The 123448-nt window shown below is 34.9% G+C and overlaps 11 protein-coding genes, 2 long non-coding RNA genes and 2 pseudogenes across 17 annotated transcripts; 5 read left to right on the forward strand and 10 right to left on the reverse strand.

The window, feature by feature from the left end:
* The first annotated feature begins 3263 nt into the window (after positions 1 to 3263).
* On the forward strand, positions 3264 to 5884 carry LOC146904001 (F-box protein At4g22280-like). Its single transcript, XM_085724737.1, has 4 exons — positions 3264 to 4181; positions 4268 to 4432; positions 5187 to 5435; positions 5867 to 5884. The coding sequence occupies exons 1-4, from the start codon at positions 3264 to 3266 to the stop codon at positions 5882 to 5884; spliced, it is 1350 nt and encodes a 449-aa protein (XP_085580863.1).
* Positions 5885 to 11786: 5902 nt separating this feature from the next.
* LOC146904002 (uncharacterized) lies at positions 11787 to 12902 on the forward strand. The gene is made up of 3 exons (XR_015018194.1): positions 11787 to 11882; positions 12278 to 12309; positions 12389 to 12902. It is a non-coding gene; the product is annotated as an uncharacterized LOC146904002 (long non-coding RNA).
* A 1756-nt stretch (positions 12903 to 14658) lies between these two features.
* On the reverse strand, positions 14659 to 17770 carry LOC146904003 (receptor-like protein 6). Its single transcript, XM_085724739.1, has one exon. It carries the CDS (start codon positions 17707 to 17709, stop codon positions 14923 to 14925), a length of 2787 nt encoding a protein of 928 aa, XP_085580865.1. The 5' UTR covers positions 17710 to 17770; the 3' UTR covers positions 14659 to 14922.
* Positions 17771 to 26408: 8638 nt separating this feature from the next.
* LOC146904004 (uncharacterized) lies at positions 26409 to 34522 on the reverse strand. The gene is made up of 12 exons (XM_085728210.1): positions 34506 to 34522; positions 33993 to 34116; positions 33515 to 33589; positions 33329 to 33422; positions 31417 to 31581; positions 30392 to 30478; positions 30184 to 30293; positions 29630 to 29746; positions 29452 to 29549; positions 28620 to 28828; positions 26924 to 27084; positions 26409 to 26782 (listed from the first exon to the last, which is right to left on the reverse strand). The coding sequence occupies exons 1-5, from the start codon at positions 34520 to 34522 to the stop codon at positions 31577 to 31579; spliced, it is 315 nt and encodes a 104-aa protein (XP_085584336.1). The 3' UTR covers positions 26409 to 26782; positions 26924 to 27084; positions 28620 to 28828; positions 29452 to 29549; positions 29630 to 29746; positions 30184 to 30293; positions 30392 to 30478; positions 31417 to 31576.
* Positions 34523 to 37836: 3314 nt separating this feature from the next.
* LOC146904005 (uncharacterized) lies at positions 37837 to 41070 on the reverse strand. Its single transcript, XM_085724738.1, has one exon. It carries the CDS (start codon positions 40793 to 40795, stop codon positions 38006 to 38008), a length of 2790 nt encoding a protein of 929 aa, XP_085580864.1. The 5' UTR covers positions 40796 to 41070; the 3' UTR covers positions 37837 to 38005.
* Positions 41071 to 42120: 1050 nt separating this feature from the next.
* Positions 42121 to 43395, reverse strand: LOC146904006 (V-type proton ATPase subunit d1-like). Its single transcript, XM_085724745.1, has 4 exons — positions 43365 to 43395; positions 43250 to 43298; positions 42630 to 42764; positions 42121 to 42517 (listed from the first exon to the last, which is right to left on the reverse strand). The coding sequence occupies exons 3-4, from the start codon at positions 42750 to 42752 to the stop codon at positions 42386 to 42388; spliced, it is 255 nt and encodes an 84-aa protein (XP_085580871.1). The 5' UTR covers positions 42753 to 42764; positions 43250 to 43298; positions 43365 to 43395; the 3' UTR covers positions 42121 to 42385.
* A 1406-nt stretch (positions 43396 to 44801) lies between these two features.
* LOC146904007 (uncharacterized) lies at positions 44802 to 45464 on the forward strand. Its single transcript, XR_015018195.1, has 3 exons — positions 44802 to 44899; positions 45236 to 45267; positions 45365 to 45464. It is a non-coding gene; the product is annotated as an uncharacterized LOC146904007 (long non-coding RNA).
* Positions 45465 to 47373: 1909 nt separating this feature from the next.
* On the reverse strand, positions 47374 to 49479 carry LOC146904008 (receptor like protein 22-like). The gene has a single exon (XM_085724740.1). It carries the CDS (start codon positions 49052 to 49054, stop codon positions 47504 to 47506), a length of 1551 nt encoding a protein of 516 aa, XP_085580866.1. The 5' UTR covers positions 49055 to 49479; the 3' UTR covers positions 47374 to 47503.
* A 15197-nt stretch (positions 49480 to 64676) lies between these two features.
* On the reverse strand, positions 64677 to 66909 carry LOC146904009 (receptor-like protein 9DC1). Of its 3 annotated transcripts, XM_085724743.1 has the most exons (5): positions 66326 to 66909; positions 66194 to 66220; positions 65404 to 65476; positions 65254 to 65285; positions 64677 to 65161 (listed from the first exon to the last, which is right to left on the reverse strand). In XM_085724743.1, exons 1-5 carry the CDS (start codon positions 66729 to 66731, stop codon positions 64953 to 64955), a joined length of 747 nt encoding a protein of 248 aa, XP_085580869.1. In that variant the 5' UTR covers positions 66732 to 66909; the 3' UTR covers positions 64677 to 64952. The 3 variants fall into 3 exon arrangements, with proteins under 3 accessions (XP_085580869.1, XP_085580870.1, XP_085580868.1); XM_085724744.1 differs by lacking the exon at positions 66194 to 66220 and having other exon boundaries at positions 66326 to 66908; XM_085724742.1 differs by having other exon boundaries at positions 66194 to 66908.
* Positions 66910 to 68504: 1595 nt separating this feature from the next.
* On the reverse strand, positions 68505 to 74128 carry LOC146904010 (V-type proton ATPase subunit d2). The gene is made up of 10 exons (XM_085724746.1): positions 73832 to 74128; positions 71108 to 71228; positions 70798 to 70905; positions 70602 to 70704; positions 70299 to 70379; positions 70106 to 70191; positions 69961 to 70020; positions 69802 to 69850; positions 69037 to 69171; positions 68505 to 68900 (listed from the first exon to the last, which is right to left on the reverse strand). Exons 1-10 carry the CDS (start codon positions 74010 to 74012, stop codon positions 68769 to 68771), a joined length of 1056 nt encoding a protein of 351 aa, XP_085580872.1. The 5' UTR covers positions 74013 to 74128; the 3' UTR covers positions 68505 to 68768.
* A 2579-nt stretch (positions 74129 to 76707) lies between these two features.
* LOC146904011 (coatomer subunit zeta-3-like) lies at positions 76708 to 80527 on the forward strand. The gene is made up of 6 exons (XM_085724747.1): positions 76708 to 76864; positions 77822 to 77981; positions 79192 to 79339; positions 79438 to 79515; positions 79596 to 79680; positions 80245 to 80527. The coding sequence occupies exons 1-6, from the start codon at positions 76853 to 76855 to the stop codon at positions 80302 to 80304; spliced, it is 543 nt and encodes a 180-aa protein (XP_085580873.1). The 5' UTR covers positions 76708 to 76852; the 3' UTR covers positions 80305 to 80527.
* Positions 80528 to 81897: 1370 nt separating this feature from the next.
* On the reverse strand, positions 81898 to 83778 carry LOC146904012 (pentatricopeptide repeat-containing protein At3g61360 pseudogene; annotated as a pseudogene). Its single transcript, XR_015019468.1, has one exon. The product of XR_015019468.1 is annotated as a pentatricopeptide repeat-containing protein At3g61360 pseudogene (transcript).
* Positions 83779 to 84521: 743 nt separating this feature from the next.
* Positions 84522 to 90847, forward strand: LOC146904013 (uncharacterized). 2 transcript variants are annotated; one of them, XM_085727275.1, is made up of 9 exons: positions 84522 to 84784; positions 86030 to 86084; positions 86524 to 86559; positions 86642 to 86686; positions 87610 to 87693; positions 87839 to 87904; positions 88228 to 88266; positions 89937 to 90036; positions 90619 to 90847. In XM_085727275.1, the coding sequence occupies exons 1-9, from the start codon at positions 84588 to 84590 to the stop codon at positions 90771 to 90773; spliced, it is 777 nt and encodes a 258-aa protein (XP_085583401.1). In that variant the 5' UTR covers positions 84522 to 84587; the 3' UTR covers positions 90774 to 90847. The 2 variants fall into 2 exon arrangements, with proteins under 2 accessions (XP_085583401.1, XP_085583402.1); XM_085727276.1 differs by lacking the exon at positions 90619 to 90847 and adding an exon at positions 90325 to 90498.
* Positions 90848 to 91546: 699 nt separating this feature from the next.
* On the reverse strand, positions 91547 to 91855 carry LOC146904014 (uncharacterized). Its single transcript, XM_085728211.1, has one exon. The coding sequence runs from the start codon at positions 91853 to 91855 to the stop codon at positions 91547 to 91549; it is 309 nt and encodes a 102-aa protein (XP_085584337.1).
* Positions 91856 to 108961: 17106 nt separating this feature from the next.
* Positions 108962 to 116103, reverse strand: LOC146904015 (uncharacterized; annotated as a pseudogene).
* Positions 116104 to 123448: the final 7345 nt, after the last annotated feature.

Here is a 123448-nt window from a genome sequence, read left to right on the forward strand (position 1 = left end):
ACACGAGCACCTACGTCTTGTTTACTCGGTGACATGCGGGTCCCTTACGGCTTGAATCGTTCTCATCATGAGAACCCCTTGTATCCCCCTGATGTGGATAGCAAGAGACATGCCACCTACACTTATTCATTTAAATCATAACATAACATATCATGATAGGTTAAACCTATTTATGCTTACATGTTTACCTCGGATCCTTGAATCGATCCGATTAACGGTAAATACATACTTGTTCATGCTTGATCATTCTTAATCTTGGTGGAGTGTTTAACTAAACAAACCACATCTTAACATGTTTGTTTTATCCTAATCTTGTTCATGTGCGAAGATCATATACTTCGCTTTCTATCATTCTAGGAATTCATGCTAACCTGCTAGTTCTCGACTACTATGTCGAGGCTCTAGTTTTCCCTTGCTTAATGGATAATTTACTACCCAATTCATATCATGATTCTCTCGTATGCCATGCTTTACTAACATACATAATACTTGCCTCTTTAACTTAAGAATCTTGCTTCCATTGATCATCATTTGGGACCTTGGTTTGAGGGGTTTACATTTATAAAAGACTGCACAAAAGATCCGGAACGAAAATCATCAAAACTGCCAGAACGAGCAAGCAGCACCAGGAGGTACCACTTGCTCGCCATTGCGAGCTGTCCTTACTCGCCATTGCGAGTTGCACCACTCGCCATTGCGAGTTTGTTGCGAGCAACCTACCAGGACGGTCATTTTGCTCGCCATGGCGAGTAATAGCTCGCCGTGGCGAGTTATGACAGTCCAGAACTTGTAAAAATGGTATTTTAAGCCCAAAAACCTCAAACCAAGTGCCTTTAAGTATTTTGAAACATATTTGATCATAGGATACATATAAAACACTCATATGACAAGTATTAACATGTTTAGCAAGCATGGCAAGAAAAAGGGCAACTAAACTTATACTAGAAAACCCTAGATATATCATATGATTCATATTAATTAACAAGGCTTAGACATAATCCCAAAGGGTGGGAAATCTATCTATGAAACTCACGCCTAGCAAGTTTCTTGAGACATTTCCAAGCTTCCAAGCATCAAAGCCCTAACTTGATTCTCTTGCACTCTTAACCCATACCATTCAAACTTGTCATCCTATTCTTGCAACCCAAGACTCCTTATCAAGCTCCAAACCATGATCCTAACATCACCCTCAAAACACATAATCAAACCTGAACATCGTAAGGAATTCTTTGTGAGGAAGGATAAAAATATCAATCCATTCAACTTAATATTATTACCTTGATCATGTAGAGACCATTCCTTGTACCAATTTAGAATCCATCTTCACCTTACATCAAACCCTAGTTTTCCAAACACTTCTTCAAGAGGAGAAAAGAGAAGAATCAAACACAATACACACTTCCTTAATCTCAAGTGATCATAAAAGAACAAGTTTTGGAAGCTTACCATCAAACAAACCTTAACTTGCCTCCTTGATTCCAAAACTCCAAGAATCACAATCCACACTTTAGTTCTTCAACCCAACCTCTAAACATCATCTTGATCATGAAAGAACCACTTCTTAAACAACTTCATGTCTCAATTCCCAACTTACCAAAACCCTAGATTTATGGAGGAGAAGAGAAGTTGAGGAATCAAACAAAATACAAGCTTCCAATAACATAAAAGATCATGAAGAAAACATAACTAGAAGCTTGCCATGAGAGGAAGAAGATGTGGAAGGTTTGATGGAGAGGGAGAAGAGGGAGAGTGGCGTGAGAGATAGAGAGAAGGAAGAGGAAAATGTTTTCCAACAATGAAGAGAGAGAAGTGGATAAGGGAAATGAGATATTTTTGGGTAAAACCAAATAAATATCCTTCCCACATGAAATTACCATATTACCCTTGGCTTATGCGTGTTTAAAACGACTCTGATACTTTTCCCGTATAAAGCTGACATCTCATAAAATATTTCCATTAACTTACTTTTCATGAATTAAATTCATCTGACACGGTCAACGGGTAATATACCGATTAAGTCAGGCGGGATATTACAGAGATGAAGACTATAGTACCTGTTCAAAGGTATCCATTTTCATCCTAAATTTAGGATTTTTGTATTCTGATTGGAAATTTAACAACAATGATTAGAATCATAATGCATGCATGAAGTTTTTTTTTTTAAGGCCATATGCATGGAATTTATTTTTGTTTTTTGTCCACGAGGTTTTTTTTTTTTGTAATGGCCGAGGTTTGAACCCTAGTCCTTGCATATATTATGCATTTTCCCTACCAACTGAAATTAAGCTCACAAGCACCTGTCCACGAGGTTGTTTGATTAATAAAAAATAAAAAGAAAATAAAGTGTTATTTATCGACATTTATATCTTAGAAAATATCATTTTATAAGAAAAAACATTATATCATTTTCATAGAATTTGATTAAACAAAATATATATATATATATATATATATATATATATATATATATATATATATATATATATATATCACTTCATAGAATTTGCCTATATTATATGACATCATCTAGCCCTTTTTTTTTAAACCCCGCAGTTCATTTTATAAAAAATAAAGTACTGTTCATCTGTAGAAAACCCTACGGTTCCCTGTAATCTCATATTTCTCTTCCTTGCGACTTAGTTCAGCACGGCAGCTTTCTCCTTCACAAGGTATCCAACCTTTCTTCTTCTCTTATCATGGATTCATGCTTATTAGTATTGTAGTTTAGATTTACAACTGTGATTACAGAAGATTATTAGTTGATTTTGTTCCTGGTTTTGTTTTTTTTTATTATTCAATTTGAATTTGGCTAGAACATATGTGCATGTTTTATCGCAATTCTGAAAACAGATGGTGGGATAATCGTTTTCCCTTTTTTTTTTTTAAGGAAAAATGTGATGATCTTTTTTTGTTTATGAATAGGTAGCTTTATTTATTTGTTATCGATCTTTTCGTTGGGGGTTTTGTATTTTCATACTTGATACATGTAACAAACATGGACATGTGATTATATGATTAACTTTTCATACTTGATACATACAGTAGAGCAAATATATCAAAAGACTGACATGACAGTAGAGCATTTTAACCTTAGAGATTATTTTAACTAAAAGAGTGCAATCTTAGGGACTATTTTAGAATTTCGATACATTGAAGGATTATTGCGGCTTACTCATTGCACATTCAGATACGTATTTACCCAATTTTTTATTCGTCACCTTGAGGTTGATGATGATCTTTTTTGTTTCTTTTGAAGCATACTTATGGAAGAAGCCAACAAGAAACCCAAAACACGGGCGTGCAGCGATGAAGAGCATGACAGATTAAGCGATCTCTCAGATGAATTGATTTTTCGTATTTTGTCTTTCCTATCAACAAAAGAGTCTCACAAAACTTGTGTACTATCCACAAGATGGGAGTCGATCTGCACCAAGATCCCCGACCTTAACTTTGAACTACCAGAAACTTCAGACCCAATGTCGTCCAAAGCAATCCAATCTGTATATGCAGCTCTCCTAAAACGCACCGAAAATATAAGAAAACTACGTCTCTTTAGTAAATATGGCTGCCAACCATATGATGTACACTTGTGGGTATCAAAAGCATTAGACTTCAAGGTTCATGAACTTGAATTGGAATGTTGGTCCCTCAATAAACCAACCATATTGCCGCTTAGGCTTTCCATTTCTAAGTCACTCGTGGTCTTAAAATTGCGAGGCGGAACTCAACCAAGACTCAATTATTCTTCTAATTTTCCGTCACTAAAGATTCTTCATCTCCAATATATCGTGTGGAATTCTATCATGGACGATAATATTGAGTATGATCTCTCTAATTTTTTATCCTGTTGTCCACATCTCGAGGAATTTGTTATACATGACTTCTTCACACAACCCATCAATTTTGTCTCTTTTCACTCATTGAAGAGATTATACCTTTTTTTACAGATGCCTCTTCTTGATATAGACATTGGTCCACTGCAAATTAATGCCCCTTCACTTGAAGATCTTTGTGTTGTTGATGTTTCATTGACTCCCAGAAAATATGAGCTTATAAACTTGTCCAATCTTAATGAAGCTGATCTTCACATTACTAGGTATTCAGATTTTAACAGTTTGTATACACAATTGAAAGGACTTTCTAATGTCAAATCATTGACTATCAAATCTGAAGCTATTCATGTAAGTTTTTATCAGGATTTAATTTTTTTTTTATAAAGATAAGTTTCATATTTAGATACCCATATGCACTTTTTTTTGTCATGCAGCTTCTTAGCATGGAGGACAATCTTGATGCCCTACATCTTCTCACTTTTCACAATTTATTAAAATTATCGATTGAAATATCTGAGAATTGTAGTTGGAATATGCTTGTTAGCTTTATACAGAATGCTCCAAAACTTGAGGATCTTGCCATTGAGGTGTGTATAAAGGCTTTTAATTTTATTTTTACAATCTTTTTAAAAAGGTAAAATATATTAATAAATCTAGCAGAAGATGTTAAGACTTAGGAAAAGATACCTGGAGTTTGCAAATAAAATTGACAAACAAAAAAATTGATTCAAATAAATTAATATTTAATCTATACTTCCTCCGGTCATATTTATAAGAAAAAAACTACTTTTTAGATTCATTGAATCTATAATGTATTTTGAAGCAAATACTTTTTAGATTTTTGATCAAACCCACCACCTATTCTACAACTAGGAATTTTGAAGAGAGGATAAAATCATTATGAGTTTCTGAAATTGACCACAAAACCGAGTGTCAAATCAAACAACAAACCCTTTTGTAACCTCTCCTTTTTCTCAAAGAAAAATATACGCTTCCCTCAAAATCAAGGGGGTCCTTTAGCAATACAATGATCGTCCCCTCCCAAGTTCCCATATCACCAATGAATCTCTCCTTTTGCAAAGAAATCAAGTAGAGAGTATAGGGAAGCTATTCCGTAGTTTTAATGATATCCATGTTTTTTGAGAACATAATATCCATGTTAAACCTTCTTATTTTTTAATAATAACTAAAATTTATTAATTCATATAATTTGTTAGTAAGGAACAAATATAAATACATACACATAATTTGTTAGTTTTTTATTTGTCCATATAGACAATACAGGAAGAAACTATATGCTTGTATATCAGTTTGAAAATTCTAACAATAATATTTGTTATCATTTACATGCAGAGAAAATTTAAAACAAAAGAGGTTGGAAACTCAGCCTGGGTGGAGCCATCAGTAACTCCAACATGTCTTTTTAACAATCTCCTTAAATTTGAATTTAAAGGAATTCAAAGAAGACAAAATGAGTTAGACTTTACACGATATATTATTAATCACTCAACTAAGTTAAAGAAGGTAAAGATTTTCACATCAAATAAATCGGTAGAAAGAAATTTTCACAAGATGTCAAAGAAATCTTCCGTGCAAGTATGGGTATGAAGTTTACACACTTTCTTTTCTTTAATACTGAGTTTATATACTTTTTTCAATTAGAAAATTGTTATGTTAATCTTTGTTGGTATGATGTTGTGGGGTGGTGATAGCTGTTCTTGCTTATTGCTCCACACACACTTCTACATTCGTTTTTTTCTCGTTCACTTGATCACTTCTACATCCGTGGTTGAGTACTAAAGGATTATTATTCTTACAATAATTAAATTATATTATCATAAATTTTTTGATTATATGATTTTTTTATCAGTATACTCCAATGATTATAATATTTAATTTGTAATCAATAAATAAGCAAGAAATAAATAATACAAAAAGTAATGTTTGAAAGGCATACCAATTATGAACAAGTTTATAGAGATATTCATATTTATGTTTATAATCTTGCAATTAATTATTTATATTTGTTACAGGATATTAAATCAATTTGAAGTTCATGCCGACGTCTTCAAGGATTCAATCAAGTCTACTCGACACTTTTGATATAACTATCAAAACTTATACAACCAAATTGGTTTGCTGCATAGAACATATTTTTCGTTCTTTATTAATCTGACCTAGTACCTTGGATATTTTTCTTTTTGGAATTTGTTTATTTAGAATACCCCTATTGCTTATTTGTTGCTTATTTAGAGTTGGATTGACAAGGCCTAACTATTAACTATGACTAAAGTAGAGTTGGTTGGAATTTTTTTTCTTCTTACAAGCTTATAGCATATCGTCACGAGATTATAACATTTTTATAAAATGCTACTTCAAATAGCATTAGCTAATCTAAGACGTATCATATTTGCTCTCATTTTTACCATCATTATCTTAACTGAATTTTATAAAAACTGAGAGCAAATATGATACGTCATAAATTATCTTAACATTTTGTCTCAAAATTTGCTCTCATTTTTACCGTCATTATCTTAACATTTTTAAACATAATTTATATCATTTTTATTTGAGTGAGTTCAAGAACTAATTATAATAATCAAATTATTGAAATCAAGTGGTTATTGAGTTCCATATAGGACGAATTGTTTCGGAGAATTCGAGTGCAATTTCTTATGGGAATAATTATTGGGCATATTTTATTTACCTCTTGACCAAACTCCCGATTACTTGGACGATTTTCCTTGAAAACTAAATGATTAATACAAAAAAACTAATTATAACAAACACCTCAAATTCAATGAGCTAGCTTATCATTCCATTATAGCTAATTTATCCACTATCTCCTATATTTTACCACTACAATATTTATCCACTATCTCCTATATGAAAGCACATCTTGCTTATTGAAGCAACAATAACTGCCATATTAATATTTGTAGGCAAGTTGAGCATCGATTTGCAACCAAATATACTAAATTTTCTAAGTCTAATTTAGTTGAATTGCGATATAGAAATTGAAAAATTTCAGAATTTGAGAATGCTATACATGCATATATACATCAACAACATTATTCTACATGTTAGCTTTTCACCACCTTCACAAGACAAGCACAAAATTAGTACATAATTTGTTGTGAACTAATTTTCCTGCATAAAACATGATACAAAACCTTTTTAATTTCTATACTAAACAAGACAATAACCTTGGAGCGTAATCACACTTCATGGAAATAATAAAGGTTCCATTTTCCAAATAGTTCCCATATAATTCAGTCTAAGATTACATGTACTAGAGGTCAGATAGACATTTTATGATCAATTCAACATAAGAATTTAAAGCAGATCTGATTTCGATAACTTCATGAATTGTTGGGCGCATGATGCATGTAGTTTATTTTCGTTTTCTGTACTCAAATGTAAGAAAATCCAATCCATTATCAAGATGCAAAAAGATGTGATAGACCCTCCATTATATCACTACTTAAAACTTGCGGTTTTCCTGCGGAATTTGGTCCAAATTCCGCACGAAATCAGTTTCCTACGGATTTTGACAAATGATTTAGGTTCCAAGGTAATAGCTTCTGTAATATCCCGCTAAATTTCCAATGAGTATGCCTATTCCTATTTCTCTCCACTTATCTCATTTCTTTTCACTACTGAAGCCTTGCTTTCTCCTTTCTCTCTCTTTTCCTTCGGCCCTCTTATCTTCTTCTCCAACCCTCACCAAAATTTTAATTAACCAAGCTTTAAAACAACACACAATCCTTCCTTTATAATCCTTATGTAAACTCACCTATAATTTCAAGTCTAAATCCTTTCCTTTCATTCCTTTTAATTGAGGCAGAAGCTCTCTCTCCCTCTAATTATATTTTGAGCTGGAATTAGGTATGTTTGGATTATTAAACTTAAGTTGTTTTATGGAATAGGCTTAGGCAGTAACTTATGTGTTTGATTGAATAAGCATGAATTTGTTTAAGGTTAAGCTACTACATGGACGTTAATGTTGGGACTAGTTGCTATGTATGTGCTAAGATTGATTTGATGCTTAGAATCAAGGGTAAGAATGTGAGAGCTGAAGCAAGAGCTAGCCGTGGGTGTTGGATTTAAGAAGCTTTGAAAGAGTTCAGAAGTCTAGGTGAGTTCTCTTTTGAGTTTGAATCTGATGTTGGTTATCATTGATTGAATTAGTTGTTGAAGTACCTTAAAATGAACTTTTATTGTGGTGTTATGGGCTGGTATTGTTGTCGAAACTGATTGGTATGACTAGAATGGTTATGGCTAAGTTATCTGTAGTGTTAGTTAAAAATTCGTATGGACCTGTTACTGGTAAAACTGTCATAAATTTTTGTACAGGATTCGTTTTGGAATGGGACTTGAACCATTTGAAAATAGACAAAATTTAACACGAAATTGGCTTTGGAAGAACTTAATTTCAATACTCCAAGACTGAGAAAACGGAGTTAGAAGTTTAAGTTTCTGAATTAAAATCTGCACCATTGCTGTTGTAATGTTTCTGTCATATCTCTGTGTTCATACATCATTTTGGAATGAGACATTTACCATTAGAAAGAAGACAGAAATTAACTTGAAATAGGCTTTGGAATGGCTTAATTCAATTATGTTATGATGGAGAAAAATAAGTTGCAAGTTTCAGTTGTTGAATCAAAAATCTGCACTGCTGTAGTTGGAATGTTTATGTTAAATTATTCGGTTCGTCGGCCATATTGAAAGGATAAGGACTGAAACGGAGGATTGAAGCTAAGGTTTAAAGAGCAAGAGAGCATGGCTGAAGGGAAAGCAATGGCCGTAGCTTTGAATTGGGGCATAAGCTGTTGAGAGAATCCAGAATTGTTATGGTGAGTTCCGTTAGTTTAGAACCCACCTCTTGGGGTTGTTTATGTGAAATTCTGTGAGATAACAATTGATTTAGAATATATATATATATATATATATATATATATATATATATATAGACACACACACACACAAGTGTTGCCCCTTATTGTTAATGTATGTTTCAATGTTAGGACTGATGTTGGAAAGAAATGTTAAGGCTGTGCAATCGGTTCCTTATCACTATACCTTAGCAATTCTGAAAACTCAAATTGTGATACCCATGTTGTTATTTTTAAACCTGTTTCAATTATGGCATGGCTGCATATCAATCTATTTATTATCATGTGAGATCGGTTGATATATGGCCAAAGCATAAAACACTTGTTTTCTTAAAAATAAATATGTTACAACACGGCAAGCTTACATAACAACTGGTTACTTATTATTTGGAATTGATTGTTATGCGGCCAAACCATTAAACACTTGTTTATTTAAATTATGCAATAGAATGCCATGTAATTTTCCAACATTAGTGCTTATATTTGAAAGCCATACATTGACATGAGAGACAGATTAATAAATATTTATATATGAACAGGTGGTTACGGGTAGGTTACTAACCCGGGAAAATCAAGTTATGTTAAGACGGGATTACTACGTCTTTATTATCAATCTTAGAATGTTGTTATTATAAGAAATTAATTAAGTTAAGTTATTCCTCTCTAACTCCCCGTCAGTAGTGGAGTTGAGGATTAACTCAGTTATCAGAAAATCAGTTCAGTTATAATATTAAAACATGTTTAAGCCGTGGCTTTCGCTATCCCGTCAGTTGGATACGAAAGGTTCCCGCCAGTTGGAACGGACACTATCCGTGAGGATGACCCCACAATAATCAGAGGAGTCCGGTATCCCCGTCAGTTGGGTTCCCGCCAGTTGGAATTATTAACGGTTAGAGTGGAATAAATTCCGGGGTTACTCCACCTGGGTTTATTCCATAAAATCAACTCAGATGATATTGTTTGTTCAACGCTAACATTCCTAACCGTTATGTATGTATAGAGGATGCATAAAATTCAATCTAGAACTATGTAAGAGCTTGCACAAATTTATTGAACTATTTTATAGGTACAATTTTTTTTTATTCAAAAACGCATTTTAGGGAAAAGATACTTGGAAAAATGAAAGAAAATTGTATTGTCCTAATGCTGGGATTTCTTACAATGATTCTGGGTCTGTTTGATTGTTTGGAGAGAAGGTTTTGAGAATTGGGAAGAAATTAACTAGAGAGAAATATTATGTTTTCTTTGTTTGAGAGATTTTGTTTGTAGAGAATAATATATTAAATATAATTAAGCTAATCAATATCCTTCCAGCTTAATATTATGATATTCTGAACTATTAAAAAAATAAACCTGTTGCTCAAATGCTAAGCAATGCCTCTTGACCTCCTCCTCATAGAATGCCTTGTCAAGCATCTGGCTCTCCACATACGATAACTTCGCAAAGATAGATTGATAAGGAGGGTATTTTTCCATAACAGCACAAACCTACGCGAGCAACCATGTAAAAGAATTAAAGCTAAAATAGCAATAATAAAAGAAATCAACAAGAAATCAATAGATCTTAGACAACAATGATGAACCTGAAATATTTCAGGGCCGATACCAACAAGAAATTGGTAGCCAAACCCATTTGGGTTGGCCTAGTGGTATTGACTTGGGATCTGGGAGTATGCTCCTCCTTGAGGTCTCAGGTTTGATTCCTCCGATGCCAATTTAGGTGGGCGAATTTAGCTTCTTCAAAATAAAAAGAAATTGGTAGCCAAAAGCAACTAAAATTACATCTGAAGTAACAATGAAAGTACTCAAAAATGAAAAGAAAGTTTCAAAGAGATCCCTAAAACAAGAATCATCTACAAGTAGAGCAGTCTCCTGGCGGTACAGGTTTAAGGTCATGCAAAGGCAGTTAAACCAGGGCTAAGAGGAATAATATAGTTGAGCACATTACACTGACTTAGCTACTAACAAAAAAATCGATAAATAATCTACTGCCCTAAGAAACACAATCTACAAGGGTCCAAGAAGCATACAAATTGAAAGAGTGAAAACACTACATCAACAATGCAACAACGAAACGTTTAACACAATTGAGATGCAAATCATAACTGATCAATGTCCTCACAGACAGCCAGCTCCTCATGACCATATGGGTAGCTGTTAAAAATAATTTGGTGATTAGTAAAATTAGCATGACAAAGCAGTATATTAATTTTCTTTTTCTTATTTTTAAAAATATTTAACTGAAGGATTAGAGCTTACAACAAACCGAAGTTAGAGTACAACTTCCTACGGTCATCTCTGGTAAGCTCAGTTCCAATGTTGCACAACGTGGAAACCATGGATGCCAGTTATGCGGATATCCAGATAAACAAAAAGATTATACAAAGACTGCTTAGTACTTTACCTATTGATGGTAATATTACCAGCCCTTCTATCACTGTCTGTGACACTTTGCATGGGGAAACTTTCCAATATGTCATCACAATCCTCCTCTACATCAGTGTAAGTTTTCTTTAGGTCGTTGCCAATACTTTTTCCTCTTTCTTATTTTTTTTTTCTTTAGGTCCTGCCCTTAGTGCTCGTCCTGAACAAGTAGAGAAAGTTCTTAAAACGCGGTATCATAATGCGAAGAGCAAGTTGCCTAAATACAAAGGGCTTGACCTGCTCATTGTTACATTGCTCGATAATAATGGCTCTCTTTATGGTAAATGATTCTTTGACGTTTACTTTTACTACCCTACCATATTCAACTGAATTTTTTTCTTCACTTAGCTAGTATACTGAATTTGCCTTTAGGAATTGGAGTTTCAGTCTTGCAGTAAATCAGTAGCGTCTAAATAGTTAATTCCTGACATAAAAACTGCAACTTTTACCTTTTCTCTCTGCCACTTGTTTTCTAATTTGCGTTAGTATTGAATGTTTCAATCTCATTTTTTTCTCACAGCACACTAATTTATATGGACTTTGGCGTATCCTTCTTATTCTATAATTAAGTTGTCATATCCTTAATTATATAATATTGTTTTTTGTTCTTACTACATCAACGAAATTTGCAGGGCACAAGCCGTCCAGCTCACTACCATGTGATGTGGGATGAAAATAATTTTAGTGCAGATGGTCTACAAAGTCTAACTAATAACCTCTGCTACACGTAAGTAACTTACTTGTAATCCGATTTGGAATTTCCCTTGTTTCTTTCAGTTCTACTGCTTTTGTTTGTTTATCAAATGCCTCCAAACTAAACTTCCAATTTTTTAAACACATAAGTTGTATACAATTTTGTTTGTTTATCACACTTCACATCAAACTTCTCAATTCTGCTTTTTTAAAACATAGCAACAGTTGTTTACAATTTTAAAATATATCAACAGTTGTTTGATCAAGAGTTGTTTGATTCTCACACCTTCACTTCAAACTTCACATTTCTTACTTTTTAAAACATCAACAGTTGTATACTGTTTCGTTTGTTTATCATGCCTTCTAACTTCACAAATTTTCATTCTGAAATCATTTTAATGTGGTGTCATCTTTGATTATTTACTGCAGATATGCCAGATGCAGCCGTTCTGTTTCTATTGGTAAGTTTTCCATTTTCTTTATATATAAGAAACTAATAAGATTCATAGTTATTTATGTTGTGTTGTGTTATAATTGCAGTGCCCCCAGCCTATTATGCACATTTGGCTGCATTCAGGGCAAGGTTCTACATGGAACCTTAGACTTCAAACAGTGGCTCAATGACAAGTGGTGCTGTTTCTTGTGGCGGAGCGGGAGTGGCGGCTGGGTACCGTCATCTCAGCCAATTTTCTCGTTGCTTCATAAACCACATGCGGTTTGTAGTAAATAAGTTCAACCCTCTTCAAGGCTGCCTTAGAAGAAGCTTTGAAATCTCCAATGCTTTCAAGATATTCCTGGACGTAGTACCCGTGCACCTGGAGCTAATGCTGCTGTTAGACCCCTGCCTGCACTAAAGGACAATGTCAAGAAGGTCATGTTCTACTGTTAAGAACATTTGTCAAGTTTCCTCTTAATAATCCATCTTGTGGTATTGTTAAGCAGTTTGTCAAATAGCGGCTACTTTTCACAGCGCTCTAGTGTTGCGTAGAAAGTTTGAACAAACCACTTTTTCCCCAATCCGTGATTGACAACAAAGAATTAATGTTATATCTTTCATTACCAATCAATTTTAGTTGTTGAAATCTTAGAAATCAAATATCTAGATATTTTCTCCTAATGAAGGGTACACCGTACACGATTGTTGATGAACGATTTAATTTTAATTTTAAAGTAATCTGTGTTTGAAGAAATTTGTCACTACTAAAGTAGGAGGACCTTAGTAACACAGCACAGAATGAGCTAAAAAAATGACAAGCAGCAATTAGGCGTATTGGTAAGTATAAGTGATATACTGTATTCAAAGATATGTAAGAGGAAGATTAATATTTTTTTTTTCATACTATAATATTGCAAATACCGTGTTTTGACCTTCAGAACAAAAGAAAGTGATACTGAAATCAATGGAAGAGTGGGATGATTTAGATATTGGGTTAGCGAAGCTTGTTGATCAGGCAACAAAATGTAACATTTTGCAATTCCAAAAAGTTAGTATTAGACATAATGTGATAATATATCATTGAATCAGCTAGACAACATAGGAAGTAATACATGACAAAACTATGTGATGGTAGTGATTTGATAGTTTATGACAGTTATTAGAGAAACCAAGTGGTTGAGGAACAAATTTTGATAGATGCAGACCATATTGATGCAAATGAGGTAACTTTGTCTCTTACACTCATTTTTACCACAAATCTGAATTACAAGTAATTCACAACCTTCGTTACAAGTCTTTCAACAACAAAACTTCATACAAAGCACATTCATACTAGAGGAAATTACAACAAAAGAAGAAAAGAAATTACTTGATTAGTTTCTATAATTACTTGATTGTGCAGGACTTGTCCATGTGTTCGAGGAACAAATTTAGAGAAACCAAGTAGTTGAGTTCAAGTGGTAAAAAAGGAATTCAACGGCAAACAAGGTTGAGTCCATCGGGAGAACTGATTTCGAACCTCTAGAACAAACCTTTGTTAGACCTTACTTACCTTTCAGTCAAACCGCAACTTATCGGACTCTGTAAATATGTTTGTTGCATTGGTTTGCATAATATTTTACACTAACAACAAAACTTCATACTAGAGGCAAATACAACAATAAAAGAAGATGAGAATATGTGAAAAGTTAAAACCTTAGGACAAACAAAAGAAGAAATAGATGTTTTTTTTTTCTTTCTCTTTTCCTTTGAACTCACAAGACCCTTTTAAGCCATCCAAGTACTTGCTGATAGAAAGTGCTTCCGAATGCAACTCCAACATCAAGTTGATTGCCATACCCAATCAAGATTCAAGACTGAATACGTGATCAATGATGTTCTGTGGTTACAACAATGGTTGGAATAATTCATAGGGAGGTTGCTCAAACGGATTATGATTTTGGAATATTTATGAGTCTATTTTACTATTAGTTTCTAAAATTACTTGATCGTGAAGGACTTGTTCGTTATGGTTTTCTGGATTTAATTATAGACCTATTCTTTTTCAAGGAACTAATTTTGAGCAATGTCTATGGTTTGCCGCTTTCAGCCATCAATGAAAAATATATTTTCTCCTTCATGAATAAGCTATCAAGATTATTTATTTCAGAATATTTTTTTTCGTTATTGGAAACTTCGGTTTATATATGTTATTAACAGAAAGGTTGTAAATTGATAACTAAAGGCATATAAGTTGTTGATGCAAATTATTTCCTTTTTGTTTTGCTCCATCGTGGACATATTGGTGCAGGGTAGTATTCCATTATACATATAATGAAGAAATTGATTAAATATTGCATAATCTAATATAACTGCAATGTTGGAGTAAAAATAATTAGCAAGAAAAGAAGACTATAAATAACAATTCAATTCATATAGGACACATAATTCTACTTTTTGGTGTTGATATTACAAGAATAGAAGGAAACTAAAACAAACAAGCTTTATTGCTTTTTACATACAAAGGAAACTCTTACAAACTGCAATTACAAGAACAGAAGGACACTAAAACAAATAAGAAGCATAAATAGAGAGGACAAATATGATTATTGCTTTGGACTCACAAGACCCTTTTAAGGCATAACATAAAAACAACTCACTAATGTCTCTTAAAAATCTTATTAAGAAATATTATATATGAAACGCCAAGGTAATCTCTACACCATTCAAATACCTGCGGAAAGTAAGTGTTTCCCAATGCAACTCCAGCAACAAGTCCACCACCATATCCAATCAGAACTACTGTCCAATATAATTCAAAGAACGATGATCCTGAGTCGTCGTCGTCATCGTAAGAAGTAGAAGGCCCTGCATGATCTATACACTTCTTTAACAACTGATCCTCACACAGACCTTGGTTACCCTCAAATGAATCACCTTTGAATGTAGAAAACTGATTATTTTGTGGTATAGGACCTGTGAGATTGTTAAAGGACACATTTAAGAACTCCAAAAAGGTGATTTCAGCCAACTGTTGGGGAATTTTCCCTGAAAGACTGTTGAGAGAAAGATCTAGTGCTTCAAGGTTTGAAAGATTCCCTAAGGAAGATGGAATGCTGCCAATGAGCATATTATTTGACATGTTGAGCAAAACAAGACCCTTCAACTCGCCTATCACTTGAGGTATCTCACCACTAATTTTGTTGCTTGAAATATCAATGGCTATCAAGCTGTAAAAATTTTGAAGCTTCTCATAAACCATGGCCAAACCTTTGTTTGACATTGTGAACGAATAAAACTTATCTTGTGTTGTAGAATATTGTCTTGTATCGGTCGTCCACAAGTAAGACTCGTACTGTAATTGACTTGTATTGGTAGTTTTCATTGTTTTCCATCTTTTGATCATTTCTGATGGAAAACTTCCAGAGAACTCATTGTGTGAAAGGTCAATGATGTGAAGCTTGGAAAATGTGCATGTCATGTTGCCAGAGCTCCTAATGTCTCCATGGAATGCATTGTTACTTAAAGACAATACCTTCAACTCAGGTAAATCTCCCAGCCAGAATGGAAATGAATCATTGATATTATTGTAGCTAACATCAAGGAATTCTAAACATCTGCTGTTTACCAATTCCCTTGGCAACTCACCCTGCAGATTGTTGTTGTTGAAATCAATCATCTGAAGGGAATTTCCTATCATGTATGTTTGAGGAATGAGGCCAGACAATTTGTTCCCTTTTAGAGTCAGAGTTTCTAAAGATTGGCTAAAGTTGCACAGACATGAAGGAATGTTGCCGCTTAATTTGTTAAACGATAAATCAAGATTCGTGAGTGATTTGAGATTGCATATGGATGGGGATATTTCTCCTGTCAATGAATTCTGGGAAACATATAAGGCTTGTAGACTTTCTTTCTTCCACAACCAATTGGGTATCAATGTTATATTGTTGTTTGACAACCCAAGAAATTCCAGATCAGCCATATCTCTTATAAATGTTGGAATCTCAACTAAATTGCATGAATCCATTCCTAAATATTGAATTCGAGAATTGTTCATATGGGAAGACCTTTTCCCACTATACAATGACAATTTGTTGAATGATAAAATAAGAACAACTAGCTTTTTGAGCTTCAGAAACGTGTCAAGCTCTAGCTTTCCATGCAAAGAATTATAGGGTAGGTCCAAGACAACTAAATTTGTTAGGTTCATTATCCAAGATGGAATTTCACCCTTTATATTGCTATTTTCTGCACTTAAAAATTCTAGCTGAGTGAGATTTGCAAAAGATAATGGGATGTCACTGCCAATTTTGACTGAGGATATCTCCAAGGAAATTAATGATGAAAGCTTACCTACCCATGAGAAGGTTTCGATAGTAAATTCATTGATACCTATATCCACGTTACTTAGCTTGGTAAGATTGGCCAAGGAAGCAGAAGGGTCGCCCCTGAATTTGTTATTATAAAGGTCTATCCTCGTGAGCTGTGTGAGGTTGCCAAGCGAAGAAGGAATATATCCAAAGAAATGGCAATATGGAATTGATAGGGAGATTAAAGAGCTAAGTTTTCCAATGGATACTGGCAGTGTACCATAGAATCCTGTCTGGTCAAGTAGTAACCGGTTAAGTGAACTAGATTGAAAATGAGGCAAACTACCATTGAGATTTGGATTCAATCTCAAATCTAGAATTTCCAAGTTTGGAAGATGAAATACTCCAACAGGAAATTCACCATACAATTCAGAATTGTAAAGAGATAGTTTTTTCAATGAAGTTAGATTTGTGAGTGTGTCTGGTAAAGTAGATGAAATAGTCACATAACTAAGAAAAAGGATCTCGAGTTTTGTTGAATTTTGAATTATGCTTTTGAGACTAGAAAATTTGAGTTGCAACAAATTGGATGTACTACCTTTAGGACGTACTCTAGCTCTGTGGCCTAGATCAAAAGATAACAACTTGGACAATTGTGAAAATTGTGGTGGAATTTCTCCAGAAAATAAGCTAAAAGAAAGGTTCAGAAATTTTAGTTGTGAAAGCTCGCCTATCTTGGATGGGATTTGAGAGTAGTTGAAGTCGTTGTCAGAGAGATCAAGAACTCGAAGGTGCACAAGGCGAAATAGACTGCTATTTGCATCCATTTTACCATAGAGTTGGCTGCTACTAAGATCGACATGAATCACATGATCTGTGTGCTCATGACATTTAATACCATCCCATGTGCAGCAATCTGTGCTGGAATTCCATGATGCTGTTTTTGGATAACCAAGAAGATTATCAGAGGCTAAGTTATCGATGACAAAGCCTTCCTTAAATTGCAACAAGGCATGGCTTTCATCATCATGACACTTTGGCTGAATTTGAGAAAAACATGTATTAAATGTGAAAGAGAAAAGTGAATAAAGGAAAAGAAATTTTACTAACAAAACAAGAGACCTGACAAACACCATTGTAACTTAATATTTTGAATTGAATGTTTTGGATGAAATGCTAGACACATACCAAGTGGTTCTTATACTAAAGGAATGAACAGTATGTGACAAATAAAAATGTTTTCTAGTGATCATTGACCGTGCATTTTGGTTTATGTCCTATACTGTTTAAATTTTAGAAAGGCATTTTTATTTTATGTCAATTCATTGCTTTTGCTTTCTATTTTCTTGCTATTTGCATTTGCTGTGATTTTCTTTCTATTTTCTTGCTTTTGCTTTATGTCCATTCTTTGTTATGTGCTTTTGCTTTTGCTTTCTATTGTTTGACTCAGCTATTTGCTCTGATTTTCTTGCTACTTGCATTTTTAAAGAACAATTTATTATTTTGAGTTAATCAATTGTATTATCCTTTCATATCTCAACATTTTATTATTTGCTTTTATGCATAAAGCTTCAGTCTGGAACTATCGATGTTAAGAGCTTGCACAAAATTATTGAAAATCACTTAATAAAGTTAAGCATGCATAATCAAAATAATACAAGCTACTTTATTGTAAAATTAGCTAGTTTATATGTACTTTTTTAATTAAAAAAATGCATTTTTAGACTGAAAATATTATTCTTAAAAAAAAGGACTACAAATATTAATTATCATAAAATATTATTCTTAAAAAAAAGGACTACAAATATTAATTATCATAAATATAATTTTATTGTAAAATCCCCGTGAGCTTAGCTCAGTTGGTAGGGATAGTGCATATTATATGCAGGGGCTGGGTTTCGAACCCCACACACTTCTCCACATTTAAAATGTGTGAGCTATAACCACTAGACTACTTGACAAAAAAAAAATAATTTTATTGTAAAAACTTCAGTTTTATCTTTCATGGTGTGGAATACTCCATTGAAATTATATAAAGAAATCTGTCCTGTCCTAAGGTATTCTTTTGGAAAAATGAAAGATATTTTAGTTGTGAGACGTGAAAAGTAACAACTATCCAGTGTACGTACCACCACACTATCCAGATTTCTTTTGTTACTTCAATGCTTCCTTTATATTTATGAGAAATGATATTTATCGACCCATTTTGTTATAACTTTTATGACAATTTTTTCTTGAGTATATTACACTCCCCTCTCCTCAAAGATGTTTGAATTACACTTTCTTCCCCTTTTATGTTAAAATATAGAGTAAATTACACTCCCCTCCCCTCCCCTCAAAGATGCTTGAATTACACTCCCTCCCCTTTTATGTTAAAATATACACTCCAATCCCTTGAAAAGTAAAATCTACACTCCCCTCCCCTTTTATCTTTGGTTGTTTCATATTTTATAATAGGGTTTAAAACTATATGTTAATGAAATTGTGAATTAAAAATAGTGGAAAATATGTATTCAATTTTTTATTATATTAAAATAGACCCGCAGTACTATTTTTTTCGAAGTGTGTTAGATAATTATTTTTTTGCTAGATTATTATAAGTAAAAAAAATATTGAGGGAGTAAAGTGTAGATTTTAACATAAGAGGGGAGGGCAATGTAATTCAAGCTTCTCTTAGGGGAGGGAGTGAAAAGTTTTCTAATATGTTTTGAATAAGAGGGGAGGGGAGTGTAATTCAAGCATAATTGAGGGGAGGAGAGTGTAATTTATTGTTTTTTCTTTCATACACAAATTATGTTTTTACTTTGTCTCTCTATTGGTTTGATTTTCATGTCAATCCCTACTTTTTTTTGTAAATAAATAGTTGTCTTATAAGTTGTCATCAAATGGTTGTTCAATTAATACACATCTATATTTATATAGAATAAACACAATCTGAATTATGATTGATGACACTCTGTCATATCACATTTTTGAGTCTTTTTAATTAAGTTTATAGTCTATTTTTATTAGTTTTATTTAGAGTCATTTTAAATAAATGGTCGTTTTTAATTTATTGAGTCAAGTAGTGTATTATTATTATATTTAATATTTAGTGGTCATGATCTAAGAAAGAAAACTTAACTGTGTTTCTATGAATTTTTTGGTAGTGGCCGGGGTTTGAACCCCGGACTTTGCATATTTTTATGCATTGTCCAACCAACTGAGCTAAGCTCACGAGGACTGTGTTTCTATGAATTTTATTGATGTGCCACTTGCCTTTAAATCATGAGTTGGTGTGAATAAGAAAAAAAGGACCACAAAGAGGGGACAATGAATTTTTTTTTTTGGTACAAAAGAGGGGACAATGAATTATTACGGGAGAATTGGACTTTGGCATAGAAAATTGTTTGTTGACCCGTAAGAAAGAATGAAGAGCAGCACAACACATAAAAGGGAAACGTTTTTGGCAGAAGAGAAAGAACTTTTAGGTGATTCACGTTTTGGAACAAAGGAAGGGTTTGCACATCACGAGAAAAAAGACATGGAGGCATAAAGTTTTACTTCATAGGGAGGAGATAAGGAGATAGAGGAAGTATCGTCCAAACGGTGCATGAGTCTTCTTCGGTTAATTTTCTTTGCCATGTCATTTATTCATTTCATCATGTCTAACATAGATCATTTTGTTCGAGCTTGTGATCATGTAATAGGGTTTTATATTGGGTTGTTTCATATTTTATAATAGGGTTTAAAACTAAATGTTAATGACACTGCGAATAAAAAATAGCGGAAAATATGTATTCAATTTTTTATTATATTAAAATAGACCGCAATACTATTTTTTCTCGAAGTGTGTTAGATTATTATTTTTTTGCCAGATTATTATAAGTAAAAAAAATATTGAGGGAGTAAAGTGTAGATTTTAACATAAGAGGGGAGGGGAATGTAATTCAAGCTTCTCTTAGGGGAGGGGAGTGAAAAGTTTTCTAATATGTTTTTAATAAGAGGGGAGGAGAGTGTAATTCAAGCATCATTGAGGGGAGGAGAGCGTAATTTACTGTTTTTTCTTTCATACACAAATTATTTTTTACTTTGTCTCTCTATTGGTTTGATTTTCATGTCAATGCCTACTTTTTTTTGTAAATAAATAGTTGTCTTATAAGTTGTCATCAAATGGTTGTTCAATTAATCCACATCTATATTTATATAGAAAAAACACAATCTAAATTATGATTGATGACACTCTGTCATATCCACATTTTTAGATTCTTTTTAGTTAAGTTTTTAGTCTATTTTTATTAGTTTTATTTAGAGTCATTTTAAATAAATGGTTGTTTATAATTTATTGAGTCAAGTAGTGTATTATTATTATATTTAGTGGTCATGATCTAAGAAAGAAAACTTGACTGTGTTTCTATGAATTTTATTGATGTGGCACTTGCCTTTAAATCATGAGTTGGTGTGAATAATAAAAAAGGACCACAAAGAGGGGACAATGAATGTTTTTTTTTTTTTGGTACAAAAGAGGGGACAATGAATTATTACGGGAGAATTGGACTTTGGCATAGAAAACTGTTTGTTGACCCGTAAGAAAGAATAAAGAGCAGCACAACACATAAAAGGGAAACATTTTTGGCAGAAGAGAAAGAACTTTTAGGTGATTCACGTTTTGGAACAAAGGAAGGGTTTGCACATCACGAGAAAAAAGACATGGAGGCATAAAGTTTTACTTCATAGAGAGGAGATAAGGAGATAGAGGAAGTATCGTCCAAACGGTGCATGAGTCTTCTTCGGTTAATTTTCTTTGCCATGTCATTTATTCATTTCATCATGTCTAACATAGATCATTTTGTTCGAGCTTGTGATCATGTAATTTGTAACTCTGAATTATTATGAATGTTATTATAGCTTATTCACTATAAATTGTGCATAATGCTTTTATGATTGTGACTCAATATAATTGATCTTAGAGATTATATTATATGACACACTAGTAGAGATGGAAATAGGCCAGGCCGGCCTACAAGGGCCTGCGGCCTAGCCTACGACAGGCTAGGCCAGACTTTTTTCTTCAATAGAGAAGGCCTAGGCGTTTTTATAAGCCTATTTAGCTTAAAAAGCCAGGCCACTTGTCATTCAAAAAACCTCTTAAGCTTTAATAAGTACGAGTGTACGAGTATGATACCTGAGGAACCTAAAGAGAATTATTTTAAATTTAAATTTCACTATTGCTTCCAAATTCGACTCGTTTTAAGTCGCAAACCTAAAGAGATTTACCTTGTTTGATTTCTCCTCTGTTTAATAATCGGTAAAGGAGACACTCATTTAATTGACTGTGTCTAAATTACAACTAATTCATAACCTTTGTTACAAGTCTTTCTATTAATCTTGACGAAGACCACATTGTCCGACTCTGTAAAATGTAAATAGCACCTTTTCCTTTGTTACTTGTTTGCATAATATTTCACACTAACAACAGTTAAACAACATACAAATCACATTCATAGTAGAAGAAATTGCAGAGGAAATACAAGTTGTATGCTTTCAACTCACAAGACCCTTTCACTCATAGAAAGTGCTTCCATTTCTACCCTGAACGACTGTTGAGAGAAAGATCTAGTGCTTCAATGTTACTATGTTAGTTGTTTGAGAAGTTGAGCAAAACGAAACCTTTCAAGTCACATACGATGTTTGGTATTGGAGACTTTCTAGTTGAGAAAAGCTTCCATAATTTTGTTTCTTGAAAGCATAAAACATGTATTTCTTCTGTGGTACTTTCTCTGGCTTTAACCATTGTTTGGATAATTTTACATTGCATTTTTTATCACAATATATATTATATAAAAAGTGGGGTAGATATAGATAAATTTCTGACTTTGCAATAAAACAACAATTCTGCGACAATCAACACAACAAACTGATTGATGTTAAACAAAATAAAAGAAACAAATATTTTCTGGAAAGATGATTTACCTCAGATGTAATGCACTCAGAAAAGTATGGAGCCAGAGGAGTGCTACAAGAATCAGCCTGTAATCAAGTGTTATTCTTTTTCTTCTTTGCAGGAAGAATGTCAATAAGGTTCATCTTGTACATTTTGACATTGGCACCCTCAATCTTCTTTATAAAGGACAATGGCATCAGATAGATACTTGCTCTCAAACCATACAGAGCCTTTACTAATAAATAGTTTACCGATAGAGAAACGAATAGTAAAGCTACTAGTGTCTTTCATTTTAGTGGAAACTTCTTTTGAAGGATGGAACTACAATTTTAGGATAAATCCACAAATTTCTACTCCTTTGGTTTTCTTTTCTTTGATAGGAAGTCATTCATGAAATTACCAAAGACAAGAATTTTAGCTAGATAAGAATCTGAACTAACACATCAACGAACGGAAGATTTACTTGCATATGCTAGACAACATCTCCATAAACTTTTTGAACTGCATATTTTGATCATTATTTATCTTGAGGTTATCTTGTTATACTTTCATGAGTATGAGTTAAGTGACAATCACTTCCAAGATATACTCTTCTTGTTGTGGATGCTGAAAAAAAGCCTTAACAGAGCATTGTTCCTCGATTTTTTCTCCATAGGAAGTTAGAAAAACCATTCCACATTGGATTTACATAGAACAAGGATTACAGTGATTCATTCTAAAACTTCCCATGAATTTACATAGGACAAATAACACAAACCATACCCTTCAATAGCAATGTACTATCTAAAAGGAATAGAGTAAATATTTTTGGTATTTTAAAGTTTGACAAAAACAAAAAAAAAACCCAAAAAAATTGCAATTAAGAACGAAACTACCATGTTAAAAAACATCAACGATAACCTCCCTGACATTAGCGTAAAAAACATGATGGATATTTTTGACAAGTGTACAAATTGCGTCGTCTAATAATGATGTGTGTTATGTTAACCAGTGCATCGGGGTACTGGTTAAGGAAACTAAAAAAAGAAAATTTTAAATTAAAATAAATATTTTTTAGACTTTTAATGAGTTGACTGCACAAGTTCCAATGTGATGTTACTATTTTCCTTAACCAGTGTTCCGGGGCACCGTTAACATTACCCTAATGATATTTATAAAAATTTGGCTCCAGAAGGATTGTTGTTTTTCTACTCGCAATCGCAACAATATTTAATTAAGCAAAAACAGTGAATTAAGGAAATTTCTAAGATTTGGTATTAGCAAAAAAAAAAAAAAATTGAAACAAAATAATGACGAACGATTAGGATTCTTGAATCCCCTTTATCTCTGTGTTTGGTAATACAAGTTGCTAGTTTAATTACAATTTGAAATTTATGTTATGTTCTAGACGTTTAAGTACGTAGACCCCATCCCTCTTACGAATCAAGGGTCTTGTTTACCTAATCTAGAACCCTAATCTCTTGACATAACTAACATTATTAAAAGCATTAAAGACATTTAAATAAGGGAGCTGCTAATTTACACCCACCCCAAAATACTAAGGAGCAAGTTAGCAAGTTACACCCACCTAAAATTATTAAGGTGTAAGTTAGCAATATACATCCACTTGATTATTTACACTCAGTTTTATAAGTTTTATCAAATATTTACATCAACCTTCTTAATTTACACCCATTTTCATCATTCCATATATTGTTTCCTTAAAAATTTGCCTCCATTTTTTTCATGTTTTTAAAGCATGTAGGTTTATTGTACTTTATTTTTTTAAAACTAGTTTTTGGTTCCAATAAAGTTTTTTTTTTCCTGAATACATTATCATTGGCACAAAATTAGCCTGTAAAAAACATATCACGTAAGGTTTTTTTTTTTTTTTAAGAATTTAAGGCTTTGTTTTTTTCCGTAAAACAACAAAAACATTCACGTAAAATAAAAGAAGTTAAGGATTTTAGGAAGTGGCAGTTACAATTCTCAATCCTGGGTTCACCGAAATGATAGGCGTGTTCTTAGGAAATCAAGGTTTTGTTATTTACAAAAAAAAAACTAAATTGAAATGGCAAAATTATCCTTTAATTTCATTTGACTTGCAATTGATTAAATTGGGCTTTTGGTAAATAACAAGTGGGTGTATCTTGCTAACTTGCACCTTAGTGTTTTGGGGTAGGTGTAAATTAGCAGGCCCCTTTAAATAAAATCATACTAATTAATCCTCTATATTTTAAAGTAAACTATCTTAGCAAATAATATATCGAGGTCCAATTACAAAGTTTATGGTAAGTGGTGAGTTATAACCTCGATTTAATTCAAAGTTGATCACAAATTGAAAAGCATTAAGAACAAGATATATTAAATAAACATAATTTGAATTTAATTAAAAGAGAACAACTTAAAAAAAATTACATGGTTCAAACGATTCGACAGAGGTCCGTCATGTTATGCTAATCTAAAAGTGTTAGTTACTCATTATAACAGAAGATGTAATCAAAGAGAAATAAGATGTAACATACATATACACAAGTGAAGAGGGGCTTAAAAACACCCCTTCATGTTTCTCAAGTCTCACCTCTATGCCTATAACTTGTCAGGATTCAGAATCCCATTTTTCAGGGTGCTACACGCGCTGTTTTGTCAGGGAATATTGGGCTTTTTTTAACTGCGCTCCGTGCGTACATGAAATGTCTGTGGCGCACGAGGCTGAAACATCCTGAATGAGGAGGTATAAGTACGCGCTACACATGAGTGTTGTTTATTTTAATTTTCTCTTGATTTCTTCATTCTTCATACGCAGTTTCCTTTGACATGTACTTGAGACTTGAGAGAGAATTTCTCCAAGTTGTTCGGACTTCATTTTTCATTGTGATTGGTCGTCTTGATTCCAAAACTTCTATGAGATGTCTTTGCTCGGATCAATCTCATGGTCCATACCAAAAAAGACTAAAAACACATATAGAGTTGTCAGTTTGGGAAAGTAAATGAAGCACAACAACTAAATACAAAACATTATAAATCATTTCCAAGACCATGAGTAAATCCCTCTAAATCCTCTGGAAAGTCTTACGATGAGCAATTAAAGACTGGAAACATCATTGGATGAGGAGTCATCATGGAAAATGAGTCAACTTCTTACCAACTAAATCAATATTCATTAGCTGGTACCCTAAACTTTTGTTGGATATGGTATTCTAGTTTCACTTATTTAATGTCATGTCATTAGTTTATATTTACGTATTTTAAAATGAACTAGTTGTCAACCCGTGCTTCGCACGGGGTGGATTGTTTTTTTTTTTTTCCGGATAATTTTGTTGGCAAACACACATTTGTTAATACGCTTAAAAGTAAACTGATTCGAACATAGATATTACATGCATATAAATATAAAAAACCATGATCCATAACATATCAAATCCTAGATAGGTCTACCATAAACGAAACCAAAACAGAAGTTATACAACACAAAATGGCCTCATCATCTTCAATTCCAAAAATAACCACTACCTTTCGTTGTTTACTGGTCGCGGATGTGTCTGACGTACATTTTGGAGATTTCTCAGCATTCCATGATTAGAAGCAGTCTCAAACTCATCTCTAATTTCCCTAACAACCTCTTTGTATTAATGATCAAATTGTTAGATATAATTGGATATTAACTTGATTATATTTTTTAAAGAACGTGATTATATTAATTACCTTAGGATCACAATATGAAGTTCATTTGTAATAACTTTTTCCATACTATCAATTTCAAAATTAATCTTTCATTTTCTTTATTCTTTTTTTATTGGCTTTACAAACACACTTGATGTCTTTAATGGAACATCTAGTTCCTGTCACTCCAATGTGAGTTGTTGAATTTGTTGGATTCACAATCATTATTGTTGATTTATTTTGTCCAGAAAAATAGAAAAATAATGCAGGTGGAAAGAAAAGAGAGAGGTGACTGCATACAATTTGCATTCCAAGATTCGAAACCCCTCGGTTTTACTATGAGATTAGGAACAGTTTACTATGAGATTAGGAATAGTGATCTGTCAACAAAATTAATGTTGTTCTTTTGAAATAAAAGAGTGCATTTAGGCTGAAGGGAAAAATCTGTTCAGATTCATAGGCAATCCATAGAACTCATCACTTCTGATATCCTGCCTGAAGGTCCTGAATTTTTCCCACCAGTGTCTCCCACTGTCATGGTGAGTTGAGGCGTGTTTATGACTCATGGTGGCATCCAAGAAGTAAGCAACTATATTTGCCACAGTTGCTGAAGATGAGAAAATCACTTGCACTATATTGTTGAACTGCATATTGCAAGAAAATCAGAATAATAATCAAAGATGGTTATCCTTATAGCAAGAGGAAACTTGTTCAGTGAGATACACACACACACACACACACACACACACACACACACACACACACACACACACACACACACACACCGAGGTGGATCCAGTATGAGCAGGGCCATGTCCAAATAGTGTGAGATATTCATGGAAAAATTGTGGAACAGATAGACTTATGAAGAGAGAAAAGCCGACGATGAACATTGATCTGTAGCTGTTTAGATTGCAGAACTGAAGAAAACCAAGTCCAGCTGAAGCTGCTCATCACAGAAGAAACATTACATTCCAATCAGAATGAATTTGACATTTTAAAGGAAAAAAACAATGCAATGCATGAAAATAGTATTGTAAATACATTTTACATGTCAAGTTTCATTGAAATCACTTTTTTTTTTTTTGTTTCTAGTTCGTCAAGTTCTCAGTTCTTGCAGACCAACATAACGATGATATAATGATTATCTCTAAGTGATATGAAATTATAATTGATGATGAATAAATCATACATACCGACATAGGCAAAGAATTTACCTGATTTATAAACCCGGATACAGCAAGTAATTAGGCACACATGTAAAGACAAGATAGTTTATGATTTAATCACTTGAATACTCTCATTCACTATATCATAAATGTGTGAACAATGCTGTGGTCATTTTATTTTGTTCATTTTGTTTCACTTATTCAGATATTCCAACCAAGCCATAGGAATGAACAAATTGTTTCATACAAACACATAAAAAGTGCTTCACTTTTATCAGTAATAATACATCAGAATGCTCAGAAATTCACAGAAGGGAATGAAATGTAATAAAATATCAGAAAAGCTTATGTAATAAATTCACAGAAGAGAATATCATAGGAATGAAAAGCTTGGAGGTCAATATTAACTCATGAAGAACAAAATGAGTAGCAGTTAAGTAGGAAAATAAAAGTATCTCTAAATTGACAATGATGAAATGAATACTCATTACCATATTGGTAAACTCTTTCATTCAAACAAAGAAAAACAAAGAGAAAAATTAAAACCCTCAAAAGTCTACCCACTATTTCTTCACTTCATATCATATTTTTATTCTTTCTAATATTCCCTTCTTATTCTTGCTTGAAAATTAGTCTTAACTACTTCCTAGCTCTCCACACTATTGTTGAAAACAAAGACCTGTCCTGCCAGCAGGTTACTACATAACTATTTTCTTCTCTCATTCTATATCCCTCACAAATATAACCCTGTAGAAACCTTCTTGCCTGCAGTATACCATAATAGCTTAAAGGGACATTACCAAATCCACAGAAATCAAGTCTCATAAACCATAATAGGTACGCTTAAAAGTGAACTGATTGCGAACATAGATAGGAGCCCAACATGGTCTTTAGTTCTATATCTTCTAGCTTCAACATTTTATCCAACTTGACAATTGTAGAAGCCAATGCAATAAAGAATTCCTCAAAACTAATTCAGATATCATAACACATATATTAGAATTCAGATATATAAGACACATATTAATCTTAATTATATGAAGAGTTCTTTTGTGTCAAACAAATTGTTGTAATTAAAACCTTGGCATTCCTATCTAATAAATTGTCGTAAAATTAAGGCAAATAGAAAAACTACATTATAAATTGTTGTTAACTGTCAATCCAATACATGCTGAAGAAGAGATGAAAATCAAAAATATGTAAACATGAATGACTTAATTTGACTGCAAGAGGAAATTCAAACAGTAAAAAGGCAAAAGAAAGCTCCAAGAAAATTCTAGAACAAAACGAAATAATTCATTCCAAGATATACCTTGATGTTATGAAGAGGAAACATGTCATTCTGACCATAAGAGACCATAGCTTTGGGTCAGTGAAATGATTACTTTCGCTTTCAACTTCAGTGTAGTTTGAGAAATCATCTTTCAGCTTTTCCTTCCTCTCTTCACTGATTCTTGTAGAACGTTTAAAGAACTCAAAGCATACTTCACTTGAAACATATTTCAGAGGAGATGACCTATTCTGCAAGATCAAAAACAGCACTTAAGGAGATTGCAATAAAAGAAGATCAGAAATATCAAACACAGGAATAAAATAAAAGAATAGACAATTTCCATTTCCACTTATGAGTAAAAAAATTATCTGAGGGATTATTACTTGTGCATGTGCCTGTGCCTATCCCATTCTAACTCTTTTGAGCTTCAGTCTTGGATAATTTTTTTAAAAATAAGACTACTAATCTAACAAAATTCCTATGTCCTAATATTATGAGAGTCCTACTATTCTAATATTTATTATATACCTCAATTACTTCCTAGAATGATAAATTAGTAAGAGGAAATATACCCCATTTCTAGTAGCTACATCGTTTCTGTTCCCTTGAACAGACTGCAAATGAATGTGAAATATTTATTACATACCAATAGATATCATCATGTCCTTAAGATCGACAGAAGGATTGAAGCAAATCAAGGTATCAGGACATTGCCATTCTCATTTCAAATTTAACCTTTCATAATCACACAATCTAGGGAAATTAGTATGCAAAAAAAACCCATAGCAATAAAAAACTTAACCATCACAGGTCACTAATCAATATGAAGAGCAGGAAATAAGGCTATGAAATAAGAGATAGTTGTGCTTACCGTCAAATCGCAACCTTTGGCCGTAAGAGCCACATTTTCCGCCATGAGCCGTCGTATTTTGATTGAAGTATCTTATAGTTTTCAACCGCTCCAGAGAGCTTCATAAAAAGGCTTCGTAGTCAGAAATTAGACTTATAAGCAGTAGAAGATCCATATTCAAAACCTCCAATGACATTACCTGCCAACCCTTCAAGCATGAATTGCGCCAAAATACAGGGTTACGAATTGTATACCGCCATTTTCAACTCACACAGGAGGCTTTTCCCATATCATATGGAGTCATTCGAGCAAATACCTGCAAAATGTATTCCATAAATTTCTCTCTGAGACATTGCTCTTGTATTTGATAATGATTTTTTAACCATAAACCTTTCTGATTCTTATTTTAAGAACAGTTTCTGTTCTCAAAGCCGTTAGAATCAACGATAATGCACCAAATACCATCAATAAGTTGTGCAAGTGAGAGACATAGATGATTTTTTAATTTAATATTGTAAAAACGATGCCTTCTTTTAAGTTTCAAGTGTACGAAGAGCTTTGTTAATGTCTTCTAACGTTGTTTCATAAAATGACCAAACAGACCCACGCCAAATATCGCACATGAGTTATCTGAAGTATGAGCATAAAACCGCAAACAAACCAACTACTCCCGCACATTGTAACTGGTCTCACACCATATTAAAAAGTCATGACCAAATAGTGTAGTTACAAACATCATGTGAAATACAATACCTCAAAGAGCAACTCTGGTAAGCAACGGTGTAAAAGAGAAGAATCAACATGAGGCTTTCTACTTGCACTACCAAATGGTGCAACAGGTCTCACATTAACCCTATAAAGATCTTTAACGAAAACACATAAAAACTATAAATGAATCTGACTGAGCAAAAAATACAACACAATAGTAAATAGCCATGGTAGCTAGCACCGCTGTACATACCAAGCCATGGCCTCCTTGTAACAAAGTAGTTAACAGTCTTCAACCTCAAAACCGATTCCAACTCAGAAGGGGCCGTTAAAGCAAAATCTACAAACAATAAAACGAAGACACACTTCGATTTAAAATTATAATTAATTAAGATGACACTGATCATTTTACAACCGTCTATGAGAGAATTTGAACTATGTTACAAGGTCGTACTCTTAACAATGAGCTGATATCTTATGGACATAATCCTTCTAATTTCAATTATATAATATGCTCAAAGTTAATTACTCTTCACAGAAAAATATAATTTAGAACATGAAATGACCTCCTGATATCTTATGGACATAATCCTTCTAATTTCAATTATATAATATGCTCAAAGTTAATTACTCTTCACAGAAAAATATAATTCAGAACATGAAATGACCTCAAATGCATATTCAGCTGAAAGCAACGGGGTCTCAAAATTATTAATTTACCGAAAAAAATTTAAAACCCGTATTAAAATTGAAAAATAATAGACACCAAAAAAGAAAACCAAGAGATGATTCTACAACTATAGTTGGTCGCATACACAGACACAAATAAAATGCTTAAAAATTAAAATTGACTTATTTTCACAGTAGCAATTCATGAATATGTTGCAATCGCCAATGTGAACAATTTCAATGTAGATAAATCTCAAGAGAAAAGATATGAATAAGAGAACATGAAGACCCAGCTTTTCTAGTTTCTTCTATAGCAAAATAGATGAGAAAGAAACAAATAAAAGTGGAGAAGACTATATGTTGTCTAAATACAGTAGATTACCTAACTAAGAAAGACTATATATAGCATTAGGCATATGATGAATTAAAAATCAGCAATAAAATTAAGTATCCAAAAAAATTAATATTACTCCCTCGGGTCCTTTTTAACCGTCAAATAAAAGTTATTTACATATACATCGAACTTTAAAAATGGCAGATAAATGAAAACACATTTTTACAACAATTGCGACAAATAAAATGTAACCGAGGGAGTAGTAACTAATGTACCTCTGAGCAAGAAGCCTACATTGTGAAATCATTGAAACAACTAATAACACATTGTTGAATCTCAAGGCCTAATGCTTCCAACGTGTTTACTGTGGATAGCAACAACCCTGGCTTCCCTGCACAACAAATTTCAACCCTTGTGTCTACACTCCTCTCCACCTCAAACTGCAAAGTAACAAAAAAAAATAGAAAATATACACAGAAATAAAAATAAATGCAGGATTAATTAGGGGTTTTCACCAAAAAAACAATAACAATTGGATCCTTCAACACAGATTAATTTCAAAAGGGTACACTTTTTTCTTTTCAATTTACATAGATATGCTGACAGTATGAGAATGGCTGAATGATCATGACATGACAATATGAGGTAGGTTCTATGAGACTGGTTTAAGACATATGGATCAACAACATGATACAAACTGTATAAATCAAGATCAGAGATGCTATAAAAAATTCCATTTATCTTCCTCATTGTTCTTTAGCTATATTGACTCTATTCATTTTGAGTACTCCACTGTATTTTTATGTCATCATTTATTTTAAAAAACTGTCACAAAGAAATGATTAAATTTTTTTCAACTTCACAACTTATCTGTGGGAGCTATAAAATTACAACCAACTTATATATGATTCTTATTGCTCACATGAAAGCTAACAATTAGAAAGGACAATTAACAATTAGAATATTTTCTATCAAATATACCAAAAAGGATTCAAAAATTGACAATGTGATCATATGTCTACTCCAATTGAGAGGGAGTAATTTATGTCATTGGAGTTGGCTGACCGACTTACCTTTGATCAAGAATGCACACAAGATAAAAGTACTTAGCGGATTCATAGTAATAAATCACACAGAACATAATGAATTTGAAGTACCATTTATAAAAAATGCACACAAGATAAAAGTATGCAAACACTTGATGGTTGACAAACCCATCATTGATCAAATATCAATTTCAAGAACTCTTTATAAGCATTGCAGCGGCAGAAATGAGGATCAAAATATTCTGCAGATGAATGATGCTAAACATGCTAAACAACCATCATAAGTAGGACATAATGTCAATTATTAATTAGAAAGGAAAAAAAACAAAAACAAAAGAAAAGAAACATATTTGCAAAACTCCAAGGGGATGCATACACATGATGAATTGAAGCTTCAACAGAAAAAGAACATCATCACCATGCTAAATGATTTTTTCTTATCAACAAATCAAAGAACATAATGGAATGCACAAAAGAGACACATAGTAGCCTATAAAGGTAATAGAATACAAACAATTTCTTTATCAGTCACATGTGCATCTGTGCTTCTATGTTTGAATGTCTATGTCTGTCTATTTGTACACTTTTTGTCTCTAATAAAGCAGGTTTTATGATCCATGTTCAGGTCACACCTATGACTGATTCAGAATCTCAAGGAAGCCAACCTATGGACACTCATACATAATTCATAAACTCAACTGAAGCATACTTAAACTCAACTTTGATTGTCATAACTAAAAGAAATAGTTCAAAATAACAAATTTGATACATATAATAGAGGATACAACAACAGGCATAATTAATTAGAAATCTTCATTTTCTGATATTATTTTCAAAAAACAAAGAGAAGAAACCAGAATACTAATCTAGGAACATAAATCATCAAAAAATTTGCTTCAAAACTAATTATAGGCAAAGGTCTTTTTATGAGAAAATTTGATATCTGAAAACAATCTTAATGTTAATGATTAGTCATTTTTCAATTTTAAGATTTTGAACAAAACATTACAAATTTAGGAACCACAATTGTGCCTCCAGTTATAACCATCAAAGCTAACAATGTTAATGTATTAAACCACATTTTACTAAGATCCTCTGAAATTTAAAAATGAAAGTAATTTGCTCTAAAGGAAGTATATACATGGCAAAGCAGCACCAGTCTTCTTTGTATTACCATGATTAGACACAGACTCGGTAGTCTGTGCAGCAGCAGTACCAAATCTAGACATCAAATCCTATTTCAAAACAATGAAAACACTTGGAGTCAATTTAATGGACTTAAGCAACAATAAGACACAACAAAATAACATTTAGGCTAATTACTAACCTGTGAAATCCCAAAACTCTCTGCAACAGTTAAGCCTTTTGCCTTATCAACAGGTTCTGATAAGCAGATAACATCCTGAATAATGATATTCAAGACAAAATTCGATTGAAAGAAAAAACATAGATTCCAACCTAAATTAACAAAAACTGATTCAATAAAGCATTTTTAGAGACATGCATGATCTCAGATGAACAAAAGAGAGAGAATAATGATTGTTCAAAAAAATAATTAAACCAAAATAACAACACAGAAAATTAAACCAAAATCTCTCAATCCATCAAAACAAACACAACATACAGACCAAACAAACACTGAATCAACCAAGCTACATAAATAAAAGAGGCAAAACAACAACAAAAACAACACAAAGAACAGACATGCAAGCAGAAAAAGAAAAAAAACGCGATGATGATGATGATGAACAGAACAGGAACCAAACCTAAGAAATAGAGCAACCGGAGAGAAAGACGAAAAATACTGGAGAGAAAGCAAAGAAATGAGAAGGACTGTGAATTTCAATCGGCGCCGCCGTTTTTCGGAGGAGAATTCTCCTTCCTTTCACGTTCGCGTTCCCCCCTTCTTCTCCCGTTCCCGTTTCTCTCCTTTAGTTTTTTTTTTCCTTCACATATATAGGCAGGGGGAGTCCAATTTGTAATTTACCAAAATGCCCCTTAGAAGGGCAAAATAGTAATTTCCACAGACATTATTTTTCTAATTTAGTTTAGTAGATTTAAATTTGAATTAGTTTTGTCTCAAGAGTTTCAGTGCCCAATAAAATTCTAGTATCCAAACATTCAACTTTTTTTTAATATCCCCTGAATATGTTTTGTACCAAAACAAATGTTTAGGCCAAAATGAATTTTGAGTGAAAGATAAAGGACTAAAGGTATTATTTTGAATTATCTTAGTCTAGAACGTTACCAATTAAATTTCACTTTTTCTATAAAATTCAACTAATTTTTAGGTTGTAAACCTAAAGATATCAACCTACCTTGTTTGATTTCTCATCACTATCAGATTAAGACCAGGTAGCCATTTTCCACTTTACCTATTTTGCTTCTTCTCATGTTCATGCACTCAAGGTTAATTTTTTATTCTAATGGTTATTTACTACTTTATTCAAAGGTATCTAAGTTGCTAAATTGTATTTTGTTTCACTTTGCAGTTGATTATAACTAAACATTCGTAAATCCCCTGAGCAAAAGAAGTTTTTAAAGAATTCTCTTACTATGAGTTTGTGGGGCTATCAAAATACAAAAGTTAAATCCCCTGAGCTTAGTTGGTAGGGATATTATATATATTATATGTCGGTGCCGGGATTCGAACCGGGACACCCCACTTCTTCACATTTAAAATGTGTGAGCTCTAGCCACTTGACTATTTGGCAAAAAATAAAAGAATACAAAAGTTAATATAGAGTTAGGTAAATTAGATTTAGTTAGTTAGCAAAAAATAAAAGAATACAAAAGTTAATATAGAGTTAGGTAAATTAGATTTAGTTAGTTATAGTTTGTTATTAGATAGTTAGTTTGTTGATTCCTCACAAAATTTATATAGAGAGCGTAACGTTCTGGATTTTAATCCAAGACACTATGCCTACTTTCTTCATATTAGAAAAACACTACAAATTTATTTATTTTTATCAATAATGATCAATTCTAAACACAAACTTGGACAATTTTTATCCATATAATTAAAGTTCTTAAAATAAACCTCCTTCAAATATTTTGAAATTTACAATTAAATCAAAAACTTAATTTTATTCCCGTACGCACTTCAAGCGAGAACACCAAACCATGCATCATCTCTTCTTGGTACCTAAATATTGGTGTAAGGGGTCAACTTCCATAAACCACAAACTATACAAACCAAACCTAACATATGGTACAATATATTATAAAATAAAGTGTACAAGACATAAGCGGTCAAATAAAAGATGGTCTTAATATGTATTTATAAGTAGGTTCAATCATGACTTTATAAGTCGGTTTTGTAGAATTGTGTTATGCCCAACCACTAATTTTAAGAATCTACATGTTTGCTCAAAAGAAAATTAAAGTTTATTTGGTTCCCTTGATTTTATGACGGTTAAATGGGGTGACTAATAGATAAAAAAAAAAAAAACATAGTAAAATGATACATAAAAAAAAGAATCTGGCCGGTCTTATTCTAGTTATAACCCTAATTCCACTAAAAAGCAAGAATCATCGTTTGAAAATAAAAACTATCATCTCTTGAGCAACAAGTCAACTAAAGTAAGGGCATAAGAAAGTGCATATTAATGTTCACGGCGGTTTCCAGGCAAACCAGTGACGGCGATGACAATATTATGGGACGGGATTCTCCCACCGCTAGGAAGCTTCTACCTTACTACACCTCGCTCTTCTCTCCAAATTGCCCTTCTACATTTTCATTTCATTTTGTCCTTTTTTTACTTGTCTCTTTGTAATAGTTATCTGTATATGCAATTCAAATTAGGTTTTTGTTTTTCTTACATTGCATTATAAACTACTTATTATATTGTTATAGTTTATAAACGAAATTGAAGAAAAAGACTGGACAGTTTACATGCTCAATGCTCTGCAGGAGGAAGATTTTATCTACCTAATATCTATAGCTTATGGGGTTTGGATGGCTAGGAACCAACAAATATTTGAAGAAAAATATTGCAATCCTGAAAATATTATTCTGAAAGCGATAATGAAACGCTCATCAGAATGTTGAATCTCAAGGATTTGGGAACTAGAACTTATTCTGGGAATATAGTCAATGTAATAGTTTAATTCTTTGTAAATGATTTGATCAATAGATCTCAAAAGTAGTTTTAAAAAAAAAAAAACAAAATTGAAGAGAAAGTAATTGTTTTTGGACCAAAATGATAATGGATCAAAATAATTTTCGGGTCAAAGATAAAATACCAAGAGTATTATTTTGAATTATTTTAGCATATAATGTTATGAATCATTTCTCATCATTTTCAGATTCAGCTCGTTTTATTTACTCAGCGGCATATATCAGAGTCTAAATTGGAATTGTTTCGATGTTTGTATTCTTTATAAGACCGTTTGACACTCATTTTTAACTCAAATCTGAACTACAACTAATTCACAACCATTGTTGCAAGTTTTTCAACAAAAAAACTTCATACAAAGCACATTCATACTAGAGGCAATTACAACAACAAAAGAAGAAAATAAATTACTTGATTAGTTTCTATAATTACTTGATTGTGCAGGACTTGTCCATGTGTTTGAGGAACTAATTTTAGGGTCTGTTTGGTTCGAGAGTTTTGGAGGGGAAGGGAGGGGAGATTTTTAATTTGAAGTGTTTGGTTCAATTTTTAGAAGGGGATGGGAGGAGAGGGGAGGGAGCAAATTTTATTGCACTGTCAAAATTATCCTTATATTAATTTAAAATCTCATTATTATCCTCGTAACAAGATTTTTTATTATTATGTTATATTATCTATGAAACAACTTTTACTATTATTAGGTTATAGCTTATATTATCTTATAACAACTTTTATTCCATATTATTAACAATTTTTTCTTGTAACAACTTTTATTCCATATTATTAACAATTTTTCCTTGTAACAACTTTTATTACTCCTTGTAACAACCCTATTACTAATCCATTATTTCATCGTCTACATCATGTTGTTATCGATTACATCGTTATTGTTTCGTTACTTTATTATCCTTATTTAATTATGTTTAAGGGTAAAACAGTAAAATAATTTTAAAATTCCTCCCCTCCCCTTGTGAACCAAACACACTTTTAATTAAAATATCTCCCCTCCCCTCCGTTAAAATTCCTCTCCTCCCCTCCTAATTCTCGAACCAAACGGACCCTTAGGCTCAGTATATGGTTTGCCGCATTAATTTCAGCCATCAATTAATGGAAAATATTTTTGATTCTTCATGAATAGACGCTCAATATCAAGGTCATTTATTTCAGAAAAAAATATTTCGTTATTGGAAACTTCTGTTTAAGTTATTAAGAAGAAGGTTGTAAATTGATAACGTAAGGCATATGAGTTGTAGTAACATGAAATTGATTTTTGATTCAAATTATTTCCTTTTTGTTTTAGATTTGAAAAACGTTTTTGTTACTGTGCACCATCATGGACATGGTGGTGCAGGGTAGAATCCTCTAGTATACATATAATGAAGAAATTAATTAAATATTGCATAATCTTTATTGCTTTTGGAGTAAAAATAACTAGCAGAAAACGAAGACTATATATAACAATTCAATTCATATAGGACACATAATTCTACTTTTTGGTGCTGAGATTAAACCTCACTGAAATAGAAAAATGTAATTCAAAGCACGCTCTTTCAAACAACCTTTATTGCTTTTACATACAAAGGAAACTCTTACAGAATGCAATTACAAGAACAGAAGGAAACTAAAACAAATATTGGACTAATATGTTTATGGCTTTGGACTCACAAGACCCTTTTAAGCTATAACATAAAAACAACTCACTAATGTCTCTTAAAAATCTTATTAAGAAATATTATAAATGAAACGCCAAGGTAATCTCTACACCATTCAAATACCTGCAGAAAGTAAGTGTTTCCCAATGCAACTCCAGCAACAAGTCCACCGCCATATCCAATCAGAACTACTGTCCAGTATAATTCAAAGAAAGATTCTTTGTCGTCATCATCATCATCATCATCGGAAGTAGAAGGCCCTGCATGATCTACACACTTCTTCAACAGCTGATCCCCACACAGACCTTGGTTACCCTCGAATGAATCACCTTTGAATGTAGAAAACTGGTTATTTTGTGGTATAGGACCTGTGAGATTGTTAAAGGACACATTTAAGTATTCCAAAAAGGTGATTTGTGCCAACTGTTGGGGAATTTTCCCTGAGAGACTGTTGAGAGAAAGATCTAGTGCTTCAAGGTTTGAAAGCTTCCCTAAGGAAGATGGAATGCTGCCAACAAGCATATTATTTGACAAGTTTAGCAAAACAAGACCCTTCAACTCGCCTATCACTTGTGGTATCTCTCCACTTATTTTGTTGCTTGAAATATCAATGACTATCAAACTGTAAAAATTTTGAAGCTTCTCATAAACCCTGGCCAGTCCCTTGTTTGACATTGTGAATGAATAAAACTTATCTTGTGTTGTAGAATATTGTCCTGCATCGGTCATCCACAAGTAAGACTCGTACTGTAATTGACTTGTATGGGTAGTTTTCATTGTTTTCCATCTTTTGATCATTTCTGATGGAAAACTTCCAGAGAACTCATTGTGTGAAAGGTCAATGATGTGAAGCTTGGAAAATGTGCATGTCATGTTGCCAGAGCACCTAATGTTTCCATGGAATTCATTGTTACTTAAAGACAATACCTTCAACTCGGGTAATTCTCCCATCCAGAATGGAAATGAATCATTGATGTTGTTATAACTAACATCAAAGAATTCCAGCCTTTTATTGTTGACCAATGCCTTTGGCAACTGACCCTGCAGATTGTTGTTACTAAGATCAATCTGTTGAAGGGAATTTCCTATCATGTATGTTTGAGGAATGAGGCCAGATAATTTATTCCCTTTTAGATTCAGACTTTCTAAAGATTGGATAAAGTTCCCTAGACATGAAGGAATGTTCCCACTTAAGTTGTTGAACGATAAATCAAGTTTCGTGAGTGATTTGAGATTGCATATGGATGGGGATATTTCTCCTGTCAATGAATTGTAGGAAAGACCTAAGAATTGTAGACTTGCTTTTTTCCACAACCAATTGGGTATCGATGTTATGCTGTTGTTTGACAATTCAAGAAATTCCAGATCAGCCAGATCTCTGATAAATGTTGGAATCTCAACTAAATTGGATGAATCCAATTGTAAGAATTGAAGTCCAGAATTGGTTAAATGGGATGAATTTTTTCCAAAAAACAATGACAGTTTGTTATGTGATAAATCTAGAAAAACTAGCTTTTTGAGGTTCAGAAACGTCTCAAGCTCTAGCTTTCCATGCAAAAAATTATCGGACAGGTCCAAGACAACTAAATTTGTTAGGTTCATTATCAAAGATGGAATTTCACCCTTTATATTGCTATTTACTGCACTTAAATATTGTAGCTGGGTAAGATTTGCAAAAGATAATGGAATGTCACTGCCAATATTGACTGAGGATACATCCAAGTCAACTAATGATGAAAGCTTACCTACCCATGAGAAGGTCTCAATAGTAAATTCATTGTTACCAATATCCAAAACACTGAGTTTTGTAAGATTGGCCAAGGATGCAGAAGGGTCACCCCTAAATTTGTTACCTTCAAGTAATATATGCTTGAGTTGTGTGAGGTTGCCAAGTGAAGAAGGAATATATCCAAAAAAATGGCAATCTTGAACGTATAGAGCGATTAATGAACTAAGCTTTCCAATGGATACTGGCAGTGTACCATAGAAACCCGTATCATCAAGTATTAACTTGGTGAGTGAACTAGACTCAAACTCAGGCAGCCTACCTTGGAGATTTGGATTATATCTCAAATCCAGAACTTTCAAGTTTGGAAGATGAAATACTCCAACTGGAAATTCACCATACAATTCAGAATTGTAAAGAGATAGTTGTTTCAATGAAGTTAGATTTGTGAGTGTGTCTGGTAAAGTAGATGAAATACTCACTAAACAAAGAAAAAGGATCTCAAGTTTTGTTGAGTTTTGAATTATGCTTTTGAGACTGGACAATTTGAGTTGCAACAAATTGTTTGTACTACCTTTTGGACTATATATAGCAGTGGAGCCTAGATCAAAAGATAACAACTTGGACAATTGTGAAACTTGTGGTGGAATTTCTCCAGAAAAAAAGCTTAAAGAAAGGTTCAGATGTTTTAGTTGTGATAGCTCACCTATCTTGGATGGGATTTGAGAGTAGTTGAAGTCGTTGTCTGGAAGATCAAGAACTCGAAGGTGCACAAGGCGAAATAGACTGCTATTTACATCCATTGTACCATAGAGTTGGCTGCTACTAAGATCGATGTGAATCACATGATCTGTGTGCTCATGACATTTAATGCCATCCCATGAGCAGCAATCTGTGCTGGAATTCCAAGAAGCTGTTTTAGGAGAACTGAGAGGATTCTCAGAGGCAATCTTGTTGATCTTAAAGCCTTCCTTAAATTGCAACAAGGCATGGCTTTCATATTGATTACACTTTGGCTGAATGTGAGGTAAAGATGTAGTAAATGTGAAAGAGAAAATTGAATAAAGGAAAAGAAATTTTAATAACGAAACAAGAGACCTGAGAAACACCATTGTATTTTAATATTTTGAACTGAATGTTTTGGATGAAATGCAAGACACAAGCTAAGTGATTCTTATAGTAAATGAAAATGTTTTGTAGTGAACTTGATTATCATTGACCGTGCATTTTGGTTTAGGACTAACATCACATGTCTATATCTTGGCTTAGCCCATTGGAGAGGCTAATTTGATCAATTCCAAAGAAACTTTGTCTGCATTATTGTTTAAATTCCAGAAAGGTATTTGAATCTTGGCTTTTATCATAGATTCTACAATTTTATTTAATCTTTATTGTATTTATTTCATACCAATGCATATTATACAAGACTTTGATGTAACATAATATGATCTCCAATCAAATTATGAGGCCAATAAAATAGACAAGGTCTATTTGATGTTTTATTTGATGTTTTATCATGTAGTGAGAATTTCTTATTTTCCACAAATTTCACTTTCTGTCCATTGATAGCTTTTGTTTTCTAATTTTCTGTACATTTGTCTCTATTGTTTGACTCAGCAATTTCCTCCAATTATCTTCCTACTTGCAATTTTGGAAAACAATTTAATATTTTGACTTAGTCAATTATTACTGTGCAATTTTATTTCGTATTAGACACAACAATTTTTTTTTCCCTTTCATATACTCAATATTTTATTATTTGGTTGTATGCATAAACCTTTAATCTAGAACTGACTATCAATTTAAGAGCTTGCACAAAAATATTGAATATAATTTTAAGCGACGCAGCTTGTTTGCCGCTTACCTTCTATTCAAGTGTAAATAATTATAATTAAAAGTTAAGCATGCATAATTGAAATAACATAATTTTTATGTACATTTTTTTAATAAAAAAATGAATTATAGGACCACAAATAGTAATCGTCGTATATATTCTGTCATTGTAAAAACTTCAGTTTTATCTTGATCTTGTCAAAATGCATCTTTATCTGTAATGGTTTAAAATCATCCATTAAAATTCTATAATAAAAAAATTTGTACAGTCCTGATGTATACTTTTGAAAAAAATGGAAGATATTTTATGTTCAGTAGTGAGGGCAACGTGAAAAGTAGCATCACATTGCTTCTATGCTATAGACATCTCTTTTAATTATGTTCATTGAGAGATAAATTTTTAGGGATTGTTTGCCTTCCATTTGGGGCAGGATTAGTCTCCTAAACTGCGTGCGAAAGATACCCAATTTACACAAAAAACAAAAGTAGCATAGCATTCCATTGCTTCTAGCTTATCTACCTTCGGTGTTGTGTATCCAAGGAGCATTAAGAGTGTACTATACCCCATGATACGAGAGCTACTCAAGTAATGCCTATACCAAAGTTTATTCCATACGAAAATTTATTACAAATATCACAATTCACAACATTCAAATTCAATATAACCGTTTATAAATCTGAACATAATTTAATCAAATTTGACAAAAGATCTCCCATCTACATTACAGAAGATTTTACTTATTTGTATCACAATCTTCTAACCAGTGACTGTCTAGTCTATACTGATCGGCAACTCGGGTGTAGAATGCAGGAACACAACAATTTGTCGAAACAAACGTACAAGCTATAACAATGAGTAATCAATCAGACTAAAATATGAAGACAACACTGTCATGAACTCTCGACTTTTGATTCTGAGCCACACATTCTGAAATCCACATAAGATTTCTGATCTCCTGCTCCCTTAACCTCATATATGCGAAGAACACAGCATAGTGAAACTGCAAATATAGACAAATTAGGATGGCTTAGTGAATGAATACAACATACGTACACTATACAATATCCTTCCAGCATAATATTATGATATTCTGAACTGTTAAAAAAATAAACCTGTTGCTCAAATGCTAAGCAATGCCTCTTGACCTCCTCCTCATAGAATGCCTTGTCAAGCATCTGGCTCTCGCCATACGATAACTTCGCAAAGATAGATTGATAAGGATGGTATTTTTCCATAACAGCACGAACCTACGCGAGCAAACGTGTAAGATAATTAAGGCTAAAAAAGCAATACTAGAAGAAATAAACTAGAAATCAGTGGATGATATAGACAACAAGGATGAATCTCAAATATTTCAGGGCCGATACCAACAAGAAATTGGTAGCCAAAAGCAACTAAAATTACAAATGAAGTAACAAATGAAAGTGCTCAAAAATATGAAATGAAAGTTTCAATGAGATCCCTAAAACAAGAATCATCTACAAGTAGGGCAGCTCCTGGAGGTACATGTTTAAGGTCATGCAACGGCAGTTAAACCAGGGATAAGAGGAATAATATAGTTGCAGCACATTACACTGACTTAGCTACTAATAAAAAAATCGATAAATAATCTACTGCCCTAAGAAACACAATCTACATGGGTCCAAGAAGCATACAAATTGAAAGAGGGAAAACACTGTACATCAGCAATGCAACAACCAAACGTTTAACACAATTGCGATGCAAATCATACCTGATCAATGTCCTCACAGACAGCAAGCTCCTCATGACCATATGGGTAGCTGTTAAAAATAAGTTGGTCATTAGTAAAATAAGCATTACAAAGCACTATATTGATTAGAGCTTACAACAAACCGAAGTTAGAGTACAACGGTCATCGCTGGTAAGCTCAGTTCCAATGTTGCACAACGTGGAAACCATGGATGCTAGTTATGAGGATATCCAGATAAACAAAAAGATTATACAAAGACTGCTTAGTACTTTACCTATTGATGGTAATATTAACAGCCCTTCTATCACTGTCTGTGACACTTCGCATGGGGAAACTTTCCAATATGTCATCACAATCCTCCTCTACATCAATGTAAGTTTTCTTTAGGTCCTTGCCAATACTTTTTCGTCTTTCTTATTTTTATTTTCTTTAGGTCCTGCCCTTAGTGCTCGTCCTGAACAAGTAGAGAAAGTTCTTAAAACGCGGTATCATAATGCGAAGAGCAAGTTGCCTAAAGACAAAGAGCTTGACCTGCTCATTGTTATATTGCCCGATAATAATGGCTCTCTTTATGGTAAATGATTCTTTGACATTTACTTTTACTCCCCTACCATATTCAACTGAATTTTTTTCTTCACTTAGCTAGTATCTGAATTTACCTTTAGGAACTGGAGTTTCAGCTTGCAGTAAATCAGTAGCGTCTAAATAGTTAATTCCTGACATAAAAACTGCAACTTTTACTTTTTCTCTCTGCCACTTGTTTTCTAATTTGCATTAGTATTGAATGTTTCAATCTCATTTTTTTCTCATTAAGTTGTCATATCCTTAGTTATATAATTAAATTGGCCCAGAGTCACTCATCCTTCCTATTTTTTAAATGATTTACTAGACCAACATAATTACATAATAGAAGTTCACAAAATTTGACCCCTACAGACCTGGTCTGCCTTTAGTCCAGAGGATAGCAAGTAACTTAATTGTCGGTGAACATCTGATATGCAGGTGACCTGAAAAGGATATGTGAAACTGACTTGGGGGTTATTTCCCAGCACTGTTTAACTAAACATGTATTTAAGATGAGCAAGCAGTACCTTGCAAATGTTTCTTTGAAAATCAATGTGAAGGTTGAGGACAGGAATACAGTGCTTGTTGATGCACTTTCTCGACGCATTCCACTAGTTAGTGACAGGCCTACGATCATTTTTGGCGCTGATGTTACTCATCCACACCCTGCAGAGGACTCAAGCCCATCAATAGCAGCTGAATGTTTTGTACATATGTGATTTGTTTTAATTCCAAGCAACTCAAGCTTGAATATAAGTTTTATACTTTCTCAATTTTAAATAATGCTCTTCGATGTTGTAGGTTTTTGCTTCTCAAGATTGGCCCGAAATTACCAAGTATGATCTTCGATTCAGGCACAGTTGTGGATTCTAAGATCTGCCATCCAACAGAATTTGACTTTTATATTTGCAGCCTTGCTGGTATTCAGGTAAAAAAATTTCTTCTTTTGTTGGTAAAATAATTGAAGTTGAATTATTGTTTTTTGTTCTTACTACGTCAACGAAATTTGCAGGGCACAAGCCGTCTAGCTCACTACCATGTGATGTGGGATGAAAATAATGTTTGTGCAGATGGTCTACAAAGTCTAACTAATAACCTCTGCTACACGTAAGTAACTTACCTGTAATCCGATTTGGAATTTCCCTTGTTTTTTTCAGCTCTACTGCTTTTGTTTGTTTATCAAATGCCTCCAAACTAAACTTCCAATTCTTTAAACACGTAAGTTGTATACAATTTTGTTTGTTTATCACACTTCACATCAAACTTCACAATTCTGCTTTTTTAAAACATAGCAACAGTTGTTTACAATTTTAAAATATGTCAACAGTTGTTTGATCCAGAGTTGTTTGATTCTCATACCTTCACATTTCTTAATTTCTAAATTCACAAATTTTCATTCTGAAATCATTTTAATGTGGTGTCATCTTTGATTATTTACTGCAGATATGCCAGATGCACCCGTTCTGTTTCTATTGGTAAGTTTTCCATTTTCTTTATATATAAGAAACTAATAAGATTCATAGTTATTTATGTTGTGTTCTGTTAACAATTTGTGTTGTGTTATAATTGCAGTGCCCCCAGCCTATTATGCACATTTGGCTGCACTCAGGGCAAGGTTCTACATGGAACCTTAGACTTCAAACAGTGGCTCAATGACAAGTGGTGCTGTTTCTCGTGGCGAAGCGGGAGTGGCGGCTGGGTACCGTCATCTCAGCCAATTTTCTCGTTGCCCTCTTCAAGGCTGCCTTAGAAGAAGCTTTGAAATCTCCAGTGCTTTCAAGATATTCCTGGACGTAGTACCCGTGCACCTGGAGCTAATGCTGCTGTTAGACCCCTGCCTGCACTAAAGGACAATATCAAGAAGGTCATGTTCAACTGCTAAGAACATTTGTCAAGTTTCCTCTTAATAATCCATCTTGTGGTACTGTTAAGCAGTTTGTCAAATAGCGGCTACTTTTCATAGCGCTCTAGTGTTGCGTAGAAAGTTTGAACAAACCACTTTTTTCCCAATCCGTGATTGACAACAAAGAATTAATGTTCTATCTTTCATTACCAATCAATTTTAGCTTGTTGAAATCTTAGAAATCAAATATCTAGATATTTTTTCCTAATGAAGGGTACACCATACACGATTGTTGATGAACGATTTAATTTTAAGCTTAAAGTAATCTGTGTTTGAAGAAATTTGTCTCTACTAAAGTAGGAGGACCTTAGTAACGCAGCACAGAATGAGCTAAAAAAATGACAAGCAGCAATTAGCAGTATTGGTAAGTATAAGTGATATATTGTATTCAAAGATATGTAAGAGGAAGATTAATATTTTTCTTTCACACTATAATATTGTAAATACAGTGTTTGGACCCATCAGAACAAAAGAAAGTGATACTGAAATCAATGGAAGAGCGGGATGATTTAGATACTGGGTTAGCAAAGCTTGTTGATCGGGCAACAAAATGTAACATTTTGGATTCCAAAAAGTTAGTATTAGACATAATGTGATAATATATCATTGAATCAGATAGACAACATAGGAAACTATGTCACAGACACACAGTAGGAGTATCTTTCTAATGGTAGTTATTTTTAGGAAGTAATACATGACAAAATTATGTGATTGTAGTGATTTGATAGTTTATGACAGTTATTAGAGAAACCAAGTGGTTGAGTTTAAGTGGTAGAAAAACGAATACAAATTCATCGGGAGACATGGTTGAATAATCGAGAGAACTGTTTTCGAACCCTGGATGCAACAAACCTTTTCCAGAGCTTACTTACCTTCCGGTCAAACCCGAGTTTAAACACCATAATCGGTAAAGGTGACACTTATTTATTTGTTCCTATTCCTTTCCAATTGGCTTAAGCCCTTCACTTTGAGACTATCTTGATACCCTTTAGATAGAAACATAGGAGAGAGATGCAGTCCATATTGATGCACATGAGGTAACTTTGTCTCTGACACTCACTTTTACCACAAATCTGAATTACAAGTAATTCATAACCTTCGTTGCAAGTCTTTCAACAACAAAACTTCATACAAAGCACATTCATACTAGAGGCAATTACACCAACAAAAGAAGAAAATAAATTACTTTATTAGTTTCTATAATTACTTGATTGTGCAGGACTTGTCCATGAGCTTCAGGAACAAATTTTGAGCTCAGTAAATGGTTTGCCACTTTCAGCCATCAATGGAAAATTTCGTTATTGGAATCTTCCGTTTAAGTTATTAAGAGAAAGCTTGTAAATTGATAACATAAGGCATATAAATTGTGGTAACATGAAATTGATTTTTGATGCAAATTATTTCATTTTTGTTTTGATAGAGATTTGAAAATCTTTTCTGGCACTGTGGACCATCTTGGAGATATTGGTGCAGGGTAGAATCCTCCATTATACATATAATGAAGAAATTAAATAAATATTGCATAATCTATTACAACTGCAATGTTGGAGTAAAAATAACTAGCAGAAAAAGAAGACTACACATATAACAATTCAATTCATATAGGACACAGAATTCTACTTTTTGGTGTTGTGATTAAACCTCACTAAAATATCAAAATGTAATTCAAACCACGCTCTTTCAAACAACCTTTATTGCTTTTACATACAAAGGAAACTCTTACAGAATGCAATTACAAGAACAGAAGGAAACTAAAACAAATATTGGACTCACAAGACCCTTTTAAGCTATAACATAAAAACAACTCACTAATGTCTCTTAAAAATCTTATTAAGAAATATTATAAATGAAACGCCAAGGTAATCTCTACACCATTCAAATACCTGCGGAAAGTAAGTGTTTCCCAATGCAACTCCAGCAACAAGTCCACCGCCATATCCAATCAGAACTACTATCCAGTATAATTCAAAGAAAGATTCCGAGTCGTCATCATCACCATCAGAAGTAGAAGGCCCTGCATGATCTATACACTTCTTCAACAACTGATTCCCACACAAATCTTGGTTGCCCTCAAATGAATCACCTTTAAATGTAGAAAACTGATTATTTTGTGGTATAGGACCTGTGAGATTGTTAAAGGACACATTTAAGTACTCCAAAAAGGTGATTTGTGCCAACTGTTGGGGAATTTTCCCCGAGAGACTGTTGAGAGAAAGATCTAGTGCTTCAAGGTTTGAAAGCTTCCCTATGGAAAATGGAATGCTGCCAATAAGGTGGTTATTTGACAAGTTGAGCAAAACAAGTCCCTTCAAATCGCCTATCACTTGTGGTATCTCTCCACTGATTTTGTTGCTTGAAATATCAATGGCTATTAAGCAGTAAAAATTCTGAAGGTGATCGTAAACCATGACCAGCCCTTTGTTTGACATTGTGAACGAATAAAAATTATCTTCGGCTGTATAATAACCTTTTGCAATATCGGACGTCCACGAGAAAGACTCGTACTCTAATTGACTTATGTTGGTAGTTTTCATTGTTTTCCATCTTTGGATCATTTCTGTTGGAAAACTGCCAGAGAACTCATTGTGAGAAAGATCAATGATGTGAAGCTTGGAAAATGTGCATGTCATGTTGCCAAAGCACCTAAGGTCTCCATGAAATTGATTGTTACTTAAAGACAATACCTTCAACTCAGGTAAATCTCCCAGCCAGAATGGAAATGAATCATTGATATTGTTGTAGCTAACATCAAAGAACTCAAGCCTTCTGCTGTTTACCAATTCCCTTGGCAACTCACCCTGCATATTGTTGTTGCTGAAATCAATCTGCTGAAGGGAATTTCCTATCATGTATGTTTGAGGAATGAGGCCAGACAATTTGTTCACACTTAGATCTAGAATTTCTAAAGATTGGCTAAAGTTCCCCATACATGAAGGAACATTGCCGCTTAATTTGTTGAACGATAAATCAAGATTCGTGAGTGATTTGAGATTGCATATGGTTGAGGGTATTTCTCCTGTCAAAGAATTGTGGTAAACACTTAAGCCTTGTAGACTTTCTTTCTTCCACAACCAATTCGGTATCGATGTTATATTGTTGTTTGATAAACTAAGAAATTCCAGATCAGCCGTATCTCTTATAAATGTTGGAATTTCAACTAAATTGCATGAATCCAATTGTAAGAATTGAAGTCGAGAATTTGTCATATGGGAAGAACTTTTTCCGCTAAACAATGACAGTTTGTTGAATGACAAATCAAGGAAAGTTAGCTTTTTGAGCTTCAGAAATGTGTCAAGCTCTAGATTTCCATGCAAAAAATTAGAGCATAGGTTCAAGAAATCTAAATTTGTTAGGTTCATTATCGAAGATGGAATTTCACCCTTTATATTGCAATCTGTTGCACCTAAATATTGTAGCTGGGTGAGATTTGCAAAAGATAATGGAATGTCACTGCCAATATTGACTGATGATATATCTAAGACAGTTAATGATGAAAGCTTACCTACCCATGCGAATGTCTCAATAGTAAATTCCTTGTTACCAATATCCAAAACACTTAGTTTTGTAAGATTGGCAAAGGATGCAGAAGGGTCACCCCTAAATTTGTTATCACCAAGTATTATCTGCTTGAGTCTTGTGAGGTTGCCAAGTGAAGAAGGAATATATCCAAACTGGAATTGATAGAGAGATTAAAGAACTAAGCTTTCCAATGGATACTGGCAGTGTACCAGAGAAACTTGTCTGATCAAGAAATATTTTGGTGAGTGAACTAGATTGAAACTGATACAGATTAATTGCATCATCCTTTACCTCATATTCCACCACTCTACTATTAACAACAAGTCCTATCTTGCATCATCCCTTACCTCATATTCCACCACTCTATTATTTACAATAAGTCCAACAAGCCATGTTTGCCATTTACTAATTTGTGTCCATTACTATTTCAACTACCATGGCCTCTAGGATTACTATAAATAAGGCCATTTCCTTCATGTATTCTCACAATTTGAAATATATAAAAACTTGAGTTTTCTCATTTGAGAGTTAGAGAGTGGATTCTCTCTTGGCTTCTGAGCCATTTTGGCATCAGAGCAAGGTTCCAAATCCGGAGTTGAGTTTGAGTGCAAGAATCAACGGAAAGTTTGAGTTTTCTAAGGCTGTTCTTAGAGTTTAAGAGCTGCCACCCTCGAAACTCTACTTTGCGGCCATTTTTTCACAAAACTAACGCCGCCATTGCGTTCGGAAGGCCGAAAAACCTTGGACTGGAGGTTTTTGTCACCAACGGAGCCTCCACGAGCCGTCAAACGCCTCGCCGAAGTTCTCGCCGGACCACCACCCGCCGCCACGGAAGTCAGAGGTTGAAGACGACCAGTCAGCAGCCACCTCAGCTGCCACGTGTCACTTCCAGCCAATCACTTACCGCCACGTGTCAACCTGACACATCACACCTGACCTGTCCAGTCATCGACAAGTCAGCCACCACATCGCTGCCACGTGTCACCCTGTGCCACGTCATCACCCAGTCACCCAAAATTCCTAGAAATTACAAATTTGCCCCAAAACATTTCCGAAATTGCAATTTTGCCCCAAAATTTTCAGAAATTGCAAAATTGCCCCTAACTTTCATAAATTGTAAAATTGCCCCTCAGCTTTCAAAAATTGCAGAATTACCCCTGTATTTTTTGAAATTGCAAAAGTGCCCCTGTTCTTTCTGAAATTACAATTTTACCCCTGTTGAAAATTGTGATTTTTTAAAGAAATCCTTTCTTTTAGTGCTATTATTATAGAAATTTCCTATTATGCTCTGTGGTTGCAGTTTAATCTGATCTTCCACATCAGAAAAGAATTATTCTATTTTTTTAGTACTTATACTCATTTTGCCCTTCAAAAAAAAAAACATGCCTCCAAGAAGAAACGACCAAACACTTAGAGATATTCAAATGGAAGAAATGAAAAGACAAATCCAACAGTTACAAGAAACTGTAAATGCACAACAAGCACAATTGGAAGCCCAACACATGCAATCAGACGTTGATGAATCAAGTAGCGAATCATCATCATTAAGAAGTCGTCGTCCACAAAGACAATCATTCAGAGACAACGACATCAAGGTAGATATTCCTGATTTTGAAGGAAAGCTACATCCAGATGAGTTCGTTGATTGGCTCCAAACTGTTGAACGGGTCTTTGAGTATAAAGAGATACTTGAAGAAAAGAAAGTCAAGATCATTGCTGTCAAATTGAAGAAGCATGCTTCCATTTGGTGGGAAAATCTAAAAACAAAGCGAGCCCGTGAAGGAAAAAGCAAGATCAAGACTTGGGAGAAAATGCGTCGAGAACTAAGCAAAAAGTTCTTGCCTTCTCATTATTATCAAGATAATTTTATTCAACTACAGAGCCTTCGTCAGAAAAACTTGTCTGTAGAAGAATACACTAGAGAATTTGAGAAGTTAATGATGAAGTGCGACATTCATGAAAGGGAGGAGCAAACAATCGCTCGTTACCTTGGTGGATTAAATACTGACGTTGCTCATCCAGTTCAACTCCAACAATACTGGACATTAGACGATGTTATTCGTTTAGCCATAAGAGTGGAGAAACATTTACCCAAGAAGCATTCTTATAGGAATTTTTCCTCCACTGAGAATTCTTCTTATCCCCGCAAAACAAATAACGATCAGCCCAGTACTTCTACAAAACCTTCTCTTAAACCCACCACAGTAAATAAACCCAAAGCTACCCAGTGTTTCAAATGTCAAGGTTTTGGACATATAGCTTCAAATTGTCCAACACGAAGAACCATCACCATCATCAAAGGCGAAGCTTATGAAGAAGTTGATGAGGAAACAAACCAAGATGAACCTGAAAAAGAAGAAGAGTTAGAGCCAATTTATGATGAAGAGCTCATTTTTGCTGACCATGGCGAGTCTCTGGTGATCAGACGAAGCCTACATACAATGTCAGCTCAAGAAGAGCATTGGTTGAGGAAAAACATTTTCCATACTCGTTGCACCACTGCTGGAAAAGTTTGTGATGTTATAATAGACAGTGGTAGTTGTGAAAATGTGGTATCGAACTACATGGTAGAGAAGTTAGAGATGCCAACACAAATTCATCCTCATCCTTACAAACTACAATGGCTCAACAAAGGTAGTGAAGTGAAGGTTACGAAGCGTTGCCTTGTGAATTTTTCCATTGGTCAGAAGTATCAAGATCAAGTTTGGTGTGATGTTGTTCCAATGGATGCATGTCATCTTCTCCTTGGAAGACCCTGGCAATACGATCGTCGTGCTCATCATGATTGTTATGCCAACACCTACTCCTTTGTCAAAGATGGAGTAAAAATCAAGTTAACTCCATTACCACCGAGTGGACTTGATAAAAACAAAATTGAGTCCAAGCCATTAGTGTCTTTAATCACTAAGACTCAATTCAAAGAAGCTGTGGATGAAGTCCAAACCATGAGCTTTATCCTATTGTTCGAAGAAAATGCAGAAACTGTCCTTCCAGTAGAAATTGAACAAATGCTCAGTGAATTCCCAGATGTTGTACCAGAAGCTGTTCCACAAGGATTGCCGCCAATGCGAGACATTCAACATGCTATTAACTTTATTCCTGGAGCTGTCATTCCTAATAGACCAGCTTATAGAATGAGTCCACAAGAACATGCTGAAATTACACGTCAAGTCGAAGAATTGCTGAGGAAAGGACTAATACAAGAAAGTGTTAGCCCTTGTGCTGTTCCTGCAATTTTAGTCCCCAAAAAGGATGGAAGCTGGAGAATGTGTGTTGATAGTCGAGCTGTCAACAAGATTACCATCAAGTATCGATTTCCGATACCTAGACTTGATGATTTATTAGATCAGTTGCATGGTGCCACCATCTTTTCAAAGATCGATCTTCGAAGTGGATACCATCAAATCAGGCTTAGGCCAGGAGATGAATGGAAGACTGCATTTAAAACCAGAGATGGTTTATATGAATGGACAGTGATGCCCTTTGGGTTATCTAATGCTCCAAGTACCTTCATGCGTCTCATGAATCAAGTACTTCGATCATTCATTGGCAAGTTTGTAGTGGTCTACTTTGACGATATCTTGATCTACAGCAAACACAAGGAGGAACACTTAGAGCAGCTTCGACAAGTGTTACAAACTCTTCGCGAACAAAAACTCTATGCAAATTTGAAGAAATGTTCCTTCCTAACCAACGAAGTTACTTTCCTGGGTTACATAATCACAGCTAAAGGTATTCAAGTTGACCCCAGCAAGGTTGAAGCCATCAACAGTTGGCCTATTCCACAGTCAATTCATGATGTTAGAAGTTTCCATGGATTAGCTTCATTTTATAGAAGGTTCATCAAGAATTTTAGCTCTGTTGCTTCCCCGCTTACAGATTGCATAAAGGGAGATCAACTCCAATGGACCGAGCAAGCACAAAAAAGTTTTGACAACCTAAAACAACTTTTGACTGAAACACCAGTGCTAGCCCTTCCCAACTTTGACCAAGTGTTCGAAGTAAGTTGTGACGCTTCCAATTCAGGAATTGGCGCGGTTCTATGTCAAGAAGGCCATCCTATAGCCTTCTTTAGTGAAAAGCTCAACAATGGTAAACTTAGATACTCAACCTATGATAAAGAATTTTATGCCATTGTCCGAGCCTTGCAACATTGGAGTCATTACTTGTTGAATAAAGAATTTATTCTTTATTCTGATCATGAAGCTCTAAAGCATTTGAATTCCCAACAAAAGATCAATCGCAGACATGCCGCTTGGAGTGAGTTTTTACAAGCTTATCCGTTCTTACTAAAACATAAGGCGGGAGTTCAAAATGTTGTTGCAGATGCTCTTAGCAGGCGTCATACCCTACTTGCCACTATGCAAATGAAAGTCATTGGATTTGAGACAGTCAAGGTGTAACGCCCGTCTTAATTATTCGATTATTTAAAATATATTTATATATACGATTTATAATTGCATTGTGAGGGATATTTTGTTGTGGTGAAGTTGTTATGTTGTTATGACTTATTTTATTATTAAATAAAATAAGATTTGATAAATAAAATAAAAATATGAAAATTAGGCTGTGTTGTGAGATGAGCAATTAGTAGTGATAAGAGTAATTAGGAGAGATAAATAGATAACAGAAGTTAGAAAACAGAATACGTACGTTTTTGGAGAAAAAGGGAGAAAAGTCAGAAAAGAGGAGAACTAGAGGGAGAGCTGCGATTTCATCATAACCAGGTAAGGGTGAGACTAATTTTCATTACTATTAAGAGTATGATTCTATAGGATGAATTTAGCATGATTAGGTTAAGTTTTGGTGAGAATTGAGAATTAGGTTTAGGATCAATTTTGATGAATGAATCAAGAACAGATGTTAGATTGATGCAAAATTAGTGTACAGACCTTAGATATTACTTAAGATGATAATTAGATGCTATTTGGATGAAGGAATCATGAATATAGGTGAAAAGTTGTGATTTTTAGGTTTCTGGCCGTACTGACATTCATCGCTCGCATCTGCGAGCAAGAACACTCGCATCTGCGAGCTAGAACCCAGAACTCGCAACTGCGAGCAACACAACTCGCAACTGCGAGTGACCTGTGAGCTCGCAACTGCGAGCAGAATAACTCGCCACTGCGAGTAAATACGTAGGCACCCAGAATGCACATTTCGCTCGCCATTGCGAGTGAAGTTACTCGCCACTGCGAGTTAGGCTGTTAGTTGCCCAAAATTGTCCCGATGCGAACCTTTCGCACGTGTAGTCTTGAGATGACCTTAGAAGTAAGTTAGAGAGCTGTTTAGGATGCTTCCATAAGCTCCAGAAGTCTGTTATGGTGACTGAAATTAGAAGTGTTGATGCATGAATGCTATAATGAAGTTTTGTGATATTTATATTGATGTAATTAATTCTTTATGTGAATGTTAACACATTCAAGTGATGTTAAATGTTGTATGTTGCTGCTGTTCTCTGTTGTCGACTGTTAGTGTCTTGAGGTTGCATGAGTCGGTCTATGTTGTTGGAATTTAAGAAGTTGCCCATGATTATGAGTCGTATGAGTTGTACACGTCGTTGTCTAAGTTGTTGGTAGTTGAGTTCATTGCATACTCATTAAAGTTGGGGGCTTTAGGCCCGGCAGCCTTTGTGCTCATTAAAGTTGGGGGTTTTAGGCCCGGCAGCCTTTGTGCTCATTAAAGTTGGGGGCTTTAGGCCCGACAGCCTTTGTGCTCATTAAAGTTGGGGGCTTTAGGCCCGGCAGCCTTTGTGCTCATTAAAGTTGGGGGCTTTAGGCCCGGCAGCCTTTGTGCTCATTAAAGTTGGGGGCTTTAGGCCCGGCAGCCTTTGTGCTCACACGTTGAAGAGCCTATTATGCTCATTTTGTTGCTGAATGGTACCACATGCATTTGCATATCAAGAAGTTCATGATGTCTAAGTTGTCGAGTTGTTGTCGAGTTGATAGAGTTGCATGGTCAAGGATGAGTCGTGTTGTTAGGTTGTTGTTGAGTTGATAGAGTTGCATGGTCAAGGATGAGTCGTGTTGTTAGGTTGTTGTTGAGTTGATAGAGTTGCATGGTCAAGGATGAGTTGTGTCGTCAAGTTGAGTGTTAAGTTGATTATGATTTGTGATGAAAAATGAGTAATGGTATTTGATGATCGTATTTGTTATGTAATGAAAAATATGCCAATTGTTAATTGTTGATATGTTATTAATGTTTAAGTTGTTAAATGCATTTTATTGGATTATATGCTTAATGTATTGATTATGAAATCTCACCCCTTCTGCGTATATGTTGCCTCGACCGTGGGTAATGTGCAGGTAATAAAGATTAGAGGCGTTCAAGAGTGGACTCTCAGTTGGTGTCTAGGTGCTCTGATACGTAACGGGATGGGGGCTTGCTTTTACTTCTATTCCTTACGTGTCTCTTTTATGAACTAATTTATGAGATTTTTCAATAAGGCCTACGTGCCAAGACTTTTAAATGCTGAACTATTTTCCGCTGCAATAGTTTAAGATCTTTCATGATGTTGAATTTGAAGGATAATTATTATTATCCATTTTATGATTTAAATGAAGCATGTGACATTCCGTTGTGATCAAAATACTCTGATTTTTAAATGAAATTTTTATGTTGGGAAAACGGGGTGTTACAATTGGTATCAGAGCAGGTCGGTCCGTCCGGCCAAGTAGTAGAGTCGCGTTGTGTCGTATTACAGTTTTGTACTGTATTTGAGTTGTCCTGTTTGTTGTTTGTTGTGTAATCCCTAGTATGAACTGGTTGGAGTACAACCATGTTCACATTAATTGTTTTAGTAAGTTGGTGTATTTTTTCTTCTGCCGAAGAAGAAAGTGGAGCAGAGTTTTTGTCTACTAAGCAGCTGAAGCAATTAGAACGTGATGGGATCTTGATGTTTTCCTTGATGGCGTCCTTATCTTTGGAGAATCAAGCAGTGATTGATAAGTTGCAAGTAGTGTGTGAATTTCCTGAAGTTTTCCCTGATGAAATTCCTGATGTACCACCGGAGAGAGAAGTTAAATTTTCTATTGATCTTGTTCCAGGAACGAAGCCTGTGTCTATGACACCTTACCGTATGTCAGCTTCTGAGTTGGCTGAGTTGAAGGAACAGTTGGAAGATTTGCTAGATAAGAAGTTCATTAGACCGAGTGTTTCACCTTGGGGAGCGCCGGTATTGTTGGTTAAGAAGAAAGATGGAAGTATGAGGTTGTGCATTGATTATCGACAACTGAATAAAGTAACTATAAAGAATAGATATCCACTTCCTAGAATTGATGATTTGATGGACCAGCTGGTGGGTGCACGTGTGTTCAGCAAGATTGATTTAAGGTCGGGTTATCATCAGATTAAAGTAAAAGATGAAGATATGCAGAAGACGGCCTTTAGGACGTGATATGGTCATTATGAATATAAGGTGATGCCTTTTGGTGTGAGTAATGCGCCTGGCGTGTTTATGGAGTATATGAATCGCATTTTCCATGCATTTTTGGATCGCTTGTGGTTGTGTTCATCGATGATATTTTGATTTACTCTAAGACAGAAGAAGAACATGCGGAACATTTGAAAATCGTTTTGCAAGTGCTGAAAAAGAAGAAGTTGTATGCTAAATTGTCTAAGTGTGAATTCTGGTTGAACGAGGTAAGTTTTCTGGGCCATGTTATTTCTAGTAGTGGTATTGCAGTTGATCCATCTAAAGTTGAAGCAGTATCACAATGGGAGACTCCTAGGTCAGTTACAGAGATTAGAAGCTTTTTGGGTTTGGCAGGATACTATCGAAGATTTATAGAAGGATTTTCTAAGTTGGCACTTCCGTTAACACAGTTGACGTGTAAAGGTAAAACCTTTGTGTGGGATGTTCACTGTGAGAACAGTTTTAATGAATTGAAGAAGCGGTTGACGACGGCTCCAGTTTTGATTTTGCCAAAACCTGATGAACCTTTTGCGGTGTATTGTGATGCGTCCAAATTGGGCTTAGGTGGTGTGCTTATGCAAGATGGTAAAGTTGTTGCTTATGCATCAAGACAGTTGAGAACTCATGAACGAAACTATCCTACTCATGACCTTGAATTAGCTGCAGTCGTATTTGTCCTTAAGATCTGGAGACATTACTTGTATGGTTCGAGATTTGAGGTGTTTAGTGATCACAAGAGCTTGAAGTATTTGTTTGATCAGAAAGAACTGAATATGCGACAGCGGCGGTGGCTCGAATTGTTGAAGGATTATGACTTTAGTTTGAATTACCATCCGGGTAAAGCTAATGTTGTTGCGGATGCCTTAAGTAGGAAGAGTTTACATATGTCTGCTATGATGGTGAAGGAATTTGAACTACTTGAACAGTTTAGAGATATGAGCTTAGTTTGTGAAATGTCGTCTCGGAGCGTTAAGTTAGGAATGCTGAAAATTGATAACGATTTCTTGAAAAGTATTAGAGATGCACAAAAGGTTGATGTTAAGTTTGTGGACTTGTTGGTTGCTAGTAATCAAACTGAAGATGGTGACTTTAAAGTCGATGATCAAGGTGTGTTGAGGTTCCGAGGTAGGATTTGTATTCCAGACAATGATGAGATAAAAAGGATGATTCTGGAAGAGAGTCATAGGAGTAGCTTGAGCATTCATCCGGGAGCTACAAAGATGTATCATGATTTAAAGAAGCTGTTTTGGTGGTCAGGATTGAAACGTGATGTGGCACAGTTTGTGTACTCTTGTTTGATTTGTCAGAAGTCGAAGGTAGAGCATCAGAAACCTGCTGGGTTGATGACACCGTTAGATGTACCAGAATGGAAATGGGATAGTATATCCATGGATTTTGTGACAAGTTTACCGAATACTCCTAAGGGAAATGACGCTATTTGGGTGATTGTTGACAGATTGACGAAGTCGGCACATTTCCTTCCGATTAATATTAGTTTTCCTGTGGCTCAGTTGGCAGAGATTTATATTCGAGACATAGTGAAATTGCATGGTGTTCCTTCAAGCATCGTGTCAGATAGAGATCCAAGATTTACTTCTAGATTTTGGAAGGGTTTGCAAGAGGCTTTAGGCTCTAAGTTGAGATTGAGTTCGGCTTATCATCCTCAAACAGATGGTCAGTCGGAAAGAACGATTCAGTCACTCGAAGACTTGTTGAGAGTTTGTGTACTTGAGCAAGGTGGAACTTGGGATAGTCATCTTCCGTTGATAGAGTTCACTTATAATAACAGCTATCATTCAAGTATTGGGATGGCACCTTTCGAGGCTTTGTATGGTCGGAAGTGTAGGACTCCGTTGTGTTGGTTTGAGACCGGTGAAAGTGTGGTTCTAGGACCAGAAATTGTTCAACAGACTACTGAGAAGGTGAAGATGATTCAAGAGAAGATGAAAGCGTCGCAGAGTCGACAGAAGAGCTACCATGATAAGCGTAAGAAAGACCTTGAGTTTCAAGAGGGAGACCATGTGTTCTTGAGAGTTACTCCAACGACCGGTGTTGGTCGTGCATTGAAGTCAAAGAAGTTGACTCCAAAGTTTATTGGTCCTTATCAGATATCCGAGAGAATTGGCACGGTGGCTTATAGAGTTGGCTTACCACCTCATTTATCGAATTTGCATGATGTGTTCCATGTGTCGCAATTGAGGAAGTATGTTCCAGACTCGTCCCATGTGATTCAGAGTGATGATGTGCAAGTTAGAGACAACCTTACGGTAGAGACCTTACCCTTGAGGATTGATGATCGCAAGATGAAGACGTTGAGAGGCAAGGAGATTCCTCTAGTGAGAGTTGTTTGGAGTGGAACGACTGGTGAAAGCCTGACATGGGAGCTAGAGAGTAAGATGATGGAGTCTTACCCAGAGTTGTTTGCTTGAGGTAAATTTTCGAGGACGAAAATTCTATAAGTTGGGGAGAGTTGTAACGTCCGTCTTAATTATTCGATTATTTAAAATATATTTATATATACGATTTATAATTGCATTGTGAGGGATATTTTGTTGTGGTGAAGTTGTTATGTTGTTATGACTTATTTTATTATTAAATAAAATAAGATTTGATAAATAAAATAAAAATATGAAAATTGGGCTGTGTTGTGAGATGAGCAATTAGTAGTGATAAGAGTAATTAGGAGAGATAAATAGATAACAGAAGTTAGAAAACAGAATACGTACGTTTTTGGAGAAAAAGGGAGAAAAGTCAGAAAAGAGGAGAACTAGAGGGAGAGCTGCGATTTCATCATAACCAGGTAAGGGTGAGACTAATTTTCATTACTATTAAGAGTATGATTCTATAGGATGAATTTAGCATGATTAGGTTAAGTTTTGGTGAGAATTGAGAATTAGGTTTAGGATCAATTTTGATGAATGAATCAAGAACAGATGTTAGATTGATGCAAAATTAGTGTACAGACCTTAGATATTACTTAAGATGATAATTAGATGCTATTTGGATGAAGGAATCATGAATATAGGTGAAAAGTTGTGATTTTTAGGTTTCTGGCCGTACTGACATTCATCGCTCGCATCTGCGAGCAAGAACACTCGCATCTGCGAGCTAGAACCCAGAACTCGCAACTGCGAGCAACACAACTCGCAACTGCGAGTGACCTGTGAGCTCGCAACTGCGAGCAGAATAACTCGCCACTGCGAGTAAATACGTAGGCACCCAGAATGCACATTTCGCTCGCCATTGCGAGTGAAGTTACTCGCCACTGCGAGTTAGGCTGTTAGTTGCCCAAAATTGTCCCGATGCGAACCTTTCGCACGTGTAGTCTTGAGATGACCTTAGAAGTAAGTTAGAGAGCTGTTTAGGATGCTTCCATAAGCTCCAGAAGTCTGTTATGGTGACTGAAATTAGAAGTGTTGATGCATGAATGCTATAATGAAGTTTTGTGATATTTATATTGATGTAATTAATTCTTTATGTGAATGTTAACACATTCAAGTGATGTTAAATGTTGTATGTTGCTGCTGTTCTCTGTTGTCGACTGTTAGTGTCTTGAGGTTGCATGAGTCGGTCTATGTTGTTGGAATTTAAGAAGTTGCCCATGATTATGAGTCGTATGAGTTGTACACGTCGTTGTCTAAGTTGTTGGTAGTTGAGTTCATTGCATACTCATTAAAGTTGGGGGCTTTAGGCCCGGCAGCCTTTGTGCTCATTAAAGTTGGGGGCTTTAGGCCCGGCAGCCTTTGTGCTCATTAAAGTTGGGGGCTTTAGGCCCGGCAGCCTTTGTGCTCATTAAAGTTGGGGGCTTTAGGCCCGGCAGCCTTTGTGCTCATTAAAGTTGGGGGCTTTAGGCCCGGCAGCCTTTGTGCTCACACGTTGAAGAGCCTATTATGCTCATTTTGTTGCTGAATGGTACCACATGCATTTGCATATCAAGAAGTTCATGATGTCTAAGTTGTCGAGTTGTTGTCGAGTTGATAGAGTTGCATGGTCAAGGATGAGTCGTGTTGTTAGGTTGTTGTTGAGTTGATAGAGTTGCATGGTCAAGGATGAGTCGTGTTGTTAGGTTGTTGTTGAGTTGATAGAGTTGCATGGTCAAGGATGAGTTGTGTCGTCAAGTTGAGTGTTAAGTTGATTATGATTTGTGATGAAAAATGAGTAATGGTATTTGATGATCGTATTTGTTATGTAATGAAAAATATGCCAATTGTTAATTGTTGATATGTTATTAATGTTTAAGTTGTTAAATGCATTTTATTGGATTATATGCTTAATGTATTGATTATGAAATCTCACCCCTTCTGCGTATATGTTGCCTCGACCGTGGGTAATGTGCAGGTAATAAAGATTAGAGGCGTTCAAGAGTGGACTCTCAGTTGGTGTCTAGGTGCTCTGATACGTAACGGGATGGGGGCTTGCTTTTACTTCTATTCCTTACGTGTCTCTTTTATGAACTAATTTATGAGATTTTTCAATAAGGCCTGCGTGCCAAGACTTTTAAATGCTGAACTATTTTCCGCTGCAATAGTTTAAGATCTTTCATGATGTTGAATTTGAAGGATAATTATTATTATCCATTTTATGATTTAAATGAAGCATGTGACATTCCGTTGTGATCAAAATACTCTGATTTTTAAATGAAATTTTTATGTTGGGAAAACGGGGTGTTACACAAGGAGTTATACAAAGATGATCCAGATTTTCAAAAGTTTTGGAATGCCACTGATTCACAATCCTCTCAGGACTACTACAGACATGAGGGATTTTTGTTCAAAGGAAAAACCTTATGTATTCCTCAGTGCTCTCTACGAGAAGCCATTATTTGGGAAGCCCATGATGGAGGATTAGCAGGTCATTTTGGACGAGATAAAACTGTTGCTTTACTGAGAGAGAATTTCTATTGGCCAAGACTTGAAAGAGACGTATACAAACATATTCAAAGATGTCGAGTATGCCATTTGGCAAAGGCCAAAGGCCAAAACACTGGTTTTTATATGCCACTCCCTGTTCCAGAAGCACCTTGGGAAGATGTTAGCATGGACTTTGTGCTTGGATTACCTCGGACTCAACGCCAGAAGGATTCTGTGATGGTAGTTGTGGATAGACTTTCAAAGATGGCTCATTTCATCCCATGCCAAAAGACTAATGATGCCGTTCAAGTTGCTGACTTATACTTCAAGGAAATTGTTCGTCTTCATGGAATTCCAAAAACCATCACTTCTGATAGAGATGTTAAGTTCTTAAGTCATTTTTGGAGAACCTTATGGAGGAAGATGGGTACTAAACTTCAGTTCAGTAGTGCTAGTCACCCCCAGACAGATGGACAAACTGAAGCTGTTAACAGGATTTTGGGAAACCTACTCCGGAGCTTTGTCGGTAAAAATCTAAAACAATGGGATCTCATCTTGGCACAAGTTGAATTTGCATACAATAATTCAACTAATCAAGCTACTGGAAAATGTCCTTTTGAGGTAGCATACGGAACTCGACCACACAGTCCGTTAGACTTGACTCCATCATCAGATAAACATCAGTATAGTGCAGATGCAGAAAGCAGAGCAAAAGAGATCAAGAAACTGCATGAACAAGTTCGCCAACGGATAATTCAGCAAAATTCACGATACAAGATTAATCGTGACAAGCACAGAAGACAACAAATCTTTAAAATTGGAGATTTGGTATGGATACATTTGCGTAAAGAACGATTTCCAAAACAACCAAATGCCAAGTTGTCACCAAGAGCTGATGGTCCTTTCAAAATAGTACAAAAAATCAATGACAATGCTTACAAGGTAGAATTGCCAGGAACCTATGGTGTCGCAGCAACCTTCAATGTTGCCGACCTTTCACCATATCTGGATGATGAACTTGATATAAACTCGAGGACGAGTTCTGTTCAACCCGGGGAGAATGATACAGATTAATTGCATCATCCTTTACCTCATATTCCACCACTCTACTATTAACAACAAGTCCTATCTTGCATCATCCCTTACCTCATATTCCACCACTCTATTATTTACAATAAGTCCAACAAGCCATGTTTGCCATTTACTAATTTGTGTCCATTACTATTTTAACTACCATGGCCTCTAGGATTACTATAAATAAGGTCATTTCCTTCATGTATTCTCACAATTTGAAATATATAAAAACTTGAGTTTTCTCATTTGAGAGTTAGAGAGTGGATTCTCTCTTGGCTTCTGAGCCAGAAACTCAGGCAAACTACCATTGAGATTTGGATTATATCCCAAATCCAGAAGTTATATTTCAATGAAGTTACTCCAATTGGGACAAGCTATTTTTTCAACTAATTGTATTCAATAAATTACTGTATTCATGCAAAAGCTGCTTCTTGGTAAATATAAGTAGTGTATATGATGTTTACAGTATTATTATTATTATTGTTAACAATTTTAAATGTGTTGCGCCATAGAGTAGATTGAAGATGCTGCACTGAGCCCTTGCAATATACGTATTGATCAAAGGCTCACTACTATTGAATTTTACAAAAGGAGCACCATAATATGCAATATAAGCCTATAAGATGGTAATTTTGCTATCTGAAAGAAGCAACTGTGGAAGAAATGGTAATTTTATTATGAATATCAATTTCTGAATGGAAAATCTCCCTTATTCTTGAATGACTCTCTTCCTTAAAACCAGAGGAAACCAAACATAGCTCCCAGCACAGAGTTGAGCACTTGAACTCAAAACTTATATACAGGGGCGAATGGTGGTATAAGGGAGGGGTAGCCCTTGCTACCCCAAAAAAAATTATTTTTTTGAGTGAGTAGGTATATTTTTATATTTAGCTACCCCTAATAATAAATATTTAGCTACCCCAAGTTTTATTTTAAGTGAACTAATTTTTTTTATCTTTATTTAACTTCCGGTTGAACTTCAAATTATTTAATCGTGTCGTATAGGAACCGGAAGATTAACACCCAAAAGAGATAAATAGTAATAATCTTTATAGTTTATCTAATACAAAAGTGGGCCCATACCCACAGCCCACCACACAATTATTATTAATAAAAAAAACAAGGTAAGATCATCCCCAATGGTGATGTCTTTACCAATTAAGACACCGTACCTAATAGGTACCCCCATTGGGGAATTTTTTTTTGAGGGTCTCTCAAGACCCGGGGTCTTATTTAAGACCCCCAACTTTAAACGGGACCCGCACGCTTTTAATATTAAAAAATTGAAATGTAGTGATATAAAGTTATTGATAGTTGATTAGTGGGTCCCATTTAAGAACTTTGTGTGAGATTTGGGTTGGAGGGATTGAGTGCTTATTAGGTACTACTATTAAAAAATAATAAAAGAGTGATGTGTACGCGTGGGACCCATTTAAGTACTCAAAAATGGATGTCTCCATTGTGGATGCTCTAAAGTGGCATTTTAACTCTTCAGTCACAACACAACACACAAAACAGGATCCCCAGGCAACACAATACACAGTACACAAGAGAAACAAACAATCCATGCGATAGCAACACTGCCATGGTGACCTAAAAGTAACAGGTTAACTACAAGCAACATTAATTAGATTCTCAATTCACCCAGGTTACCAGGTATGATATCAATTCACATTTCACAATAATCTCATTTAGTTTGAAATCAATTTTTTATGTTTTGCTTTGGAATTTAGCGATAGCAACACAAACCACTAAAATTTGTGTTATACAAATTAGGAATTGATACAAATTAGGTTAGGAATTGATACAAACCACTATTTTGCTTTGGAATTTAGGTTAGGAAAAACAAATTAGGTTAAAACAATTTGTGTTATACTTATACTATTGTGGCTTTTTTGGTACAAAATAGTTTATTGCCGCATTTTTTTGTATAATTCGTTCTTGTTGAATCAAGTGTATATTTTATTAAGAACATTTTATATAAGTAATAGTTATTGTGAATTTTTTTGCCTACTGCATTAGATTAGTTTAAAAAAAAATTATATGTGGCCACCTCATAGAATTATCGCTAGCTTCGCCGCTGCTTATATATATGAAAGTATAATTTCCTAAATCTTGTGTATGTTGGCTTGAAATATAAACCAAGACTGCTTGCCTTTTCTCTATACTGTGTTAATAATATTAATCTTGCAACAATAATTTCCTAGCCAAGAAGGATGGAATCTAAATATTTCAGTATAGACAAATTTGTGTCAATACTGTTACTATAGTATAAGCCAAAATATCAAAAATAAAAAGAAACAAGGACAAAAATATACATATATATGATTATTTACTTAGGTAGGTTAATCAAATTGATCATCTAAGCCCTGGTCACGTCGCCTTTTCTTACTCTTCTCCCTAAGTATCTCCTTGATTTCTCTCTCTCTTATCGACAAATACAATCAAGTCTTTGAAGCTCCTCGAAGATCGAAAAGTTTTTCTGATATTTACCGGCGCCTTTTTCCTTTTTCCTTTGAAGCTTGCTGTGTAGCTTGAATTGATAATTAATACAACAAAAAGCCATATGATTAGCACAAATCTCCCAAGACCACTCACAGTGTTTTCTCCTGTGCCAAATCATAGCAACCAAGAAAATCAGAAATTTATACTATGTGGAGAAAATTTAAAGTATATGAATGAGAATCTGTAGCACACATACTGTGTGAGAAAAACATTGTTGAGAAAGTAAACCTGCAAAAGAAGGAACAAATCTCAGCAAAAATATGTTACTTGATGCTAAAGCAAGCCGTGCATCAAGAATGGCTTGAGAAACTCTGGAGTTTCCAATGATTAAGCTAAAAATACTAACCAAAAGATTGTCATAATTTGCTTCCTGGGTGGACCTCGGAACTCCGGATTGTGCCTGTGCTCAAGAATCCATACTACAGCACCAACAAAAAGGAAAATGGCGCCGGTAAATATTAGAAAAACTTTTCGATCTTCGAGGAGCTTCAAAGACTTGATTGTATTTGTCGATAAGAGAGAGAGAAATCAAGGAGATACTTAGGGAGAAGAGTAAGAAAAGGCGACGTGACCAGGGCTTAGATGATCAATTTGATTAACCTACCTAAGTAAATAATCATATATATGTATATTTTTGTCCTTGTTTCTTTTTATTTTTGATATTTTGGCTTATACTATAGTAACAGTATTGACACAAATTTGTCTATACTGAAATATTTAGATTCCATCCTTCTTGGCTAGGAAATTATTGTTGCAAGATTAATATTATTAACACAGTATAGAGAAAAGGCAAGCAGTCTTGGTTTATATTTCAAGCCAACATACACAAGATTTAGGAAATTATACTTTCATATATATAAGTTTTGAGTTCAAGTGCTCAACTCTGTGGTTGAAAAAATAGCTTGTGTTTCAATCTAGTTCCAAGTTTGGAAGATGAAATACTCCAATTGGGAATTCACCATATGACTCAGAACTGAAAACAGATAGTTCTTTCAATGAAGTTATATTTGTGAGTGTGTCTGGTAAATTAGATGAAATAGTCACAAAACTAAGTAGAAGAGTCTCAAGTTTTGTTGAGTTTTGAATTATGCTTCTGAGATTAGACAATTTGAGTTGCAACAAATTTGAGGTACTACCTTTAGGACGTAACATAGCTCTGCAGCCTAGATCAAGAGACAACAACTTAGACAACTGTGAAACTTGTGGTGGTATTTCTCCAGAAAATAAACTACGAGAAAGGCTCAGATATTTTAGTTGTGAAAGCTCACCTATCTTGGGTGGGATTTGAGAGTAATTGAAGTCGTTGTCAGAAAGATCAAGAATTCGAAGGTGCACAAGGCGAAATAGACTGCTATTTGCATCCATTTTACCATAGAGTTGGCTGCTACTAAGATCAACGTGAATCACATGATTTGTGTGCTCGTGACATTTAATGCCATCCCATGAGCAGCAATCTGTGCTGGAATTCCAAGAAGCTGTCGTAGGATAACCGAGAAGATTATCAAAGGCTAAGTTATTGATGACAAAGCCTTCCTTAAAGTGCAACAAGGCTTGGCTTTCATATTGATGACACTTTGGCTGAAAGTGAGGTAAAGATGTGGTAAATGTGAAAGAGAAAAGTGAATAAAGGAAAAGAAATTTTACTAAAAAAACATGAGACCGGACAAACACCATTGTATCTTAATATTTTGAGCTGAAAGTTTTGGATGAAATGCTAGACACATATTAAGTGGTTCTTATAGTAAATGAAAATGTTTAGTAGTGAACTTGATTATCATTGACCGTGCATTTTGGTTTAGGACTAACTTGATCAACTCCAAAAAAACTTTGTCTCGTTTATTGTTTAAATTCCAGAAAGGTATTTGCTTCTTGGCTCTTATCATAGATTCTACAATTTTATTTCATCTTTATTGTATTTATTTCAGACCAATGCATATTATACAAGACTTTGATGTAACATAATATGATCTCTAATCACATTATGTGGCCAATCCAATACACAAGGTCTATTTGATGTTTTATCATGCAGTGAGGCTTTCTTATCTTCCACAAATTTGCTCTGATTTTCTTGCTACTTGCAATCTTGGAAAACAATTTAATTGACTTAGTCAATTGTTCCTGTGCAATTTTATTTCGTACCGACATAACAATTTGTTTTCTCCCTTCATATACTCAACATTTTATTATTTGGTTTTATGCATAAAATTCAATCTAGAACCATGTAAGAGCTTGCACAAATTTATTGAAAAAATTAACTATTTTATATGTACAATTTTTTGTATTAAAAAAAGGCATTTTAGAGAAAAGATACTTGGAAAAATGAAAGAAATTCTTACTATGATTCGGGGTCTCTTTGATTGTTTGGAGAGAAGGTTTCGAGTATTGGGAAAAAAATAAACTAGAGAGAAATATTACGTTTTCTCTGTTTGAGAGATTGTGTTTGTAGAGAATAATAAATAATAAATTAAATATACTAACATTAATATGTTTCAAATTTTGAGACTTCTATAATAACATAAATTGAATTTAAAAAATTTATCCAAATTCTCTGAAACTCTCATCCAATGCAAAATTTTCTTTCCCAAATAGACTCTTGGTATTCAAAAAGAGTTAATCAAGCTAGAGACTATACATCTCACCCTATTTTGGTATTCTAAAATCCGAAAAATGGGGATTTTAAACGTATTTTATGCTTTTGAAAGATACAATGCAAAATGCAGGAACAAGAATTTCAATGAAACTTTCAATAGAGAAATCAGCAATATTCTTGTTACGGGCAAACGGTGACATATAAAGAGCTACCAACAGAGAAGGAATTTTCATTAACTTGAAAACATAAAAACATTCAAAATTATTCATATACTTTGCAAAGTGATTATGAATAATCATGGAAGCACCATTCAGCGATTCGCCTCTACAGAGGTTGAGAATCATTGAAACAATATCATCTGTAGAATTCCACACTACAGGACGCCCTATACTCTTCAATTGACCAACCAATTGAAGATTGGCGTCGTTTTCGATGCCGCATTCGCTGAGACTTTGTTGTTGCTGAAGCTGTTTTCCATTGTAGATCAATCGTTGATGTTCAATAGGAATTTTGGTTTTGGATGAAATTTGTTCGAGAATAGATTCCACTGTGTCTTCTCTTGAAGCGTGGATGACTATGGTGTTACATTTCCACATCATGCGAACGAAGAATTGCAACGGTAACGACGTCGTTTTGCGGTCGTTGAATTTGAGCTCCGGGGAGTGGTTGCTGTGGTGGTCGGCGGTAACGACGTATTTTATGCTTTCCCAAATGCACGCAAGAGGCAAATAGGGTGAGATAAGACATTCACTTATAGCATAGTTCTCTATTTGCCTTTTGACAAAATATGGCAATCTTCCTAAGCTTTGCCCCCAATCATCTAAATAATATAAGACAGACATTAAGAAAACAATGCCTGAACAAATCTATCAAAGTTTATTTCATAAGAAAATTTATTATCACAATTCACAACATACAAATTCAACATAAGTGTTTTTAAATCTGAACATAATTTAATCAAATTTGACAAAAGATCCCCCATCTATATTACAGAAGATTTTACTTATTTGTATCACAATCTTCTCTAGTCTCTAATGATCGGCAACTCGGGTGTAGAATGCAGGAACACAACAATTTGTCGAAACGAACATACAAGCTATAACAATGAGTAATCAATCAGACTAAAATATGAAGACAACGCTGTCATGAACTCTCGACTTTTGATTCTGAGCCACACATTCTGAAATCCACATAAGATTTCTGATCTCCTGCTCCCTTAACCTCATATATGCGAAGAAAACAGCATAGTGAAACTGTAAATATATACAAATTAGGATGGCTTAGTGAATGAATAAAACAAACGTACACTATACAAAAACATTTATAATTAAGCCAATCAATATCCTTCCAGCTTAATATTATGATATTCTGAACTGTTAAAAAATAAACCTGTTGCTCAAATGCTAAGCAATGCCTCTTGACCTCCTCCTCATAGAATGCCTTGTCAAGCATCTGGCTCTCCCCATATGATAACTTCGCAAAGATAGATTGATAAGGAGGGTATTTTTCCATAACAGCACGAACCTACGCGAGCAACCATGTAAAAGAATTAAGGCTAAAAAAGCAATACTAAAAGAAATCAACTAGAAATCAGTGGATGTTATAGACAACAATGATGAATCTCAAATATTTCAGGGCCGATACCGACAAGAAATTGGTAGCCAAAAGAAACTAAAATTACAAATGAAGTAACAACGAAAGTGCTCAAAAAAAATGAAATGAAAGTTTCAATGAGATCCCTAAAACAAGAATCATCTACAAGTAGGGCAGTCTCCTGGCGGTACAGGTTTAAGGTCATGCAACGGCAGTTAAACCAGGGATAAGAGGAATAATATATTTGCAGCACAAGCCTCTTGGGTTGTCCTGGTGGTATTGGCTTGAGACCTGGAAGTGTGCTCCTCCTTTAGGTCTCAAGTTCGATTCTCTCCAGTGTCAATTTAAGTGGGCTAATTTAGCTTCTTCAAAAAAATATATATATAGTTGCAGCACATTACACTGACTTAGCTACTAATAAAAAAAATCTATAAATAATCTACTGCCCTAAGAAACACAATCTAGAAGGGTCCAAGAAGCATACAAATTGAAAGAGGGAAAACATTGTACATCAGCAATGCAACAACCAAACGTTTAAAACAATTGAGATGCAAATCATACCTGATCAATGTCCTCACAGACAGCAAGCTCCTCATGACCATATGGGTAGCTGTTAAAAATAAGTTGGTCATTAGTAAAATAAGCATTACAAAGCAGTATATTGATTTTCTTTTTCTTTTTTTTTTTTTTTAAATATTTAACTGAAGGATTAGAGCTTACAACAAACCGAAGTTAGAGTACAACTTCCTACGGTCATCTCTGGTAAGCTCAGTTCCAATGCTGCACAACGTGGAAACCATGGATGCCAGTTATGCGGATATCCAGATAAACAAAAAGATTATACAAAGACTGCTTAGTACTTTACCTATTGATGGTAATATTAACAGCCCTTCTATCAGCCTCAAAAGCTAGAAGGTCGGACATTATCTCAGCAGTAGCACCTCCAAGTTTCTGTTTACAAATAACATTAAAGTTGATGAAAGTCAGGAGGAAATCACAAGGGAATACAAATAAATAGCTGACAAAAAAGAAACTTGGAAATCACAAAGAGGCTTCACCTGACAAAATCTGTAAAAGTCTTCAAGGTATGCCTTGTAAAGAGTGTTCCTCATTATTTCAATGTTCATGTCATCCAAGTCCTAGAAATAAACAAGAGCCATGAGCAGATACATCAAAGAAATAAACTAATCAAATATAAACATGGGGTAAATATATATATATATATATATATATATATATATATATATATATATATTTCAGATTTTGCAATTGAACAACAATTCTACAACAATCAACACAACAAACTGATTGATGTTGAACAAAATAGAGGGAAACAAATATTTTCTGGAAAGATGATTTACCTCAGATGTAATGCACTCAGAGAAGTATGGCGCCAGAGGAGTGTCAACAAGAACCAGCCTGTAAAGCTCCCGCATATTCTGAGCAACTGCCAGAGTGGCAATACTGAGGAGAATCCCACCAGAAAAGAAAAAAAGTAAAATCAATATTCTATGTGCCAAGATCAATATATTGTACAATGCACAGAAATCAGGGTACCTGTCAAACATGCCGAGTGGATGGCATTTTTCTAGAAGTTCTTGGACATCTCTCTCATGCAAGGTGCCAGTAACAATCAAAACAACATTGTCAATCATGTGACCATATCTGCAGAGTAAAAAATTAAAAAAATTAATTTCAGTTTTAATCACAGACAGAGACACCAAATATGAGACATATACTGAAATAACGACACCATTAATGATTTGAGAAAATGAAAGTAATTAACTACACATGAGGGTGTCAGACACCAGACACATATTCAAGGAAATACACTAACAGAGCGAACAGACAAGCAAAGTTCACATACGTGATATACTCTAAGAAGGTTGACAAGGGTTCTGTAGCTTGGCATAGCATATGCTTGTAATCATCAACCAGCTTAAGGGTACATTTCTCCACAATTGTTGTGGTATGCAATGGAGATGGTTCTGCAAGAGGTAATCCATCAGTATAAATCAATAATTTTAAGTACTACATGTCATCATCAAGTATACAATAAGAATAATATTAATAAGGTGAAAGTTGAATCAATAATTTATCAAAATCTTCTAATTCTTCATTCAACAAAGAAAATTGAACAAAACCCGCAGAAATAACAGCTAACTTTTACACAAATATAATAAATAAAACAAACAAGATCTTACTGAAGTTCACAATAAAGGGGTAACAATATCATAGAGACATAGACTTCATCCAAAGTAGATCAAATATCTAAAATAACAGTCACTAAATTACAATACAATAAAATAAACACATAAGTTTTCATGACAAGGAAGCATGATATCCAATCGAGATTCAATTTGTGAATTAGAAGATCTGTGTTTTCAAATTATGAATCAAATCTTATTATGAATTGTAAGATACATTCTTAATTAAATTTGGGCATTTTTACGTAAAAACAAGAGACATTGCAAAACTAAAAGCTAATATATCATTATAACAAACCTCAAAATAATTCAAGATTCAAGTCATAAATCAAATGAAAAATAAAGAGTGTCTGCCTATACAAAATTGGCAAACCAAAAAGTGGCTGGCTGCACTAAGATTATATAGTGAACTGAGATTCATTATAGTGATTCGAGATTTATCATAATGAATCGAAATTCAAGATTGAGTTTAGTTTTATATCGAATCAAGATATGACTCACATATGTCTTGTAAGATACTCATAACCAAGATTAAAAGCACTTAATTTTAAAATCAAACAACAAATTTATTTAAAAAAAATTAATTACTACACTACATAGCATCTCCCTCTGAAAATTTTTATAAATAGTTCTTCAGTCACTAGCATTTCAAGTCAACAACAAATTGAAACAAATATTACAATTTCACAAAATCATAAATAACAGAAACATTTCTGATTAACTAAGCACTTAATTTCGTTAGACTTTTTTAACACCAAACAATGAATTTTATCAAAAACTTCTCTAACTTGAGAATTAATTCTTCAGTTCAGTCATTAGCATTTCAAATCTACAAACAACGGAAACAAACATCACAATCTCTGTAGATCTCTATAGCAATGACACTTCTCATCGAAGGTGTATCATGGTATCCGACACATGTCGGTGTCGGACACATCAATTACATGTTTGGTGTTCATGCTTCATAGAACAAGATTTTGCATATAATCATAAACAACAATTACATGTCAGACACTAATACGTGTCAGACACCGAACACCCCTTCGATCAAAAGTGTATGTCTTACAGATCCTTAGCAGTTAATTTTGTTACACTTAATTTTAACATCAAACAATGAATTTATCAACAAAAAAATTACTGCACTAATAGCATCTCCCTCTCAATTTGCATAAATAATTCTTCAGTCGTTAGCATATCTGATTAACTAAGCACTGAATTTTGTAACACTTTTTCAACACAAAAAATAAAGTTCATCAAAAATTTCCCAAAGTTTCCAGAAATAATTCTTCAGCTAGCATTTCAAATCTACAAACAATTGAAACAAAGTGATTTCGCATAATCATGAAGGAAAAAAAAAACATTTCTGATTACGTGAGCACTTAATTTATTACACGTAATTTTAACATCAAAAGAATTTTATAAAATAAAAAAATAAAAACTTCTCAAAATTTTGATAATTAATCCTTCAGTTCAGTCATTAGCATTTCAAATATACAAAAATTTAAACAAATGACACAATGTCACATAATCATAAAGAACAGAAACATTTTCAATTAACTAAGAACTTAATTTTGCTACACTTTTTTAACATCAATCCAACTAAACCAAACATCGTGATTTCTATAGAAGATCCCTATAGCACCAACACTTTTGATGGAAAGTGTGACCCGTGTCTGACATTTGTCAAACACTTAAGTTTTTTATTATGTAATTACATTTCCGATTAACTAAGTGTTTCATAGATCGTGATTTCGCATATAATCACGAACAACATACACATTTGATCAGAAATGTAATTACAACTTAAAATGACAACTTTAAGTGTTGAGAACATACACATTTCTGAATACATAGATCGTGATTTCGCATATAATCACAGACAACATACACATTTCTGATTAACTAATCACTTAATTTTACTACAATTTTTCAAAAGCAAACAATGAATTTCATTCAAAACACCACGATCCTGACACAACACTGACACATGTGATTACATTGAATTGTGAATCATGTCATTTTCTAAAAAATTTATCTTTGTCCACATGTCACTGTGAGTGCTCTGTGTCCGTGCTTCCTAGATCACGATTTCGCATATACAATCATAAACATTTCCGATTAACTAAGCACTTAAATTTGCTACACTTTATTCAACATCAAACAACAAATTTTATCAAGAATTCTCAAAATTTCAATATTCATACGTTCAAATTCCAAATCTACCAACAATTAAAACAAAATACCGTGATTTCGCATAATCATAAACAACAGAAACATTTCTGATTAACTAAAAAATAATAATTTAATCAATCAATAATCAAAATTTTAAATAACAAATTGAGATCGTTGATTAATCTCAAAAACAAAAAAAACGAAAAACGCACCGTTTTGGAGATAAGGACCATACTCAGTAGCAGAGAGATGCATCTTGATATCATCAAGGGTTTCACATTGACAGAGATTGTTGTAATCAGCGGTGGTTAACAAACCGGAACGATGACCTCTGACGATTGCTTCAAGGTAACCGCCATGGATGTTGAAGGTCATAGCTTCGAATCCGTACATGGTGGGAAATTGGATCTGAATGAATTCGGGTCGGATTATGGAAATGGATCGGGAAGTAGAGAAACGAAGCACCTCCTTCAGAGAATGAGAGGAGATGATGTTGAAAGTGCCTGGTTGTAGTTCTTCTACACGACACAACAATAATAATCAGGAAAAAAATAATTAATGGAAATTTTATTAAATGAATTATTGTTTTTTTAGAGGGTTAAATTCTTGTTACTCATTTTTCTATTATTATGGTTAATATTTTTATCTTGCAAAACTAACAAATTTCAAGTGCATTTTTATTTACTTTTTTGAAAGAAAATTTTTTTACACTAATTTGAATGCAGATCGTATCGTGTCATATCTATCAATCAATGTAATTGATCACATAATCATTCGAATGAGACTAATTTTTAGCATAAACCGTTTAAAATTTACTCTAGGAAAACAAAGAAAGAAAAACAATGTATAGGTTATTGTTTTTTACATGTATTTGATCAAATTGAACTCACTATGTTTTATCTTTTAAGCTACAAATATCAAATTTAACTTCTTTTACAAGAAAATGTTTTGCATTTTTTTTTTTTTTTGTGTTAAATTTCATGTACTAAAGGAAAGGGAGTTCAGTATTTCTAGGTTCAATCAAAAGATAAATAAAGTATGGTTAATAATTGTTTCATTTAAAGTACACATCATTTTACAAATGTTCGTCTTAACGAGAGCTCATTAACCATTTGTGATATGTTTGATAGCTTATTGCTCAAAAAAAATGTTTGATAGCTTATGTTATTTTTTTTTCTCATTTTAATTAATATTTTATGAAGAAATTTAAATAAGAATAAAAAAATTATTTGTTGTTGTTTTATATTTATCAACTATCAATATTGACTAAGATACTATAACTTACTTTGACCAAAAATACACACACACACACATATATATATACTTTCTTCAAAAAATATATATATATATACATATACATACTATAAGTTATAATATTTATTGCTTTTCATAAAAATATAGTAATTTGTTTATTTAGTCAACGCATCTTATCATGAATATATGTTTATTTTATTGCATTTAGTTGTATTTTTCTTTGTATAATATACCACATTATTAAATAAATATTGACCATAGTATACATATTTTAGTGAAATTATTCTTACTCTCATTAAAAATATAGTTCCTATTACAATGAGTTAATCCATATTTTTAACATAGATTTAATAATATCATAATAAAGATAAAGTTGTAATTACAGTAGTTTAAATGAAGGGTATTTTTTTTTTTTAACCAAAAAAGAAGGGTATATTTTTTGGGTAAACTAAGAGTTAATAACACATAAGGGGAAAATTTCAACATCTCAACTAGGTTGACACTGAATGTGAGAAAAACACAAGAAATTGATTGACTTGTGTTAGTTTTTTTAAAAAAAACATTTTAAGAGTTTTAACAAAAGAATGAGCGAGAGATATTTAGAGAGAAAAAAGAGAGACAACACAAGCAAATTATCATCGTTTACCCCAAAATCCGAGGTTAGTCTAGCTCTTGCACTTTCAATAATATTTTTTTACTATAATCACATAGAATTACAATCGATCCAACACACAAGTTAGAGACTTCCTTGTCTTACAAGTCACAATCACTCAAACTAAGTAGTATTCTCTTCATTAAAAAAAAGTAAGTAGTATTATATCATTTTAGGTATAAGACTAAAACTAAGTGCTTACATTGAAGTAGTTGAAAATGTACACCACTCAAATTTGATCACTAACCGAACACTTGATGAGATTTTACTTATCTTTTGGTCGATATGTGGAATAAAAAATCTCGTTTTTATGAAACTAGATAATTAAGACAAAAACAAGTATAACATTTGGTTATGTAAGGTGGACACGCCCTCCCCACTTGAAGTGCAATGTGGATGCATCGTTTGCTATGCATCATAATAAAGTTGGAATTGCCACATTTGAGAGGTATGTTTGTTGGTGCGAAAACTATGTGATTAGAGCCCATTTTGTCTGTTTTGTTGGTGAGGTGAAGACGTTACTTGTTGCTATAGATTGGATCAAAGAAATGGGTTCTAAGTTTGGTTTAATTATTAGGAATACCAAATGCTAGTTGAGTCTAGTTATTACAACTCCTTGTTATCACAACTTAAGAGTTTGGTTGTGCGGACGTCTTATGTGGAATCTCGGGTTAAAACTCGAGTTACCACATTCTCCTTCACTATACATGTCTGTTTATTTGAGCGCCGACCAATAGCAAAAAAAATATAATTCTCATGTTGAGTTTGCTAAAAAGAAGCTACATAGTTGCTAATAGGTTAGCCAAGACGGTTGCTAGCTCTCAAGTTTATCATGACATTCCTACATGTATTGATCTTTTTATGTTTAATAAAATGAGCTACTAAAAAAAGAAAAATACACGCACGACTTTTTATCCTTTGATTTGATTGATTTTCATCCATATACAAAAAAAGTTGAATCTAAACCAAATCAAACCGATCATATCCTTACATGGATTTCATGTTTTAACTTACAAATTATACGTAGAATTAAGCTTTGAGTTAATATATGAGATATATGATGTTGAACATTGGTAGACTTTTTGAAAAAATTAAGTAAATTGGATTTGACATGATTTGATTTAAAAAAAAATAGATAGTAAAAGAAACTAGAAAAAAGAAATTTCATTTGAAATTTTCAGAGTTAGTTAGTTTGAACACAGATTCTGGCTATGACAAAGGTAGCAATATTTCTATTTACCAAACCATCCTTGTCTCAACCAAATTGAATATCTCACTTGTCACATTTACATGTTACCTACATCTCCAAAGTCACTGTTTCTCCAAAATGGCATCTCATGTATGTGTCTCTCTCTTTCTCTTCACGTTCAAGTTATGTGCATTTTTATGGCATATGTCACATTTTCTTTGTTTATTATTATTTACATTGATCCATCAAGGTTAATCCATGTTCCTATAAGTATTAGGAATCTTTTTTTTTTTTGATAAATAAGTCACATTATTCTCTTTTACATTAGTTGGATGGATCATCAATGTTGTATGGTTGATTAATATCGTGTCTATCTCAATTTCAGATCTGTTTATGACATTATACTATTAGTATTTGCTTAGTTTGATTAATATCGTGTGCTGATGTTGCAACCTGGTGGTAACATAATATCAGACAAGAATAAGTGAAGTATATCATAAAACTTTATTGGCTGACAGTCACAATTTATATTTCTCGAAGGTTTGCGATAAAATGGTGTCGCAGTTGATCAAACTGATGACATTATTGAATTCAGTGGTTGATTTAGAGAAACACTAATGGCTTTCTTGAAGGTTTTCATTAAAATAGCGTCAAAGATTTGATCGAACTAATGCCATACATGATTTCATGGCGTTGTGCATTGTATGTGTCTCGCGAGGGAGAAAGAAGATAAATAGTGTGCTGTCAAATGTTTCAAAGATAGTAAACCCTCACTTTCTCCCTCGTCATATTCTCTCCTTTAGTTCTCGATCGATTTTTACTATCCTCCCACTTGAAATTACCCACTGAATCCATCTTCGACATCAGTTCAGCCAACCTAAATGCTACTTTACCAGAAACCTTTGAGAACACGACTAGTGCTTCTTGAAGGTTTAAATATGAGGAGACCATCGTGAAACTAAAAAAACATGTTACATTGTACCATTGCTTTTTTGTTTTGTTTATGAGATTTGCATGTTTAGAAAGAGCTGGTGGAAGAGGGAGCTATTAATATTTGTGTTAAGGTATTATTGGCCACAAGTATCATGTGACACACCTTTCTTGTAGGTTTCATGTCCTATGATAAAAAATATCCTTCTTTTAGACTCAGAGGGAAAGCGTGTTGCAGTCAAGTATTTTTCAGATGACTGGCCAACAAACAGTTCAAAACTAGCTTTTGAGAAGTTTGTGTTCACCAAGACTATTAAGACAAATGCTCGCACAGAAGGTAACCATTACAGATTTTAACAGATATCACAATATATGAACTAATCATTTTCTACCATATGCTAGTTTGCATGATTATTGATGTTTACTGGGTATGTAAATTTTCTTGTATAACTATAATCTTATCATCTTAGAGCTCACAATAAGTAATTGGAGAGTTTTTGGTTTCTGTTTAATATTATTGAGAAAAAATCAAGTCCCACATTGAAAATAGACAAGGTACGGAAGAAGTTTATAACGAGCGACTCCCACCATATAAATCGGTTTTGAAAGAATGACTTAGGCTCAATAGGAAAGCCTAATATGATATCAAAGTCTATAGGTTCAAGTCATCCACCATATTATCCATGCACGAAACTCAATAGTGTTGGGCGTGATGGAGTGTATTGGGAAAATCTCAAATCTTACAATAAAAAGAGATAAGACCTGAAAATATATTACACAGTGACATCTTTCACCTTAACAGGTCGATTTTGTAAGGATGAGTTGAATATGTTATACAAAAGAAAAAACTTGATAAATATAATGGACAAAAGTGAAAAATGTCTTATCAGCAAACCAAAATAATGATAATTAAAAACATATGAAGAGCATGAAAAAAAGTTACTTTCTTGCATAGATGGAAGGAAAGATCACAAAAAATAAAACCTTGGCGCTTGAATGTGTTCATTTTTCATGGAATGCAGCAAGTAAGCCTACCAAGTATGTATATTTTGGTTGATCCCATTGGTACACATTAACTAATATTAACTAATGAAGTTTGATTAATCAGTTCCTAAATGTACTTAATCAGACTCAGAAACTCAGTTCCAACATGTGATGAAAACAAATCTATCAACCTTAGGCTTGATCAGTATTACATTTACTCCTCCTTTTCTTTTTTGGTCAGTGAACACACATCAGTATTGGTCTTCAATATATCAAGTCATATGTACTAGTAGTTATTAAATAGGAGAACAAAAACTTTTTTGCTAATCACTGATGGAATGAAAAACTGTCAGATTATAATTTGAGGCAACTAGAAGATTGACCATTCTATCCCAATACGAGTTTATGAAATTAACTGCCAAATTTTTTAGTTTGGAATATTGTTTATTTTATTATGACATTCACTATGTGGAACTGTGGAAGTTTGGCCATTGTATCATATAGACATTAATTTTTTATGTGTGTTCTTATGTAGCTGATATGTTGTTTGGCGTTATCTACAGCTGAAATAACATTACTTGAGAACAATATCATTATTTACAAATTTGCACAAGACCTGCATTTCTTTGTCACTGGCAGCGATGACGAAAATGAGATTGTTTTAGCTTCAGTTCTTCAGGGCTTCTTTGATGCAATCACCCTTCTGTTGAGGTATTTTGGCTGTAAATTTATATCTTGAATCAATATGTCATGGATCCTATTTTATTCATCATTCCTATTTTATAAAGTAATTTTTGTATCATTTATAGGAATAATGTTGACAAAAGAGAGGCACTTGAGAACTTGGATCTCATTCTGTTATGCCTTGACGAGATAGTTGATGGAGGGTATGCGTTTGGTTTTTAGTTACATTTTGTTACTTTCATGAGTTCCATTCGTTTTTTAAAAAATATTCCCTCACTTGAAGGATGATACTCGAAACAAGTGGACCACTTATCGCCGAAAAAGTTACCTCTCACACCATAGATGCTGACTCCTCCTTGTCTGAGCAGGTAGTGCTACATTCTTTCTGTTTACTTTATTTCAGTTATGTGTGTTAACATTCTAGACAGATCAACTTTCCGAAATTGGATCCTCTACGGCAGAAGTATGGTTCTGCAGTTGTAGGCTGTGTAGCACCAAAACTTATATTGAAGGGGTGTCTGAGTGTCCAACGCCGACCCAACACTGACGTTTTTTTTAGGCAACAAACTGCCATATGTGGTTACATTCATGTCGGCGTCGTGTATGGTGTTTGTGTCAGTACTTCACATGTTGTAGATATTCTCTCTAAATCTAATAGTGTCAACAACCTATGAAGCACCATACTTTAGCTGTAGGTATTCTCTCTCAAAATCTAATGCTGCCAACACCCTATGAAGCACCATACTTTAGGTGTAGAGGATCCAGATTCATAACTTTCCTTATATACATGAAGTTGCTAGAATTATTCTTCATACTTGTTTTACTTTGGAGGACCATAAATATTTATTATCTTAGTCATTATCACAGAGTTTTGACGATAAACACATCAAATTACTTTGATCTTACCTGACAGTGAAATTTTGATATTGCAGACGCTAACGCAAGCATGGGCAACAGCTAGAGAACATTTGACAAGAACCCTTCTAAAATGATGTTTGAATGAACTGAAGAGTGTTTTGTTATATTTGAGGGACTTTTCTACCTCGACAATTAGTTTTATCTTCTCATTTGTTGTAAGCTACCTAGTAAAGTTGGTATGGTTAGTATCATATCATAAAAGTTGATCTTGGTTTGATTTTAATCTGTTGTAGTTCTGGTTTTATATTTCAAATACTTGAAATCATTTATTTATACAATGCAAGTTTAACGAAAGAAGGAAATTGTTGTTTCAATAAAAATTATCTTGGGAAACCATAGTTTTTCATTTGGTTCCACCAAAATACAGGCTATATATCTTCTCATCTAGTAAGCAAGAAATTAATCCCCCTAATATTGTTAGGTAGCAATCACAGATTCCTTTTTGCCTTGGCACAAGGATTATGTAGAAGTGCATCCACAATATAGAACTAGGCTAAAACTTAATTTGGTCAATAAATAATCATGCATGGAACAGATTGAACAATAGATCACTAGCTCAAAATCCATAACAATTGAAAAAGAAAGAACAGGAATACCTTCACCCAATTAGCATCCTCTGCCTATGGTCCATATAAATTGGTACAGCGTTAGTGTTATGACTTGGGTATAATTAGTGTTATGAATAGCAGGTTGTAGAAAATAGCAGAATACCAAAAACTCGCTATGTGAAATAGCAGATAGTGTTGCAGACAAATAGAGGAAACCACATAACGGTTGAAATAAGTCGATTACATATAAAAAAAAAAGGCATGCTGCAAACAAATATGAAAGGGAGTGGAGGTAGAGCATAGCTTGTATGTTGAAAGGTTTTCCGTATTACAGTGAATAAAGGTGTATAACAATCACTAACCCGTTTAGTCAATTAAAAACACCAACCCTTCAGTTTTTCTATTATAAAAATACATCATGTTTGCCATACATGCAGCTTCTTCAGTTTGTCATTTTTAAAAACCCTACAATTCTCTTTTTCCCGCTATTGCCACACATCAGCTCGGAGAAACTGAATCTCATCGGGAAAATAAACTAGGAGAAACTGAAATAGCGGCCACCATTTCCCTTCTAATGAAACTAGGATAGTGTCATGGTTTTCATAGCCGATTCGTCAAAATCCACTATGCTATAGGCTATAGCTCTGCTATCGCTGCTATTTAACAACATGCCATAGAGAAGTGACTATTCATTGCATGAGTTACAGTGAAGGCTAAAATATTTATTCATGTATAAAAAGAATTGTATTTCAAAAAGCCTCTAAGAAAATGAATTGTATAAATAGGCTTAAAACATATACAGGATTTTAATTAACAGAATGTCATGTCTTTGATGTATATAAACTCACCAGAACCAAAATCATTCAACAAAAGTTTATAGAATTACACATGTTAATGTACAGGAAAAATTCACTAAAAACAGCTTATGGATATGTCATAAGATATTTCCATAAGTTATTCCAAACAGTCTCACAAGTACTTATGTTCGTAGAAAAATTCAAACATGTCATCCAAACAGGCCCTAAATGATCATGCATGGAACAGATTGAAGGCTAAATCACTAGCTCAAACCAACTAAACATAAATATTAGATGGCTAGATAAAATGTAAGTGCGTTAGTTTTGTCACTTGGGGTAATAAAATAGCAACTTCCTTTAATCATAATTTAAAGAATTATACATGTTAATAATATACAGGAAAAAATTCACCAAAATCAGGCGGTAACATAATTTATATTTGAAATTATAAAGATGCTACATTATAACCTTGGAGTCAGAAATACCAGTAGCATGTCCTCTAGATGGTGGTAAGACACTTTGCAATTTTTTAATCATCTGATCAAGCTCCTTTAATTTGTCGACTTCACGTGATTGCTTCAAAAACCTCTCCAGCATTAGAAATGCTGTAGAACTAATATATCTTCCTCTCTCCAACGTTTGTTTCGAGCACGAAAAAGCTTCTTGCACCAAACCCCTTGAACATAACCCAGTTACCAAAAGATCTAAAGCATGGGCATGCGGACAATGCCCTTTCTCCACAAGGTAATTCCATAAACTTAAACTCAAATCGAGCCGGCTATTGTGACAAAAATATTTCATCAGCATCACAACCGTCCTTGTTTTCGGAACAAATTTCCTCTGAGTCATTTTCTGATAAAGCTCAGACACACCTTCAATCCCTCTTGATTTCATTAATCCTAAGAAAATTGTATGATAAGTTACACCATCCGGCTCAATTTTTTTTTCAATCATCTCATCCATCAACGAAAGCGCAGATACAACATCCCTATTTCTAACCAACGTCGTAATTAAAGCATTATAAGCACCAGAATCAACAACCAAGTTTCTCAACGGAATCTCATTAAACAACTGCCATGCTTTCCCCGTATTTTGAACCAACCCCGCTCCATGAATCAGCGTAGTTATCGTTTCAACCGACACAACAAACTTCTTACTCTCCATCTCCTCCAAAAGCCTCAAAGCATCACCAAACCTCCCTTTCTTACAATAAGCATCAATCCTAATACCAAAACTCACACTATCCGGCTTAAACCCCCGCTTAACCATCTCATGATAAAACAACTCAACCGAAGTAACATCACCCGTTTCCTTAAACCCTAACAACAAAATATTCATACTCTTCGTATCCGCCTTAAACCTATCCACAAACCTAACAAAAACCGACCTCGCCTCCTTCATTTGCCTCTGCGTCGCAAAAGCTTTCAACAACACATTAAACTCATCACTCCCAAATTCTCTCCCAACAAAAACCTCCTCCTCCATCCTCTTAAACCCATCAAGCGTTTCCTCAAAAGATTTATACTTGGCTATCTTCGCCAACATTATACTCATTGCCTTCAATGTAAGCAAATCAGAGCGTGTATTCGCAATTTGTATCAACAAGCTCCAAGCTTTATCGAAGTAACGCATTCTTGTTAATATATGAAGTGTGATTTCAAGTGAACTTGAACATGGGTTGGTGTGAGTATTTTTCATAGCAAAATTGAAAAACTCCAATGCTTTGAGACCATTGGAATGCGAAGCGAATAAGCGTGTAAGAATGTTTTGAATCAAGGAAGATGGGATTGGTGTTGATGGTGGGAAATAGTGAAGGAGTGTTGGGTGTAAGGGTTTTTGTGGAAATGGGTGGTTGTTGATGATTGTTGTGATTGTGTCTATGTTAGGGAGATTTTTGGATTGTGTTGTGAAGAGGTTGTTGAATATGTATGAGGTTGGTTTTGGAGTGTGGATATGGTTTTTGAGGTTGTTGAAGAAGAGTTTGTGCATTTTTTGGTGTTATGGAAGAGACCCACCATGTGTTTGATAAAATGCGTGAAAGGAAACAGAGGAATGAGAAGGGAACTGGAGAAGGGAACTTTCTGTAACTTCTTCGTCTTCGCTATAGTTTTTCTTTATTTCTTTCTCTTTTCGATTTCCTTTTTTGAAGGGTGATTTTTGCTTTAATTTTTTTATCCGAAATCACTTTTTTTTTTTCATTTATCTTCTCTATTTTAATTTAATTAAATATTTTTTTAAAATTTTTTATCTTTCGTGATTTTATCGTTTGGATGAGACATTTGGGTTATTCTTTGTTTTGTTGGTGATTGTTTGAATTTTGTTTTGTTGTGATGTATGTTTGATTCTTGTTGAAAGATCGGTTTTATTCAATTACAACTTCAATCAATGATTTGAATGTCAATGTTGCAAATCATGTGTGTGTTCACATATTCATCTTTTACGATTTTCATTATACAATTAACTTATATTTGTTGATATTTTACGATATTCTTGTTGATATTTTTCATTATATTTGTAAACATTTTTTTGTTGTATACAATTAACTTATATGTTGTGAGTTTGTTCACATATTCATCTTTTACGATTTTAACGACGTTGAATATATGAATGTATTTGATATATTCGATTAATTCGAATGAAGGGTCGGATCTATGCTATTACTTCTTATTTATCCTTTAAAAATGTACTTTAAGGATCTATATATGAAACCTCAAAGTAGATTCTTAAAAGAGACCAATGAAGCTGATCTTAGCTATTAAAAATGACCACATTTTTTAGAAATAAAAGCTAAGATTCTTTTTAAGGAAAATCTAAGGTTCTTTTTTTGAGATAGCAAAAAAATGGTTGTTGATTTCTTTTAATATTTTGTTTCCACGTTAGAGTAAAATTTCGGGACATGCAATGGATAAGCCTCTTATAAATCTTCCGCTAAACCCACATGTCGTCTTTTCACAAAACACAAGAGTAGAACAATAACAAGAACAAGTAGAAGAACCTTGCAACTACAAAACAATGACCTCTGCAAGTACAACCTTAACCATGTACCAATGTCAATGCTTATCTTCTTCAACTTCTTCTATGCGTCTTCCTAGTAGGGTTACATGCAAAGTCTCTGAGTCTCATCCTCAGCTTTCAGTATCCACCACAGTTGATAAAACACTCTGCAAAATCAAGAATTCTGGTGTCATTGCTTGTCTCAGAGCCAATAGGTCCCACCTTCCACTTTCTTCTTTGCTTTCATTTTGGTTTCTCTTTCTCATTTTTATCAATTACTTTAGGGGAAGAACAAATAAGTAGAACTAGTTAAAACTTAATTTGGTCCCTTATAATTTTCATATGGCCCAGTGACAAAAAATAATATCCAAATTGTTTATAACTCAATTTTCTCATTTTAATTATAACAGTGAGACTAATTTTTCATTTTTTTCAAAACTATCAGTGTTACATAGCTAGATTGAAAGTGTGTCTGACAAGAAAATGACAGATATGGTTACATACGTTCACTTTCAATTGTTTGTGTTACATAGGTAGATTGAAAGTGTATTTGAGTGTCCTACACAACCATGACATGTGTGGCTAGATACAATCACTTTCAAATTTATAAATTATGTGTGTTACATAGGTAGATTGTAAGTGTGTTTAAGTGGCCGACACGATAATGAACATGTAGTTACACTTAGATACAATCACTTTCATTTTTACAAAATTTTATCGATGTGTACGTGTTGGTGTTATTGTCTAATTCAGTGTTCATGTGTGTGTATACATTGAAGTGCACATAAAATCTTTGTGGTTCACACTATGTCATCGTTTTCTTCTATGACATGATTTCTTGGTACTTGCCTTAGAATATGAAAATTGAAATTAATAATGGCTATCATTCCCTTTAGATGATAGCATGTGTAGTGTGCTTTGTAATCTGAATTTTTAGTGGGAATCTTCTTTTCTTTTAAAAAAACAAGTTTATTAACGATGAAAAGGGAGAACACTTTGGTGGTATGCAACATATGAGGTAGGTTTGATAAGCTATATGGTATCAAGGATTTGCGAAGTCTATAGTTGCTTGAATAGGAAGAGACAGTGTATAAATAGTTGAATATCAGAGTGCCAAAATTGAAAGAGGATTAGTCAACTTTAATCAATCAGTGTGTGTTGCGTAATTGTAGATATGTTGCCGAATGTTGATGATGAGAAGGGTATTTTACCTGGTGTATGTCTGCACGCGTGTGTGTTTATGCATTCCCTTTTTGCTGATCATGGACATGTTTTTTCCATGTTATAAGGAGTTAAAGGAACTGGGTTCGGACTCAGGTGAAGGAGAAAATATTAACAATAACAACTCATATTCTAACATTTGGCTATAATGAAAAATTTGACAAGTCACAACTATAGTCGATAAAAAATTTCCCAATCTGTTTATGTTGGCTTACTTTTTGTTTGTCACTTACATATAGTGCAGAAGTGGCATTGGAAGCTGCAAATGCTGCAATAGCAGGTGGCATTTCAGTTGTAAGTTTACTTTTCATGTTCTTTTATCTTGACTTATTAATGATTTTTAATAATAAAAGAAAATTCAACAACGTTTATATTGATTAGTTTCGTATAATACTAATAGTTGAATCACTTCAGATGCTTTTCGGCCATCTCGAGAGAAAATTAGTCATCCTTATGCCATTTCAAAATAGAGTTTAATGGTGATACACTATCGGTGTAAATTAGTTTTACATTGACAATCAATGAAAACTTCGTATTGCCACATAAATCCAATTTGTAACCACATCTTAAAATAAATGCAAAATATTGAATTCTCATTAGATGTCAGTGTAAAATTAGTCTACAATGACTGTGCATCTTCCATTCTGTCTTAGATATTCTCTAAGAGAGTGTAAAATTAGTCTACAATGACAGTGTATATCTGTAACCACATCTTTGTTTTCTTCACATGTAGTTGGAGATTGTGATGTCTACTCCAGGTGTGTTTGAGGTAGGTGACCTAACCTTATTTGCTTCATCAGTTTCCTTGTTTTTGAGGATTAAATTTTGTAATTTGTTTCTTGTTTGTGTAGGTTCTACAGCAGCTGGTGAAGGAGCATCCTAGAATTACTCTAGGGGTATGATTTCATTCTTTAAGTTTCTTTTTGATTTCTTACATTTCATCAGTGTTATATCAAATGAACCGAACTGAAGCTTCTGAATGTGGAAAAAATATTGTTATTCTCTCTGACAAACTCAATGTTCTACTTCTAACTATTGATGCTATAATGTAACCAAAATTTAAGTAACTCTTGATATTTAGAATCTCCGACACACATGAAATTATTATAAGATTGTAATTTTCTCTCTTCAAATTACAAGATATTACTAGCTTGCACATGAATCCTATTGCAAATTGGTATGATTTCTTTGAGATAGAGATGTTGATGTTATAATGAATGAATTGTCACATGAAATAAGATAGTGATAAGAATGAAAGTTATAGAGAGAAAAGAGGAGTGGCTTTGTGCATTGTAGAGAAGAGGTAGAATCTTGTCTTACGTGGTTTGGACATGTGTGAAGAAGATCTGTAGAAGCGTTAGTATGAAGGATAGAATATGCTAAAGAAAGAATATAGTTAGAGGTAGAGCGATGTAAGGGAAAACCATATGCCAAACCATTAAAAAGTATATAGAATTGAAAATTAGTATGTCGTTAGATATGATAATAATATGATTATGTAGCGCCTGCAGCACTCCTGATTGAAAGTGTGCCCAGTGTCTGACACTGACACACATGGTTACATTTTATAATTCTATTCTCTCAAATTATTACCGGTGTCGATGGGCTAATGTCGTATTCGGTATCTGTGTCAGTGCTAAATAGGACATTATGGCTCATTGATACATGTACCCAACATGATGAGTGCGAAAAAACTTTGGTTGTTGTTGTTGTTGTTGTCTTCGTAACATATAGATGATCAAATATCTATCATTTACTTTACAGAAGATTTACATTTCTTTTCAACGATTGTCTGAACTCAACAGATATCTGCCCTTAGGTTGGAACTGTTCTTAGGATTGAGGATGCAAAAACTGCAATTAACGCCGGGGCTAAATTTCTAATGAGTCCTGCAAATGTTAAGGTTTGAAATTTTATTTACATTTACTTTATAATTATTATTTGTTGTTAGAATTGGATTTTGAGATTATTGACTGTCAAATTTCAGTATTTGAGGCAATACTAGGATGTCTTACCAATATGCAGTTTTGTTTGAACTTGTTTATCAGGATATTTTGGATTATGTTCAAGGTGGTGAAATTTTATATATTCCCGGAACAATGACTCCAACCGAAGTAAGTGTCAACTTTTAAGTTCAAGTTGTTAACAGATTTCATGATTTATTCCTGCAATATAAATGCTCAATCCATTGCATTTGACTGTCTATAAGAATTAGGAGAAATCATATTTGATTATCTCTGATATTATTCTATTTCCCTAACTTTAGTTTATTCTCTCCATTTTTATTTTTGATTATGTCATTTTATTAGTCATTGTTACCATCCTAATCCATTTTCGTATATAAAACAGTCCAAGACTGGAGTAGTAAAATGTGAAAGTATTTTTCCATTTGCTTTTCTACAGAATGTTGTTTAATGATCATTGTTTGCAAATGCAGATATTGTCTGCATATGATGCAGGTGCTAAAATGGTCAAGGTAAGCCTTTCTATTTTCTTTTATGTTTAAATCAATCGAGAACTTTTTCTTCTGTATCTATATGAAACAATGTCAATATAATATTACATTCCAATTTCTTCCCAATACCTTCCAAAGTAAATTCCAAATTGAATCTCAAATTGACAAGTTTAGGGTATATCGACTATACTTAAACTGTTGATACATGGGATATGTCCTGAAAGTTTGTTTATATGTGGGAGGCGTCTCCCGCCTTACTAGCTGGTTTTGTAGGACTGATTTATGTTAAACCTAATTTTAAGATGGTATCTATGAAGCACAAATACTCCTCGGATCAGGCATGTCCCAGTATTGGATATCTATCTTGTCCGACACTGACATGACACCACAGGGGCGGTTGCACATATGGGCTATGTGGAGATAAAGCCCCACATGCCTTTTCCCTATTTTTTATTTTTTTTTTAATAATAGAAAGAACAAGTTAGTAAATGAGTAAACTATCTTTTTTACAATGTGTTTTATGTTTGAGTTCCGCAAAGTCATTTGCAATTTTTGATGGGAACAAATTATTGAGGATGTCTAGGTTTTATCCAAATGATTTTATAGATGTGTCGGAAGTGGTGTTACGCCATCAACTTAAAAATTATATTACAAATGTTCGATCTTACCGAAAATTTTCTAAGTTGAAAGAGCTTTCAGATCTTAGTGCAAAATTTGTGGAAACAAATAAATGCAACACATTTGCTATGGTTTATACACTTTTGAAGTTGACTTTGCTTTTGCCGGCAGCAACTGCAAGTGTTGAACACGTTTTTTTAGCTATGAAAGTTATGAAGAGTAACCTATGTAACAAAATGGATGATCAGTGGCTAAATGACCATCTTGTAACTTATATAGAAAGAGATGTTCTTTTAACAATTATCAATGATGTCATTTTAACTCGTTTTCAACAAATGGATAGGAGACGAGATTTTCATTGTAATGTATTGTATCAAACAATGTTATTTCTTATTTTTAATATAGTTTGCATTATTTATTTATTTTTTTGAAATTTTTAATATAGTTTGCATTATTTATTTATTTTTTTGAAATTTAGCCCCACGTATAACAAAAGTCTGGATCCGCCCCTGTGACACCGACACATATGATTACGTTGAATGATCTCATTTTGTCAAATTATTATCGATGTCGACGTGTCTGTGTCGTGTCCGGTCTCAATGTCTGAGTTTGTGCTTCAAACATAGTCCAGTTATGAGTGTGAGGGAGGTGTCACATTGAATCAGTGTTCTCAATTGAGGATTGCGGAAAACAGCAGTTTGTCCAAGTTACACTACACGACAGAGCTATAGCGTTGCTATTTCAGAATATTTTGTACTAAATAATGTATTGCGGAACAGTAGCGATTTGTTCAAATTCCGCTATGCAATGTAGTTAAATTTGCTAAATTCCTAATGACTCCTGCAAAAACCGCAATTAATGCGGGTGCTAAATTTAACAACACTGCATTGAATGGGATATGACCTCGATATTGAAGAATCTTAAAGTGGACCGAGTGTCCGAGTTCCTCCTAGCTTGCATATTTAGAACTATCTGATTATGTAGATTCATTTCTACCTTTATACTCTCTGATTTCTTTATTTATACAATAATATAGAGTGCATTCTATGTTAACTTGGTTTTTCATGTGATAGATTTATCCAGTTTCAGCACTTGGAGGATTTCAGTATATAGCAGCACTGAAGAAGCCCTTTCCTCATGTTTCTATGGTTGCTTCTCAGGGAATAACAATAGGTAGTTTCACATTTTCTTCTATTGAGTTATATACATTTGAGTGATTTTAAGTTCTGATGCCGTCTATAACAGAATAAGAGGTTTTTTTGGTGTTAGCAGAAATTTAAATGTCCAAAATTCTCAGATATTACTGTAATCAAAATGTATTATCATTTGCATAGAAAATTAAAAACAGAAACAAACAAATAAATAATTGCACAGGTGCATCACAGCTACCGATTGCAAACATATTATTTCTCATTCTCAACGTTGGTCTTATTTAAATTTTTCTTTTTTTGGAGCATCTAGACTTGGATCATCTGGAGTCGGCTGCAGACCCGTAGATTAAGAAATAAAAAACTAGCCAATTGTAGACCGTTAAATTAAGAAAGAGACAATTCTACTCTCTTAATCTAACGGTTTGTAGCCGGATGCACGATAAAACAGGTTTCACAGGATCGATTTTGCTTTTTAGGCTATCAAAGATTGCTGCTTATTATTAGAAAGTAAACTCTTCCATACATGTTTGATAGACACAAGTATGCATTTTAATTAGCAGATTAAGTTAACACCATTGGAAAATTTACCTCAAATTGTTTGTAGATTCAATGGAGGAATATATTATGGGAGGAGCATCAGCAGTTGTTTTGTCAGATGCTATATTTGATAAAGAGGCAATTTCTCAATGTAATTTCAGTAAGATATATAAACTTGCACAGTCTGCTACCTTGTTAGGTAACCAAGCTGTGAATAGGTGACATTTCTGTCAATATAAATATGGAATGGATGTTGTTTTCTTTTATTCTATGAGGTTTTTGAAGTGCATGTTGCATTTATTTTTTAAACATTTTTAGAGTTTGTTAGAGCAGTTAACAAACTAGAAGTAGTATTTTGAATCAAGTAACTCAATTCTAATAATTCCACATTTATCCCTAGCATCACAACTCCCTAATACATTGAATCCCACATTGACTATAAATGGAGGAAATGTTGGATAATATATAAGAGATGGGACTCATGATCCTATGCCATAAGATTTTTGGTAATGATGTGGTGTCAAAGTCTTTTAGTGGTCCTAGATGTTTAGCTAATTGCCGCTCCCGCTGCTCCCCAACACTAACAATTCAAGAATGACCACACGACAACATTGTATCCCACGGCAAAGTCGTGAACTATGAGGCTTTCTATATGATGTTTGATTTCTTGCTGACCTTTGATGCCATGTTCATCATATCCAACCTCCCAACTATACCCTTATTAATACTACCAATTGTTTTGGAATATGAAAAATCACCATTGAATGCATTTATATATAAAGTGCAATTTAGTAATAGGCGGACATTTTTCAAACCAATTTTTTACTCCAACAACTATTCTTGATATCCGTGATTTTTGTAAATTACTCTTGTATTAAGGGTGGGAGGGAGTAAAAATTTACAATGACAATTTTTTTGGTGTGCAAAAGTGTTTTTTTTTTTTTTTGGTTACAATGATAAAAGGAAGAAACTACAAAACAAAACAAAAAAGCTAACTACTCCCGGAGGAACAAAGTGTCATCAACAACGCTTTTGAGAAGATTAATAAGACCATCAGGGGGCGACTCATGAAGAAGAAGATCAACATCAGAATAAGCTCCAAGCTTTGTCATGAAGTTTTCACATTGGTTCCCCTCTCTAAGAGTGTGAGAAACTGTCATATTGATTTGATGGAGCAAATGTTGTATGTCTTGGATAAGGACATCATAAATATGGTACCTCTCAATGGGGCCATTAATAAGATTAATGCAAGCAAGAGAATCTGAATAGCAACCAAACTCCGCATAACCCAAATATTTTGCCATGGTTATACCGTGATAGATAGCAGACAGTTCAGCCAACAAGATATCATTAGAGTCTGGAATAAAACCAGAGAAGCCCACAATGAATAAACCTGAGTCATTTCGCAGAATTCCACCAAACCCGGTTCTAATAGGAGTACCATGACAACTTCCATCCACGTTTAGAATTGCACCCGAGATATTATTATTGTTCCATCTGCTGTACCTATTAGCCGTAGCAGCAGAAGGAGGAAAACTAACTAGAATGCTCTCAATTGAGTTCTTTGTGTTAGAAGCCGGCGATGCAAAGACCAAGTTTCACCACCCATACACATAAGATTTCGATGTCGCCAAGACCACCAAACTCCAACAGAAAAAATGATAGCATGAGAACCCTTAGCTCCCCTTCTAAGCCAATCATGAGCATCAATAGAAGAGAAAAAATCAGCATAAGTGAAGCCTAAGTGGTGCCATAACCTTAACGAACAAGTACAGTCACGAACACAATGGAGAAAAGTCTCGTCCTGGGCGCTGCAACGAGAGCAAGTAGCAGACGGAGCTATGTTCTTGTGATTCAGCAAAGACAAAGTTGGGGCAACATCACGACAAGCCAACCAAAAAAGGAATGTGCAAAAGTGTTTGAGTGCAGTGTATTTATTTATAATAAATGATATTTGTATGACCATTTTTTGACCAATAAAAAGAAAGGAAAAGAATAATGTCACAAAAGTTTCATCAAATGGTTGTACAAATATTATTACTCTTTATTTGTTTATTTATTCAACAACAACCTGACTATTTACAACAAGTATATGTTTGGTTTAAAGCTAAAAGGCAAAAAATTGAAGATCAAGGACAAACATTCTTCAAAAATTCTGCTACCAATATTAAGGCTTAACTCCATAAAACAATACCATGACTAATAGGAAAAGCTTCAATTGATACTACAATGAAAATCAAACTATAATAGATAAGAGATTGGGAAACAGGTATGAAACTACCGTTAAAGGGAGTCTTAAATATAACTGAAATGACAATGTAGGTTGTATGTTGGAGTACTCGTTACAGTTGAGAGGTAGAAATGTTACAAATGACCCACACAGATGTTTGATATTGTTGTTTATGTTTCAAGTCTATAAAAAAGGATAATATTTCAATTATCCTCAGCATTCTCTGATGTTTTTGTTTAAGTTGTTAAATTTTATTGGCATGAAATTTTCTACATGTGTAATGATATATGTTTATAAACCAAATACAAATTGATTAATAAATATACTCAATATTATTTCAATCCGTTGAATATACTTTATTGAATAAGAATTCAATAATATGTTTTATTTTTTACAAATAAAATACAATATATGTTTTTTTTCTTGTCCCTTTAAGAAATCTCTCTGCAACATTACAATGAAAATCCAAAAGAGCGAAGCTTTTAGTTTTTTCAAGCTCTTAACTCTCTTAATCATTTTTCTTGTGCAAAAGAGGACAAAAGATAAAGAAAAAAAAAACTATAAATCTAAATGAACATTCTGATGCATGCAAGCTCGGATATGTTATCAAAAGTATTTTAAAACTGCTTACGATGAATTACATGCAACTCAAAGCGTTAGTTAACCAATTGGCTGCTTCACGCTGCTATATTACCTTCACGTCAAGTATGGTTATCTTGCACTTGCCAATTCATGTTTTTAAACTCGCGGATGCACCAAATTATCGTATAAACACTTTCATTAATATTCCAATTTCTTGTTATCACGTCGACCAAAACCTTGGAATTATTTTCAATTGTAATCCCCACTCCGAGCTAATTCCAATAATATCATTTCAATTAATGCACGTGTTGTATATTTGTCAAAGTTTTGTTAATTTTGATTGGCTGACCCACATTTTATATTCCACATGGTAAGGTGTGGAATGAGCCACTTATTCGGAAAGTTTTTAGTATTGATATCGCTGATGCTATTCTGCACACGCCTCTGTTTGAACAAGTTACGAATGATCGCATCATTTGGAAAGCGGAGAGAAATGGTTGTTACTCGGTGCGTAGTGCTTACAGGCTATGTGTGGAAGAATTAATTGATGTTTCTCACCTTCATCACCCTGGTAATTGGAAAAGAATTTGGCGTTTAAAGCTCCCGCCAAAAGTAAAGCATTTGTTATGGCGTATGTGTAGGGGATGTTTACCGACTAGAGTCCGCTTGCAAGATAAGGGTGTTTCGTGTCCGAATCAATGTGCCAGCTGCGATTCCAATTTTGAGGACCTGAACCACCTGTTATTCGAATGCCCTTTTTCCATTCAAGTTTGGCAGTCAGCCGGTATTTGGTTTGACATCCAGAACGCTGCCATTCATACAGATTCTGCTGTCAATTTTATCTTTTATTTGCTTAAAATTTTGCCTCCGGATATTCAGCAAAGGTTTGGCACGATTTGTTGGAGTTTATGGAAACATAGGAACCTCAAAATATGGGAGGATGTGACTGAGAATAGTGCACACGTAGTTGATAGGGCTCGGCAGTTCAAGAGTGGCAGGATGCGAATCTGCCGCGCGCTACAACAGGCTTGTCTACTGATGCGCAGCAGCAGCATTCTTCTGTTCCCTTGCAGCAGCAGCCTGCTGTCATAGCACAACAGCAGTGCGGACAGCAGCAGCGCGGACAGCATGCCCTTAGTAGAACAGGCTTGGTTAGTGCACAGTGGTCGCTGTAACGCCCCATTTTTATTCTAATATTTTAGTAGATGTGTGAATATTTTTATATGACTTTAATTGCTATATATATATGATTTTATGTGAAATATATGTTTTATATGATTTTTATATGAAATATGTTATGATGCTATTTATTATATGAATATTGGGGTTGTGTATTATTTAAATGAATGTTGTTATTATTGGATAGAAATAATATGAGAAATAGAAATATTATAGAAATAGTATTTATTTTTGGTTAAGGGGAATTAAGTGGAAATTAATAGAAATTAAGGGAGTTGGGTGAGAAAAGAAAAGAGAGATATTTTTGAAGTAAAAGAAAGAAAAAGGGAGAGAAACATTTTCACGTAAAAACATTAGAAGAAAACTGGTTTTGGAGAGAAAACCTAGAAGAGGCCAAGAGAGAGCTAGGAAGGAATCGATTGCGGTAGCTTGACGTTTGGTGTTGCTGAATTAAGGTAAGGGTGGGATTCCTTTCAATAATCATGGTATATAATTCTGAAATTTGATGAATTGTTGTTCTTGGTTTTAGGGTTAGAAGTTTTATGTTAATTGAAGAAAATATGATGAATGGTGTTGTTTGATGCATGTTTCTATGTTGTTTTAGTTACTATGTTGTATATAGAACCTGTAAACATTGTTCTAATTCATTTTGGGTGATTAGGGGATCAGAAAATGGGTTTTTGGGGTGAAAATGGTGTTAAAATCGTAACAGTAGATGAAAAACTCGCCAGAAATTCGCTATTAGTGAAACCCTCTGGAACATGTACGCTATTAGCTCAATTTTCGCTATTAGCGAAATTGTCCAGTGACAGCATTTTCTGTTTCGCGTTCTTGTGTCTTTTTCACCCGTTTCTATTTTGAATTAGCTTTAGGTGTAAACATAAAAGTTGTAGATAATTGAGTTAGCTTTCTAATGGCTTTGGAGTGACTAGAAAATTATTTGTAGATTTAGAGTTATGATGAAAATAGTCCAAGTGGGTCTTCAGAAAATTTTAAGAAAACTTAGCATAATTAATCTCTAGTTAGTCCAAAAACTTATGGTTGGTTTCCCAACTTCAAACTTAAGTGTTAGGGATTTAGTTGAGGTGTTTATGGATATTTGACTTATGTTCTATTGATCAAAACTTAATTGCTTTTGGGGGATGTTTTAGACTTTGAGATGAATGTAATTGATTTATATATATGTTATGTTGTTGATTTCCGTTGTTGATGTCGTTGTATCATCTGATGTCGAAGTTGGGGAGTGTGTCATAATTGTTTTAGGCACATATGTTGTTGTTGCAGTCGCTGTTGAAGTTGTATGTTGATATACACAAGTTGAGTCCATTTGCATACTCACAATTGTTGGGGGCTTATGCCCTGGAATGTTCATCATTCAACCCGTTGGGGGCTTATGCCCTGGAATGTTTATCATTCACCTGTTGGGGGCTTATGCCCTGGGATGCTTTAACCATCCAAATTGTTGGGGGCTTATGCCCTGGAATGCTTAGCATTCAACGTGCGTAGATTGGTACCACTTGCATGATGCATTAGTTGCTGTTGTCGTTGTAGCATTGTCGAGTTGTTGTCGTTGTAGCATTGTCGAGTTGTTGTCGTTGTCGAATTGTCGAGTTGTTGTCGTTGTCGAATTGTCGAGTTGTTGTCGTTGTCGAATTGTCGAGTTATCGGTGTCGTTGTGGATAATGTTGTTGTTGTTGTTGTTGTTGTTGTTGTACCTTGTTGCTGAAAATGATTATGTTGTTGTTATATGTATTCTTTATATACATTATTAATGATGCATGTTGTGATATATTGTTATTTTCATTAATTTGATGAATTATATATTATCATTATTGGATAAGTTTCTCACCCCTTCTGCGTATATGTTGCCTCGACCGTGGGTAATGTGCAGGTAATGATGGCTTGTAGGTTGATTGGCTCAAGTGTCTAGGGCTCTGATGCATATTAGGATGGGGATCGTCGCGAGTGTCTTCTCATTTCTTTTATGTATCACATATTTTGGAAAAGACTTGCTATTAGAGTTTATCGTTGTCGAAAATAAAGTTGAATTATGTTGGGGCCTTTGTGCCAAGATTTTCATTGATGTTGAATTTTGGTTGAAATTATATTTTTAAAGAATTATTCCGCTGCAGTTTATTAAGATTCTTTATGTTGGCCTTAAATAAATAGATATTTTCTATTTATGAATTTTTGAAAAGTAGTGTGACACTCCGATGTGTGATTACTCTGATTATAATAATTAATATTACGTTGTTGGGAGAACGGGGTGTTACAATTGGTATCAGAGCAGGTCGGTCCGTCCGGCCAATTAGTAGAGTCGTGTCGAGCCTAGTAGTGTTGTGTGACAATTTTGTATTGTTCTTGTTGTCCTGTTTATTGTTTGTTGAGTAACCCTTAGTATGAACTGGTTGGAGTACAACCATGTTCATATTAATTGTTTTAGTAAGTCGGTGTATTCCTCTTCTGCTGAAGAAGAGAGTGAAGCAGAATTTTTATCTACTAAGCAGCTGAAGCAGTTAGAGCATGATGGAAACTTGATGTTTTCCTTAATGGCGTATTTGTCTGTAGAGAATCAGTCGATAATTGATAGATTGCCCGTTGTGAATGAATTTCCTGAAGTTTTTCCTGATGAGATTCCAGATGTGCCACCAGAGAGGGAGGTTGAATTTTCGATTGATCTTGTGCCGGGTACGAAGCCTGTGCCGATGGCTCCTTACCGTATGTCAGCCTCCGAGTTGGTAGAATTGAAGAAGCAGTTGGAAGAATTGCTTGATAAGAAGTTTGTAAGACCGAGTGTCTCACCTTGGGGAGCGCCAGTATTGTTGGTGAAGAAGAAGGATGGTAGCATGAGATTGTGCATAGATTACCGTCAGCTGAATAAAGTGACGATAAAGAACAGGTATCCACTTCCGAGAATTGACGACTTGATGGATCAGTTAGTGGGTGCCCGCGTGTTTAGCAAAATTGACTTGAGGTCAGGTTACCATCAGATTAAGGTGAAGGATGAAGATATGCAGAAGACGGCGTTTGGACGCGATATGGACACTATGAATATAAGGTGATGCCTTTCGGTGTTACTAATGCACCTGGTGTGTTCATGGAGTATATGAACATAATTTTTCATGCTTTTTTGGATAAGTTTGTTGTTGTATTTATTGATGATATTTTGATTTATTCTAAGAATGAAGAAGAGCATGCAGAACATCTGAAGATTGTGTTGCAGGTGCTGAAAGAAAAGAAGTTGTATGCAAAATTGTCAAAGTGCGAGTTCTGGTTAAGTGAAGTAAGTTTCCTTGGCCATATTATTTCTGGTAGTGGTATTGCAGTGGACCCATCGAAGGTTGAAGCGGTATCACAGTGGGAGACTCCTAAGTCAGTTACGGAGATTAGAAGTTTTCTTGGTTTGGCTGGTTATTACCGTAGATTTATCGAAGGATTTTCGAGGTTGGCACTTCCATTGACTCAGTTGACCTGTAAAGGTAAAGCTTTTGTGTGGGATGCTCAGTGTGAGAGTAATTTCAATGAGTTGAAGCAAAGATTGACGACGGCTCCAATTTTGATTTTGCCAGAGCCAGATAAACCTTTTGTTGTTTATTGTGATGCGTCCAAGTTGGGCTTGGGTGGTGTGCTGATGCAAGATGGTAAGGTAGTGGCTTATGCTTCTAGACAGTTGAGAATTCATGAGAAGAATTATCCTACACATGATTTAGAGTTGGCTGCTGTGATTTTTGTGTTGAAAATTTGGAGGCACTATTTGTACGGTTCCAGATTTGAAGTGTTTAGTGATCATAAGAGTCTGAAATATTTATTTGATCAAAAGGAGTTGAATATGAGGCAGAGAAGGTGGCTAGAGTTGTTGAAGGATTATGATTTTGGTTTGAATTATCATCCGGGTAAAGTCAATGTGGTTGCAGATGCCTTGAGTAGGAAAACATTGCACATGTCGGCCATGATGGTGAAAGAATTTGAATTGCTAGAGCAGTTTAGAGACTTGAGTCTTGTTTGTGAATTGGCACCTCAGAGTGTGCAGTTGGGTATGTTGAAGATTAATAATGATTTCTTGAAGAGTATCAAAGAAGCCCAGGAAGTTGATGTGAAATTTGTAGACTTGATGGTTGCTAGTAATCAGACTGCAGATGGTGATTTCCAGGTTGATGATCAAGGAGTGTTGAGATTCCGAGGCAGGATTTGTATCCCTGATAATAATGAATTGAAAAAGTTGATTTTAGAAGAAAGTCACAGAAGTAGCTTGAGTATCCATCCGGGAGCTACAAAGATGTATCATGACTTGAAGAAACTGTTTTGGTGGTCTGGATTGAAGCGTGATGTCGCGCAATTTGTTTATGCATGTTTGACTTGTCAGAAATCGAAAGTTGAACATCAGAAGCCTGCTGGTTTGTTGACACCATTAGATGTGCCGGAATGGAAATGGGATAGCATCTCCATGGACTTTGTGACGAGTTTACCAAACACTCAAAGAGGGCATGATGCCATTTGGGTTATTGTCGATAGATTGACGAAGTCGGCACACTTCATTCCGATTAATATCACCTATTCAGTAGCTCAGTTGGCGGAGATCTATATTCATAATATTGTGAAGTTGCATGGTGTTCCATCGAGTATTGTGTCGGATAGAGATCCGAGGTTCACTTCGAGATTTTGGAAGAGCTTGCAAGAAGCTTTGGGCTCTCAGTTGAAGTTGAGTTCAGCGTATCATCCGCAAACAGATGGTCAGTCAGAAAGAACGATTCAATCATTAGAAGACTTGTTGAGGGTGTGTGTACTTGAGCAAGGTGGAGCTTGGGACAGTCACCTACCATTGATAGAGTTCACGTACAACAATAGTTACCATTCGAGTATTGGTATGGCACCTTTCGAAGCTTTATATGGTCGAAGGTGTAGAACTCCTTTATGTTGGTTTGAGTCGGGTGAAAGTGTTGTGTTAGGGCCTGAAATAGTTCAGCAGACTACGGAGAAGGTCAAGATGATAAGAGAGCATATGAAAGCGTCGCAGAGTCGACAGAAGAGTTATCATGACAAGCGTAGGAAGGACCTTGAGTTTCAAGAGGGTGACCATGTGTTCTTGAGAGTCACTCCTATGACTGGTGTGGGTCGTGCATTGAAGTCCAAGAAGCTGACTCCAAAGTTTATTGGTCCTTATCAGATATCTGAGAGAATTGACACGGTGGCTTATAGAGTTGGTTTGCCACCACATCTTTCGAACTTGCATGATGTGTTTCATGTGTCACAACTTCGGAAGTATGTAGCGGATCCTTCACATGTCATTCCTAAAGATGATGTGCAAGTTAGAGACAACCTTACGGTAGAAACTTTACCTTTGAGGATCGATGATCGTAAGGTGAAGACGTTGAGAGGTAAGGAGATACCTCTAGTGAGAGTTGTTTGGGGAGGAGCAGCTGGTGAAAGTCTTACTTGGGAGTTGGAGAGTAAGATGCAGGAGTCTTATCCTGACTTGTTTACTTGAGGTAATATTTCGAGGACGAAATTCTATAAGTTGGGGAGAGTTGTAACGCCCCATTTTTATTCTAATATTTTAGTAGATGTGTGAATATTTTTATATGACTTTAATTGCTATATATATATGATTTTATGTGAAATATATGTTTTATATGATTTTTATATGAAATATGTTATGATGCTATTTATTATATGAATATTGGGGTTGTGTATTATTTAAATGAATGTTGTTATTATTGGATAGAAATAATATGAGAAATAGAAATATTATAGAAATAGTATTTATTTTTGGTTAAGGGGAATTAAGTGGAAATTAATAGAAATTAAGGGAGTTGGGTGAGAAAAGAAAAGAGAGATATTTTTGAAGTAAAAGAAAGAAAAAGGGAGAGAAACATTTTCACGTAAAAACATTAGAAGAAAACTGGTTTTGGAGAGAAAACCTAGAAGAGGCCAAGAGAGAGCTAGGAAGGAATCGATTGCGGTAGCTTGACGTTTGGTGTTGCTGAATTAAGGTAAGGGTGGGATTCCTTTCAATAATCATGGTATATAATTCTGAAATTTGATGAATTGTTGTTCTTGGTTTTAGGGTTAGAAGTTTTATGTTAATTGAAGAAAATATGATGAATGGTGTTGTTTGATGCATGTTTCTATGTTGTTTTAGTTACTATGTTGTATATAGAACCTGTAAACATTGTTCTAATTCATTTTGGGTGATTAGGGGATCAGAAAATGGGTTTTTGGGGTGAAAATGGTGTTAAAATCGTAACAGTAGATGAAAAACTCGCCAGAAATTCGCTATTAGCGAAACCCTCTGGAACATGTACGCTATTAGCTCAATTTTCGTTATTAGCGAAATTGTCCAGTGACAGCATTTTCTGTTTCGCGTTCTTGTGTCTTTTTCACCCTTTTCTATTTTGAATTAGCTTTAGGTGTAAACATAAAAGTTGTAGATAATTGAGTTAGCTTTCTAATGGCTTTGGAGTGACTAGAAAATTATTTGTAGATTTAGAGTTATGATGAAAATAGTCCAAGTGGGTCTTCAGAAAATTTTAAGAAAACTTAGCATAATTAATCTCTAGTTAGTCCAAAAACTTATGGTTGGTTTCCCAACTTCAAACTTAAGTGTTAGGGATTTAGTTGAGGTGTTTATGGATATTTGACTTATGTTCTATTGATCAAAACTTAATTGCTTTTGGGGGATGTTTTAGACTTTGAGATGAATGTTATTGATTTATATATATGTTATGTTGTTGATTTCCGTTGTTGATGTCGTTGTATCATCTGATGTCGAAGTTGGGGAGTGTGTCATAATTGTTTTAGGCACATATGTTGTTGTTGCAGTCGCTGTTGAAGTTGTATGTTGATATACACAAGTTGAGTCCATTTGCATACTCACAATTGTTGGGGGCTTATGCCCTGGAATGTTCATGATTCAACCCGTTGGGGGCTTATGCCCTGGAATGTTTATCATTCACCTGTTGGGGGCTTATGCCCTGGGATGCTTTAACCATCCAAATTGTTGGGGGCTTATGCCCTGGAATGCTTAGCATTCAACGTGCGTAGATTGGTACCACCTGCATGATGCATTAGTTGCTGTTGTCGTTGTAGCATTGTCGAGTTGTTGTCGTTGTAGCATTGTCGAGTTGTTGTCGTTGTCGAATTGTCGAGTTGTTGTCGTTGTCGAATTGTCGAGTTGTTGTCGTTGTCGAATTGTCGAGTTATCGGTGTCGTTGTGGATAATGTTGTTGTTGTTGTTGTTGTTGTTGTTGTTGTACCTTGTTGCTGAAAATGATTATGTTGTTGTTATATGTATTCTTTATATACATTATTAATGATGCATGTTGTGATATATTGTTATTTTCATTAATTTGATGAATTATATATTATCATTATTGGATAAGTTTCTCACCCCTTCTGCGTATATGTTGCCTCGACCGTGGGTAATGTGCAGGTAATGATGGCTTGTAGGTTGATTGGCTCAAGTGTCTAGGGCTCTGATGCATATTAGGATGGGGATCGTCGCGAGTGTCTTCTCATTTCTTTTATGTATCACATATTTTGGAAAAGACTTGCTATTAGAGTTTATCGTTGTCGAAAATAAAGTTGAATTATGTTGGGGCCTTTGTGCCAAGATTTTCATTGATGTTGAATTTTGGTTGAAATTATATTTTTAAAGAATTATTCCGCTGCAGTTTATTAAGATTCTTTATGTTGGCCTTAAATAAATAGATATTTTCTATTTATGAATTTTTGAAAAGTAGTGTGACACTCCGATGTGTGATTACTCTGATTATAATAATTAATATTACGTTGTTGGGAGAACGGGGTGTTACAGTCGCCGCCTAGTAGTGGACGTTATAAATGTAATGTAGACGCGGCCTTTTCGGAGAGAATTCTGCCAATGGACCGCATTGCTCATTTGGATACTTAAGCTACATTGTTAATATATAACCAATATTTTATAGTCTTATATAAAAAAACAAAAAGAGAATTACTTTTCCCACCCTATGGCCTCCTAGCGCGCCCTATGCAAATTACCAACATGCCCTCCGGATTATGTATTCCGGAATATCTATGAAAATTCTGGATTATATAATCCGGACAATTGCGAAGTATAAAAACAACTTCACCCCCCATTTTTACAGTTTTACATTTTCACTTTCTCATTCTCTCTCTCTCTCTCTCTCTCTCTCTCTCTCTCTCTCTCTCTCTCTACATTATCCCAAATTCCGAACACCACAAATCTTGTCCAAATTTGGAGTTTTCTTGCTCAAAAGCACCGCATTTCAACCCTTGACAAACATCATGGAAGGTAAGTTCGATTTCTGTACACATGCAAGTTCAATTAGTTCATTTTTTTTTGAATTCTGTTCGAATGCAATCCGGATTTCGTTTTCCGGATTAGGTTGTTGCTCATCCGGATTACGAAATTCGGACAAACCCAGAATGTTGTTTTGCTTCTGTTTTATTCTGTTTGATTGTGATGTTTGATTATCCTAATTTGAATGTTACAGAAGGTTCAACGTCTAATACTCAGCGCGTAAGGGTGGCAGGGCATGCTTCCCGTAGGAGAGCGCGTAGGGAACAGATGGAAGCTGAAGGTGTTGTTCCTCCGAGACGTCGGGGTGCTAGAGCACGCCGTGCTGATGTCGATCCTGATGTCGAGGATCAGCCGGAGCAGCAACAGTATATGCCCATGGAGGAGGGGCAGGCTGATGTGGATTTGCAGCCTACGGAGGAGCAAGAGCTTGAGGAGGAGCTGCAGGGTATGGACGAGGACATGGAAGATGCCGAGCCACAACAAAGGCGAAATAAGAAGGAGAAGGTGGTGGACCCTGAGTGTAACGCCCGTCTTAATTATTTGATTATTTGGAAATATATTTTTATATATGCATATGATTTATGATTTAAGTGATTTTCATGATTGATATGTGTGAATTTTATGATTCATGAAGTGAAGTAGTTTATATGATTTATAAATAAATTATGTGGGGTATATGATGTTGTGAAGTTGTTATGTTGGTATGACTTATTTTATTATTAAATAAAATAAGATATAAGAAATAAAATAAAAATATTAAAAATGGGGCTGTGTTGTGAGATGAGTAAAATTTAGTAGTGAGAAGAGTAATATGAAGAGATAAATGGACAGACATAAGTTAGAAAAAAATAGTACGTACGTTTTTGGAGAAAAAGGGAGAAAAAGTCAGAAGAGGAGAACAAGAGAGAGAGGGCTGCGATTTCTGCAAATTACCAGGTAAGGGTGAGACTAACTTTCAATATTATTAAGGGTATAATTCTGAAAAATGAATTTAGCTTGATTAGGTTAAGTTTTTGTGAGAATTTGGAATTAGGGTTAATGACCAATTTGAGGATTGAACCATGAAAAGATGTTAGATCGATGCAAAACCTGCAAACAGACCTTAGATATTACCTAGGGTGATAATTAGATGCTAATTGGATGAAAGAAACATGAAGATAGATGAAGAGTTGTGATTTTTAGGTTTCTGGCCGTACTGACAGGTATCGCTCGCAACTGCGAGCAGAAACACTCGCAACTGCGAGCTATGCACCCATGCACTCGCAACTGCGAGCAGAGTCACTCGCAACTGCGAGCTAGACCTATGAGCTCGCCATTGCGAGTAGAACCACTCGCCATTGCGAGTTAAGCTGTTAGTTGCCCAAAATTGTCCCGATGCGATCCTTTCGCACGTGTAGTCAGGAGTTGATCTTAGAAGTAAGAAAGAGGGTTATTTAGGATACTTTCAGAAGTTCCAGAAGTCTGTTTAAGTGACTGAGATTAGTAGTGATGATGTATAAGAATTATTTATGATGCTTTACGATGATAAGTTGTTATGATTCATTTCCTTTAATGTTGATATGTTATTTTACACACTGCTATATGCTGTAATTGTTGTTGGTTGCTGCTGTTGATTGTTAAAGTCTTGAAGTTGCATGAGTCGGTCTAAGTTGCGAGAATTTAAGAAGTCGTCCATGATTATGGAGTTGTATAAGATGTTCACGTTGCTGTCTAAGTTGTAGGAGAGATTGAGTCCATTGCATACTCATTAAAGTTGGGGGCTTTAGGCCCGGCAGCCTTTGTGCTCATTAAAGTTGGGGGCTTTAGGCCCGGCAGCCTTTGTGCTCATTAAAGTTGGGGGCTTTAGGCCCGGCAGCCCTTGTGCTCAAACTACGTTGGGGGCTTTAAGCCCGGCAGCTTTATGCTCACATGTTGAGAGCCTAATTACGCTCATTTATGTTGTTGACTGGTACCACATGCATATGTACGATGTTAAGTTGAAGTTGTTGTCGTTGCATTTGTCGTTGATGTTGAAGTTGTTGTAGTTGCATTTGTCGTTGATGTTGAAGTTGTTGTCGTTGCATTTGTCGTTGATGTTAAGTTGTTAAGTTGATAAGAGTTGTATTGTCAAGTTGAGTCGTGTTGTCGGGTCAAGTGCTAAGTTGAATTATGATTAATGATGATGTTTAGATGATGATGTTCTGATGATGATGTTTGTTTATGATTGATGAAGATAATAAAATGATGATAAATGATTATTAATGTTGATGTTATGATGTCTTAAGTTGTTAAATATATGGTGATACTTGATGACGATTTAAAGATGATTTTTGCTTATGAATTAAAGATGATATCTATTTACGAACTAATGATGATATTTGATGATGATAATTGATTATGATTTTGATATAATGCCAAATGATAAATGTTTGATATGTTAATAATGTTTTATGTTGTTAAATGCATTTTGATGAATTATATGCTTAATTTATTGACTGTGAAATCTCACCCCTTCTGCTTGAAAATGTTGTCCTTCGTATGGGTAACTTGCAGGTAATAAAGACTAGAGGCGTATGTGAGTGGACTCCTCACATTTTGTCTAGGTGCTCTGATACGTAACGGGATGGGGTCTTGCTTTTACTTCTGTTCCTTACGTGTCTTTATGAACTTTTTATGAATAAATGTCGAACTAAAATTATGAGATTTCGGATGAGGCCTACGTGCCAAGACTTTTATAATGTTGAACTATTTTCCGCTGCGAAGTTTCAGATTTTATGATGTTGAATTTTGAAGGATAACTATTATTATCTATTTTAAGATTTTCAAGAAGTATGTGACATTCCGTTATGATTTAAAATACTCTGATTTAAATGAAATTTTTATGTTGGGAAAAATGGGGTGTTACAATTGGTATCAGAGCAGGTCGGTCCATCCGGCCAAGTAGTAGAGTCGCGTTGTGTTGTTTTACAGTTTTGTACTGTATTTAAGTTGTACTTATTGTTGATTGTTATGTAGAGAACCAATACATGGTATGAACTGGTTGGAGTACAACCATGTTCATATTAATTGTTTTAGTAAGTCGGTGTATTTCTTTTCTGCCGAAGAAGAAAGTGGAGCAGAGTTTTGTCTACTAAGCAGCTGAAGCAGTTAGCACGTGATAGAATTTTGATGTTCTCGTTGATGGCGTCACTATCTATTGAGAATCAAGCAGTGAGTGATAAGTTGCAAATTGTGTGAGGATTTCCCGAAGTTTTTCCTGATGAGATTCCTAATGTGCCGCCAGAGATGGAGGTTGAATTTTCGATTGATCTTATTCCAGGAACGAAGCCTGTGTCTATGACACCTTACCGTTTGTCGGCATCTGAATTGGCTGAGTTGCAAAAACAATTAGAGGATTGTATTGCAAGTACTGAAAGAGAAGAAGATATATGCTAAGTTATCTAAGTGTGAATTCTGGTTGAAAGAAGTAAGTTTTCTTGACCATGTTATTTCTGGCAATGGTAATGCACTAGATCCGTCTAAAGTTGAAGCGGTATCGCAATGGGAGACTCCTAAGTCGATTACGGAGATTAGAAGCTTTTTGGGGTTAGCAGGTTATTACCGCAGATTTATAGAAGGATTTTCTAAGTTAGCACTTCCGTTAACGCAGTTGACGTGTAAAGGTAAAACCTTTGTGTGGGATGTACATTGTGAGAACAGTTTTAATGAATTGAAGAAGCGATTGACGACGGCGCCAATTTTGATTTTGCCGAAACCTGATGAACCTTTTGTGGTGTATTGTGATGCGTCCAAGTTGGGCTTAGGCGGTGTGCTTATGCAAGATGGTAAAGTGGTTGCTTATGCATCAAGACAGTTGAGAATCCATGAACGAAATTACCCTACTCATGATCTTGAATTAGCTGCAGTTGTATTTGTGCTTAAGATTTGGTGACATTACTGGTATGGTTCGAGATTTGAGGTGTTTAGTGATCACAAGAGCTTGAAGTATCTGTTTGATCAGAAAGAATTGAATATGATGTTGGAGTAAGCCCTAATATCCAATCAATATTGATTGGGTTTGGCTTTATATCATGATATTGATATAAGTATATATTATGAATATATAATAATAAGGCATTTCTTTATTGATTTTGTTTTGTTTCAAAATAATAAAGTCCCTAGAATAGTTAGTCCGTTTAATGGAACATTAAGTATAACTTAATTGTGAGACCCCGTTAAACATAAGGAAACTATTCTAAAAGTATCCGTAGTCAAGCTTTATTGAGAAGTGGGATATCATTAAAGCATAGAGACTATTATGTGGGTAGACTGATGATCACATCTCACAGATCATGGATAAAGAGTTATCAAGTCTTCACATAGATATAAATATTAGGAGTAATATTTATATTGGATTGACCCGCCATGAGAATACTACATAGTAAGTTATGCAATTGTCATAAGATATTCTCACAATGATAATAGTGTATATCGCTCTTAGACCTGAAACCACTATGATCCCTAGATGTAGACTCAAGTGCTTTGTTGCCATTCTAACATTGTCTTTAAAAGGATAACCATAACGTTGGTTGATGGGTACTTGATGAAGCATGCTGAGGGACATGAGTGTCCTAGATGGGATTTGTCCCTCCTCATAAACGGGAGATATATCTTTAGGCCTCTTGATGAAATATGACTGTAAAACTGCATGGCCATGCCGAACTAAGTCAATATAAGAAATTGGACTTATTCGTTATTCAGTATATTTCGGAATCAAGAAATATAAATATTGATCTATACAAGGGTGACAATATCTATGCCTTGGGATCAATAAAGATATCGAGACAAAGGAGTAATTGTACACATGAGTATTATCATGGAAAGGTTTCGTCAGATCACTTGACATTCTTGTCACTTGGATAGCAATGATGTGTTGCTAGATACCGCTCATTGTTTATAATATTAAATATTAGATTTAATATTATTGCCAACGTGATTAGAACCTTCACAGAGATGTTAATACAGACATCAATTTTGCAGATAGAAACATTGCCGAGTAACATTGGCTCACAGAAATTTTTCAGGGGTTTTTACATTGACATTGAATTGAGCTGGCAATTGAGATTGGAAATGCAACATGTATGCATGGTATAACAATTTTACAAATGCATGAGCACATAGAATGCATGATTGTGCATGTAGGGAGGCTTGGAGATGCATGATTGTTTGCAATTTTGCAGGATAGTTCCACAGAGACAGACAAGACATTGGAAGATTGGGCACGTAGTGGCTCGTGCTATAACATATACACTTGGAAATCCTCTTTGGAGAGATCGACGTTTGAGAAACGTATCGAAACCATGGCTGAGGGCAACATATCGCATCATATATGCAAATCTTGCAGAAAAGGGAACCTTGGAAGATTCTTTGATACAGGTCGCCATTGCTAGGCGCGTCAGTGCTGGGTAAACATTGGATGTTCGCATCTGTGGTCAATGCTTTTCATATCATCTTCCATTTTCTATTTTTCATTCTTTCATTCTGTTTTTCATTTTTTTTACTTCTCAATCCTGTTTTTGCCTTAACCGCCCTTTCGGGTTTTCGATTCACCGGGAACTCATTCTCTTCATTGCCCCATTTTTGCCTGAATTACTTTCACAAGTTTGTCAATCCAGCGGGGTGCTCCTTTTTGCCTAAGCCGCCCTTTCGGGTTTTCGACTTAGCGAGCTTTTTATTTTCATTTTTCATTCTTATTCTGTTTTTTCATTCTTGCCATTGACCACAGATCATCTTGAGGAACAACCTGCTGGTAACATGTATTGAAATGAACATTGACACCCATTTGTTCATGCATGTTTCACTTGAATGTACCCTGTTGCTCAGGTTTATTTTCAAAATAGACAGGAAAAGATTTTTCAACTTTCAAAAATGTTCGTTTCAGACATTGACATTATCAAATGGAAAGAAAATATTTTGTACATAGCATTGAAAATAGAAGGAAAGTAGAATTTCAAACAAAAGCACAGGCTCAAATTGATGTGGAAGAGTGAAAGTCAGCCAAGGGCATAACTCCACGGATTTACAAAGCTTGGAAAATGGTAATTTTATTGGTTGGTGGTACATTGAACACGATGACCCCTACATTTAATGGAAATTTTGAATTCACCGGTACAGAAGCCTCTGATGAAGACAATTGTTGACAGTTGCAAATGCCCCAAGGGGTGATGGTGACTTGCCAGATATAGTTACTTGTCTCTTCATTTTCAATCTCATTTTTGCATGAACCGCCCTTTCAGGTTTTCGGTTCATCGAGACGCTCATTTTTGCCTGAGTTGCGTACAATCTCAGCGAGCTTATTTCATTTTCATTGTTTTTTGGTCCCTAACTTTTGCCTGGATCGCCCTTTCGGGTTTTCGATCCACCAGGAATCGCCTTTTTGCCTAGGCCGCCCTTTCGGGTTTTCGACCTACCACGCTGTTCTTTTCATCTTTTAGACAAAGTATTTCTTGAATATATCGGCATTTACAGGATTTGGAAGCTCAACCAGCAAGATTAGTCTTCTGACAAGATTAGTCTTGGTTGGCAACATGTCCCGCAACAACCGCCAAGCGAAAATGGAAACCTTCATTGGAACCTGCTTATGCCAGACAAGATCATTCATTCTAACCGTTGGGGGGTCATTCGGAGTAGTCAGAATGTGATAGACACCGCTCACAGTGTAACCCCCTTGGATGTCTGGGTTCCACTGCCACCTATCAGAAATATCAGACTTGCAAAACAATATCATTAAGAAGATGCTTACATTCCTCCATCATCTCCTCCTCCCACGCCCACAGCCTCCTCCAACTCCACGCCTTGTAACACCCTGTTTTTCCCAACATAAAAATTTCATAATAAATCAGAGTATCTTTCAATCATAAACGGAATGCTACACTTCTTAGATATCGTAAAATAGAATAGATAACAATTTATCCTTCAAAAATTATTCAACTTAATCTTTAAAACTTCGCAGCGGAATTGGTTCAACATCATAAAAGTATTTGGCACGCAGACCTCATCATAAAAATCTCACAAAGTCTTTGTTCATCATCTATTTCATAAAAATTCAAAGCAATTCGTAAGGAACAGAAAACAGTAGCATAATTCCCGTCCCGTTACGTATCAGAGCACCTAAGACACACGTGTGAGGAGTCCACTCACGACCGCCTCTAATCTTGGTTACCGGCAAGTTACCCATACGAAGAGCAACATTTTCAAGTAGAAGGGGTGAGATTTCACAAACAATAGTATTAAACATATAATTCATTAATTATATTTAACAACTTATACAATATCAATATATCGTAATAACAATTACGTACAAATCATAACATCATAATCATTCATCAACATAACATAAAGCATCATATCATCATCAACATAAACAACTCCATAATCGACTTCAACATCAACTTCATGAGACAATTTAACACTTGACTCGACAAATACACTCGACTCGACTATGCAACCCTTAACATCTTAAATCATCTTGAATATGCAAATGCATGTGGTACAAATCAGGGCATCAAGCCCCCAACATATATGAGCGTAAATAGGCTCCAGGGCATCAAGCCCCCAACTTAATTGAGCAAAAGCTCCAGGGCATCAAGCCCCCAACGTGGGTTGAGCAATGGCTCCAGGGCATCAAGTCCCCAACTTTAATGAGTATGCAAATGGACTCAACGTCTTACAACTTAGACATCTTGAACAGCTTAATCATCTTAAGCATCTTATGTGACTCCAAGAGTTTGGACGACATTATACAACTTACAACTTAGACCAACTTATACAACCTCATGACATTAGTAATCAACATTTGAGACAACATCTTAGATCGACTCATGCAGCTTAATTTAGTAATAACAGCAACATGGCAGTACAGAAGCAACATCATAATATAACAACAACCAAGGAATATCAACAACATCTCAAACATCACACATTATTCACATAAAACATACATAACAATATCTCATTAATGATCAACCTTAGTCATCTTAAAATAAGCTCTCTGGACAACATAATGTTTATAAATAATTTCCATCTAATACCCCAAGACTATGTCTTAACTACATGTGCGAAAAGAATCGCAAGGGAAACAATTTTGGGAAACTAACAGCATTACTCGCGAGGCGAGTGGGTGTGCTCGCATCGGTGAGCAAAACATGCTCTCTGGAACTCACAAAATGCACTTGCTCGCAGTGGCGAGCTAATCTGCTCGCGAGGCGAGCTCATTGGACTTGCTCGCAGTGGCGAGCTATTATGCTCGCGAGGCGAGCTCTCTAGGTTGGCTCGCAGTGGCGAGCGATACTGCTCACGAGGCGAGCGATGTTTGTCAGGCTCGGGCAGAATTCTGATTTTCTCAAGTTTTCACCTAATCTCATGATTCTAACCTCAAAACAGCTCCTAATAATCACCCTATGGATTTTCTAAGGTCTGTACACAATTTCTACATCAATTCAACAAGTTTTCATCATCCAATCATCAAATTCTCTCTTAAAACCCTAATCCTCAATCCTCACAATCTCAACCTACGTCATGTTAAATCTAATTTTCAGAATCATACACTTAATATTACTGAAAGTTAGTCTCACCCTTACCTTATAGCAGATGAAATCGGCACTCTCCAGGTCGTCTCCTCTTCTCTGACTTTTTCTCCCTTTTTCACTAAAAACGTACGTTCTGTGTCTTTCTACCTAACTTCTCTTATTTATATCTCTTCTATTCTTTTCTATTTCCTCTAAAACCACCAAACTCTCTAAATTTATAAAACAGCCCCACTTCTCTATAATTATTTTATTTTCGAATCTTATTTTATTTAATAATAAAATAAGTCACGCCATCATTATAACTCACATAAATCTCATAAATCATATATATAAATCATATAAGTCACATAAATCATATAAATCATATAAATATATGCTAAAACTCATTAAAATAGTTAAATAATTACGACGGGCGTTACAACTCTCCCCAACTTAAAAAATTTTCGTCCTCAAAAATTTACCTCTAGCAAACAACTTTGGATAAGACTCCAACATCTTACTCTCTAGTTCCCATGTCAAGCTTTCACCAGTCGCTCCGTCCCAAACGACCTTCACAAGAGGTATCTCTTTGCCTCTCAACTTCTTCACTTCACGACCTTCGATCCTCACCGGTAAGGTCTCAACCGTAAGGTTATCTCTGACTTGCACATCATCTCTTTGGATCACATGAGATGGATCCGGAACATACTTCCGAAGTTGCGACACATGAAACACATCATGCAAGTTCGAAAGGTGCGGTGGTAAACCCACTCGGTAAGCCACCGTTCCAACTCTTTCTGATATCTGATATGGACCAATAAACTTCGGAGGCAACTTCTTTGACTTCAATGCATGACCCACACCGGTCATGGGAGTAACTCTTGGGAATACATGATCTCCTTCTTGAAACTCAAGGTCTTTTCGACGCTTATCATGATAACTCTTTTGTCGACTCTGCGACGCTTTCATCTTTTCCTGAATCATCTTTACCTTCTCAGTAGTCTGTTGAACAATTTCTGGTCCTAAAACCACACTTTCACCTGACTCAAACCAACACAACGGAGTTCTGCATCTCCGACCATACAAAGCCTCGAATGGTGCCATTCCAATACTATAATGATAACTATTATTATATGTGAACTATATCAATGGTAGGTGATTATCCCAAGTTCCACCAGCTTGCTCAAGTACATAGACTCTCAACAAATCCTCTAGCGACTGAATCGTCCTTTTCGACTGACCATCTGTCTGAGGATGATAAGCCGAACTCAACCTCAACTTAGAACCTAAAGCCTCTTGCAAACTCTTCCAAAATCTAGAGGTAAACCTTGGATCTCTATCTGACACAATGCTCGAAGGAACACCATGCAGCTTCACTATATCTCGAATATAAATCTCTGTCAACTGAGCTATAGGAAAACTAATATTAATCGGAATAAAGTGAGCCGACTTCGTCAATCTATCAACAATCACCCAAATGGCATCATTCCCTTTAGGAGTATTGGGAAAACTCGTCACAATATCCATGGATATACTATCCCATTTCCACTCTGGCACATCTAAAGGTGTCATCAATCCAGCAGGTTTCTGATGCTCAACTTTCGACTTCTGACAAATCAAACAAGAATACACAAATTGTGCCACATCACGTTTCATTCCAGACCACCAAAACAACTTCTTAAAGTCATGTTACATCTTCGTATCTCCCGGATGAATACTCAAGCTACTTCTATGACTCTCTTCTAGAATCATCTTCTTCATCTCGTCATTGTCAGGAATGAAAATTCTACCTCAAAATATCAACACACCCTGGTCATCGACCTTAAAGTCACTATCTTCAGTCGGATTACTAGCAACCAACAAGTCCACAAACTTAACATCAACTTTCTGCACCTCTCTAATACTTTTCAAGAAATCACTATCGATCTTTAGCATTCCCAGCTTTACACTCTGAGGTGACAATTCACAGGCTAAGCTCAAATCTCTAAACTATTCCAGCAACTCAAACTCTTTAGCCATCATGGCAGACATGTGTAAAGTCTTCCTACTTAAGGCGTCTGCAACTACATTAGCTTTACCCGGATGATAATTCAACCTAAAGTCATAATCCTTCAACAACTCAAGCCACCTTCGCTGCCTCATATTCAATTCCTTCTGATCAAACAAATACTTCAAGCTCTTGTGATCATTAAACACCTCAAACCTCGAACCATATAAGTAATGTCTCCAAATCTTAAGCACAAATACAACTGCAGCTAATTCAAGATCATGAGTAGGATAATTTCGTTCATGACTTCTCAACTGTCGTGATGCATAAGCAACCACTTTACCATCTTGCATAAGCACACCTCCTAAGCCCAACTTGGACGCATCACAATACACCACAAAAGGTTCATCGGGTTCGGCAAAATCAAAACTGGGGTCGTCGTCAAACGCTTCTTCAATTCATTAAAACTGTTCTCACAATGAACATCCCACACAAAGGTTTTACCTTTACAGGTCAACTACGTTAACGGAAGTGCCAACTTAGAAAATCCTTCTATAAATCTTTGATAATAACCTGCCAATCCCAATAAGCTTCTGATCTCTGTGACCGACTTAGGAGTCTCCCATTGCGATACTGCATCAACTTTAGACGGATCAACTGCAATACCACTACCAGAAATAACATGGCCAAGAAAACTCACCTCTTTCAACCAGAATTCACACTTTGACAACTTAGCATATAGTTTCTTCTCTTTCAGCACCTGCAAAACGATCTTCAAATGTTCAGTATGTTCTTCTTCAGACTTAGAGTAAATCAGAATATCGTCGATGAACACAAGCGATCCAAATATGCATGAAAAATGAGATTCATATACTCCATAAACACACCTGGCGCATTACTAACACCAAAAGGCATCATTTTATATTCGTAATGCCCATATCGCGTCCTAAAAGTTGTCTTCTGCATATCTTCATCTTTCACTTTAATCTGGTGATAACCCGATCTCAAGTCAATTTTACTAAACATACGCGCACCCATTAACTGATCCATCAGGTCGTCAATTCTTGGAAGTGGATACCTATTCTTTATAGTTACTTTATTCAACTGTCGATAATCGATTCACAACCTCATACTTCCATCTTTCTTCTTAACCAATAATACCGGCGCTCCCCAAGGTGAAACACTCAGTCGTATAAACTTTTTATCAAGCAAATCCTCCAACTGTTTCTTCAACTCAGCCAACTCCGAAGCCGACATACGGTAAGGTGTCATAGACACAGGCTTTGTTCCCAGAATAAGATCTATCGTAAATTCAACTTCTCTCTCTGGGGGCACAACGGGAATTTCATTAGGAAAAACTTCTAGAAAATCGCATACCACTTGTAGCATATCAATCACTGCTTGATTCTCCATAGACAAGTACGCCATCAAAGAAAACATCAAAATTCCATCGCGTTCTAATTGTTTCACCAACTTAGTAGACAAAAACTCCGCTCCACTTTCTTCTTCGGCAGAAGAGAAATACACCGTCTTACTAAAACAATTAATATGAGCATGGTTGTACTCTAACCAGTTCATACCAAGAATTACATCCATTCCACTCAAGGGTAGACAAACTAAATCAATTTCAAAGTCTCGACCAAACATAGACAAAGGACATCTTAAATAAACAAGAGAAGTAGTCACCGAACCTTAGCTAAAGTTTCGACAACCATCTCCCCATTCATATCAGACATAGTAAGACCCAACTTAGAAGCACAATCAATAGCAACAAAATAATGCGTAGCACCAGTATCAATAATAGCAACTAGAGGAGTATTATCAATATAGCAAGTACCTCTGATCAAGTGATCCTCATTCTCTGTCTGAGTACCAGTCAAAGCAAAAACTCTCCCAATAGTCTTGGTCTTCTTCGGTTTCTTGCATTGAGAGCCAATATGACCCTCTTCATTACAATTAAAGCACACAACATCCTCATGTTTACACTCTGCAAGCGAATGTCCTTTCTTGCCACAACGGAAACATCGTTTTTCATCCTTAGTACAAGCATTACTCTTATGGCCTTTCTCGCCACAAGTGAAGCAAACAATCTCAGCGGCGGCATCATTCTTTCGCGGCCTCTTCTCATCATTAACTTTTCGTTTTCCTTTATCATTAGGGGCACTGTAAGGCTTTTGACGACTTTGATGACTCTTACCTCTCTTCTCATTCACAATCTTGTAATGAGCTCTAGTGTCCTCTTCATAGATTCTGCAGCTGCTCACTAGTTCAGGAAAGTCACGGATCTGTTGGTAACCAATGGCCCGCTTGATGTCATCATGCAAACCATTCTCAAACTTGATACACTTGGAAAATTCATCATTCTCAGCGGTGTAGTGCAGATAAAACTTAGTTAGCTCCACAAACTTTGCAACATACTCTGTCACAGTCATGTTACCTTGCTTCAGCTCAAGGAATTCAATCTCCTTTCTTCCGCGAACGTCCCCCGGAAAGTATCTGTTTAGGAACTCTCTCCTAAACACAGCCCAAGTAACAACCGTATCATCTTGTTCTAAGGTAGGTAGAAGACTCACCCACCAGTCATCAGCTTCCTCAGCTAGCATGTGGGTACCAAAATGCACTTTCTGATCGTCCGTACATTGCATAACACAGAAGACTCTCTCAATCTCCTTGAGCCACGTATGGGACCCATTAGGGTCATATCTTCCTTTGAAAGTAGGGGAATGATTCCTTAAGAAAGTCTCCAACATCCTCACTGAAGGTGAGAAAAACACAAGAAGAGGGGTTGAATTGTGTTTTGAAAAATTCTTCGTTTCTCCTAAAAACTGAACACACTAGTCATAAGCTAAGTGAGACAGCTTCTGAAGTGATAAACAGAATCTAAATGCAGTGGAATAAAACAGAGAGAAGGATAAGAAGAAAGACACAAAGCAATTATACTGGTTCCTTCCACAATCCGAAAGCAGTCCAGTCCCCCTTGCACTTCCAAGGAGATTTCACTAGAATGTAATATCTGATTACAATTGCTCAAGCACACAGCAAGAGACTTCCTTTGCTCAAGCACACTTTGCAAGAGTCTTCCTATGCTCAAGAACACAATCAAGAGACTTCTATGCTCAAGCACAACTGCAAGAGACTTCTAAACAAACAAGATTACAAAGAATAATGTTTGAGATTGAACACTTGATATACAATCAGAGGTGCTCACAAAACAAATCAGATACAGACTCTAAGACTTAAGAATTTTTAAGATAAGAACTTTGTGAAACAGAAATTCTAAGTGAATGCAGAACAATTTCAGCAGAGGTTTGGCACTTGTAAAAATGTTGAGAGTCTTTCGTTCAGCATTACCAAATCTCTAAGTCTTCACTCCTTTATATAGAGGTGTGAAAGAGACGTTGTGAAATTGCCAGCACATCAAAAAAGTCATTGTTTAAGCTTGATCTTTCACCAATGATCTTTTGCCTGATTTGGTTGTTGTCCTATGAAGAACCAATTTGAAATCCATTCCTAATCCAAAAGAACATCTTTGTAGGCGAAGCCGTATTCTGGAGCTGTTTTTTTGTCTTGTAGCGTGGACACAAAACAGAGTAGTGGAGAAGGTGGTTGTACAGTTCGTACACAGTACAATGTCAACGCTTTCGTTTCTTTTGCAAGCAAATGCCTTCAAATACATTTGAAATGGCCGTTGCAAAGTTCCACTAGTCTTCTGCTGTCCTTAGATGAATTTCGATCCAAGAAACAACTCTTGAATCCTTGAATTTTGCAAATTCAGTTGATCTTCAGCTTCTGGTGAAATGACTTCTGATAAGGCAGCTTCTGATGATGTTGCTTCTGATGATGACGTGGCACTTCAAGACCTCTAGTCTTCAGGAACACTTGACTTCAGGAGCGCTTTTCTCTCTTCATGAGCAAATTGACTTCAGGAGCGCTTTTTGTCTTCATGAGCATATTGCCTTCAGGAGCGTCTAAGCTTCAATTTTGTTGATTTCTTTTGCTCTTTATTTGCTCATTCAGTACCAATAAATGATGTAAAAAATTTAACTATGGTCATGTACACTTGAACAAATATTAGCTAGTCCAATTTACAATTTTTAATACCTTGTTATCATCAAAACTTTTTAATGTTTATTGTTAAACACATTTTGTTCCAACAATCTCCCCCTTTTTGATGATGACAAACAGTAGTATTTAAAATTGATCAATTGTTGTTAATCTAATTAACGAGTTGACTTTGGGGTTCTGAGGTTTGTAAGCTCAGAGTCTTAGGTTTGTAAGCTCTAACTCCCCCTGAGTCTGATAGTCTTTAAGGTGAGGTTTGTAAGCTCCCCTTAAGTTCCATCCAGGTTAATTAAATTCATTTTGCGCACAATAACAATATCAGAGCTTAAATAATTTGGAAAGAAGTAGATTATAGATAAGAAGAATGGTTCAATTAATTTTATTTTAAATTTGATACTCCTTCTTTCGTTCATAGCTTATACCTTTCAGGTAAAAAAAATGATAGAAGTTTTTCAAAATAATTTTCAAATATCATTAATGGGGCTCAGAGCCTTTAAATACTATCACATATACTCCCCTTTTGTCATTAACAAAAAGAAATAAACAAAAAGAAGAGATGAGAAAAACATAGAATAAAGGTTCAGAGCAATATATAAGCATGTAAACCATTTTAAAAAAAATAATCAAAGCATAAAAAATCAATCAAGATTATCAGAGCAAAAACTAAGTAACATGAACAATATATGACAATCAGTATTACTCAGAAGCGAAAACAGGTACACAGAGTTCAGAAGCACAAAAAGATAGTTAAAAACGAAAAACTAAGTCAGAAGTAGAAATAAAACAATATAAATCAGAAGCTTAATGAAACAAAAAAAAAAAGCTCTAGGTGTGTAACTAAGGGTTGGCGATTTTGATTCTCTAAGATCTTCTTCAGAATCTCTTGAGTTTCTGCATATTTCCGATCCATTTCTGACTTGTAGTTCTCTTCCCTGATTCTTGCTTGTTCCATTTCAGCTTCTGTTTCTGCTCTTGTAGCTCTCTTTCCAGTTCCTTATTCCTTTCCTCTAACACCTTGTTCTTCTGAACTAGAGCCAGATCAAGTGCAGCATTGCTCAGTTAATCTTGGAAAGGAATGATAAGTCTAGATCCTTGGGATGAATATATCTAGGAAGGAAATCCTCTGGTTCTCTTCCTCTTATGCTCAATGGATTCTTCACCCAGGTTCCAAGGACCTCTATGTCTTCAGGATTTTCATCAATTCCATTCAGCCAGTTTTCCAACTTCTGCTTGGCTTGCTCTTGAGCTTCAAGACATGAATCATGCAGAGCTGAAATGAGATTGATTACCCTTTCCTTTATCCTTCTCCATTGCTTCTGATAACTGATCTTGTGACCCAAGTCACTTCTTCCTTCTATCAGCTTAAGTACCTCAGAAGTGATTTCTTCCCTCACACCTTGTAATATCTGAGAATCCAGGAAAATGGTGGGTGGTGAAGGTTGTTTAGAAGGTTTAGGTGGGGCTATGGGTACAATGGCTAGGTTAGTTGTTGATTGGCCATTTGTGGTTAAAGGTTGGATGGTTGAGGGTTGGTCAGAATCATTGTCAATAATCATATTAGAGGCATGATCATCTTGATCATCCTAAGAGTCTAAATCCATATCAGACACACCATAATAGTGAGTTACCTTGACAATTTGCACAGGTAAAGGAATGGTAGATGATTGGGTTGGCTCAGGAACAGGTTGTTCAGGAGCAACTGGTTCAGGTGTAATATGTTCAAGAACAGTAGGTTCAGGAACATTGTGTTTTGGGCTGGTTTGTTCGAAATATGTTCAGGTTTAGGAACTGTTTGTTCAAGAACAGTGTGTTCAGGAACGGCTTGTTTTGGGCTGGTTGGGGTGGTCATTTGTGGTTTAGCTGGTGTATTTGTTGGTTGTTGTTGTGGTGATAGAGTCTTTTGTGGTTCAGGTTCTTGTTGTTGGGGGCTTTCTGAAATGACTTTTTCAGATGCAGATGCTTCAGGAGCCATTTCAGAGGCTTTTTCTGAGTTTATGTTAAGGCTAGATTCTGGTAGTTCACCTAAGTAGTGGCTCTCAAAGTGATCTAGAAGTGAGGTGTCTTCAGGTGGGACAGATGAAGTAGTACAAGATGTGTGGAAGACTTGAGATACCTGAGTTATCTTTGCTGAGTTATCAGCAGCTTCTGGAGTAGACTTTGGAATTGCAGATTCAGAAGCATCAGCTTTCTTCTTGACAATATGTGCAGTCTCATTAGCAATCTCCCTTACTTCTGCCAATTTCCCACAAGAAAATTTTCATTCTTATCTGGCCCAGTTTCCTTGAGCTTTGCATCCCTCTCTTGTTTGTATTGAGCTTTCTTTCTCTTCTAATCAGCTAACATCTGATCAGCTTGCTCTTTAGCCTCTTCCTCCATGTCAGGAGTCACTTCAATCATTGGCGTGAAAGTAGGTGCAGCAGCCTTCTTCTTCTTCTTCTTGGGCTCATCTTTTTCTTCTACTATATCATCAAGAACATGTTCCAATTGTTCCTTGGTGATGATAGTTTCTTCTCTACTTCTCCTTTTCTTGGGAATAGAAGCAGCATCAACTTTCTTCTTCTTGGGCTGAACATCAGTAGCATCAGATTCAGCTTGAGTTCTGGCCCTTTTTCCTTTGGCTTTAGCAGGAGCAGCTTCATCCTGAGAGTTGGCACCTGACTCTCTATCATAAGAAGCTATTAATCCAGCTAGAACTACAGAATCATTTTCCTTAACGATGGAAGGAAAATCTCTAATCATCTCAGATTCAGCTGTAGTCGTCTCTATAAACTTCTCATCTTGGGGAATTTTCTCAATAAAGTGCATGAAATACAAGGTCCTGCTACTGATAGTCTTTTCAGCAGTAGAAACTTCGAAGCATTTGTTAGAAGCATTCTTTGTTCTCCTCAGAATCTCCAGTACTCTGCCTTGCTGGAAGATCTCAGACAACAGTCTCCCACAAGGTACTTGCTTTCTCCCTTTGTTGATGCCTTCATCTATTGCCCAGCATAAATGATGCATGATGTATTTAGGGAGATTGATCTTCTCAAGGGTAGCCATGAAGTAGATTGCCAGCTTTTGTTCATGGTTGGGTTGGTCAGACCCTCCTCCTCTCTGCAGGAAGCAATCTGTGCAGAACTTCACCAGCATCCTGTGATGAATCTCCATCTCAGAAGTCTTAGCTTCTGTGTTTCCATCCAGCAGCAAGTTGAAGTAGCTCTTCAGCAGGATATCATTTCTTTTGACATTATTCTTAAACCTGCCTTCAGAATCCACCCTGCAGGTTTTAGCAATAACTTCTTCTGTGATGGTTATTGGAATACCCATCACAGCTGACCTGATCTCTAAACCACTGACCGGTTTAGGATCCTTCTCCTTACCCATCTTTCCCTTTAAACTGGGTTTCTTAGTCACTACTTGTTTATCATCTGCCTTTGCATCTTTCACCGTGTGAAGTTCAGCCTTTACCCATAAGTCTTTTACCAGATTCTCGTACGTTGGCCCATTTAACATTTTGAAGTACTCAGATAGCTTCTAAGCTTCTATCAACGCTTCCATATCCACCTCGTACTTCTTGAGCGAAGCAAAATCCACTGGCGATTCTATCTGAACGATCAAAGACATAAGAGGAATGGACATAGTTCTTTGCTTGCAAACGAACCTAGATCCTGATGTGCCTTGTTGTTGCATGCTGGAGCCACTAGTTGAAGTTGCCATTGATGAAGATGAAGAAGATTTAGGGTTCTAGGTTTTTAGAGAGTTGCGCTTACTTCACAAGAGGTTAGAAATATGAAGTGTTTATTGTGAGTGAGTAGTGTGTGAATTGACAAAGTGTTAAGAGTAAAACGATTGCAATTCAAAAGAGACAAACAAACATAACATTGATGACATTGGGGGCGCGTGAAAGTACTTTTCAAAGCTATTAAATCATCATTGCCCTTTTTAGTTATACACCAATACAGATAGACCACGTCAGAAGTTCTAAGAGTAACTACCAAGTTAGTGGGCCAGGAGTTACCAAATAAAGTAACTCCCAACGTTTCCACTATCTCAACTATTCAGGAGCATAAAATCCAGCTTCTGAACTTCAGATGCTGACGTCATCATCAGAAGCATGTTTTCCTCAGAACCTCAATAAAGAGCTTCTGATGGACCACAGCTTCTGAACTGACTTCAGAACCTAAAATCCTATTCAAGAGCAAGCAAGCTTTAATCAGACACAAAGTGTATGTTCAAATTTTTCTTTATAAAATCAAATCTTTCAACAGTTAAAGGCTTAGTAAATATATCAGCCCATTGATTCTCAGTATCAATGAATTGTATATCTAAAATTCCTTTTTGAACATAATCTCTGATAAAATGGTGTTTGATTTCAATATGCTTAGCTCTTGAATGCAAAATTGGATTTTTAGACAAACAAATAGCAGCAGTATTATCACAATAGATGGGAATACTGTTAGCAATTATCTGATAGTCTTCCATCTGATGTCTCATCCAAAGTAGTTGTGTACAACAACTTGCAGCTGAAATGTATTCTGCTTCTGCTGTAGACATAGCAATAGTTGTTTGTCTTTTGCTAGCCCAGGATATAAGATTATCACCCAGAAATTGACAATTACCACTGGTTGACATTCTTTCAATCCTATCACCAGCATAATCAGCATCACAGAATCCAATTAGCTTATAATCTATGGATTTCCTATAAAGGAGTCCAAGATTAGTTGTTCCTTTCAAATACCTGAAGATTCTCTAGGATCTGATTGGAATCTTGCACACAAGCACACACTGAATAAAATATCAGGCCCAGATGCAGTGAGGTATAACAAAGAACCAATCATACCTCTGTACAGCTTCTGATCTACTTTAGCTCCTTCATCTTCTTTGCTTAAAGTGCACGTAGGATGCATTGGAGTGTTGTGTCAACCTGTCCTCTTTTAAAATCATTTTTGATTAAGAAATTACTTAGTCTATCATACCAAGCTCTGGGAGCTTGTTTCAAGCCATATAGTGATTTCTTCAGTTTAAAAACATGATCAGGATATTTAATATCCTCAAAACTAGGAGGTTGCTTGACATACACTTCTTCTTCTATGACACCATTAAGAAATGCACTCTTGACATCCATTCGATATAATATTATGCCATGATTAACAGCATAGGAAAGAAGTAACCTGATTGCTTCCAATCTTACAACTGGAGCAAATGTTTTAGTATAATTTATGCCTTCTTGTTGACTGTAACCTTATGCAACAAATCTTGTTTTGTTTCTTGTTACTTCTCCTTGCTCATTCTGTAAGTTTAGATTGTAACCTAAGAGGGGGGGTGAATTAGGTTTCTAGCAATATTGGTCAATTTTTTTTAGAGTTTCGCGTTGTTGATTATTTTTCCGGTAAATAATGATGAAGGTACGAATGCGGAAAAATAAAAGAGTAAGGGAAGAAGAAAAGACACAAGAGAATTTATAGTGGTTCCCCTCTAAACCTTAGGGTCAGTCCACTCCCTTCACACCCCGCGAAGGAATTCACTATGTAAAGAATCTTTGTTACAAAGCAACCTTAATCCCAAGGCCCCCTAACAATATTTCTCTACACACCAAGATAGCACCCCACTATCTTTTACAATGATTTCACCAACAATGGTAAGAAGCTTTTTACAAAGGCAATTGAAGAATAATGAATGTATGGCTGTTATGCTTTGATCAATATCACATTAACGGTAAGAACTTAGTGCTCAGAAAACTTCTTTATGAATGTTAAAAATGTGGACAAAGTTTTCAAAGCAGGATGATGAAAGTTTGATAAATCAAGTGATATTGAATATGACAATTGAGATTGAAAGTTGTAGTAATAATGTTAAGTAATTTGTTTTGATTCTCAATTGAATTTATAGAGGCTAAAAAGATGTTTATGAAGCAATACTATTTTTTAAAAAGAGTTACTTTGAAAAGCCACCTATTCGAAAAAAAGAATGAAGATAATTTTAAAAAAAAAGTGTGGCTGATTGGCAAAATAAATTAGAAGTAGCCGTTGCATTTTAAGAAGTAGCCGAAATCAA

The sequence above is a fragment of the Medicago sativa genome, chromosome 7, assembly GCF_051527215.1.
Source record: "Medicago sativa cultivar Bolivia chromosome 7, Bolivia_mono, whole genome shotgun sequence".
In the NCBI taxonomy this organism is placed as follows: domain Eukaryota; kingdom Viridiplantae; phylum Streptophyta; class Magnoliopsida; order Fabales; family Fabaceae; genus Medicago; species Medicago sativa.

Coding starts and splice junctions, on each gene's coding strand:
- LOC146904001 (XM_085724737.1), top strand. CDS start 3,264: ATGGAAGAAGCCAACAAGAAACCCAAAACACGGGCGTGCAGCGATGAA. Junction 4,182..4,267: donor TCAAATCTGAAGCTATTCAT/GTAAGTTTTTAT, acceptor TTTGTCATGCAG/CTTCTTAGCATGGAGGACAA. Junction 4,433..5,186: donor CCATTGAGGTGTGTATAAAG/GCTTTTAATTTT, acceptor ATTTACATGCAG/AGAAAATTTAAAACAAAAGA.
- LOC146904003 (XM_085724739.1), bottom strand. CDS start 17,709: ATGGTGTTTGTCAGGTCTCTTGTTTTGTTAGTAAAATTTCTTTTCCTT.
- LOC146904004 (XM_085728210.1), bottom strand. Junction 33,590..33,992: donor ATTTCTTTGCTTTCTCTCCA/GTATTTTTCGTC, acceptor ATCATTATTCAG/GATGTTATCTGCTTATCAGA. Junction 33,423..33,514: donor AGAGTTTTGGGATTTCACAG/GTTAGTAATTAG, acceptor GTTTTGAAATAG/GATTTGATGTCTAGATTTGG.
- LOC146904005 (XM_085724738.1), bottom strand. CDS start 40,795: ATGGTGTTTCTCAGGTCTCTTGTTTCGTTATTAAAATTTCTTTTCCTT.
- LOC146904006 (XM_085724745.1), bottom strand. CDS start 42,752: ATGGAAAAATACCATCCTTATCAATCTATCTTTGCGAAGTTATCGTAT. Junction 42,518..42,629: donor GCTTAGCATTTGAGCAACAG/GTTTATTTTTTT, acceptor CTATATTTGCAG/TTTCACTATGCTGTGTTCTT.
- LOC146904008 (XM_085724740.1), bottom strand. CDS start 49,054: ATGAACCTAACAAATTTAGATTTCTTGAACCTATGCTCTAATTTTTTG.
- LOC146904009 (XM_085724742.1), bottom strand. CDS start 66,731: ATGGTGTTTGTCCGGTCTCATGTTTTTTTAGTAAAATTTCTTTTCCTT. Junction 65,477..66,193: donor AGCTATGTTACGTCCTAAAG/GTAGTACCTCAA, acceptor TTGGTGCTGTAG/TATGGATTCTTGAGCACAGG. Junction 65,162..65,253: donor AACAATGTTTTTCTCACACA/GTATGTGTGCTA, acceptor GATTTGGCACAG/GAGAAAACACTGTGAGTGGT.
- LOC146904010 (XM_085724746.1), bottom strand. CDS start 74,012: ATGTACGGATTCGAAGCTATGACCTTCAACATCCATGGCGGTTACCTT. Junction 71,229..73,831: donor TGGTCCTTATCTCCAAAACG/GTGCGTTTTTCG, acceptor TACCTCTTGCAG/AACCATCTCCATTGCATACC. Junction 70,705..70,797: donor CCACTCGGCATGTTTGACAG/GTACCCTGATTT, acceptor GATTCTCCTCAG/TATTGCCACTCTGGCAGTTG.
- LOC146904011 (XM_085724747.1), top strand. Junction 77,982..79,191: donor GACAAATGCTCGCACAGAAG/GTAACCATTACA, acceptor CGTTATCTACAG/CTGAAATAACATTACTTGAG. Junction 79,516..79,595: donor GACGAGATAGTTGATGGAGG/GTATGCGTTTGG, acceptor CCTCACTTGAAG/GATGATACTCGAAACAAGTG.
- LOC146904013 (XM_085727275.1), top strand. CDS start 84,588: ATGACCTCTGCAAGTACAACCTTAACCATGTACCAATGTCAATGCTTA. Junction 84,785..86,029: donor GCTTGTCTCAGAGCCAATAG/GTCCCACCTTCC, acceptor ACTTACATATAG/TGCAGAAGTGGCATTGGAAG. Junction 87,694..87,838: donor TGAGTCCTGCAAATGTTAAG/GTTTGAAATTTT, acceptor CTTGTTTATCAG/GATATTTTGGATTATGTTCA.
- LOC146904014 (XM_085728211.1), bottom strand. CDS start 91,855: ATGGCAAAATATTTGGGTTATGCGGAGTTTGGTTGCTATTCAGATTCT.